Source organism: Strigops habroptila, chromosome 5 (genome assembly GCF_004027225.2).
Source record: "Strigops habroptila isolate Jane chromosome 5, bStrHab1.2.pri, whole genome shotgun sequence".
Lineage (NCBI taxonomy): Eukaryota > Metazoa > Chordata > Aves > Psittaciformes > Psittacidae > Strigops > Strigops habroptila.
In genome coordinates, this window is record NC_044281.2 from 66292282 (window position 1) to 66436460 (window position 144179).

Below are 144179 nucleotides of genomic sequence, written 5' to 3' on the forward strand. Positions count from 1 at the left end.
GCCACGCTAAGTACACCGAGTAAAGCAGCACACAATCATGATTATTCTGTTTTCAAAACACAGTCTACTATGGGTATGCTTTTAAGTATACTCTAAATGCAGCAACATAGTTCACTAAGCCTGGATCTCTATTGGCAGGCATAGTCTACAATCACAGATGCCCTGTGGAATATTACAACTTGTCTTTTGGTGGTGCATTACACTGATTCTATACAGAAGTAAATTATTCTTAAAACTTGCAGGGCAATATAGATTTGGTCTGAGATCATTAATTCATGGTGAATTTTCCTTTGATAAAATCACTCCTGTATATCTTTATTTGTAAAATTAGGGATACTGTGGCTTCAACTACTATCAGAGTTCAGGCACTGTCACGATTTTTTTGTTTCTTTGTTTCGAATAACATCTAGAAATCTAAAAGCTCATATTGCCTAGTGAATAAAAATGTGAATTTCTGTAATTAGAAACACAATCTTAGTAACCTTGAGTGAAGGTCATATCCTTACAAGGAGATTTATAATGAGAGTGACAAGTACACATGCTGAAACATAACCCTCTGAACTGTACTGCATTGAAGTTGGAGTAATGATTCATTCATTTTGTGATTTTTTTTAATTAACTCAGTGATGGGTGAAATCCCTTATGTCCTGCTTTTATTGTCTCTTTGTGACATTTGCCACATAATTATCATCTTTTAACGTTTCACAGGATCTCCCAACTATCTTCTCAGTAAAATCATTTTTGCTGTTGGTCTATAGCATTATGATCGATTCTTTTAAAAAATTAGATCATAGTATTGCAGCACAGACTCCTAATGCCCAAAACTCAGAGCTGTAATAGATAAGCATTTCCCAGGTTTTCAAGGGAAAGTTTTGTAAATTAAGGATTTATAATGAGTTCTATCGTAATCTCAATTTGCTCCCTTCATCAGATATTTAAAAAAAGTAGTATTCTGAACATCAGCAATTCTTTTATTATTCTCAGGCAATAAGCTTTATTTATGTAAGTTTGAAGAATATTGATCAAATTAGATGTCTGGTTAATTTTTAGTTTTAAAAATTCTTGAAAGTGGAACCTACTTGGAATCTTCCCAATGCTCTCTCAAATTCTTGGTGTGCTAGCCATTGATACCTCATTCTTGTGTTATTTCTAATTGTATCTTTTGAAATTAAATATATTGCAGCTACAAAAATTAAATTATTTTGCCTGTACTGCACTTAAATTAACACATTAGATATGTTTTCCTTTAAAACTGTTCCTACAGTTCAGTAAGATCAAGTCTTAGGTTTCTCATATGACTGTTCTAGCTATATAGGTTTCTATGCTATTACACGGGACAGTATGGATTTAAATAGTCTCTTTTGCCTTAATTTTATTCTGCATTTAAATGTTGTTTGCTTGACGACACTGATTGTACTACCACAAATGGAAAAATGTATGGCGCAAATTAATACAGTTTTCAAAGTGCCTCATGAAGCAGCAATTATTGAAATAATTCAGTGCACCAGATAAAAGAAAAATGTTCAGTACAATTGAAATATTGAAATATTGAAGGTTGAAATATTTGTTATGAAGCCATGCAAGAGTTAAGATAATAACCCTGACATTCATTGTTAAAATTCATCTAACATAGAAGAGTAAAAAATGATGTTCTCTCAGTGGAACAGGCAGCATGGCAAGAAAGGATGAAAACTGTATTACACCAGAACTTGCAAGTGCACAGACCTAGCAGCTTTGAAAGGACATTCTCCAAATTAAATAATTTCAACTGTTTCAGTTCACTGTGATATAGTAAACAATGTCTAAAATTGCCATTTTAGAAGTGGTCTGCAGTGATTATATTTCATTATAGATTTTATGAATTCAATTAATTATTTGAAAATGTTTACATTTATGTGTATCAGAATACTGCTTTGAGTTCCCTAACACTACTTGAGTTACATATTTTCAAATGAGCTAAACTGTAATAGTGGCATAGTTTTAGAGGGACAGAGACAGTCATGACACAATATGTATTGTCATAGCAGTATCTGTTAAGTGTACATCTTTGATATCAGTTTGGAATGAGATAGTTCTAAGATTGAAGGAATATCACCTGTCTGGTCCAAAACCCATGGCACGCTTATACCAGGGTGTAACTGGTGTCTGCGTGTTTTGGCTTTTTGGGTTGGATCTTAAAGGGGAGAATTTTTGTATTGCAATCCAGGACTGCAGAAGAAGCAGCAAATGAAGAGAGCTATCCAGAAGCACTGTAGGAGAACATTCTCTGACATTTCCAGCCTCAGTCAACTGACCAGGTTTTAGCTTGTATCGGTCAGTTGTAAACCTTCCTGGAAAAGGAAGGTCACAGCCATTGTAGGCATAGGTTATCTATGAGACTTCAGAGCCTACATGTTGTGGAAGATACATGCAACATTTGACTGTACCCAGCAGGGCACCATGTAATATGCATCTTCCAGTAAAAAGTGAGCTGATAAGGGCCACTTCAAATGTCTCTACATAATTTTTTACAGTGTGATATAGACATCTCAAAGGCCTTTTTTTAAACAGGAGTTCAGGGTATTGCTTGGTGAATGGAAATATTTCAAGTGTTGCCATTTTAAAACTTCTCATTCCCTTTGCTGGGAACTATTGGTGGCTCAGCTAAGTTTCAGCAATGAAGCTTGTGTTGTCTGTATCCTTTCAATGGAAATATGAACAGGTTTGCTTAAAGTTTACATGAACCCATTTCACTTTGCAGTGAAACCAATGAGGAGCAGTCACACTGTTGTTTCCCGCATCTCACCTGAGAAATGGTAATAGCTTCCATAGTTTCTGTAACTGACCTTGTGATTTTTTTATCATTGGGTTAACTGCCAATGTCACTTAAATATTTTTGAAAATGTTGGTGTAGGCTAATCACAGATATACCCTTACTACTCACATTTTTCTTTCCCAACAATGATTTTTGCCAACTTCACCTTGCGAATTTCATTTGACTCTCATTTGAATTGCTGCTCCAGAACAATTTATATTATTTTCAGCATATTCAATCATCATTTACTGTGATGATGTAACTGTTCTGGTATTGTCCTAAATCTGGAACAGTCTTTTCAGATCCATATTTGCTGTTTACAGCTTCAAGGATATTAAATATTTGGGAAAGGAATATTCCAATTTAGGTTTTTGAAAATGGTCCAAAGATGTTAGAAAGTCTGAAGAGAGTAGTGTGAGGAGTAGATTTCTAATATAAAGGCATATTAAATGGCAAAAAGATTAATAAAACTGGCAGACTTTATTTAGCAGAAAGATGTTGTGGATGTCTTCAATACTTGCCAGAACTAACGGCTAGGACTCAGGCCTGGCTCTAAGGTATTATGTGTGTGCAAGATTCTTGTAGAAAAACAATTGAGAATGGAAACTTCATTAAAATGACAGCTTTTTTAAATTGGTCCCCTTCACAGCTGTCTTATTCAAAGGTAAAAGAATGATAGCTGACCTTCTGAATAAAAAAAATGACATTTAAAAATATGAATGAAGTACTAATTAATCCAGTTATAAAAGAAAAACAGTATATAAATTCTTTGTCTTCAGTATTACTGTTTTGCAGTGATAACCTGTCTCAGTCAAAATCTGTGGGAATTTACAATTGATTTTAACTCAGCAAAATGTGCCATCTCCTGACATCAGAAAAAGACCGACTGAAGAGCTTAAGGTGTCTATTGTATGGTTTTATTTTGGGAAACTATGCAAATAAAGTTCCTGATGTATTCTAATCCAAAACTAGCATACACTGGTCCTGATTTTCACGACTACTCTAAGAAGCTTTCCAACACTCTGGTGCCTACAATGTACATTTGGGAAGTGGGAGGCATACATTTGGATTTGCACAGGCTAAGGAGAACAGAACTGCAGTTTTTATGGTTTTGAACAGATCAGCCTAATTGTGAGTTGTATTCAAAAAGGCAGACATCATGAGCCAGCTGAGTTCCAGAAAAAGTGAGTCCTGACTAATTAAGTGCCTGTCTTCAGAAAATTATTCCAGTCTGTGGAGCCAATGTGCATGGAGGTCCTCAATATGCCACACTGTCACCAGCATATCTTGTGGGCTTTTAGGCTCATTGCTACACTCATAGTGGCTTATTGGCTGGAACTCAACGCCCACACACACTCACAGAAGGGTTTTTGTTGGCCAGCCTACTGACTTTCTTGTCTGCCTGTATTTACTACTGACGGAAACCTGGGTACCTAAATGTGACTCCCTGGATCATCCTCTTAGAATCAGCCACCTAAGTTTTTGCTACTGCCTAGGTTGGAAATACTTTGTCACTTTCTTTTAAACTTAATACCCTTGCTTTAAGGAATCAGTTTTGTCACTATTTATTACTAAATTATTGTTCCCAAAAAAATGGTCTTTCAGGAACTAGTATTTTTGCAAGTGCTGGAAATAAGTCAGATCAACTGTGACAATCACAGCTGATGTGGTAGAAGCAGTTGTCCAAGGCTTAGTCTAAGAATGGGCAAATAAGCTGGAATCAGTCCTTTGATTGTTGTCTCTGCTGCAGTAACCATGTTAGTGCTGTCACAAGTTAATTGATAACAGAGGCTGGGCCTGGTTGGAAAATTTCTGATGGAGTATTTCCATCAGGCAGTATTGGTTTGTCAAGGAAAAAAAAATGGAAATGTCGTAATTGTGATCAATCTTTTGCATGAAACCAGGCAAGTTCCTGACAAAACCCTGTTTAGTTTCCCAACAGCTCACCTGACCTCAAGAAGTCTGTGGTAGCCCATGGGCAACTGCATGCAGGGGCTGTGTGCAAGCCAGGTATGTGGGTTATTCAGATTCCCAGATGGAAGACTAGTTGGTTTTCAAATCCTAAAAGCACAAACCCCCGTTTTTTTAAAGTCTCCAGTAGCTTTAATGGACAGTACTTTTTGGAGCCATGTTATCAGTGGTCTAGGACAAGAGCTTCCAAGGTGTAATCTTTAGATTACCTTTAGACCATGGTGAGTAGTAAGTGGCTATGGAATTCTGCAACAGAATTCTCACCTAAAATCTTTTGAAATGGGTATATTCCAGCCTCTGGAATATGACATCTGCTTACCAAGAAAAAAAATGTGGGGACTTCCTGATTTTTTTTTTTTTTTTTTTTAATTTTTTAAGGTAGAGAAAGGGTTGTTAGGTATTTTTTTCCCTCTTATGGGTAGAATTTCAGTTTTGACAGAGCAGTGTGCTAACTCAGTTATCTTAACAGAATTTTGTAATGACCTCCTTCATGCTGTCCTTTATAATTACAATCATCACCCTGTCTTGTGAGCTTGTAAATGTTCTGGGATTTGTGCTGTATCTCCACCTACCAATTGTGTCTAACAGTGTCTTTAGGAAGGCATTGGAGAAAGGACATGGCAGCAATCTTGCTATACAGAAATCTGAACTTTGTTAGACTATGCTTTCACTAAATTGCAAAGAGCAACTTTTTCTCTCTTGCTTGCTTCTATAGCATAGTCTTTTACTAAGCTAGTGCTTAGTAAAAATACTGACAGGCAAGAACTGCTTTTGCAATATCTGTATAAGGAAAGGGAATTCATGCTTTTTTTAAGCAATATGTGTTAATGACAAATGCATCACTTATTGATATCAAGGTTTCATTTCAGGAGTTAAATCAGCTGATAAACTATGGAAAATTTATTAAATCTAATTATGAGCAAGGTTTACAAGTGGCTACGTAGAGAAAAATTTCTCATTATTTTGTTCTTTCATGAAGCAACAGTAGAAAATGGCAAGGAGGGAGCAGCTCTAAAGTCATACTTCCATCAACTTTTACAACAAGTTTTGATGCATTGAAAGACAGTGTATGCAACAGAAATCACTCCAGTGTGAAAACAGTGAGTTTTGATTTTTTCATTTCCTCATTTTTCATCAAAACCATTGTACCAGTGCAGAATATAACGTTATTGTATTGATTTGAGTTTCTCTACTACCCAATCAGCCACAAGCCAGCAATGTGTTGTAATGACAGCAGGTCAGAGAATCATGTATCCATTGTTTCTAATACTTACTGTCTCTTCTAAAAAAAGACCTATTTATGCCTATAGCAGCAGATTCACTAATTTTTGCCAGCTAAATTGTATTGCTAAACTAGCATTTTTCAAACTCCTTACTGACAAAAACTCTGGAATGTCATTTAAGACTAGATTAAGTTTCAGAAAAATGTTTTCTCATATTTTTGCTGAATCAGGGATACAAACTACAATTGTTGTTCTTTTCTCAGTAAAGCACAAGAGATAATTAAGGGGAGCATACATGTGTGAAGTACTGAGTATAGCTTGCTAAATGTCTTAATAAATTTTATGTTACTGGGAGGCTAATCAAATGCAGATAATTTAAACACTTCTAGGTCTATCTATTAAAAAAAAATAAAAAATAAAACAAAGAGAAAGGAGCCATGAAGTCATTTACACCAAAAATGTGACTTGCCATAAAGTTAGCACAATAGTTTTGGATTCCCAACGTCTTCCCACTCCAAAATCTACCCATTTATTGCAATGAAACAATTGATTCTATTTACATAAAATTTTCAGTATCTTGGCTTGACACCTTTTTCAAACTAACAAAGCCTTGCTCCATACACATTATTTTTATATAAGGCCCCCATATTGCATAATTGCATAGTAACTAATGCCTTATAAACAAACTGAGGCAGCTGTATTCATTGCTGTGTTGCTGTGTTGCTGCATTTGGCTTTTTAGCCTAAAGCCATTTAAAAATAGTTAATGGAATTTCATTTTTCACCCTGGTATTTAAACCATTATGAAGTTTCCCGTTATAAATCCCTGACAGTCTTAGGTGACAGTAGATGAAGCTGAGTGATATAAGCCTCTGCCCTCTTGTGGCAGATCAGGTTGGTGAAGTAAACTAACGATTAGAGATTTTCTTTAACTTCAACAGTGTATTATAAAAGGATAAGAAGTTTTAAGGGTTCAGTTCTGCAGACACGGAAATCTTCAGCTACTCTCCTAGTTTCCTAATGAAGCAAGGATCATGGGGAGAAAACGACTGACCTTTCTGATTCATCTCTGCCACTCACACTGAACACAGGTATTTTCAAATAACAAAAAAATTGTTCCTGTGCCATGGTGATGGGTAAATTCTGCAACTTCTCTACTGAGACTAACCAAGCTGGTTTCTCACTGTAAATATCCTGGCATACCCTGTTTGCAACAGAAAAATCATCAAATACAGGAATAATCCATACAGTTCAGTCCCATCTTATAGAGATACCAGAGAGTGTTATCTGAAGGGATATCTAACCAAGATATATTTCAATACAAATGTTAAACACTAAAAACTAGTGCATGCATATATTCATATTACAAGGAGTTTGAGGAGTCTAATTTGGACGTTTGGGCAAAGAAACTTTTTCCTTCTTTGTTTCCCTAGCAGCAAAGAATTTTTCAATTACATTTTCAAAGGCGCTTGCTGATTCAGCAAACTTCGTTTCACATTTTGAGCTTCTGACATGATTTGTGGGTGGTTCACCATGAAAAGAAAATAAATAAAAATAGAAAGAGGGGAGGGGCACAGTTGTGAACAGAAGCAGAGGGTCATGAGAAATTTGTGGAGACAAGCTAAAAAGCTCTGGGTATATCAAAAGCCAAAGGAGGTTACAATAAATGAGTGATAATGGTAAAATGTAGAAGTACAGAAAAACGTAGCTAAGGGAGACTGGATGTCAGGTTTTGATTGTCTGTGCAGAGCTGCTCTTCTAATTCACTTTTGGAACCAAATCAGAATGGTTTTCTTAGCACTAATTCAGTATAGTAAAAGGCTGAGAGACTTTCTGAGGGAACAGAGACTGGTTAGAAATCATCTGTTAACAAGTAAAAAAACCTAACAACAACAAAACAAACCACAGCCAAAACAAACAAATTAAAAACCACAACAAAACAAACAAACAAAAAAAACCCCCACAAAAAACGCCTGAAAACACCCCAGGTTCAGCAAGTAGAAAAATAAGCTCAGGCTAAGTATAATGTTGTAGTAATATATTTACTATCTTGGAATTTGGTGATATAAATTAATGGTAGATTTTAACTACACCAATTAGTTCTGCTTCAATCTTGTGTTCAGTGTGCTAAGTTATCGATCCTATCTATTTAATGAGAAAAATGTGTCACTGATTTGACAGTTGAATGGTTTTGCTGTAATGGTAATATATACAGGTATAAAGGTGTGTCTGTTACCTAGGTTTTGAACTCAGTACTGCAGAGATCTCTCGCCCAGATGCGTTAATAACCACAACATCCTATGTGCTACATACTTAGATATGAGTAAATGTATCCACCACAAATAAAACCATATGGTATTCACATATCAGATTGTCAAAGAAAACTGGCTGTAAACAAGGTGGCACAAAAAAACCAACCAAAAAGCACAAGAATAAAAAGTAAAAATTGGAACATAAAAAATACCACTTCTTAATGTTTGTAAGGCAAGACCAACAATGTAATAACATCTGTCTGTTTGTAATGCTGTATCTGCTGAGTGTCCTAGCCAGTCAATACTAGGGAATATTCTAGGAATCAGTCAACAGAATGCTATTGATTTGGGGATGTTTCAAGAAAAACAACAACAAAAGGCAGAAGAGAGGATGATGAAGCTTTTGCCATTTTGGCAGAATCTCAGCTTTAGTATTTCTGCAGTTGTTGGCAATGGATGGCACCCTTAATGCTCTTCTATCCAACCTTGCTGCTCCACCTTAGAGTGTTTAAGATAACTTGACACCAAAATTACTATCTCCCAAACAAATAATAACAGAAAGGAGGTGGGGGAAAGAAACAAAAAAAAGGTGTGTGCACAAAGATTGAAAATATGCATAGCCCCCGCTGACAGAAGAAAACAAGTGGTGTGAGTGGGTGTTGGGCGACTGGGAGGGCCCTGGCCAGGCTTGAGAGTGGGTAGGAAAGCTGCAGAGAGAGATGAATGGAAGAACAGAGGAAAGCCAGGAATTACTGGTATCTGCAGCAAACTTGGACTTACAAAAAATATTAGGGTTATTGCTGCCTTCTGCATTTAATTGAAAATAAAAAAAGAAACATCGTGGATTAGCATTCATGTAGTTGTGAGCATATTTATTATTAAAGCCTACTTCTTCATGTCCTTTGTGTACTGCTACCATGAGCGGACAGCCTACCATTTCTCAAACATCTGTTTTGAAAGACTTGTGAATATTTGCTTATGGTAGCATGTATTTAACATTTAAGCACTTTCAGCAACTCTTTGAAACAATTATCTCATAATGAGCAGCTTCCATGCTAGCAAACTATACTAAAATGCTTATTAAAAACTTTAAAATGTTAAGACTCTGACTTTAACAAGAAAAAGGCCACACTATCATCAGCTCACTCTCAGGAGTCTTTTTGAGGTGTTGTTTCTACAAAGCAGAAAATAATTGCTGCAAGGAAATTCTACTTCACTGTAAGCTTTTGTGCCAGCATGATGTCTGAAGGTACATCAAAGCCTGCTGAGGTTGAATGCTTTGTGACAGGTTCCTGAAACATCATATGAACAGAGCTTTGACACGATACATTATAAAAGTTATTTGGGGTTTTCTTGGGCTTCTTCATGAACTTTTATCTCACTTCCTTCATCACCATGAGGTCCAAGGTGCTACCTTGCCAACCTAGCTGTAAAAACTGGAGTTTAATAAGATATACTCAAGCGAGGAAAAAGGGAAGACAAGGAAAGTGTTTCCTGACACAAGCTGTTCCAGGGAAAGGGGGCTGACAATGAGGTCTTGCTAAGTGGGTAGACCATCAAAAAGAACTTGGCTTATAAGCAGGGCTTTCACTTGTGTTTCTTGACCACAGAATAGTGTGTCAAATATTTGAGAATTCTGATTTCTTAAAGCTGTCCTTGAAGAATCAGCAGTTTCTTCGCAGAGATTCCTCCCAGAGACCCCAAGAGTCCTAAAAAAAGTAAAAACGAAAAACCCCAACCAAACCCAAACAGCAACAAACAGCATACAGATTAAAGTTCAACCTTGGAACTTGAATGCTTAAGTTTGATGAACCACAATAAATAAATTAAAAAAATCTCTCCTTCTTTCCCCTAAACTTCAGGACTCTTTATTTTTGTCTTGAGATGTTAAGTCTTCTCATCTAAATGAACCTAATCCACAGTTTGCAACTTCTGGTCATTTTGCAAAGGGGAAAAATACCTAAAACAGACTTACCACAGTTCATTTCAACTATTCTATTAGAAGTACTGTTTCACATCAAATATGCATAAAAGGGAGTTACTGTAAGGTTATTACAAATTTAGAAAGCAACAATGCTATGAAAAATACATGGAGTACATGTGCATAACTGTTTAATGCCTACATTTTAATTATTTTATTTTCAATCCATACTGCCGCACGCTTACAGCTGAAGGTAAATTTTCAGGACCTCAGTGCCTTGGAAGGCCATCTAACACTGTTTCTATTGTGCTGGAGACTGCAATTGCATAGTATGAGACTTTGCATGGAGAGCTAATACTTTGGGTAGACATGAGCAATGAAGAAAATCCTATTTAGGGATTATAGATGAAATGAGAGACAGATGTAGCCACAGTACTCCCACTAACAAGAAGCAATTTTTGTCATGACTTCAGTGGCCTTGTACATGTAGCTTAGACGCTTACTCCAGCATCCTGTACCTTGGTTCCTTGTGTCTTATATATGTGAATTGCAGTCCTGTAGATCACATTCTGTGCTACTGAAAGATACTGCACTTATGAGGAAGCAATGAAAACTTTGAGACACTCATTTATAAGAAAGACTTGGGGTGCAGACATTTGGAAGTACCTTCTTTTTTCCTTCATGCTCAAATGCATTTTGAACACTGTTATAAAATATGCATTGAAAATCACAGTGATAAAATGTTCTTTCACATCCTCTAAATAGACAAAAGATTTCTTGCAAGTTATGCAGATTTTAAAGGCATAAATCAAATAACCAATGCAGTATACCTTCTTTTCTGTGATTATCTACATAATTGTAATAATTGCCCATTTTATTCAATGCTTTTTGGTAATATTTTAATTGCTATTATATTTCTGAAAATGTCATATTAATAGACATTGTCAACAGTCAACAGATGGCATATATGCCTGGCATCATAAATAATATATCATGTCAAAGAAAAATATCACTTTATCCTTTGCTAACTTGGCTAATGGGGGGGGGGGTGAGTCTAGTTTTTAAAAAATTCTATTTTAAGTACATAAGTATTTAGATCATGGTTTTGCATAATCATGAGATTAATATCTGTGAATAAATTGAGCAAAATGACCCAGATTAGAGCTTGACCAAAATGCCATGTGAATATATTTACTTTCAACTTTGACGCCTGCTTCCACAGCAGACAGAAAAATAAGGTATGTAATAATAATTTAAAAAAACATAGTAAGAAAAATAAGTTTTGGACTTATTCAGGAAAAATTCTGAGGTTTGCTCTTTTTCCACTGTAACGTATATTTATACGAGCTTTTAAAGGCAAACACGATTTCTGCCTGCCTATTCTCTGAAGCAACATGATCCAGTTCTCACTAAATATGGGCCATTCAGCAGCTATATAGCTTCATTAGCACAACACTAAGCATAGCTACAACACCCTGTATCACAGCAACCCATGGCTTCTGTTTTGAAGATGATTTCCTCTAACCAGCTCAAAATGTGGGCAGGCCAAAGTTGCATTTGGTGGTAAAATAGAGTGTAGATGCACCCTCTTTTAACACCATCTGATTTAGTGTGCCATTCGGGAAGCTTGGACTCATGTCTTTTAGTTAGTTCCAATCAGAAGGCTTGATTTGGGGATTTTTCATATACAGTCCCTTGGATACATAGGACAACTCTGCATCCAGAACTCTCAAATCTCCAGAGGGGGGCAGGGAAACCACAAAACAAGAACAGTGAAGAAAGCTTCTTATATTTATGTTTTTAAAGCATGTTTAATATAGTTAAATATCTATTAGCAAATAATTAACGAATTATATACATGCAAAGCTAGCCTTCCCGTTAGTGGCAGATCTGCTGAATAAATGACAGCATAGAACACTTGTAGATTTTTGTTGGCTTGCTTTGAAATTATTTTTGAACATTTACTGTTTAAAAGAATGCTATGACATAAACCTTCACTAAATTTCCAGAGGACGCACCACCATTCTGCTCCCCAAACCAGCTTTGATCCTCAATGGCAATCTTTGATGCCCAATGACAACTAATTGCACATATGTTTTGGAATCTCCAGAATGCTTTCTATAGAGGATTGATCTGAGTGTGGGAACTGTTTCTTGGAAGCAAACTCAAAAAAGTTAAAAGAACATTTTATTTAAAACCAGCAAAATTGAGCTAGGGAATGACTGAAGACAATTTTTAGGAGAGTGGGGGTTTTTGTGCTTGTTATATCTTGCTTGTATAATGGCATCAGAAGACCCAGATTATGTAAAGAGTGTTCAAGAAAAGAGGTTTGCTATACCAAACAAAATTTTGAAAAGGTGCCTCTGGTTTTGATGTCTCAAATACTGGATACTTAGTATAAGAATATTACATTTAGTTATTATACTAAATGTGTATCTATATACATTATATATACACACACTATATATATTAGTATATACTTAGACTCAGCACAAGAATATTTCTAGGGGATGAGTGCCTACAGATACCACATTAACATCAGCTATGTGTTGAAAGGAGAAACCACTCCGAAAAATTGGGCCCCAGTTTTGCACAGGTTGGTCATGTCAAAATTGAAGGCATATTTTTAAATCTTTTTAATTTTCTCTACCTGTAGAGTTAATAAGCAATTAAGTCTATCTACAAACATTTCTAAGGCAAACAGATCCATTATTTTCTATGTTAATCTGTGTGGTAGCCTTTGCCTACAAAGTATTATGCCTTAATAGTGGAGGGTTTATGTTGCTCATATGCCTTTTGTTTAGGTTTGAAAACATTATGTGGTACCTAAACTCACAAGAATACTATTATTCTTTGTGTTTTTTAGGGAGGGAGGTCTAATTAAGCAGTTTTCCACTGTTACAGGCACAGCTGTGAAGTAATTGACTGTGGCATGAGTTACGTATCCCTAACTGAAGGCAAGGATTCTCAATAGAATATAAGGTGTATTATTTGATATTAGAATCCACAATAAAAGGAACAATAAACATCAGAAGAATATAGATACCATTATTTTCTTATTTTAGGTGATTTCTTTTTTTGACAAGTATGGTAAGTTGCTCTTTTAATATCAACCTGTTCTTTTAAATACTAGTATGCCTCTTTACTGAGTTAGAATCCAGTGGAGGTGGATTCTATTTAGTTAAAACATACATAGTGCTCTGATATGTTAAAGTGACCCATTTAATGTATATACTTACCAAGAAAAAATCTAACTGAAATACCAAAAACTACTGCAAAGAGACCAAATATCAAAAACTAAATGAAGTCAAGGGCTACCCTTTTTTGTTTTTATTACTGTCATTTCCTCAATTCCCCACCTATAAAAAGTACGTATTTTCTTGTTCTCCTCTTTTCTGATACTTTGTAGTTAGGCTGTTTCAAGCAAGGACAGTTTTCCTCAAACAAAGCAATATTGATCTTGATTCTGTAATGCAAATCTTATGCACTTCAGTCAAAAGTTTTCAACTTCCCCTGTCACGGGTCAATGACAAAGTCACAGTCCACTTCTACAAAAGTAGGCAAAGAGAGGTCCATTTCATGATACATGTGTAAACAACTAAAAATGTTTTCAGTGGGAAAACAAGGATTTCAAGGAGCTGAGAAATCTTAACTTTGAAATCTGCAATGTATTAAGGGAGCTGTAGCAGATTCAGTCTCCAGGCTACTATCAAATGGAATCAGCCTATAAAGTAGTTTGGGAGCTGAACAAAGTGTAACTAGTTCACTTAGAAGTATTACAAGTATTACTTTTCATAATTTTATATTTAGAACCTTTCACTTTTCCTCAGATTGATTTAACCCAGAATGATTATAGCTACATATCTCAAAATGAAGGCCACACTATTTTTATACATTGAATTAAATAATTTGCATTTTAGATATATTTATTTCATTATTTTTAACCCTGAGCATTTCCTTTTAAATGGTTTTTGGGGTTTCGTTTGTTTGGTGGGTTTTTTTGTCCTTGAGACTTTTCTGCTATGAAGCCTTTGTTTTTCAGCCAAGGACTTCAACATTTGAAGCCACGGTGCAAAACTGCTGATTTTATAAAATTTAATTAAATAACTGTCAACCCAACCATACAGATAAAGGAACTTTAAATGGCCTGAACTTTACAGAAATGGAGGCGTGAGCAGGAAGAAATATGTAAAAGATGGAGCAAATATGATAAAGGTATGGGATATGATCACTGTTAACATAATCATCTATCAGTTAGTCTCTGTTTCACTTGGCTGATCAGTAAGACTTCACATTTTCCTTTGAAAACAGTGGATCTATCCTGTTCTTTGCATTAGTCTTTTCTGTATCTTTTATTGACATCTCTTAAACCATGGTGAGTTTTTATCCTCATCTAACATTTTCTGAGCATCTGCATGAACAAGGCTGTTTAAATGCAACTTTACGGAAAACAAACAAACAAACAAAACTGGTAAGGTGTTTATTTCTTAACAGACTACTTGGTTCTCATTTTTCCTGCTTACAAAGAAGAAAGAAAATAATTTGCTAAAAAAAGCCTAAATTGGAATCGTACCCTCTTAAGTTGCAAAGTTCTGTCATTCTTTTACAGTCCTTATAAAGGGCCACGTACAGTCCTTCAACTATGATCCCACAAGTTCATGGGTCACCCTTTGCCATTTCCTTCATTTTGAGCTTCTCCACAAGGTAGGTACCTTTGCAGCTATGAGCTCATACCCACTTTCCATATGCCACTCAGAAAACTTTACCTTATTCATGAAGTTTGATTCCCCGTTGTAAAAGTGTATGCATCTGCCACAGTTGTTTTAAGAGCACTGAGGACAATACATCTCCTTTCTTTCAAAGCTTCATGTGAAATGATGTCATGCAATGCTTATAAAATGGACTGCTGATACCAAGCCAAAGGTCATCCTGTAAATTATTTTGACATGGGTATGTTTTTTTTTATATTTGCTGTAATGCAATTCACCTGAACAATCTTCTGGAACAACAGTGGCAAGGATAGTAACTTTTTAACCATGGTATCTAAACTCTGTTCAGAACAGATCTGGAAGTAAATGACAAAGTTGTAATAGCCTAATGACTTACCTACATGATATTACTACTATTGGCAAAGAACAGGAAAAGAAAAAATTCTATCATAGAGGGATTTAATGAGCCAGATAAGGTTATTCAGTGTTACCACAGCAATCAGACTGACTGTATGTAAAGTATTTTTCCATGAATATTTTTTCAGCCTGAAGAATAATCAGTTATGCGACAATGTAGACTGACTAAGCATTCCATATATCTCACATTACAGACTAAACATAATATTTGAAATCCCTCCCTTTGAAAACACTATTGCATCTGGAGTTCAGAAGTGTAGTAGATGATAAAACATCCCAAGAATCAGGAGGCTGAAACTCTATACTAGTTGCTTAAAAATACAGGCGCTTAATATATAATGAAGGCTATCTATCTTAGGCATAAAGATAGGCATAAAACTATCGTGTGCATGGCAATTTATGCCATGAAAAACAGCAGGTTTCTATCCTGATTTTCTAATCTAGTGCTGAAAACAGTAGTGAGGGTCAGTTTCCTTCTTGACTTCACAATATTTGTAGAATTACTGTAGAAAAAATGATTGGCAACTATGAACTACAAGGAAATAAGTACATTGAGGAATTGTGTTGACACAGTGTAGTACGTAAGAGTAAAACTATTGATGCAGAGTGGAAAATAGATTTCCCTGAAGTCAGTGGGAATTTTGCTGCTGGGTTCCACATTGCCAACATTTCGCTGCCAGTACACAGAGTTTGGCTATTTTTACCTTGAATTAGCGTACAGTTCATCTGCTTTCCTATCCCTCCCCACTCATTTTCTCCGCTTCCTACTCCCCCTCCCTCTTTACCTCTCTCTGGTTCCTGTTCTATATCTGCTGCATCTGCCAGGCAGTTAAATTTTAAAATATATTTTCCCTTTGAAGTGCTAATGCCAGCACTGCTATTTCTATAGCAAGTATCTTCACTGACTGTTGTGGTTTGCTTTTACTCTTCCTTTTATGTGTTTGTATGTGCATATGTAGAGTGTTATGTGACTTTAACAGTGAAGAGCTGAAAAAAATGTAAAGAAAGAAAAAAATCTCCTAATTAAGTTTTATAAATAAAAGTTAAATCCCAGCTGCTCTACCTTAGTCTGTGATTTTGTCAGATCTCAGGAGCTAAGCAGGTCAAACTTGTTGAGTAATTAGATAGGAGACCTCTGAGGAAAACCCAGAGTGCTGTTAAGTGGTGGCACTGAAGATTCAGTAGCTGCCACTTGTTCCTTTTCAATAACTGTTAAATCATTGCTTCTGTTGCCCTTTCTTCATTCAGCCCATCAGTGGCTATTAAACATGACAAGTCTGTAGAGAACCTGTTTTAGAAAACCTTTACACTTTTTAATACCAGAAGGTAGGAAGATGTTCTTCTGAAAGGACTACTTTATACACACACTCTTTTTACAGTCTTTAAACATCTGCTAGTCGCCAAAGATAGAAAAGTAGACGAACATTGGAGACAGAGTACTGGATCTTTGATCAGTTCCAGCATGGCATTCATGTGCTTTTTTAAGAGCCAGAAGTTTTTTGTGTATTGACCTATTGAGCAATCACTGATGTCTTCCTCAAGATAGTTCTTTTTGCTGTTGAATAAAATACATATGTGTGTGTTTATTTTAAACACCTATAATTACCTTATTTACAGTAATGACCAACTGCCCTAAAGGGACCATAATATGCTGTGCATTTATGTAGCAAAGTAAAAAAAGGAGAAACAACGATTTCCATCCTTGGATGTTACCCTTGAAGAGTTTGGGAGTCCTTACTGATATTGTCAGACTTAGACAGCTCAGACATGTCCATTTGAAATATTTAGGTTTTATTCTTTCAGACTGGGAATATTTCATTCATGAGTGTGTTGCACCTTCCACATAAGTTCTTTCATTTATTTACAGGTATAGAAAAAAACCCACTGATAAATAATGAAGTTCTTCGTTATGTGTGAACTGAGAAAATTAATAATTTGCACTATCTGAATTATCCTCAAGGTTTGCTTTGGGAAACATAATTTGAGACAACTGTTTCCTGGTCTGTATGTATCAGGAATGTACTCATACTTTAGTGAGTTGAACTAAAACTTGGTCAAAGCTTGATGGGTTGTTCTCTTGTACGGCTGTTTCTTTGAGCTGATCCTGTTTGTTTATAAGAAACTACAAAATCCTGTCTCCCTGTACAAGGCAATGGAGTATTCCTTCATCACTTGCTCCAAGCCACTGCCAGCTCACTACTGCAAAGGCTCTCTCCTTTTCTAAGCTTTTTTCAAGGCTCCAGGGAGCAATTCAAAAGATACCGCTTACATTCTCTCTTATTTTGTCCTAAGCTTACTGGAGAAGTGGTGTAGGTGTGTTGGGAAGGTTACAGACACCTAAATCTTCATATAAAAGATGAGAATTAAAAACTTTTTCTCTTGTATAGGAATGTCTTTTTGATTCAGCAGGTCTTTGGGGTATTTGAATGATAGCTATATATATCAGTTTCAGCTCCCAAAGCATAAATAATTCTTACGGACATCTTAAAGGAAGGTGTACCTCTGAAAATGTGAGGTGGGAATTCTGTAAATCAATTAAGAATGATATGTATATTCATATCTGAGATTTATCACTTTAATAACAGCATGTATATTTACATCTGAGATTTATCACTCTGTCACATAGCTTTGTGATTATGCCCAATGGCTGGTCAGAATTTGGGAGTTTGTAGACTATTCCCATTAGAAGAAGGAACTGTTAATAGAGATTGATTTTTTTTTTTTCAGTGCAGTCTCGTTTCTAAAAAGCAGCATTAAAAAAACCCTGTTTCCTTGAGCACAGCAGAAATTATACATGCTGAAAAGCTTGTCTTTGTCAAAGACTTATAGCATGGTCTGGGTTGGAAGGGCTTCCAACACCCCTGCCATGGCTAGGGACACCTCCCACTAGACCAGGTTGCTCAAAGCCCCATCCAACCTGGACTTGAACACTTCCATTATTATAATGTCATCTGTCCCTGCCCTCCCTTTAATCCTGACCCATAAGCTCTTGGCTGGCTCCTCATCCATCCCCAGGCGGAGCTCCATGTACCCCAGCTGATCACTGACATAGACGGCAACACCCCCTCCTGATCTCCCTTGCCTGTATCTTTCTATTCCACCACTCCAGTCATAGGAGCCACCCTACCATGTCTCCGTAATGCCAGTAAGATCATAGCCCTGCAGGTGTGTGGATGTCGCTAACTCTTTTTGTTTACTCCCCTTGTTATGTGTGTTTACATAGAAGCATTTATGTTGGGCCCCAATGAAGTTTATTTACTGGCTGGAGTAGCAGGAATTCCTTTGTGCTGCTTCTGTCACTCCATGTTCAACCCATGTCAGTCTCTGTCAGCAGCCCAAAACCTGTCTCAGTTTTTGCCGCTGTACCTGTTCTTTGTCAGTAATTTGACATTAGTTCCTTTTACATATTGGCTGTTTCTGCATGTTACATACATCCTACATACATAGCCCCTATTTGCTTCACTTGTATTTATTTCCTGCTTAAACCAGCATAACCACGTCACCCACTTCATTCACATTCTGAACTGGCTCTTTCAAGCTTTTGTTTTGTACAGACACATGTAATTGTGTTTGGGGTTTGGAGATTACAGTCATTCCAGCTACTTCTTTCTGCAAAGGAGCATAATGACTTCTTACATCTGTCTTAAATGAAGAGGGACAGCTATACCCAAGAGCTGCAATGAGGTTTACCTGACCTATAATTTTGCAGCATTATAAACCACATTTCAGCTGAAACTTCAGGGCTAGCAAAACAGTAAAGGTCTTTGTTCAGCATTGTGGTGTACTGAGTTTTCCTCCCGGTATCTCATGTCTGTTCCTCCAGGAGCAGGAAATGCACCAACATTCTGAAGGGCAAGTCTGCAACATGCTTTATTCTTTGGCTAACTGCACAGCTTCTGGAGATTGTTCAGAGATGGTGTACTGTAGACACCAGTGCTGCCTGCAACTTACTCTAGCTGTTTATAGATAATTTTTGACTGTTTTCAGGGTGAGAGAACTACAAAAACAATTTTACTTTTAGTTATAGTCTGGTCTGAGTCTGCAGAAGGTACAACTCTGCTGTACTAACCATTTGGAGTAATGTCTTCTTTTGGATCATCTTATTCCTTGCTGTGATTCACCCTTCCTATTTTCTCTCTTTTCTTCCTTCAGTTCACTGACTCTGGTAACACCATTTAGAGCAGTGTAATGGACATATGAGTGAGGGTATTTAAAATCAAGGACAGCTTTAAAAATCAGAAATAGAGTATATGGCGAAATGCTTCAGCTTCAAAAATTATCTACACTTGTTTGGAATGCCCTCAGTAGCCCTTCAGGAATGACAGAATTGCCCCATTTTTGGAAAATAAATTTGTCATCTTTCAACACCATTAATGTCTTCTGAGTAACTTGTGTCTTCACTGTTAATAAGAATTTCTAACGGTCTTTATGATTTCAATAAGAAAAAGTCATTTAATGATAATTTAGATGTCAGGAATTACAATACTCAATTACTAAATAAACATGAGAAAAGACGCACTTCTCTGGAGTATTTCAAAGGTTGGTACTGTGTTGAATACCAGATGCTGCGTATGTCAAGCCCTGAGGTTTCATATGATGAGGTTCCCATAAGTTTTATGCAGATTAAAATACACATTTGTCTGGATAGTCTCACTTTTTTTATAAAGCTGCAAAGAAAAGGTCTTTGGAGAATGAGAAGTTGAATCAAATTCACTCTTAATGAACTCTAGTGAGTTGAGTACAGAAAGGGAGATCTGCCCCATTATTTTTCAGATGTTTAATTCACCTGAAAATTAATTGAAAATCAAGGCAAAAGACACTCTTCATGCCTGGAGTTTTAGTCTGTGCTTCAGACTGAAACAAATAATCATAATTCAACTGGAACCACAGTTTCTGTGTAGTGGCCAGAATTAGTCATAAATCAGACCAACTTCATGAACCTTACTAGATTAGTATCTGTGACCAAACTTTCAGTATTAAGCTTTGAATCAAACAAATGTCATACGGCCTTCAGGCCTCGATATTTCACATAGCTGTAGTACTATCACTTGCTTTTAGTTTTACTAGATCAGAATTGATCTTATAATAAAATATTATTCCTTCAATATAATTAATTTTCTTGGGAAAAATATCTAGAAAATGTCTATGTTTTATATAAGCTACTGTAACTAGGAATGTCATGTCAAATACAGTGAAACTTCAGAGAAAATTCAGTGAATGAAATCCTAGCCCTGACAAAGGAATTAGCAGAATTTCTTTGACTTTTGTGACGAAAATTTCATCCAAAGTCTTTGACAGAGATGCAGCAAGACTGAATGTCTAGATGTGACAGAACTGAAACTTTAAATGATCCACAGTATGAACACACATATTACTTGAAGCATTTCCAATGAATCTGTGTCCGTATAAATTCAGATGTTGCAGTAGTGGAACTATTCATCTGTATGTAACAAATCTGTCCATCTTTTAATACCAATAAGGCATCAGCAAGGAAGTTAATCATTTAGTAGAAACATGAAGTTGTACTTCAATAAATAAAAATATAAGAAACCCAGGGTTTGAAATTTTGAATGCTTTTATGGACACATCGCTATACAAAAGTCAGAGATGACTCATGAATTAAACTGCCCATGCAATTGAGTTCTGTGATAAGGAATCTGAAGAATTTCCAAAAATAGAAGGAACAAGTTGAAAGCATTGAAAATAGGTCCTTTCTCCTCCCTCTCTAGGCATGTTGATTTTTCTCTGAGCTATAGTCCTAGGCCATTTGTAAGCAGGAAATCTAGTACAGAAGATGGACTGGACTTTCACCAGGCTAGCCATACATGTTTTTCTGCTCTATCCTTTTAATTATACTGTACCTTTATCCTTCTATCGTGAACATTTGACACCTCATCCACCATCTCATTTAACACCTTTGCTTTTTCCAGAGTTTAATGCCAGACGCCTAGAAGCAGGTGTCTGTATATGGGCAACTATTTCAATGGAAGAGATGAAAACTAGTATAAAAAATGTGAAGCGAATAAGGACTTGCTAAAGGAAGAGGGCTTATGTTGAAAAGAGATCAATGTATAACACAGAATTTGCTAGATTCTTTATGAATCAGTCTCATTATTTCAGTATCTCTTAATAATTTCAATATTAATCTCAGGAAAAAAAATAAAAAAATGTTAAATTTACTGTTGGTTCCCAACTTGCTAACAGCACACAGAAGGTATTGGAGCCAAGAAATGGTGTTGTATTATAGGATAATGAAATTCAAGATCGTGTATCAGAGCCTAATAAAAACTTTTGGTATAATTTGGTAGTTTGAGAGTCAAAAGTAGTACACCATCAGAAAAAATTGTTAGTAGTACTGAGTACAGGACAAGCTATAAGCTATCAACATAGGAAAGCCATGAAAGAAAGTAAGGCCAATCCCATCTTCATCAGTGTTTAAATGGGATGGAGAGATTTAACGCTATTATGCACATTACTAGTGAGAGTTTACGAGAATGCCATGTATAAAACTCTGTCCATCAGCGTTTAAGACAGCCTAAATCAAACTGCAAGAGATCACAGATGTCATGAGGGTAATACAGAACTTCTTTTATGAAAAGAGATTAAATGAGGATCTGGTTCAATTAAATAGAACCAGAGTATTGTACATAAATACATCAAATTGCGAACAAAAGAGATTAGCGCTTAAGAATATTATTGACGGAGAAACAAATGAGACCATTTCTAATCAGAAGAGTGATGTTCAGGCACAGCTTTCAGTAGGAACAGTGAAACGAACAGATTTTAAGATGAACCCTCAGATTGCAGAAGTTATTAGATAATGATGTATTCTGCTGAACAGCAGAATTTTAGGTTGGTGTTTCAGAGGTTTTACTCAGATCACACTTTTTTTTACTTTTTTCCTGCTAAAACTGATGTACCTGAAGCTTTTGGTTCTGACAAACTTTTTTTCAATAAATACTAGATAAAACAGTTCTGTCTGATATTATGTAATTAATGTTGGACCGCCAGTACTAAATGCAATGAAGTAACATGCTGGAGATAGATGGCCAGAAACATTGAGAAAACAATGAAGAAAATTAAATTCACCTGAAAAACAGACACCTGAGTTAAAAGAAAACTTTGTTTCATCAGGATATTAATCCAGGACAAACACTTCTAGAAACAAAATCAGAAACAGCTCTGCCTGACAAATCTCTTGTCAAATTTAATTGGGCTGTGACAAATAATGGGATGACCTCATATGCTTAATTTTAAAAGTTCAAAATCGGCTTTACTTGTGTTCTTATCCTACAGTAAGAATGGCTTGCAATATGCACAGGAACCTTAAGAATTCACAAATGTGAAGAAAATGTGAATATTTTGAAAAAGAGGACAATTAAGATTTTTCTCTGCAGAAGGCAAATAGATATTATTTTAAAAAAGAAAATTCAGCTGTAATTTTCAAGTGTTATTGTGCCAAATGTGTGGCCTAAATGCACACATTGAAGTATTAAACGGAGAGATTTCAGTCCTGCTGTAAGTGCAAACCACAATGAAACCTCAGCTGTGTAGTTACAAGTAATTACTCTTTTGTATACAAGTAACACAAAATCTACAGCATAATGTGAAAGGAAAAATAACAATGAAGTGTCATGGAAATGAAATTTTCCCACAAAAGCACTCTACCTTTTCATTTTATTTTCTTCTTCCTCCTTACACAGCTTTAATCCTCATTGCTTATGATTCTAAGGGCTTGTGACAATTTGGGGGATCTCTCTGTGTAAAGCTCATGGATTCTGTTTGATATTTGGGAATCTCTATAGATAGCTGGGTCAGGTTGAAAATTCTAAAAATCCACAAGAGGCGACAGGAGAAATTTTTGCTCTTAGCACACAATCAATAAAGAATTGTTAAACCTTGGTAATATCCTATTCAAGTACAGTCCTTTGAAGCATGATGATGCTACCAGGTAGGCAAACCTCCTGGTGAGGAGGTAATACATAGGTGATAAACCATCTGTTCTTCACAAAATCCAATACCTGATAAGGGAACTACCTAAGATAAGGTGGCTGTAAGAGAGCATCTCTTGCTTGGTGTCGTAGACTAAGTACTTACGTGGTAAGTACTGGAGAAGGATGGTGGATTTGCCGGGCTTCTTTCTATATTAGGAGTGGAAAATAAAGGCAGAGAAATGCGAAGGTTCTCCTGCCTTTAACAGCTGTTCTGAAACCCTTAAAATCTGCGTGGTTGCTTATTCCTGCTGTGAAGAAACTCCAAGTCCAGCGTACCACAAGTTTAAACAAATGGCATTTAAAGAAACGCGCACTGCCCCCCAGAAGAGAGGGCAGTAAAGGTCTGTGACAAGATATGTTTCGGAGGAGTGGGGAAGGAGCCGGTGTTGATGCCTCTGCAGACCAAAGCAAACTCACATGGGCACCACTGGGTGTTGCATGGAGAAGCCTGACTCTAGCGACTGGCAAGTGGCCGAACGGTTGTTTTTACCAAGGTGGGGGGGGGGAGGTTGGCTATCTTTGTGCAAGTGAGCCATGTACAGCTAATGTGATCAGGGCCATACGGATGCTCAGTGGCCCTTCCGCCGTCAGGGATTCTTGCACGGCCCGGCTCACCCTCTCCGTGCTCGGCAGCAGACAGCTCGGGGCTCTGGGGCCCTTCTCCACGGCCAAGACACCTGGCAGCGAGCAGACAAGCGAGCGGTGCACCTCCCGACAGCGGCCTGTTTCCCACTGCACGGGGGATTCCCTCCGGTGACCGAAACCCGCCTGGCGGCGCGGAGCCTTTGCAACTTCTCCGCGGTTACTTCACCCGTCCCCGGCCGCTGCCCGCCGGGCTCCCGGGCGAGGTCCCGCTGCTAGCGGGCTGAGGCAGCGCGTGCCGCGCATGTTGAGCCTTAACGGCTCCCCGCGCGGATCGCACGGTCACCGGCCCAGGGGACTCCCCTTGCCTCGCACCCGGCGGGGCACGGGCAGCCGCGGCGACCCAGGCGCTTGGCGTAGCCTCCCTTCCGATCCCCTCCCTCCGCGCTGGTGGAGTCCTGCTCCGCGGGGTGAACTCCGGGAGAAGGGACGTTCCCGAGCGTCCTGCCTTTCCCCAGCCCCCGCTCCCCTCCTGTGCCTCCTCTGGTCACTGAGACTGATGAATTAATCATGATGTGGCTGCTGTTAATGCATTTATGTTGAGCGGGCTGTGCCACCGGCTCGAGGAGTAGCGCGGCCGGCTGAGGGAGTGAGGGGAGCGCTGGCACCTCCGCTCCACTCCGGCGCGGAGCCACCGCTGAGCCGCCGTCGCCGCCGCCGCCGCCAGCCATACGGAGCCGAGGCCGCGGCCGCACCGCTCTGCTCTCCATGGCTCCGGAGGAGGTAATGGGAGTTGGGACTCGCTCCCTGTTTCCCCGGCAGTCAGGGAAGGGGGCAGGGCTGGCGGGGGTGTGGAGGGGCACGGCGGCGCTGGCAGGGCAGTTTTAACTTGCCGGTTGGGGGAAGAGAAACCCGCGTGTTGGGCGTGGGGAGAGGGGTCCCGAGGTTCCCCCACATCCTGCCCGTAGTTTCAAAATTGGTCTTTTGGCACCACTGTGCGGGAGCCAGGCTCACTTTTATCGCCGCTGACGCTGTCAAAAACGCTGTGGCTTTAGCAGTAACAACAGCGAGCCCCCTCCCTCCGCCGGGCTGCCGGGTCACCCGCTCCGTGTGAGAAATTAAACGCTGTTAATCCGTTAGCCTCATCTTCCCCGTTTACGAGAGAGCGAGGAAGACTTGCTAATTAATGTGCATACGAGGGAATGAGCTCTGAAGGAAGGAAAAAATACCCCGTTGCACCTGCTCCGCTGAGACTTGGCATCTGAATCTGGAGGAGAGCTATAAATCATGTAAAGTGTTCGCGGTGGAGTCGGCTTCTGAGAGCTGTAGGATTATGTATCCAAATGCTGAATTTATATTTCCCACTAGGAAAAGACTGAAACTCAGGTCAGATATAAACTACATCATTTCATTTAAAACTAAACTGTAGTTATTTGTTGTAATTCTAGAGAGGATTTTTCTTCTCTCATGATTTAATAGAAAGTACTGTTAGAGCATGTAGTAATGATTTTACACATTATAGCCTGAAATCTCTTGCAGAGTTGGAAGTGGTTGTCAGTGTAAGGATGATGCTTTAGAATCACATATGTCCTGTTATTCTTGCTACACATGGAAAAACTGAGAATAACCAGGCTGTTAAATTTCAGGTTTTAGTCTGTACAAACCTATACTTTCTGAGATGCAGGATGGAGAAAACTTGGACTAGGGGGACCACAACTTCCATTTAAATGATCGACTTTCTCAAATATAGCAACTAAAATGTGTGTGATATCTGCTTTGATTATTTCCATCCCTTGGAAGAAAAAAAATTAAAAACGTGATAAGCTGCTTCTAAGAATTTTGCTTACTGCCTCTAAGGCAATACTGTGATAGTTCTTGACATTTGCCTGTTAAATGAGTTGAACGGGGGAGAACTACTGTTCAGTAAGATGTTTGTGCTTAGGGATATTTATTCCTGTGGCAGGTATTTTTTCATAAAATAGGAAATGAGGCATATAGGCTGATAAGATCATGGTTTCATATTGTAGAAATTATTGATAGTTTTATGACGTCAGTGAATTTACATATATTTGACAAGTTTTGTTGCTGGCAAAACTACACTGAGGTTTTGTCATTTCAGATGAAACTAATCGAGACTGGGGTTAATTGCTTTAGGAGCCTAACATATCTTTGATAATATTGTAAATGGCAAATATTATTAAGTTCTTGTGTTCCAATTGTGTAAAAATATTGCTTTCTGGTTAAAAAGATGTTGTGTGTTATAGATGGAGCCCATACATTGTATTAAGTCATGTCATCAGAATGAGGGAAGTGAAGAGTTTTATTCTTCAACAGTACATGTAATTTGCAAGTTTCATAAGTTGTAAGCTTATTGTAAAAGTGTGTGTATGTGTGTGGCAAAAGAGGGCTATACTAGTAAAATGAACTAATAATAACCTAGAAATTGGTGAGGTAAGCAAGAACATGTGAGCCAGGCTAACCACTCAATATGCTTACTTTGAAGACAAGCAGTAGTCTTCATATCACTGTTCTTAAAGCAACAAAATAAGGGAGCCAAAAATGAGCACAAGCTGGAAATAAAAAGACAAAAATTTAAAAGAATACTAGTCAGAGGGGAAAAAACATTTTGAAATGGAGTCTTTCTGTCAAATCCAAGACTGCATGTCACCATTGAACTAAATCATACATATATGGCCATTTATGACATATAAGGTGGAAGCGTCAGTCTGGTCTGTAACAAACCAATTAAAAGAGTTTCTGTTGAGGATTTGGTTTATCACAGAAAAAGACATGATAGAGGTCAAATGAGAGTCAATAAAGGTGGACTTCATCCCTGAGCTTGGAACAAGAGAGCAATTTGTTTTCTTCCGATTCTTCTGCTCTAACTGGAAATGCTATTATGAACAGTCCCTGAAGTGGCCAAAGTATACTAAGTGTTGGACATTTATTGGTCTGAGATAGCACTGTAATAAAAATACTTTTTCTATGTAACCAGCATTGTTCTGGCCAGTGCTTTGGCTATGTAGGTCATATACTGATAATATAGAAGTTTTGAAAAATTAGGGGTTTGGACAATTTCTCACTGTTGAAGTTTTGGTCCAGTCTACATTTTTAAGTTAAATTTATGTTTGGCTGCCGATGTGTGGATCAAGTTACATTGGAAAAGCATTTGCTTCTTTTCTAACCTAAAATGAGAAAGTCATTTGTCAGCCAGAAGGATGTAGGTAAATACGTTTATAGTCACAAGACTTTATTGTGCGTACAGTGATGACTTGATTGTGTTTGATACAATGGATTGTGGGCTTGGTGACTTCAGTGAATGACACACCCACCTACCTTTTCAACATTTGCAACAGGTTGAGTATGCTTTTTGTATCATTAAACCATAGTACTGCATATTTCTTGGGGAACAGATAGCTTTGAAAGGAACTGAATGGGGAAGATTTAGCTGTCTGCAACATTGCTTCATGTTCTCTTAATGCTGTATAAATACCTGTGTGATGTACCTGTAGTCACGTGAATACACCCTGTTTTCTGTTCTGAATTACACACTGCCGTAAGAAAACTTTTGAACTGGTTGTTCAATTATTAACATAAAAGTAGTATGTTATGAGAGGTGCAGGTAGCTGTATGACCAACAGAAGCTTAGGTGAAATTTTTGGGTAGCAACATCAATATAGAAAGGATAGTGCCAGCATTTGAGGCAGATATGCATACAGTACAGTCAAATTCCTTTTTTGGCTCTTTATATAGTAAGCAGAAATCCATTAAACTGGCAAGGAGGACAAATATTTAATGAAGACCTAAAGAGGCAATATCATTTCAGTATGTTTGCAGTGCACTGCTCTATTTAGTTGCTGATTAAATCTTTTGATCTCAAGTAGAGCTTCCAGTTATCTGCTTTGATGCAATATTCCATAAAAATATGTAAGCTAGAGAGGTAGGGGGTTAAGTCTTAAGTCTGTTTTCTCTTAGAGATAAAAAAAATGTGTATAATCCTCTCATAGCCCCAGTTGAACTTTAGTGGGAATAGTGAGAACAAAAAGACTGGGAAGAGATGGAGAGCAGACCAGGGAGCAGTTCTTCACCATAGTAATTTGGGCTGAAGAAAAGGCTTTTCTGAGCTAGGCAACAATCTTATCTAATCCCAGTCATAAAGTCACCCCGTCTACCTTAAAGCCAGTTAAATGCTTTGCTCCATTGCTTTTTCTGAAAGGATGTTTCAAAACTTCTCTCCTAATGCTTAGAGCTTTCTTTGAACTTCCAACCTAAATATATTCTTTGATTCCTAATTTTTAATATCTCAATATTGTTGTTTAAAAACAACTCCTTCCTTGGTGTGTAGCCCTCAATAAATTATAAACATTGATCATGTGTCTTCCTTGGCTTTTATGTGCTGGGATCAAACAAGCAGAGCAAGCACCTTTTAGTCTGTCTAGTAAAACAGAATAAGTAGGAGGATACAGAGCTTAGTAGCTTGATTCTCCTGAATTCTGAATGTACCTCACCTGCATCAAATACCTTGTACCTGAAGTGTTTCCTCAAAGTCTTGAATAATAGTGCTAATGCTCCACTTGGTCTACTGAAAATACTTTACCAGATAGTGGTGAGGATCAAGCTTGTTTTATAGGTATGCCAGGCTGGCTTAATCTTCATGAAGTAAACTAGAAATGGGTATGTGATTTCTCTTTTCCTATTGCTCCCAAATGGTAAGACACCATGTAGTCAGAGCAATTCTATTTGTAATCATGTGGCTTGGAAGAGTTGCTAAATGTTTTCCCATTTCTAATATGCCTATCCAAATAGTCCTCCAGTTTCTTCTCTAAGTTAGCGAGAGCCTCCCAGGTATCAAGAGTGCTTCCTGTAACCATGTTTTATCAAAGCACCTCTACTTTTTGCCAGGTTTGCAGATATGAAATAAGATGAGTCTGAAGAAGGATTTAAAATAAGTCCATTCAGTATGTCACTGTTAGTCAGTTTTATATCCACTTCATTTTTGTGTTACACCCCATCTTTTCCAACTCTGTAAATAATGGCTAGGTGATACCATATCAAATTCTTTACTGGAGAAATTGAACTCTGGGTCTCCTTTGCCTTAATGTTTGCTTTTAAAAGTTATTTATTCCAGACTGATATGTGTCTTTAAAGTTATGTTGAAATTCTTCTGATTTTTTAAATTGTCCTACTTATTGTTAATTACCTTTTAATTGAAAGAGGAAGCCCCCGTTTCTCATACATGCAAGTCAGGATAACAATTGCCTAGGTCACTTACTCCTCTCTTCTTGTACATAAACACCATGTTTTCTACTCTCCAGTATACTCTCCACTTTGATCCAGCTCTTTTTTTTTTTTTTGCTGCTCACTATTTAAAAGGAGTAGTACACTTCAGATTTCTGCTGATGATAGGTCCTTTGTAAATTCTCTGCCCTGTGGCAAATCCATTAATAGTCCAGCGAGGAAGCATAATTTAATAGCTCAAAAGCCATTGTGTGTTAGTTGTTGAGAACAGAGGACTGATCCAAACATTTTTTTTATCAGCATTTATTTCTTTATTTGGTTATTAAATAATTGGTTTGATTTCTTAGGTCAGCTTTGTGTCCCTACTGTGTCTTTCTTTCCCCATTCTGCCCTTACAATTACTGTCCATTCTGTTCAGCTGGTTAGGTGATGTTCTCTTGGGAATTAACAAAAAAACAGATAGAGGTGGAATATAATGGGATTTTCATGATGACATGGCTAACAGTTGAAGATTGAGTCATTGAATTGCCACTGAAAAGATACTATAGTAGTTGGAAAGTGGTAATTTTGATTGCATAATTTAAAATTTACTTAGGTTATTCTGTAAATTACAGGACTGACCAATGTTTGTGATGAGTAAATTTGTTGAAATGATTTAAAGATACTGTAATTCTCTAGATACCACTTTAGGAAGACAGCTAGTTCATGCAGCTCCACAGAAGTAAATTACATCTTGCTGCTGAAAGGACTTTGAAGCCCTTTTTTCAGTTTTATGTCCAAGTTTCCTTGACCTCAAAAGTGAAGCGTCTCTCCAGGATTCTGTTTGGTTTTTGTTGTTTGTAGGTTTTTTTGTGTTTGTTTGTTTTTGTTGGGTTGTGGGGTTTTTTTGCATTCCCTTTTTTTTGTGTGTGCGTGGTGGTGGGGGGGGGTGTTGTTTTTTCTGGGGTGTCTTTCTTCTATAGACCTTTCTTGTCTGTTAAAGCAGGTTCCTATTTTCAAGCTAGTCCATATTTGTACTGGTATGTGTGAAACGAGTGACAATTACCAGAGCTTTATCAGTCTTCCTGCTGCCTGCAAAGTTTTGAATGGAAACCGGAACTGACCAGAATCTCTTGCTAATGTTGCTGCAGGATTGCACCTCCATCTCTAGCCTCAAAGCTATTACCCTTTCATGCATATTTAGAAGTTTAGCTTTTCTACTTGTTAATGTAAGAATCTATTCTGTTCAAATATTGAAGAAATTTCTATAGGGAAATAAAATGCAGTTAAGCCCCCTTGGCTAAAACTAACAAATAGACTAGGAAGTTTTTAAGCCTAGAGAAGAAAGGTAAACCCTTCATATTAATGAAATAGATGTTTCTAATGGAAATGTGAAGTGGAAAAGCTACTAAAGAGACATAGGTGCTGCAATGGCTTGTATAACTTGAGCTGGCATAAGAATGTGGGTACATTTTGCTAATTAAGTGTGGTTTTGAAACAACTGTATTTTTAAAATATTTAATTTTAAAAAATATAAATAGCATTTTGCATTAATCTTGCTGTTGTTGCATTTTGACATTGCAACTTTTAAAAAAACCTTTCACTATTGTTGATTTTGCTTAATCCCCAAAGCATAACAAGATTTCCATGGAAATAAGATGCTATAGTATTACTCTTACTTTGTACTTATAATTTTTAATTGTAGATAAGAAAGCAGAGTATGCCATGTATGATACGTTGGAAATTCAGGATAGGATGTTAACATTATCATGCTAAATTGCAGTAGTTTGCCTTTATATATATAAAATGGAGCTGCTTACACAGAAGATCAAATGGATATATAACCACAGAATCACAGAACTGGAGAAAATGGAGGCAATCTCTGGCTATGTCCCTGCTCAAAACAGGCAATGTGTTTCAGTATTGGACAACTCTTACATGGAAAGTATTTTTTTCTTGTGTTCAAATGGAATTTCTTGTATTTCTTTTGATGCCTTCTGCCTCTTGTCCTTTCACTGTGTGCTACAGAGAAGAGTCTGGCTGTGTCTTCTGTTCTCCCTCCCATCAGGTATTTATACATCATGATAAGATCCCTCCCAAGCCTTCTCCATGCTAAATAATCCCAGCTCTTCCAGCCTCTCTTCATATGACAGATATTCCAATCCCCTTATCATCTCTGTGGCCTTTTAATGGATGCACACCAGTATGTCCATATCCTTCTTGTACTGGGGAGCCTAGAACTGGACACAATACTTCAGATATAACCTTACTGGTGCTGAGGGGAAGGATCACCTCTCTCAGCTTGCTGGCAATGCTTTTGCTAGTGTAGCTCAAGAGAGTGTTGGCCTTCATTGCTGCAAGGGCACTTTGCTGGCTCGTGTTCAATTTCTTGTCTTCCAGGACCTCCCACATCCTTTTCTGCCCAGTTGCTTTCCATCTGGTTGGTCCCTAGCCTTTTACTAGTGCAGAGGGTTATACTTCTCTGGGTGAGGAATGTGCATGTCCTTTTGCTGAACTTTTTCTCCAGCCTGCTGAGATCCCTCTGAATGGCAGCACAACTACTCCCAATTTCATATGGTCTGCCAACTTGCTGAGGGAGAACTTAGTCCCATTATTCAGGTCATTAATGAAAATGTTAAACAGCACTGGCCCCAAGATCAACCCTTTGGGAAGCACCATTAGTAGCCGGCCTCCACCTGAATTTTGTGGCATTCATCACAATCCCCTGAGCCCAGCAATTCCACCAGTTTTCATTTCACCTCACTTCCATATTTCATCACTAGTAATGTAGGGGATTACTGCTGTATGACCAGGTTAATTAACCATCCTTCGTTGTTCTGATTTAGTAGCGCTGGCACATGCGTGTACACACACACTAATTGACAGTTGTCCTTTTGTCTATGTTTTAGTGTATGAATGTGAATTAGCCATACTATGTGTTTGACACAGGGAAGATAGTATTATTTTATACATCAGACAGACACTGCACTTTTTTGCGTTAAATTTATTTCCCCTCCTCATTTTTAAGGGAGAATGACCCTTTGGGCTTCATATCGTTACGGCAATTTTGAAATGTGTAGTCTTGCAACTGATTGTGAAATGGAAGTGAATTAATCGGGCAGTGGCTGAAGTTCATGAAGCCTGAATGGTCTTTCATTCTTTTGAAGCAATTGTATACTTTCTGTTAGAAAATGTAAGAGCTTTTAAATACATGCTTGCTTCAGATGGAAAAAAAAAAAAAAGCATCTGTATTCCACATTTCCTCTTGCTATGCCACACTCACCTGCAGCAGTGATCAGAAGAGACACTGGAGTACCCTCGTTGTAAGCAATGCTTAAGATTGCTAGGGTGATACTCAGTGCTCTGTTTAAGCTTGGTCTAGGATCAGGCGCTTTTCTCTCAGGAAAATTTATCCAATATTGCTTGAACAGAAGTTTTCTATTGGCTTATCAAGTCACTGATGCATATGCTTTTACCTAAAAGCTGTATTGTCTTTGTGTGTGTGTGCATGTAAGAGTGAGGAAAAAGAAACTCTTCATCAAATGAAGGCTTTCCATTTACAGAATACTGCAAAAGGTAGTACTTAAAATACTGAAACTACTGATTCTCTTTTTTTGTCCTCCTTGAAATGAAGATACAGTGTCCTAGGGACACAGTGATGAGCTAACTATACTTTCAACTTAATACCTTGCCTCTGATTTTGAGAAGCAATCTAGTCTTTGCAGTTTGGCTCTGAATTCATGTCCTGTAGGAACTCCATTAGAAAAATTGAAGAATTTTATTTCTCTGTGTGATTGACGCTGAGGCATCTCAGGATGCCTCCAGAATTTGGGAAGAAATGGCTCTCTGCATCTAAGCTGCAGTGAACAAGTGGGAATCAAAAAAAGTGCTGATGGACACTTGTGCAAGTACGGAGCTCTAGCCTTTACCTTTATTTCCAAAATCAATATAAATGCATATGCTTATCATCTGAATTTCAGAAAAATAATTGCTTGTGTTTTTTCTTCTTTTTGCTGTTGTCTAAAATTTTCTATTAACACTCTACATCTGTTCAACTTGGCAATGCAGAGCAAATCCTTTTCAACTGGTGCTTTGAAAGGTGCAGAGATAATTAATATGTAAAATGTTACACATTACCTGCAGAACAATGGAGATTATTTAGTATTTCTCCCTGCTATGATTCTGTGGAGCTTTAACCAACCACTTTGTGTATTACATTGCCGTGGTTTAGACCCAACTGGTAACTCAGCACCACACAGCAGTTCGCTCACCCCCCACCTTTCCCCTCTCTGGGCGGGATGGGGAGGAGAATCAAAAGAATGTTAACGCCACGGGTTGAGATAAGAACAGTTTAATAACTAAAATAAAATATAGTGATAATATAAAGAATACCAATAATAATAATGATTATGGGAAACAGCTAGAGAAAAAATGAAAGCTCAGAAAACACAAGTGGTGCACAATACAATTGCTCACCACCTGCTGACCAATACCCAGCCCGACTCGAGCAGCGATCTGGGCCTTCCAGGTGACTCCCCCCAGTTTATATACTGAGCATGACGTGCTGTGGTATGGAATACCCCTTTGGCTAGTTTGGGTCAGGTGTCCTGTCTCTGCTTCCTCCCACCTTCTTGTGCCCCTCCTCCCTGGCAGACCATGAGACTGAGAAGTCCTTGATTGGAGTAAGCATTACTTAGCAACAACTAAAACATTGGTGTGTTACCAGCAGTATTCTCAGACTAAAGCCAAAACACAGCACTGCATCAGCTACTAGGAAGGAGAAAAATAACTGTTACAGCTGAAACCAGGACATACATTCAAGTATCTGCAGGTCTTACCTTTTTGTCATCTAAAAATTGTTTAAAGGGAAAAAAAGATGCCTAATTAAACTTTGTATGAACTACAGACAGAAGAATCTTTTATTTTTTGCAGGGATCAACCACAGAAAAATGTGTTCTAAGATTATTTTTTATTTTATTTTATTTTATTTTTTATCGTAGTGGATATCTGAAGAATTGAAGCAGGATAATAGGGAGATAGATTGTGTTGATAAATGGCAAATATCAGTTAGTAGAGATACTGTTTTTAACGTGAGTGAATAAAATAATCCAAATTACAGAACATATCTTTTTAGTTTGTGGATGGAGCTACTTCTGTCCTTGTCATAATTTTAGCATTTATATAGTGCTTACTAGGTACAAAACTCTTTATAGATATTAATGATCTTCATTACACCCTCTGAAGCATGTAGGTGATCTTCTATAAAATGAACAGTATAGGACCAATATATTTTAGACCTAGAAAGCTGATAGGAGTTTGAATTTTGGTACAAATTTGACGTGTATAAAGGGCAAGACTATATCCCTCAGCAATCCAAAATCAGCTTTTATAAGTTATGCTTTCACTTTTAAGGAACAAAGTTGCAGGTTTCATTCTGAATACTTGAATAACATCACGGCTCTGACAATGGAGTATAGTCAGATGAAGTTTTTCCTGAATTAATGTGTTGGCTACCACACAGAACAATTATTTAAAGGTTCATACAGAACAGATCTTTAATTTACAAAGATTGTGTCAGATCTAGCTTCAATTTTTCTGGAAAGGTGGTTACTCATGGAAAGCGGGGAACTTGTCTTTCCTGTCTCCACCCTCCTTGGTTGACAGACTTTCCCTGCAGCAATCAGTTTGACAGCAATCAGTTTGAGGATTATTTCTGTAAGGAAAAGTTTCACAGCTTTACTTCAACAGTAAGATTAAAAAGAAAAGTAGCTGTCATCTATTTCCTTGGCTTAACTAGTTAAATCATAGCCACAAAAATGCTATATTACTCCAATTAAGCTGTATATTTTATACAGTAAACAGACCTTATTAAATCAAAGGGTGGTCAAGACTTGCAAACAGTAGTTTGTAACACAAAATACAAAAAAATAAATCTTGACTGGAAACTTCAGAATTTGCTGTTTTATTGTTTCTAGGATTGAACTAATTCTTTAAGTCAAGTCCTTACACAGATATTGTAAGGAAACATTTTATCTTGCGACCTTGTCATGTATGAAGGAAACATAGATAATTCTCCAGATAAAAAAAGTTCAGGTCTTACAACAGGCAGGTTCTCAAGCATCTTCCAGACTTGCCTCATGTTAATTCCCACACCGCTGTTTCCCCGTTGTACCATTTATAAAGGAAGTGCTGTCAAGTTTAAGATGGGAATAATTTGCCATTGTCAACTTTGACATTTTCCCAGTGATAGCTTCCTGTGATGCAGTATGAAAATAAGCATTTAAGATTTTTTTCTTTTATTTCCTAGGTTGCAACAGTTGGACATCTTTTAGACATAATTCCCAAACATTAGGTTCTGTCAGTCTCAGGAAGATCTGACTCTGCTTGCTTTACCACATGCTACCTTTAGTTTATTCTGTAAATAGCTCAATTTAGTTAGATGTGTTTTGTTGGGGTTTTTAAATTTATTTACTTGGTTTACAGAATTTCATTGTGCAGCTTTGATTTTGCTCTATACTATTAAATATTGAATCTTCCAGTAGTTTTAGTAACCTGTGCATCACTGATTTTCTGGCTGTGATGTTTTTCCTCCTCCTATAGTAGATTAATGGAATATCCTTTAGAGTGTGTAGACTTTTTGTGCTTCTAGGGTTTTCTAAATGCGAAAATCTGACATGTGCACTGGAGAATGAAGAAAAAGAAAAGGCTTGTTATTTTCATACTCTACTGCATTCTTATGTTAGCTCCAAGTTTCAGGATCCTAAAGTAAGATCCACGCCTGCACACTGCAAAAAAAAAATCCTGAGAGATTAGGCCCTCTTTAGCAGGTTAGAGAGCTGAAATGTTTTTGTTGTTTCAAACTTTTTTTTTCATATCCCCTCAGCAAAAATTGTGAAAATTTAAGACATTCATTTAAATGCTTGATGGCTGGCTTTTTATGCTTGTACTTACTGGTTCGGTTGATACGCTGGAGGGAAGGGGATGCCATCCCAGAGGGACCTTGACACGCTTGTGAGGTGGGCCGATGCCAAACCTTATGAAGTTTAACCAAGCCAAGTGTAAGGTCCTACACCTGGGTCGGGGCAATCCCAGGCACTGCTACATGGCTGGGCAGAGAAGAGATTCAGAGCAGCCCTGCAGAAAAGGACTTGGGGGTGTTGGTTGACGAGAAGCTTAACATGAGCCAGCAGTGTGCGCTGGCAGCCCAGAAAGCCAACCGTATCCTGGGCTGCATCAAAAGAAGCGTGATCCAGCAGGTCGAAGGAGGTGTTCCTGCCCTTCTACTCTGCTCTTGTTGAGACCTCACTTGGAGTACTGCTTACAGTTCTGGTGTTTCTCAACATAAAAAGGACATGGAGCTGTTGGAGCGAGTCCAGAGGAGGGGCCACGAGGATGATAAGAGGGCTGGAGCACGTCCTGTATGAAGACAGGCTGAGAGAGTTGGGGGCTGTTCAGCCTTGAGAAGAGAAAGGCTACGTGGTGACCTCATAGCAGCCTTGCAGTATCTGAGGGGGGCCTAAAAGGATGCTGTGGAGGGACTCTTCCTTAGGGACTGTAGTGGTAGGACAAGGGGTAATGGTTTCAAACTTAAACAGGGGAAGTTTAGATTAGATATAAAGAAAAAGTTCTTTACAGTGAGGGTGGTGAAGCACTGGAATGGGTTGCCCAGGGAGGTTGTGGATGCTCCATCCCTGGCGGTGTTCAAGGCCAGGTTGGACAGAGCCTTGGACCACGTGGTTTAGGGCAAGGTGTCCCTGCCCATGGCAGGGGGGTGGGAACTAGATGATCTTAAGGTCCTTTCCAACCCTTACGGTTCTATGATTCTATGATTCTACTTTACCTCCTGTGTTCTGATAATATAAATAGTGCCAGTGATAGAAAACAGACATTTCAAAACTAAATTTATCTTGAAAACAGGACTGTTATGGTAATTACATATGGAGTTTTAGAAAATGAAAATAATGTAAATCTTCACTAAAGAGTCATTCCTCAAAGTCATGTAACCAGTTATTCAGAAAAGAGCATTTTAGCTTTTCTCTTTCAAATCCTTATGTGGTCATATGCACAGAATGTTGTGCTTTAAGACTCCGAGGAATTATTCTACTTGGTTTCTATAATGAAGTAGTTTCCTTTAATCAAATAAAAGCCAATAGAAGTACACAAGCATCGAGCACAGCTCTGTGTTGCCCACTGGGAGATACTTAAATTTGTGCTAGCTTGCACTAGAAGGAAATGCTATTAAAGTGTTTTGGATTGTTTCTGTAAAAACTCTAATATTCAGTCTGTAAAATTTCCATTAAAAAACAAACAACAATATCATATATACTGATTAAGGCAATTGAAGAACAATACTACACATGTTTTAACATGTTACACTTGTATAAGATGATCATATTACTTTACACCATAGATAAAGAACTATGGGCTACTCTGCTGTTTCTAATTTACTTTTTATGAATCCTAGGTTATTCTCATTTTATTAAAATGGAAATAATAAGTTGCGTATGTATTTGTGGTGAAGGATATAACTGTGTTACATTGGAATTATTTGTTTTGATGGAGGTGATTTTGCATTTATTGATAAAAGATTCCTTTTTAAAAAAGATTCAGAGAAAAAGAAGAATGTTAGTATTCAGAGTAATTTTTAAAAAAATAATGAATCAAAACTACCAGTTGTCTCAGTATATGACTTCTTACATGTGCATCAAGGTATTTCGACACAGTCTCTGGCCTGTTCGTCATGTGCTGTTGATGCTGGTCCCCATGAAATGTGTTCATCGTGTGCAGTTAACAGTAGCAACAGATACTTTATAAATTTTAATTTGTTTATTTTAAATATAATTATTATAATTATTAAATATAATTATTTTTACAACTCTATGGAGAACTGATATTTCATGTTTTTGAAAGTTAGATTGATTTTAAAGGAGTCAAGTTTTCAAATTCTGGCTTCCATATTTAAACAATCTAGTCCTTGTATATTCATGTACTTTAATATATGTTCACAGTGCTTTTTCATAGATTTGCTTAGCAGTAAGCCTGAATAAATTGCTTTTAATGATCTTTTCTTCTTGGTTTTTCACTCAAGGCAGGTAATTACACCTTCTTTACATTAGTAATTGAAAACACAGTGGGTTTTAATTGTCAGATCTCACCAGATACTTTAAGCACAAGTATTTGCAAACATGAACTGTGACAGTGGCAAGGCACTGGAACAGGTGGCCCAGAGATGTTCTGGATGCCCCAACCCTGAAGGTGTTCAAGGCAGGGGTGGATGGGGCTTTGAGCAACCTGGTCTAGTGGAAAGTGTCCCATGCCATGGCAAAAGGGTTGGAACTAGATGGACCTTTAAGGTCCCTTCCAACCCAAACATTCTATGGTAACATTAGTTCTGCTGAAATCCATAGAGCTGTATGTGATTGTAGTTACAGTTGCTTGAATTGAGCTTGCATTGAGTACTTCTTGAGAAGAGTGTTTGTTTAATGTTGGAACATATTCCGTATATTCAACTAATAGTTAATTAGTCAAACATTTTTTTTCAAAAGCCCATGACATATCAGACGCTGGCATAAGGAAAAATTTTGATTCTTTGATATTTGGGTCGTGGTATGTAAAAGAAAGGCTTCCGACTTTTGCAAATTATGCTAAACTGGGAGAAACAACACAGTTACATTTTGTACAAAAGAACTTAGATTAGTTAAGTATTCAGGCTAATAACTGTCAGATGTAGTGAAATGAAAATATGTAGTATTACTCTGGGGCAAGAATCAAATGGAGGGTATCTACTGAAATGGGAAAGATCTGGAGTTTGCTGGCCAAGCAGAGGTATAGAAGGATCTGTTAGAAGAATACCTGGTGTATAAAGCTTTGTTTCAGTACAGCTGTGCTGTAGCTGGGGGAAGAAAGAAAAGGGAGAGTTATATACATAAATAAGTTGAAGTCATAGAAGTTTGTTAACTCATACATGCATGGGGACATTCAAAGTTAAACTGTATTTTTATTTAAATCATATTAAGTCAATATGTATATAACACTTGCTCCCTGTCTTCATTCAGTGTATTTCACTGAATGGCCATTTTATTTCTTAAGAAATATGTGTACACATATATTTTAGATTTAATTTGGTTTCATATTCCTGAGTTTTCTTATATTGATGTGACTTGAGATCCAATCTGGCAAATTAAGGTGTACTGTGTGTGTTTGTTTGACAATAGTTGCTTCATGTGCTTAAGTCATAGATTCACATTATCTCCAGTGAAAACACAGATAGGTTAAAAATACTGTTGTACCTTCTTGCCAAATAGTGGACTTAATCTGCTGCATATGAAGTTGTTATTTTGAAGAGGATAATAGAAAGTAAAGAATATAATGAAAAATGTGGTGTACTGTTCTTTCTGGAGGGAGCAAGAATATGAAACATTTTGAACAACAGGGTGGAAAGAGAGGGGTCCATGTTTTAATGGAGTCTAGGTAAGTGGAATGTCTGAGATTAATCTGGTGATAAATTAGGTTTTATCCTACTCTCATAGTCTGTGCTCATTGGATTTGTTAATATGTGGTAATCCAGCTTCTCCATAGGACAGCAGTATAAGGACTGTCTTTGCCTGCAGAGCCCAGTGCCATCCATTTTCCAGCCCATCCCTCTTACACACCAAAAAGTGATTGTACATTGCACTCCATATTTCTAAGTATGATCTTCTTTCCCCTTCATCAGGTTCTGCATTTGCCTCAGAAAACACAAGAATTTAGAGTCTGATTTCCATGTACTGGGCTTGACTTTATTGGTGATTCAAAAATGTGGCTCAGATTGGCTGTCAGTGAAAAAGCTCAGCTTTCTGCTGTGAATAATAAACAGTTGGCCAGCAGCTGTGTGTGGAAGGGCTCAACTGTAGAGCCTTGTTGTGGAAAGCTAGTGTTTTATCATCCATATAATTGGTGTCTGAAATCCATCTGCAGCCATGTGTCAACAGATAGCTGAGGTTAGAAATTAACAGTGTCTAGCAGTGATAGCCAATTCCTGGAGAAAACATAGGCATTATAAGAATATGATAATACTGTAGCTGATGTTAAACCAGCATTAGAAGTTGGGAGGAAGGACAGAGCCTTAAGCCAATGTTTTAGTCCCGGAATTGGCCAAATTCTAGTTTAAATATATGTTGTCTGCCTACGCTAGCTTATTGATGTCTTACTTTGAGGCTGGTGTAGCATAAAGGAAAGAAATTGTAAAATGTCCATGGTACAAAGGAGTAATTCAAATTCTGGCATTATAAAATCTGAGACACCTAATATTAACCTTATGAAGTTAATCTTGCATGCCCCCATACACAATTCTTTAACATTAGAAACTGGGGTGGTGGTGGTGGGTGGCTGTTGTAGGTGCTGATCTTTTTTCCTGCTCTTTATTTGTGGTCATCTTAACTGAATTCTGTGTTCAGTCATTTCTGAGGCTAGTGTAAAGAAATAAAATTTGTCCAGCTTAGAATTCTTGCTATTTGTTTTTAAGTAAAGTAGCCAGCTCCCTTTTATCCCTCTCTTTTGTTTTGTTTTGTTTTTTAATTATTTTCCCAAGCATGGTGAATGTTGTTTCATGGAAGACAGCCTGCATGCCCTGTCACCCTGCCATTCTAATTCTTAAACTGAAACCTTTGGTTTTATGTTTTTATATATCATCTGTATGTATATGCTGTCTTTCCCCTCTATTTGTCAGAAAGATTAATGTGAGAGTAGTATATTAGCATGGCATGGCACAGGATTGTATTAGGTAGTTCTTGTCTCGCTAGAAAGGATCCTTATTCCTTTATCATATGTTGTGTTTGAATTTCTTGACACTGAGAGTAGAATCCCACTGAAGGAAAAAATTATCTCTTTGGAAAGCTAACAAAGGAACAGTTCCGTATAACAGAAGTGTCACAGAAGAGTGGTCATTGTTTTCATTGTTTGTACCTTTAGACTGAAAAGCAGAAATGAATCCAGTCATTTAGTGCAATTTTTGGATACTACAATCACAGTAGTTGAGAGTACTTGCAGAAGTGGACAGATGGGAAAATAGTAAAACACTTTAGTATTTAAGGTTATCTACTGTTTGAATTCTGAAGAAGCATAGGTCACTATTTTTCACACTTAGGTAGAATGACAGAATAATTTAAACTCTATTTGTAAGAGTGCTAACTGAAGGTGGTGAGCCACTGCCTTTCATTTAAGAAGCACCTCAATAAAGGTATGTCGCTCAGTAAAAAAACAGTGCATGTAGCTGAGGGGTTTTGCTGAATAATTCTTAGGATAAATGAGGGAATGACACAGAGGTAAAAATGAGGCAACTCCTCATGACCTTGTGTAAATAACTACTTGAAGTGTGAATTCAGGCACTGCTTTGTGAGAACTCTAGATGGAATGGTAGATGAAGGTGAATAGTAAAGAACAGAAAACAATTGCTGCTTGTGGTTTATTGTGCTAAGTGGAACTTAAACACTCTCTGTAAATAAGCAAGATTGAATCAGACACCAAGTTCCATCATCTGATTCTTTCCTTAATCAGAAGAAAGCTTGAGAACACTGTAATTTCATGTAGCTGTTTAGGTCAGCTTTAGTTGAGCTGATCCCATCTTTAGGAAGAACCAGCTCTTTTCCTGCTAAAATAACCAAGATAAGAATTGAGAAAACAGGTTCATCATTCTTTGAAGCATTCCATCTCTGATCTGAGTAACTGCCAAGGGATCTCTAGAGAATTTCTTGTTTATGCTTTTTTTTTTAGAGCACCAGGAGCACTTTAGTCTGTTGGGGAAGCAGTTATTAAATCCACGCAGTGCATTCTAACTCACTTCTGAAAGATTTGCACCCACTTCCATTGAAATTACAGAGAAGCCAGTATAGGTATTGGATGAGGAAAGGACTGAACATGCCTCTTGCATCTAACTTAACACAACTATTCAGTAACAAGAGCTATAATTGTCAAAAAATCCCTTAGTCATGTTGAAAATAGGAAGAGATTCATTCTTACAGAATGGAATGTTGGTTTTTTATGTTGTTTGATAAACTTAGATAGTTTTGAAAGTGTATGTAATACAGTCTTACATCTAGGCTGGCTTAAAAGTATGAAATCTGTAACCTAACAGCATAAGGTAAAGTGCAGGATAATGATGTGTGTCTACTAAAAGTGTTGTTTCCTGTACTATTTTGACTCTTAGTGTATGTATGGGTACTTAAACCTGCTACAGAATTCGCATTTAACATCTATTTCTCTTACCTCTGCTTTAAAACAGTTTTTCCTACTTCCATTCAGTTTCTATGGGAGTGTGTTAATTGTGTCCGTATTGTGTGTATTTCTAGTACACAGATATTGGATGTTCTGGTTGGATTATTTTGATTGAACAGTGGTAGAGCTAGCTCAAACCTTACTCAATTCCTTAAAAATGAATTGTGAATATTTTTGTCATAGATTATAGGCTCATACAATAATTTAGGTTGGAAGAGACCTCAGGAGACTATCTTGGTCCAGCCCTCTGCTCAAAACAGGGTCAGTGTTGAAGTCAGGCCAAGTTACTCAGGGTTTTTCCAGTCTGGTCTTGAAAATGTCTGAGGACGGAGACTGTACCACCTCTTGAGGCAACCCGTTCCAGTGTCTAACTGTCCTCATAGTAAAAAGGCTTTTCCTTATATGTAATCAGAATCTCTCATCCAGTTTAGATCTGTTATCTTGTCTCCTCCAAGAGTGCAACACTATGAAGAGCCTGGCTGCGCTGTTGTGATTACCTCCTTGTAGGCAAGCTCCTGTTTTGTTAATAGTAGCATTATAGATATCTCACTTACAAGATTGACTTCATTTTTTTGTGATTCTGATACCGAAAAGGTATCAGAGGCAGTTCATCCCACGAGTCTAATCTTCTCTGTCATAGATGTGGGTGCTTGAAGAGAAGGTTTAGAAAGAACTTACAAATGTTTATAAATATCAATTGGATAGTGCAAAGAATATGAACCTGTACTGTACTCAGTGGTGCTTAGTGGGAGAATAAGAGACAGTGGGCATAAATTGAAACACATGAATTCCATCTGAACATGAGAAAACACTTTTTTACTCTGGGAAAGGTCTGGAATGAGAGATTTTGGGTTTGGGGTTTTTTTATTATTTGGAAAAAAATTCAAATAATCTCATATAGATAAGTAAGTTTTTCATTATGATAAAGAGATGAGATGTAAGTTAATGGAAGCCAACTGAACAATAGCTAAAATACTGTTGGAAGAAACCAATTTTTTTAACTATATGTTCTTAATTAATTGCCTTTTATTCAGAACCATATATCTGTTGAAATGAGAATAAAGGATCTTGATGTTATTGTTTCCTTCTGTGAATGCACTAGGTCTAATTACTTCAGTGACATTAAGCATTTCAGTAAAACTTGTGGGTTATGTCTCCAATCAGTTCCTATTGTTCCAGTAGGAAAAGACATTAAGTATTCTGAGTCATCATATAACCAAAAATTATTCTGGTTTTTTGATTATGTATCTCTCAGATTCATATATAGCAAGTAAGGCAAGTAGAAGTTTATTCTGTTATAAACCAAACCAAACTTTTTTCTAAGATAACTATTGAATTTCAGCCCAAACTAAATTTTCCACAGAATAAAGTAATTTGAAAATGCACTCAGATTTTTAGAAGCGTTTTAAGATTTATGGCTTGTGACTGAAGATATTCAAAATTAAAGATTAATTACTAAATTGCAAAAATAGTGTTTTTTGGAGGATTGCCAGATATTTCTAAGATGGTATTTAACTCCTTTATTTACAGACAGGAGAGTATCGTGAAGTATCAACATTCTGTGCTACTATTACTACTGTGATTCAGAACTAATGAACTAATTCATCTAGAAGGAAGGTTTCTGGAAGACTGGAGCCAGTGCTCTTGTTGTACATAGACCATCCTCCCATGTTACCTTGATCAGCTAGAGCTCAAGCACAGAATGTGTCACCTGTGATTGACTCCTGTGCAACACAAAGCAAGAGATGTAAAGGAAATAAACTACAGTATAGAAGTAAACATCAGAATTAAAACCTCTGGCCACAGGGAAGATGTTTGTACTTGTTTCACTCTGTACGCAAGCCATATATGCCAGCCGAGAGTAAGGTGTACAGACATCTTTTTTTCCCAAAAAGTTGTTTCTACTGCATTTGGTAGTTTTAGTTGTTTCTTAGTTCGCTTGAACATCAGAATTCATTGTGGACATCTTACATAGAAACTGAATCAACACGAACACTTCAAGGCATAGGGCATCCACAGTTTCTCTGGGCAACCTGTTCCAGTGTCTCACCACCCTCAGTTTTACTGGAACTTGTGAAAATGAGGTATTATACATATCAACAGCCTAGATTATGTTTCAAGTATGAAACTCGTGGTTGGAAGGGTCTAACTTCTGGGGTTTAGTCGCTAAAAGATGCATCAGTATCTGTATCTATAGTAGAGTGATTTGATAAAAAAAAGTATAAACAATCTTTGAATAAGAAGAAATCTGGCTCAGAAGCATCTGGTACTATCAGGTTTCATCTTTCAGCCATGAAAGAGATAATCATGCTCTGAGATAAAAGATTGCCTTTGGATTTTAGAAACATATTTTTAGGTAAAAGTGAATTTTTACTCTTCTCTTACTATTTCTCTGTGGTGACTCTGTAGGGTAAGGTGTTTTCCTGTATTGATAAACTTTGCTAGGAAATCACTTGATGATGATTTCACGTATTAAATTTTGAAGGTTTGATATTCCAGGCATTAAACGTGAATGAGGTTATAATCAGGCTTTTTGGTTTTGATGCATTTCCCAGAAAATTAACTGCAAATACAAATCAATGTACTCAGGATTAGAGATAGATGTAAAATGGAGGTAGATGTTCTTGAGGAAATGTCTTTAACCTAAACTTGAATTTTTGGTTTTCTAAAATGGTTTTAGTTTGCCCCTCTTCTTCTCTGATTATGCTTTTGGGACACTGGGTATGGCTTCAGGCAGCACTTTTTCAGCATTTGGTAATTGGTAACACAGCAATGAAACTGAAAATGCATTTCTTAAAATGAAAATCAGGAAGGACAGTGTAGGGCACAGATGTAGCATAGCATACAGTATTACAGAGCACCTGCTAGTTGCTGATATTTATATGTTTGAGCAGTTGGTGGTACTTAAAACTGACATGGCACGTTGAGATTCATCAGTTTGACAACGAGTCCCACAGTCCATGCTGTCAGATAACAGAGACACTGATAAAGTCTAGTTGGGAATGAAGTGCTGTAGCTGTAATTGTGACAGATAGCGATCCCTACCAGTTCTACAAAATATATAAACTTCCTGTTATACACCTTTTAATAGCCTAAATATAATGCAGTTAAGCTCTTTTTCGTTGTCTGATAAATATAAATGAAAAACAATGTGTTGGTTTTGAAATCTTGCTTTTTCTTCTTTGTTCTTCAGAAGAATGAGCTACATTAAAGGTCTTACAAGGACCTTTAATAAATGTGGGAGTATTTTGAGCTGTTTCACTTGGTGATCTGTTTTGAAACATGATACATACACAAAGTCAACAGTTTATAACTTTAGGCAAGTAACTAATTCTGAATAGAGACTTCACTGCTAGATTTAGTAGTATCAGCAGTGGTAAAGAACAGTGCTTATTTTTTCAATAAACAAAGCTACCCTGGAGATACTCCACAATAATTTTTATTTATGTTTATATATATATATACACCTTCACTTACCAACTTTCAAATTAAAATGTAGTTGATAAATAAATATCACTTTTACTACAGGCTGAAGTATTTTTAAATGGCTCAGTACAGGGCTGTTTAGAAGTTTACATATTTTAGATGTGAAATTATACCAGGTGTGCTTGAATTGCACATTCTTTAATCCCCATCTCCTTTTTTTTGTTGTTGTTTCCTCCCATCTATGGTGACCTGTACAGATACTGCTGTGGCACAACATTGCTCATAAGATAATTATTATAGATTCTATAAAGTAACACAACTCAATATTTTTAATAGAATCCTAACTCACATCTGTAACTCTTGTTTTGTTGTTTTGAAGCCCTGAAGATTTGTCACAGAACAGATTATATATTATAGTCGTTATTACTGGTTATCCATATTGCACACTGTTAGAGTTATAGATTACTATAGTTTTAATTAGTCAGCTGTAAAGGTTTTTCAGCTGTTCTAAGAGACTTCTGATGCTTTTACCACTTCTCATAACTTTGATCTCTGATTAAAAATGGATAATATTAACTTGTTTTCTGAAATTCTTGCTGCTTTATAATTGTTTCTAAGTGCATCAAAGACTAGAATGAAATTGATATTCTTATAACTTAATTAAAATTTTGGTTTACAGCAGAATACTAAGCATAACTTTCATGATCAGATGATGATATGAAACTCATTATTAAGCTTCAGAAAAGAATGCACATGTTTAAATATAAATAAAAGATTCAAGCCAGACTTAACTTCACACTTGAATTTACAGTTCTTTCCTTAAGCTTATCTGTTTGCTCAAATGTCTCAATATTCGATGACTTTTCCATACTGTTATCAGAAATGTATCAGTTTTAATGGGAAATATTCACAGTATCTATGGATTAGGTACACTTCCTCTCATTCTGGACTGAGGTCAAATCAAGTAAATCCCTGTGTCCAAGCATAGATCATGGAAGTCATTAAGCTTTTATATAAAGATGTTAATACAGTTTGTTCCCCAAGGGAGGAAACTTCCTGTGTGTGCACTCAGGAGTTTACACATGTGTAGTAGCTCTGATGTAAGATGTATTGAAGCTGTTGTTTATGCACTTTACAGCTTGATGTCAGCATACATGGCAACTTCATGTATATCTGCTAATGTTATTATGATTGTAGCTCTTACATTAGCTCTTAGGGGTTTGTTTTGTTTATAAACCGTATTTTATGCTAGTAGAAGATGTTCGTTTTCAACAAGCCCAGATGTAGACTGGAAGTGTAATCGCATGCTCTGTCCAGAGATAATGCTGTCTGAAAGCTATACAAAAACAACTCTTGAATGACTGAAAGTGAGGAATTTTGTAGTTTTTTTAAAAATACATGTGCTTTTATGTGCGTTATTAATGCTTACTGGTTTTTACCTAGTGGTATTTTATTTTTCATTTTACGGAAGTGGTCTGGAAATGTTCCATAGGTAAACAAATGCCAGCAATTCCATGTTCTTCAGGACAGGTGGAGAACAAGACTTAAATTCAAACCACAGTTTGGTTGTATGTTAAATAATAACTTCCAGTAAAGACTCCTTCCATTTAATTGTATTCAGTTCCTGAATATTTGAGAACACCTATTGTGACCATTAGTAGTGTCCCAGTTAGTCCATGTTGAGCATCTGGCACTCCTTTATAAATAGTGTTTGGTATATTAGTTTTTTGATTTAATCTTATGGGGGTTAGATGATCTAAACTTCTTAAAGCTTCCTGTTCTACTTCTTTCAGGGAAAATTTAGGGAAAGAAAAGGTGGTTTGTTTTTTGGTTTGCTTTTTGGTTTGGTTTTTTGGTTTGGTTTTTTTTGGGGGGAGGAGGGTTGTTGTTTTTTGGGGTTTTTTGTTGGTTTGGGTTTTTTTTTTTTATTATGTTCCTGCAACCATTTGTTCTTTTTAGTTTAGTTTTATGCAAGAAAGTTCTTAGAGCAAAACTAGCTTTACACAAAACACTGTGCTTCTTACATCCTCATGAAAAGGTGTTAGATTTTTGCACAGAGAGAACGTTCCTTTGTGCAACAGTCTCAAACAGAAGTATTAAATTTAACTGGTGGCTTTCTTGTGACCTTTTTTATTGACACATTTTTTAAAAAACATGGTTAGTAATATACCGATACTTAATAAGTGCCAGTTGATGTTGCAGGGAGCTCAAAGGCTTTTTGTTCTTTGTTCTCTGATACAAGATATCATGTGTGAGGCCACTGATTGACAGCACTGCTTGCTGTAACATTTTCTATCTTACTTTGGTCTGTGGTGTAGTTTAGGTGGATCTTCAGATATTTCATCAGGATGCAGCCACAATACCTTGGTTAAAGGAAATTAGCTTCTTCCATTTTTTTATTTTTGAATCATTTTATGTTTACCTGTTTCAACATACCTTTCACAGAGGACAACAGTTATGATCAACAAAGTATGCTAACTTTAGAAGCAAAAACTGGAAGCCAAAAATGGGACATAAAGTTAGCTAAATAATTCTCAGAGAGCAAATGGCATGTTTGCAATGTTGATTAATCATGCTTTATTTAGAAACTAATTAACTGACCATATGTGACATGATGTTCTACACGTCCTATATGTACCAGCTTTACAATCAAACAGATATCACATTATACTAGAAACTCTTGTAATGCAATTTAGTTGAACTTTACCGTTTTCCATTTATTACAAATGCTTATTAAAAATGCATATATAAAAACTACAAGTTGATAAGAGCTTAGTGGCAGTCTTGCTCCTATTCAGACAGAGCAGACAGCTCTTAAAGCACAAGGAGACGGAAACTGATACGACCTTGGTTTTGTTGTGCAGGTTGCTCCTTCCCTCTCACATGTCCCAGCAGAGAGATTCACTATCTTAAATGCATGAAAGCAGTAGGTTTTCTTCAGCTTCATCTCTTGATAATTGCTCACAGATCACAGAGGGGAAAATGGGCAATGGGAGAAGTGGAGATGAATGATACATATTTTTAAAAGGGACCATCGCCTTTTCTATTCTCGCCTGGCCAGGCAGAATTTTCCTGACTTGTGGAAGCTGGGCCACAGGGGAAGGAAAGTCCCAGAGATTTCATTAAGGTATTGCTTTTACTCTGTTATTTAGTGGGTTTAGTAAGAGTCTGATTTGAACAGAAGAGTCTGATTTGAACAGAGAGGAAGGAATTTCATGGAGACGATCATCAGGCTTCTAACACTGACTAATCTGTTTCAGACAGGTTCTGAAAAGTAGTCCTCCCTCAAGTAAGCCTCTTGCAGTACCATTCACCATCTGACAGTTTATTTGAATTTGATTTTTTTAATCTTAAAAGACAATTTCTGGATCTGCTCCTCACCCACCCCAGCATCTATTTCTCTGCTCATATTTTCCTTTAAGGTGGAAAATATTTGGAGAATAACAGTAGCAAGGCAACTTGTCTGTGGACCTTTGCAGTCATTTTACTTGCAGGCAGGTGAAAACTTAAAGATTGACTCTCAGCATGGGTGATTATGGGTGGCATGCTGCAAGTATTCCACAGCAGAAAATACTTCATTATAGCTGTAACCAAAATCTCAGTCAAGAGGTGCATTTTGAAGAATACCAACAAAGTGACAAGGCATTAAAAAAAAAAATTTACAGTGGAAAGGTGAAATAAAATTATCAGAACCAGGGGGAGCTCTCGTTCAGTACAACTTCATCAAATTGAAATTTAAAAGCTTTCTAACTCTGTGGAAGGTTTCAATTAAAAAGTTCTGGTAGATTTATTTTTTTTTTTCTCCCAAAATATATTTTTCACTGTGTCTGGATTTTGATTCTTTGTTTAACTCTTACTGTGTTTTCTCTCCAGACCACTTAGTAGTTCAACCTCATTTACTATTAGGAAACCAAAAAAAAGAAAAAGCCCAAAGAGCAAGGAAAGAATACAGTCTTTAAAATTAAATCTTACATATTTTTTCCTGAAGTCTTTTTATTTTATTATCTGTCCAGGGGATCTTTAGTTTGTCACAATGGAAAAGAAATTTTTTTAGGCTTAAAAATAAGGTCTGTGTAGGTTTTATAGTATTATTTTCTTCAAAAGCAGGTTTACAATAACACTATCAGATCTTTTTCCCAGCAGAGGTATATTATAGAATTTATGCTGAGCAGAGTAGACGTTAATAGGATAGACAGCATCTGGGTAAGAGAGCTACCACACCACATGCAATATCCAAACTAAAATCAAGACTATAGTGGAAAGAGGTGCACCACAGTTACTTCTTAGAAACGGTCTGCTGTGGTGGATTGAGGCCTTCTCTGTGTGCATTGACTTGTTACCCAGTAACACTCCTTTTGGAACAGGACTTATTGATGCAAATAGCAGCTATGGATCCTTTTACTACCTTAGTAAGGTAGACATGGCAATTCAAGCTTTCTGGGTCAGGTCTGATCTCTATTACCAGAAGTGTGGGAAAGTCCTCCACTTTCCAGATTTTTAAAATACTAGACTTTCTAATATTTTTAAAGCCAGTTGCCTTTACCAGCAGCATCTTCTATTGCATTCTTGTCCTAAGGATATTTCTAAAATTCTAACCACAAACTGTTTTTTTTACTGAATTTTATTTTTTAATTCATTTTATTTAATGAATTTGGACATGATTTGTAAATAATCAAAAATATGCTTGGATGTGATACTGTTCCTCATGGAGTGAGCTTTTCCTCTGAGTGGGAAGAGGGCTTTCAGTCACCTCTGGTAGTTCTACGAATGACTTCTTTGCCATCTGAAGATTTCTCTCAAAAAAGATTCACTTTTACTGATGTATTCCATTTCATTACATACTCAGATTAAACAGCCTGTTCTTAATTAGTAGTAAGATTTGATTACCAGCCACTCCAGGTTTGTCCTCCCTGCGCTTGAGGGAAATAGTGAAATAATGAAATCTCAACTGCTGAAGAAAAACTTTTTTTTTTTTAATTTATTTATTCAGTGCATTATACTGTGTCTTGGAATATTCCATCTTGGGACCCCTGGGTGGGGCTGTACAAATGCCAAAGACTTCTGCCTACAAAAGTTATAATCTAAGCATGAACCAGGAGATGACAGGGGGATACAAACCAAGGAGAAGTAATATGAGGAAACAATGAAATGTTAGAAGGTAGACATTCAGCAAAGGAGCAGCTGGCTTTTGAAGGGCAAGAAAGCAAAGAATTTAAAATAGGGCAATAAAATAGCTTTGCTAATACTTTCTAGAATGTTTTGTGTGCAGAAGAGCACCATAAGAGAAAACTCTGCAATCGTCCTTCAAGTAGAGGAGCAGACAACAGAAATAAGGTACAGTTGGATGATGGTAAATGAAAGATGGCAGCAGACAAAGGTAGATTATGAAGCACTGAATAAAATGAGGCGAAGCAGAAGAAAGTGCACATTTCTGGCCTATATTGTGATAGCTTCAAATCCTTTTAACTTTTCATCTTTTAAAGAATTATGTTGTGGAACATTGGGGTTAAAGCATCCATCCTACATACAGAATGTTACAGTTTGCCAGAAAAGTTGCATGTTAATCTGGCAAGGTATTTTCTGTTATCTTTCAGTTGCATTAACTACAGAATCCAAATGATTTAAAGATCGAAGCCTCCTGAGAATACATCTGATTCTTTCCTTTTCTATGTCAGGTTGTTGAAAATTTCACTCTGAATAGCTACTGCCATGCTTAATTAGCAAGCAGATCATAAGCAAAACTGCTTCTTCACCAACTGTGACCAGCAGGTATTGACAAGAAAGCCATGTAAACTCTACAAATGACTTCTGGTGTGCTTAAAACAGCAGAAAAATATGTTCACTTCAATGTCCCTGGGGCATTTAGCTTTGTATATTAGGCAGCAGCTTTTACTGGAAATGTGAGCACAAGGCATGTGAATCTGCAAAAATCTATAGATAATGTTCCAGCCGTTTGAAGAAGCCCACATTCACTTATTGGTAGAGTGTTGTCAATATTTAACTGGGCAAGTTCAAAATGTTTTTCTAGGGGATAGAAAAAACCAAGAGATCGTTCATTTTTTAACTTTTCAAAATAATTTTTGATCTATTTTTGGTACCTTCCAGGTATCAGGACTAAAGCCTTAAAGCAGTCTTTTTCTTGTAATAGGAAATAATAACCTTTGTCTCTCTACTACCATGAAAATATTCATTTGTCCAGTAAAAAAAAAAAAGAGAAAGTTAGAAGCCTTTGTTAGTCTGCATTAAATTCTGGAAAGAATTGATAACTTTGCAAATAAAATCCTGTTATTTGTTATGTTGTTTGTAGAGAATTAATTCTACATCCTAATCACAAGCAACTAGGATTCCCAAATTATGCTTGAGAATAAACTGTAATATTGACCCTTCAGTGCAAGTCAGGATGCAGACGAGTGTCAAGAGTTGGCTAACTCCAGAGAATCTTCATTTGTGAAGGTGCTAATTTGTTTATCATTAGATCCTTTGGCTTTGATGGACCTAGGCCTCCCTGGGAATGCTTTGCATTATAAATATGTATTTAAACCAAAGCCCACCAATGCCTTAGTGTGTATATACATATATATGTGTACATGAAAACATCTCGATCATTCTGTATAAAAGTAATATAAAAGTAAGACACATCTATTTAGCACACAAATTATACTCTTAGAGAATGCAGTGTATTTATACCTTGATTAATTATGAAGTCCTCTGTAGCTTATTAATTTAAGAACACTTGTGATCAGTTATGCAGAACTTCTTTTTATTGAAAACCAACATACATTTTGTATGCCTAGTCAGAGAGATATGCATGCATTATTATCTGCATGAGTTCATAAGTGCCATATTGTGCATTAAAACTAGCAAGGAATTAATCTTGCTGACCAGTTTCAGTGAGAACTTTTTGCCATAGTGAATAGTAGGTGCAATTTGTAACAGTATTTTTGTAGATTGCCTAAGGAAGCTATGGAATTTCCGTCACTGGAAATTTTTTATGATCAGGTTATACAAACATCTGTCAAGAATGGTTTCGATGAAGTTGATCCTGCCTTGGGGCAGAGAGGCAAGACTAAGTGACCTCTTGAGGTCCCTTCCACCTCAGTTTTCTGTGATTCTGTGATATTATGATGCCGCATATTGTAGATTTATATATAAATGTTAGTTATAAAAACTTAATTGTACTATTTTATACGACTCCTGTTTCTTAAGCTTGGGGGATTCACATGTATAAGTAGAAAGGAAAGGAGAATGGTTCCAAATTAATTATGAAAACTTGAAATACCATTTAACTGGATGCTGCATTTTAAGTTCGACTTTGAGACTGATAAAGGTCAGAGAGTGAGGAAGAGGTAAAAGCAAAGCAGTGTAGAAGAAGACTTGAAAGTTTGTTCAATCAACCTTATTCAAATGTTTTAAATGGAATGCATCTGTAAAGACAGGTCAAAGTATTCTTATGAGAAGTTTATGAGGAGGAAAGGGTAGCATTGCCTGGGCGGAGACTGGAATGTTAGAACTGACACCGGGGAGATGAGTTTAGTATGAAGTCCCAACTATGTAGAGTGCTGAGGATTCACAGTTCCTGTTAAGTTCAGCATGATCTTAGGGAACGTAAAAGAGTTGCAATAACAAGTACCACTTTACACAGCAGATCATCTTGTGCTACAGATATTCCATTTGGGCATTTACAACTGTGGATGAAAGAGCTAATGCTTAAAAGATAGACTGCTTCAAGGAAATAACATTTATTGAAGAACGTTGCTTTTATTTCTTCCAGACAATGATAGTTTGTGGCAGAGTTGTCAGCCTTTACTAATTGGTTATATAAATAACATGCTTGTTCAGACTATTCTTCTGTGAAGTTCATAAAAATGTATGTTTGCAGCCTCTTATTGTATGCCTTGTCCTGTTCATGGAATAAATGGTACAGGTGTTTAGGACTCTTCAAAACTATGGATGACAGCAACAATGTTTATGCCTATTCAGCTATGCCTGCAATTTATTATCAACTTTCCAAGCTCAAAAACTGGAAACCTAAGGGAGGTGGTAATTAAACTGGAGTTGAAAAGGTATACGGTTCTGCAAGATGTTCCTCTTTTGAGAAAAGGATTGAAAAGCTGGCAGATAAGGAGGAGAAAACACAAGTTTCCTGAAGTGGTGTGGTCTAATAGTGGAAAATTAGTACTCAGACAAATAGGTATTTGACTGTACTTCTCCCAGAGCCCAGATCAGTGTCTTAACAGAGGCCCACCAAACATTTTTTAATTAAATAGCATTTGTGTTAAACATTGAAATGTTTCAGTCATGGTTTTCTGCAGCAGGAACATCAGTTTGAAACCTTCTGAATTTATACGGCTTTGCAGTAGTGATTTCTAGTATGTGTTGTAGCTACAATTAATATAACTTTGTTTCTATGAGAAACACAATGCGGCTTCTCTCATCCACACTAGGCTGAGCTTACTAGAATTCACTGAAGTTAAACCTCTTAGAAAGAACAGCAGTACTTGCACTGGTAGAACAGAATTCTGGTGTCTTGACCTTTGAAGTGTGCCTTAACCACAAGTAATTTTTCAAGCCTAGTAACAATTTATATCTGTGTGTATGCATGTCAGGGTTTGTTATTTTTTGGTCACTTGAGGACATCTAGTATTCCGGGTGATGGGACTCCCCATGAATGTTATTGAGTTCTGTTTTTTTAAGTTAATATTATCTGATATTAATATTTAATATTTCTGTCATTAAAATACATTTCTACTATTAAACATTAGTTGTTGAGAATGCTCTCTAAATACTACTGTATAATAATGGACTAAAAGTATTTAGGTTTTTGCAACTGGCCCATTTTTAGAAATTTCTGCAACATTAGCACATTTAGAACACAAACAACTACTCCATTTATAGAATGCTCATTAAAAATGAAGTAGCAGCTTAGTATAGGAATAGATAAGAGGTCAATGAAAGTCCCTGCAGCATGGAACTAAAGCATTTCCTTTTATTTGTCATACTATATACCATTTTCCATCAGTAAGATTAAAAACTGGTAACACGTAGGTAACCTAAGCTATTTGTTACCTCAAATCCACATGCATGATTAACTTTCTTATTCCATGTGGATGTATTAAAGTAATAAGTACCGATAATGGTAAGCACACAAGCAAATATTCATTTTCAAAGAAAGTTTACCATAGATTTTTAAAATTAAGTATTAATTTTATATGCCTCTCTTCTTAGCTGTTAGGTGTAGTTGTTATCAGATGAAGTGTACCTAGGTGCTCCTGTTAATATGGCCTGTATTTGGATAAGTTTTGCAATTATGAAAACTTGGACTTTGATATTAGAGGCTGTCTATTTAGAATGGAAACATTAAAATATTCTGGAAGTTTCTGAAAAAGTTGCCCTATGTTTCCATCTCTATGGAGTCTTCAAATGTTGTTGAGTGTATATTTTTGAATCTAATTTTTATAGATCACTACTAGTTTGAGCCTTTTTGGTTCTGGGTGCTCATTTGTCACTGTTAATCAAGTGTTTAAGAATGTGTTTGCAATTCCAGTGGATTTTGAAAGTGAGCTATTAACATGAGCGTAAAGGTTTATACTTGCTGAAGTGGAATCTGAGTGACAGATACAACAATCTGGTTAAAATATTCCAGGACTTGATGTGGAAGATATGTCAACTGAAGTTGTGGCTGAAATCACAGCAAGGTATGGAAATAATTATATACATATTTAGGTTGGTTGTCTTTGTTAGAGGATGAAACCTTTGATAACAAAATCATGAAAACAAACACTTTCAGACTTAAATATGGCTTTTTACTTCAAGGAATTCTACTGTGTGCTTATATTCAAGAATATGGCTAAGAGCTTTAGTGGATATCTCTACAGTCATGTCTTGAATAGGAAAAAAATGAAAATGTAGTTCTAAGATCTAGTTGAGATATTGACAACTGCTTTTCAAGAAATAAGTTGTGAGTTACCAAATAGCCTTTTGTAGATTGTGCTTCAAATGTGTATTACATGAGCGAGTTTTTATGTTTATCTTCTCATACTGGCAAGGGTTACAGCTGTACATACTTCAAATGTTATGTGTCAAAAGGTAAGCATTCTCTTTTTTCTTAAATTCAGTATTATGTTAATGCTTTTTGAAACACTGTGGAACCCTAAGTACATTGCAGTATTCTTGACAAAGGCATAAACTGCTAACATTTTAATAGCACGAAAAACTACTTTCTTTTGGTTTAGGAAGGGAGAAACAAAGATTGTTGTTACTTCCTTACTTTCTGAAGAACCTTCAATTTGTGTGCATTAATCTAGTTAAATTTTAGGCAAAGTTTACCTGTGACCTGTATAATGAACAGCTTATTTCACTGATTTAAAATGTGGTAGTTCACATCTTTTATTTGGAACACTCATTGAATTTTGCTTGTGGAGCAAATTACCAATGTACCACCAATTAGATTTAAAAATAATAATAATAATAAAATAGAAGTTACATTGCATAGAAAAAAAATAGAGCATTGTTAAAGAAATAGTGAAGTCCTTAGTTATGGCAAACAAGCTTCAGGGATTTGGGGGAGGAAAGGTTCGGTGCAGGTGTAATTTTATTTGCAATATAAAGAAGAAACGGTTTACACAAATTTGGTTTGGGCAGGTTTTGTTAGAATGGGAATAGAAACAAAACCTTGAAAGCTTCCATTTCAAGGTAGAAGTGGCAGTAAAGTTGAGCAGGTTTAAGAATATTCAAAGTTAGATTAAATGTCTTCTTCAGAACTGCAAAAGGCGTATGAGAACATGAGAATGATCACTGGTATCAGATCCGAAAGAGGTAGCTAAAGACTTATGTTTAAAATTGAATTTTCATGATGTCATATATTTGAAGTAGCTTCTGGATAAGACAGGTCTTGGAACTACTCTTGCTATACAAGACTAACACCAAGAAATAATTGTTCAATTTTTCTTATTTTAGGATATACTTATGTTCTAAATTCATACAGTATGAATTTTGTTGTATGGGCAGTATGCTGCATGGGCAGTATGCTGTATGGGCAGATTCAACAAGCATTTTGTTAGTTATTACACACCCCCTGCATTTTTGGGATATATATCTCTGTCATTCAGGTGTGCTCCACCCTTTGTTTGTGTTCTTGTCCCATATATTAACTAATTCTCTGAAACATGCTTTCTTCCTTTCTCAATTCTTCTGTAAAACAGAACTCTTTTGGGCAGTAATGCACTTTTTTTCTACAGACTCCTAATAACCTGTAAGTACATGTATGTTACTTTTACACAGGTAGTTAAGGGCACGTGGGTAAGCCACTGTCTATGCAATCATTTAAAGAAATGCTAAAACCATACATGCAGCAGTTACCTATAATTTGTATGCAATCTTGAAGCTAAAATCTCAAAACGGTTGCTTAGCAGAAATGAAAGACTAAATTGTATTATTTTGTATTGTTTAACGATACAGGAATACCTCAGACTATTAGTCCTTTTGCTCTCTTTCAGTTCTTCTGTTGTGCTTAGTAGTACTTGTTTCATGCGTATTGTTGGGGGCTTTTGTGAAGCTTGATATATGATACAGCCACAAAGTTGGCAGTCTAAAATACAAACACAATGCCATATATGATGGAGGCAACCAGCAGAAGTAGAGATAGAAGAAGGAAAGCTCAGGATGTAAAAAATAATTTCAGGATACAATTTAGACATCTTATCTGTATCTTAATGATGCCTCTGAATAGCAACACATTGTTAAGTATTTGGAATGCAAAATTCAGAAGTTCGCATATTATTGTTAAGGATTTTCCAACAACACAGTGTGTAGGCATCCTGTGTGCAGTGAATTTAGATGTATACATGAATTATTGCTTATGCTCTGATAATAGTTTTCTTTATGCTCAGCAGAGGAAGCTGTTCATTCAGGATTTGCAGACATCAGTGGACAGGTCAAGGTAGTAGATTCACTCAAAAGCCTATAGAAAACTCAGAGAAGTTGTCAAACAAGGTGTTAGCATGGACAGGTCTGTAACCTGTCTGTCCTATACTTGGTTACTGTCTATAACCAAGTGCCTGTCCTATAGAGGAAGCTAGAAGTGGTGCCAATATTTCATACTGCACATGAATAGCATCATATTTTCAGGTTTTCATAATGCCCCAATTATCAGTTATTAGAGGAAGCTCTTCTAGGTGAATCATCTAGCTCAAGCATAATGTTCCTCAAAATTAACCTACTCCAACTATATCGAAGAACTGTTTAAAAATAAAATAGGGAAAAATACGGGTGTAATCTCTTAAAACTAATAAGCTTGAAACCGCTTCTATTATTCTGTGTTTCTCTGTAGTTGTAGAAAGGGTTTCTCTCTCTTGGGTTCACTTTTTAGAGTCTGTATGGAATGGGCTGTTAGTGGTTACAAACATTTAAGCCTCCAGCTCCTCTTGGGTCCTGGTAGTAATGAAACGTGTCTGGTCTTCCCTCTTAAGTGTCTTGTCCCTTTCTGTCTGTTCCTTTGGCTTCTTCAGCACCCTTGTGGCACTTATGTTCCCTTGTGCCACACAATTTTTCACTGCAGTGCACTTGAGTGTGACTGCTGGTGTGCAGCCTGGGTGCCAAGCAGGGGCCTTTGACGCCAGGAGTGGGTCTTTCTGCTTGGTCTGGCAGCTGCTATGTAGAGTAGTAGGGCAGGTTTGAGGCAAAAAAAAGCTGTGGGAAGAGAGAGCATACTGTGTGCAATGGGTGATTCAGAGAGTATGGGAAGCCAGGTTTCAAAATAGATTGTGTGTATATGTAAACAGAAATTAATAGAAACTATAACTTGGCCAAATTTGAGGGAAATTTTCACGGATTCAGTAAAATGCTGACAATTCTTTGCCAGATTACAAAGCCCTGTTTAACAAAACAACACTGAAGCTTCTCAAAGAGCAATTTGCCATATATTTTCTTAATAACCTGAACAAACAATGTGATTTTCACCAGCTTCATTCTTGGAAGCAGCTCACCGCAATAAGTTGCTGTTTTCAAGAAAAAAACATCACCTTGGGCGTGTACCCAAGTGTGGCAAAGTTGCAACTGAAGACTAATAAAACTGTTGAGCAGCATTGATGTAAGTCATTCTAACAGTAATTAAAATGGCAAAGATAGGTGGGACTAAGGAGGGGAGAACTGAGAAAGGAGGAGGGAGGAATAAAGAGCAGAAACAAAAGGAGAAAGGTGAAGCCATGAAGGTAAATGCTGTATCAAAATCCTCTAGAATGCAACAAGGTTCCATTGAACTATTCTAATCCATTTGACTATACCTTAAAAAGCTTAATTCGGCTACTTTTGATACATGTCTAACAGGTTTATGTTTAGTCTGTTCTACAATTCAGATTTTGGCTAAACCTTCTCACAAGGAGGCACCAACAAATCAGTATGCAAGAAATGAAGACATGCCATTTATTCTGTTATTCAAGGATAATAGAAACATTAAAACCACAAGTAGAACATAAAACCACAGTAAGGTAGACCAAAAAAGAGCTTACAAAACAATTTGTTAAAGATACAGGCTACCATTATTTCAAATAATGGAACAGGAAGCCTGTCTTTATAAAGCAAAATTTGCAGGTGATATTAAGTTTTTCTGAATAGGAGAAAGGAATGCCAACTGCAAAGAAGCACCTCAGTGATACTGAGTGATAAATTGACAAGTGAAATTCATTGTTAATAAATGAATGTAGTTCTCAAAAGGGTAAAAAAAATTAATACTTTTGTACCCAAGAATGGATGTGTATTGACTGTGAGAAGTGAAAATAGTAGCAGTCAAAAAAAAGCACATTTAATATTAGAAATTTTTAGAAAGAAATAGAACAAAGTAGAGAACATCATGGCTACAAGCAATGTCACAGTGGTGCACCTGCACCTTGAAAAGGTAAAGAAAAGAATGAGTACGATGAGTAAAGGTTGATTAAGTCTTTCAAACAAGGACGAAGTAGAACTACAAGTTTTCAGACTGGGAGGAAGAAAATTGAAGGAGGCTATGACAAGTTCATGAAGTCATGAGTGGCAAGTAAATAGGCGATGAGTGATCACAGACTCACTGTAAGGATTTTGGGCATTAGAGGAGACTACTAGATGCTATGTTTAAGTTAAAACAAAGGAAGTATTTTTTCATGTTTCATATGCCATGGAACTCCTTGCCACAAGCTGAGTTTACATTGATTGAAAAAGTGGTAATACTAGTTACTGATATTATCTGTTAGGGACTATAAAGCTAATATTCTGTCTCAGAGAGCCACTGAAACTCAGACTCACTTGAGGCTGGGAAACTGCGCTTGAAAAATCACTGTGTGTTTGCCTTGGTGTAGTATGCTCCCTTACATGTAGAGAGGGGATACAGGACAAGTAAAATGCTTGGTGTCTACCAAGTAGTAGACTTTCCTAGATTAAGCTTAACAAATGTTTCAGTTAAAACTGCTGCCAAGATGCAAGCATGCTTCAATTTGCATGTAGCTTCAGAGTTGGAGAGCTGGCTTTGTTTCTTTTGTATGTTTTAATTTGACTTAATCTGAAATCGACATCTCCATTGAGATGAATGGGGTAACATTTCTAGATCTTTGTTGTTATTGTCACATAAAAGTATGTTCCTTTCATGGCTAGTTATATTTTAATTTACTCACTGCATATATTCATATCTTTTTTGTGCGTTTAATCACATATCAACTGTTGCCTTGTATTTAATGCCTACGCTTTCCTTTTAATGCATCTTGAATGAGAATTGCACTGTAAAGTTCAGTGTTCATTGGCAAAAAGCTACATTGGACTACACAATTTGTAAGCATAAGAGAAACAATACATAGCATCTTTTATTGGGGCCCAGGATGATGGAGGAGGCATAAGTGACACTAAGCGAGGAAGGATGCAAACACACTGGAGGACAGGACTGGGTGTGAAAATGTTGCTTTATTCAAGTAATAGTTTGGATTAAATAGACTGCAGTTTAAAAAGGTCAAATACAAGTAGAAATAAACAGAAATGTTTAAGTGTATAAATCTCAGGTGTGGAGTTATTGACTAGCTCAGAGTGCTGCACAGAAGAATTTCATGTGATTTGATGGATTAGAAGCTGCCCAAGAATTAATGCCATCACCACAAAAAAAAGCAGGAAGAATGTAAGATTACTTATGCAGGCCACAGTCTGAAAGCCAGCTGTTGTGGTTGATTGTTCTCTGTTGGTGAAGTCGTATCTGAAGAAAGAGACCTAGGATTTGGGGTTATGATTGATGTGGATATGAAGCAACAGAAAGAGTCTAGAGATCAGTGAGAATGATCAGAAGTCTAGAAAACATGCTCACAAGCTGAAATTAAATAAATTGTGACTGTTATGTACCATCTCAAGTTTTTCTTTGAACGGTATAACGTCTTCAAATTCATTAAGATAACCGTTTAGGATTCATCATTTAATCATGTTACCTTATGCCCTGGCATTTATAATCTGTAGAAGGATCCAAGTTCCTAACTTTGTCTTGCTTAATTTTTTATATTTACCACCTTTTTTTCTCTGGCATGTGACTATCCTGTCATGCTGCTGTCCTTTTTCTTGTCTTCGTAAGTCATCCAACTTTGCTTATACTTTCAATATCCATGTCAGCCTGTATGCTCTAGTTGTATATTTCCTGGTCTTCACTAAACTCAAACACAGGAAGTTGTACTTTGAGCTATGACAGTGGAAACTATGGTCATTTAATCAAAAATGGAGATTTTTCTCTGCCCCTCTTTCCACGGAACTCAATAATGTAAACAAATGCATCCAAACCTATTAAAAATTAGTATTTATTTATATGAACTTTCTTTGGAAAATGTATTAAAATAAGTTGTTACATATTTTAGATGACCTACATCCTAGTTATTATCATCCCAGCAGTGCAGATTTCTCAAATTCAATTCTGCTTCCCCTTGAGCTCTTGTAAAATCTATTTTATATTAGATTGCTTATTTAAAACACTAAATACTGTATTTTGACATACAACTTAAAATGTCCTTTTTCTTTGTTGGCTGTTCTTTCTTTTTTATTTGCTTTACATAGGTCTTCAGTAATACTTAGTGGGAATGACACTCCTAGATTAATTGTGCATTGTTCAGAGTATATAACTTTGTCAGTTTTAATTTTGTTGCCTTTTTGTTTCACTGAAACATGTCTTTCCAGAACTCGCAAGGGGACGAGCAAGGGTTATCCTAGTTCATTTATCTAATGTAGCAGTCAAAGTACAAAATCCTGGGAAAGAAAAATACACACATCTTTTGACTATCTCCTTGTATTAACAAATTATTCATGTTTGCAATCTTCTTTTGACAGCCATCTCTGAACTCCCTCCCTCTTCTGAAAGCAACTGACCAGAACGAAACACACTGTTCCTAGTCAATCTGAACCATTAGTTTACCAAAATACATTAAAATTGTACTGGCATTTTCTGTCACTGCTTTTGCATACTAATAGTGTGCTTGCCTTTGCCTACTACCGTGCATCAAGCTGAAGTTTTCATGGAGATTTTTGAGTGTTTCACAAAGACTCCAAAGTGTAGGGCTTTCCAGGAAGTCTGAGGGATCTAGGTGTCCATCTCTAATTTAAAATTCAAATTTCAAATGAATTAGTAACTGAAGCTCTCTAGGCTCCTTTGAAACTCTCAGCCTGTATCTTTTTCTGAAGAGCTGCATGGTGCAATCTTCTGAATTAACCAGATGATGAAGATTTCCTGGCATTCCTACACTTTCTGTGCTATTTTTTTAATCCACATTGAATGTTTGCTTTTTGCATGGAAACTAATAGCAAAGTAGCTTGTCAAAAAGTCAAGTAAACTATGGCAACGAGTTCTTTTCTCTGTGCTATTTAGCTTGCAAGGTCATTGGAATCTAAAAGCCATGTAAAAATTTTGCTCAGCAAAAAGGGATATGTGTTGGATTATATGGGAGGGGGAGTGTAATCTAAATAAATAGACTTAATTTTAGCATATTCCCTTCCATTTTCTTATTTTTTTCAATGTAATTTCTCCCAGTTTATGTCAATGACTGAAAGGGGGGTTTTTTTAGTATTGTTTATAGCTTTAAAATTATCTTTCAACATAGGAGCTGATATTGCTTGATTGTTTGTCAACTCTGTAATTTAAAATCCTTCTAGAACGCCTGGATATATTTCTAAACATGCATGGTGATTTAACGTTTCCTTTATTGTTCAGTGGTAGCAATGCAACTCTCCGCTACAATCGCAAGGAGTCCATCTTAAGGTCCTTTCCAACCCTAACTAGTCTATGATTCTATGATTCTATGATTATATGGTTGCCTCCACCTTTCTGTCATCTGGACATTCAAGGTATTTGGATTTGGGGCCTACAAGGATGCTGGGGAGGGACTCTTCATTAGAGACTGTAGTGATAGGACAAGGGGGAATGGGTTCAAACTTAAACAGAGGAAGTTTAGATTAGATATAAGGAAGAAGTTCTTTACTGTGAGGTTGGTGAGGCACTGGAATGGGTTGCCCAAGGAAGTTGTGAGTGCTCCATCCCTGGCAGTGTTCAAGGCCAGGTTGGATGGAGTCTTGGGTGACATGGTTTAGTGTGAGGTGTTCCTGCCCATAGCAGGGCGGTTGGAACTAGATGATCTTAAGGTCCTTTCCAGCCGTAACTGTTCTATGATTCTATGATTTGACATTGTAATATCACTCCAAAATGAGAAACATAATTCGGAGGAGCACAAAGTGGGGAAGAGAGGGGAATATTTCAAAACTTTCGTAACTTTACTACTAAGTAAATTATTCTGTGACTGAATTCTGTGGGACTAAAATTAGACCAATGTAAATGATTCTGAAAAATTTCAGAAAAATTTCACTCTCAAGGCTTGTCTTCAAGGCGAAGTTACTGTGAGAAGCTGAGATGTAAATTTGAAAACATATTAGCTGCTCCCCCTGTGAATAAACTCATAGTTTGAGGAGGTTGCTCTACTTGGAGAGCATGTGATCAACTGTAAATTTAAACTCCATCTCGCTTTGTTATGGCATAACTATCCAAGGTCTGTTTGCTCCAGCTCCCATAGGAAAATGGGGAAGTTGAACTCAGATTCATTCAGTCTCTACTACCATCACAACCATGATACCAACCTTACCACTTTTGCCTTCCTACATATCTGCACTATAGTAGAATCTAAATTATCCTGAGGTTTTTTATGTTGTAATGAATCTAAGTTCTTCTGTGCTTAAACAGCTGTTCATGTTTCCTGGGTGTACACATTTATCTGTTCTCAATAAACTTTGATAATCTATGTTTATCAGCATCAGCTGTATTGCTCATGAACCCAAATAATGTAAATTCTTTAATCTGACTACATTTTCTATTACTGCCTGTTCTTTATTTCTGTGTACTATATATTGTATGTGTATTGGCACAAATACAGAACTTAAGTCTGGTTATTAAAACAATTAGTAATATGGTTTTGCCTACGGGTACTTAATTTTTTGCTTTTCATAACTTTCACTGCTTTCTCTCTTTTCCTCTTTCACTACCAGCTTTGTGGTGCTTTTAGAAGAAGTTGATTACATCTTATATTTTAAAATACTTCACATTCAATTTCTCTTGCATATTTAAGAATGCAGCAGATCCATAATGTTTTATGAAATAGGTTGAACTTCATGATTTATTTCGCCTGCTACTTTTAAATTTGACTGAAATTTTGTTTCTGAAACACTCCCAGACTGTTAATGACAATTATATCAGTCATGTTTTTTTAACTGTCAGGGGGAACAGCTTCATTTTATGAATGTTTTTAACGTGCTATTCTCTAAATTCTTACATAATTTTGTTAAGCTCCATAGTACAGGAATTGAGACTCTTTCACATTCAGTAATTTAACCTCTTATTTCTCACACACTGACACTTCAGTGTTATTCGATGGTAACATCTTGATTCTGATCTCAAAGATTTGCTCTGAACTGTTTATTATCTATAAACTCAGAGTAAGTGACTTTTTCTTTTGACTATAATTCTCTTTAGGGCATCAGTAGGTGTCACAGCTTTCCAAGTACATCCATGTCAGACTTTCCTCCCTGTACAGAAAGGTTCTGGAAGAAATTTAACCTGCTCTTAATGTTAATGTTCTTTTGCTTGAAATGTGTTTAAATTGATAGATGCCATAAAGAATAAGTGGGACATGAGTGTGAAAATATTTTTAGCTAAGAAATGTCAAACTACAAATCTAAGATGAAAATGCAGCATTAAAAATGTAAAATAATACATGCAATTTATAGTTTCTAGAAGAAATGCTGTCCTCCCTTGAGAGGAAAAGCTATTACCATTGCTTTAAAACAGAGCTGGCATCAATAACCGGTAGCTTACACTGCTTACTTGCATTACCTTTTTTAGCATGCTATAAACAGAAATAACTATTCCATATTTTATAGTTACAAATTAATTTCAAAATCCAGATTTATTTTCCCTTGTGGGCACATATTTAAGGTAAGAGGACTGAACATTCATAACCAGAATGCAAAAAAAAATCTTCTATTGCCACAAAATTAAACATGATGTTGCTTTAAATAGAAGTATACATTTTTCTCGAACTGGACCAGGGGAAAATGTTATTATGACTCTGCTTGGCAAACCACTTTCTGTATTGATGACCAAACAGTGACATACTAAAAGCTGAGAGTAGGAAGATATAGAGGTTGTGATAAGTAATGCTGAGATTTCAGCAGAGATCCTCTTTCCCTGACAAAATTTCATGCTAATCTTCCCTAATTACTACATGTTTGTGAGGTTCTCTTTTAAATTTAAAGTTCTTCTGAAATGGTATAAGGTTTGTACAACTGTCATGAGCTGCAGATAGGTAGGCTGCAAATGTTTGCCAGAGAATCATTACATAAACTTGAATATGTTTTTTCCATCTTGCTGAATTCAAAGATGGTTCTATCAGTGTCTGAGACCAGGCACTCTTCACTGGAGTTCTTAGCCATACTAGAGATACAAAAGCTTCAGATGCTCAACATCTTTTAAGATTACAGCACCATTTACACAGGGAATTAAGATTCTCTACTCTGACATTTAGCACTATCCAACTCCATTTTATTAATGAAGTACTGCTCACTGTGAGGAATGGCAGCAGAATGCCTCTCTGCTTTCATGTGCTTTTAGGCAGTCTGATTTGGTGCTTCACTTCCTCTTTTTTCTATGAATCCCACTGGACTTGACATTTGTTCTTCGAAAGTTTAGGGTAACTGCTAAGCTACTGATGAAGGATGCCACAGAAAACCTGCTGAAAATATTTCTGTCAACACTGTGGAAAAAAATCAGAATTCACTGAAAGGGGAAAAATTATGTACTCAGAAGTAAAACATACAATGAGAAAATTAATGTAATTGCACCATGCATAGGGGCTGCTGAGTGTGCTTACAGGAAAAGGGAAACAAGGATCAGGAGGCACAATATGTGTATTTTATGTTTAAATCCATCAAATGCAAATACCTACATCCTTGCTTTATGTAACTGCTTTACAGAATCACAGAATCATTAGGGTTGGAAGGGAGCTCTGGAGGTCATCTCGTCCAACCCCACTGCCAAGGCAGGGCTACCTAGAGCATGTAATAGTGGTGATAGAGAATGGGTAAAAGAGAAATGAGGACTGATCCTCAACTTTTCTTTTTTAAACTTCCCGAGGAAAAATTAAATGGACCAGAACAGTATGGAATGTGTGGGTTGTAAACTATATTGTAAGGAAAAAAAAAAATTAATTGTGGCTAGACAATGGCAATGATAGATCACAAAATTCATCATCTCCTCCCACAGAAAGTAAATGTCTTTTGCCAGTCTGGAAATGAAATAACAAAATTTTTTGCTTTGTTTTTTTCTGTCTCTTTTATTTGCTGTACAGCCTACCCACTGGTAAGAGATTGACTTTGGACATTCTGACAGTTTATTGTTCTAATTAATATGCAGTTAATAATGAAAATATTTCAGAGTTGCTCCCTACCTCTTCCTCTTTCTCCTCTGTTACAGGAGTTTATAGCACCTTGCCAACTACCAGAATACTGATTCAGACTTAAGGAGAAAAATGTTAAAAGGTCACTATAAGATATCTATGTGCAACGAGTGTTTTCCAAATTGATGCTACAATTTCAAATAAAGAAGTACTAATTATAAATTCTATCATCATAGCCAGCTAACACAATATTTGAATCTGGGAGGGAATCTTACAATGCTCTAATTCATTCTCTGGCCACATCTATTGTGGCTTCTCCTAGTCAGAGTTTCTAATGTGAGAAACCCATTACCATGTGTCACAAGTCTCACAGATTTGAAGTCTTAAAGGCCAGATCATGAATGTATGTGATGGCTCCTAAATATTATTTTACCTTAAAGACCTAGGTGAAAATTGACAGAACTTAAAGGCTACAAAGAATTGCTGTAGGCACATTCAGACATCAAAGAGCTTTTCTGAGAAGTTGTAACTGATTTGAAGTGAAGCAGCATTAAATGAATAGTGTGGAAGGCTTATTTGGGTGCAAAGTAGCACTGAGCTGTGGGGGAGAAATGATGCTGTATGGTGGTGAACATGTTCTGCTTGAATTAACCATGCTATTCGATATAGTGATACAACCACAGAAAGTGTGGGGAGACCTTAAACTGGTAGATGCAGAGATTGTTTTTGCACAGGGAAGTTGTCATATTAACTGGCTGGACTGGAGGAAAGAGAAGAGGGAGTAGCTTTCTTTTCCACTGAAGTTTAAGAGGTTTTGACATATGTATGTATATCTTTGGTTGGAGTACTGATGTGCCTACAGGTTCAGGCTGTACATCAAAGTTTAAAAGGTTGGGACTGCAGGGAATTTTTCTAAATTCTGTCTTCCCTAACCAAGAAGTGCAAAAGACAGTCAGATAGGAAACCTACTGAAGATCAGAAATCCTGGAGGTAAGCATAAGCAGTATTTGGTATTGGCTATCTGCTCTCAGACTTTTTAGAGTGAGGAGTATTCTTTTACTGTATTTTAACATAGTACTTCAGCAGTGGGAATAGGTCCAGTAAGGAGGAAAGGATCTGATTTCTGCTTTTCTATGACATCTAGAAAATAAACTCTCTTTTACTTACTCTGTGTTTTCAGGCTGTCATCTTTGACTCTCTTTTTAGCCTGAGGAGCAGTGCAAAAGAGACATGAGTTTGGCACACCAGGCTATTGTCTGTGCTGTACTCTGATTATTAGGCATTTTCAAATGTTTCCATAATAGCTTTCATTGCTGTGTCTCTGCAGCTGCCTGTTGGGTTGAACATGCATGCAACTCAATAATGGACATGTGTTGAAGGCATTAATTGAGTTTTTATTCAAGAAGAGTGTTATCTATTTGTTTTTTTCCTAATGTGCTTGCCTGGTCTGTATTATGGTATTATATTTAGCTTCCTTGTTAACAAGAATTTGGTTACCAGTGTAAGATTTTGCCTTTTCACTACTTTCTGTATTAATCAGTTTTAAGAATTGCTAAGCAGTTGCTTTCTGTGGTCTCTGACTTCAAGTTGTGCTTGTTACTCTGAGAAAGGAGGCTTTTTTAGCATAATTTTGGATTCTTTCATGCCCAAAACCTCTCAGCATACCTAAACTCAGTGTGGACTAGGTATGTTTCTTAGTTTTGCAAATCCTAGTATTTTGTCAAACATTCATACTCACGTAGGCCTTTTGTCTCTGATCCTTATCTTGTCTCTTATTAGGGCCTATGCCAGTACCCAATATTTCAAAATTAGATTTTCAGCCTTAAATCAATTGTCTAGATGACTGATATTTTCAGTTTCTTTATATTCTCTCACAGACCCAGTTTTATAGTCTCCTGAGCTGGCTTGTTTTTTGGCTTGGGGTGGGTGTGTGTGTGTGGGGGGGGGTGTGTGTGTGTGTGTATTTATTTATTTATTTATTTTTCTCTGCAGTACTTCTCACAATCCTGAGTATTAAAAATACCGAGTACTTAGGAAGTAGCTGTAGTCAGAAAAATAAATATGTCCTTTGCTTGCACACAGTAATCATAGAATCATAGAATCGTAAGGGTTGGAAAGGACCTTAAGATCATCTAGTTCCAACCCCCCTGCCATGGGCAGGGACACCTTGCCCTAAACCACGTGGCTCAAGGCTCTGTCCACCCTGGCCTTGAACACCGCCAGGGACGGAGCATCCACAACCTCCCTGGGCAACCCATTCCAGTGCTTCACCACCCTCACTGTAAAGAACTTCTTCCTTATATCTAATCTAAACTTCCTCTGTTTAAGTTTGAACCCATTACCCCTTGTCCTACCACTACAGTCCCTAAGGAAGTGTCCCTCCCCAGTATCCTTGTAGACCCCCTTCAGATACTGGAAGGCTGCTATGAGGTCACCACGCAGCCTTCTCTTCTCCAGGCTGAACAGCCCCAACTTTCTCAGCCTGTCTTCATATGGGAGGTGCTCCAGCCCTCTTATCATCCTCGTGGCCCTCCTCTGGACTCTCTCCAACAGCTCCATGTCCTTTTTATGTTGAGGACACCAGAACTGTACGCAGTACTCCAAGTGGGGTCTCACAAGAGCAGAGTAGAGGGGCAGGATCACCTCCTTCGACCTGCTGGTCACGCTTCTTTTGATGCAGCCCAGGATACGGTTGGCTTTCTGGGCTGCAAGTGCACACTGCCGGCTCATGTTAAGCTTCTCGTCAACCAACACCCCCAAGTCCTTTTCTGCAGGGCTGCTCTGAATCTCTTCTCTGCCCAGCCTGTAGCAGTGCCTGGGGTTGCCCCGACCCAGGTGTAGGACCTTGCACTTGGCTTGGTATTTCTTAAACTTGTTCAGTTATCCTTGACAAGGCCAGATCATTTCAACTCTGATGGGCCTTTCAGCTGCTTTGTTTTATTGTGGGTGAATTCTCAGCTCACTTTACTCCTGTGCTGAGCCAAGAAGCCTTCTCTTAGTGTCTGAATTTGACATTAGAAGGTCTTCAATTTGCTGATTGTTGGATAGGAGGACTTATTACCAAGAGAAGGATCAGTTTATTTCATGCCTTCTATAATGGGGATATACAGCAATTGTACAGGACCCAATATAGCAATTCTTATCAGTCAGCATCATATAACTATTTCCTAGAGACTAATGCCAGTCTTGGAATGTTCTCTGGAAAGGTATTATAAACAGAGGGTAAGATATTGACCTTGGCTCAGCAAACTTGGCTGAAGTGCTTAGTTGTGGGAGAGCTTTCTAGATGAGGACAAAGGAGCCTCCTTGCCTGCAAGACTTCCACCTCATGGCTTCTCTCCCTGGCCAGCTCCTCACGTGTCACTCCTGGTTGTCTTAGGTAGCTCCCTGTGCTGCTGCCAATGTCTGATGAGCTGCTCTCCCCATGCACTGGGGCAGTACTGAAAATGAAGGATATAATATTGACAAGTTCTGCCCAGAAAAACTCTGCTGTGAGGCCAAGTTTTCCCTTTTTGGAGTCCTTAAATACTTTAGAATCCCACCGGTTCAGATTAGCAGGGGGTTATGGTTGTGGTTGGTTTTTTGTTCTTTTTTTTTTAATGCCAGGAAGCTGTGCTTTTTACAAGAGAGCATAACAAGTTCTAGGGTCACCTGTTTCACATGTATGTCCTGTAGGAATTTGCTGTTTTATACGACAGAGAGCTAACCTGTCCTTGTCCCTCTTGAATGCTGCTGCCATCTCTGACCCCCTGAGGAATCTTTTCCTTTGAAAGACGGGTCTCTCATAAATCCTCTGCAACAAATCCTAATATTAATTGCTAAACATTAGTGAGTATTAAGGTGTTCTTTGTGACAATGAGTGTGGGCAAATGAATAATATTCAGCTAATTATATCCGAGATAGAAAGATTGAAGTTTTAACTTAGTAAGATCTGTAGAAACAAAACACAAAAGCTAGTTATCAGTCACACATAATTACATCTTGCACCTTTATAATTCCACAGTTACTGCTTATTTGGATGAAGACTTGGTATAGCAGATTACATTAATGTTTATGTTGGTCCTGATGCATAATTAACAATTAGAGGTGTAAGTTTAATTCAACAAAACGATAACGTGATTCCATTTGAAATATGCCAATATGATGTGTAGGGTGGTTAGACATATAAAATTGGCCTTGTTATCTGTATTAATCTGACCACTATCTATCCTTACATTTTAATAGGAACAGAATTTTTATGTCTATTTAGAGGTATGATTAGAATGTACCTGGCTTTATGGACTAAATGTATTAAGGGCCTTTATGAAATTGCAATTCCGTAACTTTTATGTAGATGGTTTGAGTATGATATTTTTCAAAGATACCATAAAGCATGAACATGTAGGCTACAGCTGTAGAAGGTTTATTTAGCTCAGAAATATATTAGCATATTTATACTGTATATATTACTGTATATAAGGACTGCTATATATATTTGCAGTCGTATTATCATCAGGCAATTTTCTATCTTATCAGAAAAGGGAATTAGAAAATATAATGCTAGCCTTAGGGAAGAAAACTTTTTTCAAAACTCTTATCTGCTAGTATCACCTGCCAATGATTTAATGTGTTTATAGTTTATGCTAACCTTGCTTAGCTTTCCTTTTCATCCACTGTAGTCTGTGTACCTGGTAGAAGGAAAGCCTACAGCCAGTTGCCATTACTTTGCAGCTCTTATCTTCTACTTACCAAATAGCAATTTTCTTTTTTATTTCTTTCTATATTCCTGTAAGGTAGTAACTGTTGGCTGTTATAAAACTGCAATCTCATTAGAAAAGGTTCATGCAAATAAATTCACTGTTGATGCTTGGCACAGGGGTTGGAACTAGATGATCTTAAGGTACTTTCCAGCCCTAACTGTTCTGTGATTCTGTGATTCTATGATATTAGTACTTTAAAATGTTCAAGTCTTTGTCTTTTTTTGGGATAACATATATTTTTATCTCGATGCTTAAAGAGACACCTTTAGACTCTTTCTTTTCCAGAAGAGTTGTTATGACAGCAAGACCGCATTCTGGGACAGTCTGTGGGATCATGTTTTTTCAGGTAGTGCCTCATTTAAGAATTCTTAGTACATGTCCCTATTAAAAATATGTCCATAGTTTGAGTACAATTAAAGTGAACAAAATTCTTAGGTGCATACAAGAATATTAATGTTCTTTACCAGCAGCATGAACTGCTGTGATGTTTGTGTGACTCTGGAATCTATGGCCCTTTTTTTTTAATTTCCTAGTCCTCTACTCCTTGTATAACCAAGACCAGTGGAGCTCAACTTGAAGTTCTGTTACAAAACTCCTTCATATTTTACTCACACTCCACAATCACAGGTGGGAGGTGTTCTTCATGTCCATTCTGTGTATATTCATGGGAACTGGCTAACCTCTCCTAGCAGATTTTGATAAAGCCTTTGATAAAGCCCAGTAATGACATCATGGTTATTACATTTAGTTATTACATTTAATCTGGCAACAGAGGGTAGAGTAAATGTGTAGCAGAATACTTTCATGCTCTATCTAAAGATAAAAGGTTATCATGTTCTGGGATAACTGTCCTTTCCCACAGAGTCTTTAGTTTCATGGAATAGTTAATTTGGGATTCTTCTGAATCAGATCTCATTGAAACTTCTAGGACACATCTCTAAACATATTCAATTGCATCTATTTCTTATTGATCTAATTCTGACATAAACCTAAAGTAATTGCACTGCTTGTAATAAAATTTAGGCCTACTCACAATTATTTCTATGAAGGAAACTTTTTCAAACTTTTAAATATTTTTCACACTTGGAAATGTGCTCTCATTGTCTCCTGAACTCAATCTAGGCAAATCCAACCTGGATGGATAGAAGTAGCTAAATTTTGTTTCCTTTCGCTTCATATTAAAGATGATACTTTTTTTGTTCAACCATGGGACATGTATTTTTAAATGTCAGTTATTTCACACGTTTCTATAAAGCAGAATTAAGGTATTGTGAAGAGGACTTTTGATAATTGTATAACTTCTAGCATTTAATGCTTAGAAGTAATAGAATTAGTCATTGCTTTATTGGAATTGAATAAATTAATATTGAATTTTATTAAGCAATGTGTTGCATATGCACTGGATTATTTGTTTACCTGTTTTGCAAAAATGCATAACCCATACCAAGAGCAGATTTGCATTTATTATGCTATGTAACGAGCTCTACTTTTACCAAAGGAAAAAAAACCCAGCCTAATTGCAGATATTTGAAAACTTTTCAAATTGTAATGTTGTTATTTAGAATTATTTACTATGTAATGCCAGTCTGTATATACTTTACACTGGCATAACTGTCATTATGGTATAATTTTCTTTTTTAAAATTCCTGAAACAGTTCACCTTATATGACCTTCTGTTGTGAATACAGTTAGGCTGCTATAGCTTTTTTATATTGTCAGCATTAGAGATGTTCTTAATTCTAGAGATATAATGGAGCTGTTGTTACAAATTTGTGTACCAGTAAGCCTTAAAAATATTTGAATTGGACTCTCCTCCTAGTGGCTGATCTCTGTGTTGGGATAAGTTCATATCTAATAGGAATAAACAGGAACAGTAGTACACTTTTTAAAATCCAAATATATTTTTAAAAATCAAGACAAAAATTGATGCTTTGTTATATTTGTTCTGACCACCTCCCTTTGCTGTATTTTTCAGTAGCAAAGAGGAGTATTTCTGCAAAAATATCCTGAAACAACAAAATACTGTGTTTATACTTTTTTTCAATTGGAGGGGAGGCACAGGGAAGAAATTGCCCTATTCCACAAAATACTCCAGTCTTATGCTGAAGCATTGAGGCGTTTCTTTGCTTTTCAGTTCGGTGTGTAGCCCAAATACAAGTTACCACAAGAGAAGCGAGTGGCTGCCATAAAATGGCACAAAGTTAGAGTTGGAAGGGGAATTGGAAGTCCTAGTGGGTTTTATTTTTGGTTGGATTATAAAGCTGCTATATGACCTTGAGCAGAACACATTAACCCTGCCTTTCTGAAGCATTTGCACTCCTGAACTGGATCTATAGGTTGGTCAGTTGCAATTTCCTGTAAGGTGAGAATGGTGTCTTAATGGGGTGCAAACGGTTCATTAACACAAAGTGCTGTGGAATTCTCCAATGAAAAGCATTACAGGCAAAGTATTATTGGAAATTAATAATATTATAAATTAGTAACAATAATATAGTTAGGTTTACTCTATGATGTACTTTACCTTGAAGCAAGATAAATCATAAGCTGCTTAGAAGTTGGGATTTTTTTGCAATAGAGTGCAGTGGTCTTTAGAACACTTCTGCAATATTAAAGTGATTTTTCAGCAAGCATATTAGCTTCTTCAGTCTAGTCTAAGGTTTAAAAGAGTAAACCAAACAAAAGCCCAAGGTATTATTTCTTTAATTAGTCCTCCCTGCAGCATGAATTTCTTTCTGAATTTCATTTCTGCTTAATAAGTATCATATCTGTTGATGTTCCGTATGTTACTAAGCAACACCAACACTACCAAATAATAGAAAAAAAAAAAAAGAAAACCATGTAAGAAGGCACTGTAATTCTGATCGTGTATCATGGGGTTAATTTCTTAGGAATGCTCTGAGATTCAGAGAGTGTGCAGTGCAGCAATGTAAAATATATTGGTTTCATTATAAAAAGCAGTTCGTATCTTCTAAAAATGTGCATTTCGTTGCATAAAGGCAGAAAAGCAACACAAAAATTATTCAAATAACATTCCAATTATACTGGATAAATCATCTTTAAAACCTTTACATTTATGTAGCAATTATAACCTAACCACAGGATCTAACATCTTAGAGCATCATCAAAATCAATCAAATATCTTAGGCTGAAGCTGGAATGTTGTTCTGATGAAATTGCTCCCAAAGGCAATTTTGATCTATTTAGGCACCAGTTTTACAGCACATTCTGAATTTGGCTATTTCTAGTAGTATTTCCTGGGTAAGGTTTTGTTCTAGCAATGACTGTATGACATTTCCACTACATAAAAAACTAATTAATGGCAAACTGGTTAAACTAACATAATTGTTTTCAAAAATGCTACTAATACTTCAGTCCCTAGAAAACACAGAATCTCTTTTGTTACTTGGTTTCTAAGTATGTTTTATAGAGAACTGCTGATTTCAGATCATAAGTAAAAGACACATCACATGTGAGCCTGAGAATATTTTAGAAGACCAATATTTCCTTAGTTTTAAGTATGAATTTCTCATTCAGCATCCAGGCTTCTTTGGAAGACAATGTTTGGATGACCTGATTTTTAGGTGCATGAAACCAGGTAATTATCAGTTAATTAGAGATAAAACAATATAAGTGTGTTGGGGTTTTTAAATAAAATTAAAAAGTGAATTTGAGCATTTTTTCATCTATCACCAGATCCAGGAAGAATACACCTTGGTTTATACTACTGCGGAGCACCCAATCTCACATACTTTTGTATCTTTTTTACAATTGTTTTAGCTTATTTCAGAGAAATCCCTTCTTTCTGCTCTCCCCTTCTTTTTTTAAGCTATTAACCCAGTTAGTCTCAAGAATACTTCTCAAAAACTCTAAAAATACTTCTAGTTAAATAAAGTTGCCTAAAATATCTGTCAACAATCAATTAACAAAACTGTTTCACGATGGGTTAGTTCTGGAATTTGAACTGGATAATGAACTATATGTCTCCGCCTTGGTATTTGCAAGACATTCCTTGCTTGGCAGACATTCAGGCTGGTCTTGCCTTACTTTCAAAGTGCTTGTAATTGAATGTATGCAGGTGTATATGCATTCTAATGTACAATGTACCTTGTGCATCAGCACAATAAAGGTAAATTGAAAAAAAATTGTAAGGTGTTTACAAAAAAATTCCACAATCTTCCTGAAAGAATTTTAATTTTAAAATGAAGATGAATAGGATGTAAATTAACACTGGGGTTTTGGAACAGGTTAAAAGAAAGATTAACTGCTCCCTCTCCGTTCCTTCCCCCCTCCTTCCAAATCCCAGCCTACTGGCATCACAGGTCTGGAAAGCAGTTGTACTGCCATATATTCCTACTTCAGAGGAGAGAGGAAGTGTTTTCAAAATCATCTTATGTGTAGCTCTACCCTTACTCAGAATAGACTGTTTAGGAACCTTGTGAATGTCCAGTAATTTAACTAGAAATTACTAAAGCAGTCATTACCTATGAACATGCTTAACATTCGAAGGTGGGTATTTCAGGAATTATCTGGACTGTGATGCCTCAAATTGCATTTTCAGTCTTGTACATTCTGTGGAGCTTTTCAAAACCAACATTAGCTGCCGTCATAGCAGAATGCATTTTGATTCCTCAGCAGCACTAACTAGCATGTTTACCATTTCCCAAACTTGCCATTCTAAAAAATATAACTACAGATGGTTTTGGTATAAACAGATCTGGTTTTCCATCCTGTAATTGCCATAGAAATGTTTGCATTCCCTGCTTTTGAGAACTTTAAACAGAATTTCCATGTAAAGTTCTTAGTAAAAAAACTTGTGACCTTTAAAATGTAACTTCCTTTCAGGTTTGTAAAGAACAGTATTTTCTGCAGTCTCTGATTACAAATCCAATTTTGTACTTGGACTTTTCCAATATTTAAGAAGTATATGCTCACACACTACCTAGTTGAAGCTGTGCTCTTTTTGAAGAAGCAATTGCCCTTTAGGTCTTGCTTGAACATAACAGTGAATGTTATGTCCAGTCTCCACAGATTTACTCACTAAAGATTATAGTTTATTTTTTGAATGGCAATTTTAGGGTTAATATTTGCTATTTGTCTGTGATTTTAGAGCTCATTCAGGCTCACAAGAGTTTTTCCCTAGACATCCAAGAAGCTGGAGTAGGTGTTAATAAGATTTAGAAAATAGATTTAATGAATCTGTTACCTTGCCTAGACTGTTGTTATCAAAAATATTCTTAACTGTTTAAGTCCTTAAAGTAAGCCTCAAAGTAAACAATTTTTAAATAGAACTACTGAGTGCTCCGCAGAGCCATGACAAATGGGAATTGTCTGTGTTTTCTAAGGTCGTTTCTAAGAGGCGAAGTACTGTCACCAGTATGTTCAGAAAAAGAGACTGACAGTGGAACTGAAGAAGGAGCTAAAATTATAGTATTTCTGAGACTACTTTAAAATATGAGCCATAATTCAAATTTCAAAAACAGATACTGTTTTTTAAATGACTGGTGCTTCACTGTATGAAATAGCTTGTTTCCACACTGTGCTGAAAACAAAACAAGTTAAGGCTATAGATCTATTCTATAAATCTTAAAATGTTATAATTGCTCAGAAATTGGATGAAGTCCAAGAATCCTCTCAATAAAGGTTTCTCCTGTAACATTTTCAGACTTAGAAACAGGCAATCCAAGCATAGTGGCTTCAGTGCAGGTGTTGCATTGATCTTAATTTGAGATGGTAGATCTGTCTGTGATCTGTTTCAAATAATATAGACAATAATTCCCCAAGAGATTTCAAAGGTGAGCAACACAGTTAAAGTGACATTTTCTTTCACTTGCATGTGCACATGCACATACCTGGAAGCCTAAAGCTTTTTTCAAAATTTTAAGAGATTTAATATTCACCACTTCCTTAAAATGATCATATGCTATGTGGATTAAGAAGAGCGTATCCAGCTCCAAGTAGACTTGCTTCCCTGCAAAAGTTTTCAGGTGCTCAGAAGGCATCTGAAACATTCTTGTATCGACCTTTGGAGGAATTGCAGAATATTATCTGAAGATTTGATTTTGCCAAGGTTTTCCTGACATTTAAGTGACTGTGCATCACAACAACTGGAGAGTTGCAAATAATCTTGTTTATTTTTTTTCTGTACCAATCCAAGTCAGACACTCTTGCTGTGTCACACTTCTAGTTTACTGCTCTAAAGGGCTCTGATTCCAAAATCTTCCTTTCTTTTCCATGCTTTCTTTTCCGTGTCTAAGTAAACAAACCTTACTTCATATGATCCATAGTTCACTGGAAACCACATGGATGCACCACCATCCAGTGCTGTTATTTAGATTAGGATATACTATTCTACCAGGGAATTTGGGGGAAGGTGTTGAGATTCAGAAATGTTTTGGAAGTATTATTAATATCGTACTGGTTATGGTATATATAGCAAGAGAAGTATATAGTATATATGGAGGAGAACTAGGGAAACCAAAGCAAGAAAATAAAGGTCAAGAATTTAAAATCAGGTAAACAATTCTAATGTTCTGCTTAGAGGAAGTACAAGCTGTTGAAGGGTTAGCATCCATCATTGGTCACCTAGGGTTAAGGAAGAAAACACACGTGGATTTTTTTGTTCTGCTGAAATAAAGTCAGGGAAAACAAACAACTTCTGTGTAAATTTTCTGTTGTGATCACAGATTAGATTTGTGAATTGAATTGTAAATTAAATTTCCAACTGGTGATGCATTTAGAAATACTGACATGTCTTACTTTATATTTTGTAGATGCTTCAGAAACTTGCTGTGTGTTTACCACGGGTTCTGCCAGCCAGCTCAAGAGGGGACTTACCTATTCTTTCGTTAGCCAAGCATTACATTATCTTGAACTAATTATTCCTCTACACATGGCCTTCCTACTGGTGTCAGCTTATCTTCTGCTGACTCATGCTCAGGGTGCTCCTGTTGAGAATGGGGCACTGTTGGAAACACTGAAGTCACAAGTAGGATTATTCAGCAATAAAAGTGAACACTATTCAGCACAGGTGAGACCTCCTGGCACAAGCCGACAAATACCTCAGACAATCATCATAGGAGTTCGTAAAGGAGGGACAAGGGCTTTGCTGGAAATGTTGGATATTCATCCTAATATTGTGGTGGCAGCTACAGAAGTCCACTTCTTTGACTGGGATGAAAATTATGTGAAAGGAATAGACTGGTATAGAAGTCTAATGCCATTTTCTTATGGAAATCAAATTACAATTGAGAAAACACCGGGCTATTTTACATCACCACAGGCTCCAGGAAGAATTCATGACATGAATAGCTCCATTAAACTGCTGCTCATTCTGAGAGATCCCACTGAGAGAGTTATATCTGACTATACCCAAGTATATTACAACAGAGTAGAAAGTCACAAGCCTGTTCAGCTTTTTGAAGATATTGTTATTAAGAATGGAGCACTTAATACCAAATACAAAGCTATTCAGAGAAGTCTATATGATGTTCATATGGAAAAGTGGCTTAAGCATTTCAGTTTGGATCAAATTCACATAGTGGATGGCAATACTTTAATCAAGGACCCTCTTCCTGAGTTACAGAAAGTTGAAAGATTTCTAAATCTTCCTTCCCAAATTATGTCTTCTAATTTTTATTTTAACCAAACCAAGGGATTCTACTGCATTAGAAGTGACGGAAGGGAGAGATGTTTACATGAATCCAAAGGGCGTCCCCATCCTCTTGTTAACAGCACTGTTTTAGAGCAACTGTATTCTTACTTCAGAGAGCACAATGCAAAATTTTACAGGATGGTTAATCATTCCTTTGACTGGCATTAATGCATTTGGAATCAGTGTTTCTTTCAAAGGGCCTGCAACAAACTGTTTCAAACATATCTTTCTAAATTGCAGAGATTCATACTATGAGAACTTAGCATACTGGTAGTGTGGTTCATGGGAATAACATACCTGTTCATTCATTGAAATGGTACCCTTTAGGTTGGGGAAAAAGAAGTTTCACATTTGTATGATTACTGTGAATCATATTCTGATCTTCATCTTCTCATCATGCAAATACATTGACTTCAGCAGACGTCTTTCAGATATGCATCTGTTACAAAATTTGTGCTGTTTTGGAAAAGTGACTGCTTCTAACCATGTAAAAATGTAAATATTTGAAGTGGTATTATTCTACCTGTTCTGTATTTTTTGTTCTTAGTATTTTTTATATCACGCACAATGATAGAGGTGTTGATTTCTAGAATTTTTCATACAGTAAGTTAAATTGTATGTTAAAACAGGTGCATACATAGTGGCTCCAATAAGTAATTCATCTACTGCTAATGCTGAATTAATTAATAATAAAAGGAATCTATTTCATCTGTGGTTTTGAATAGGTGAAATAGAAGCTCCCTGTCTGTAGATCATTAGTATTAAACTACACTCTTACTATCTTGGGTTTGCAAAAAATAAAAATAAAAATAAAAATATCTCCAAACAAAGTAAGAATATGAACTGTCTGAAGTTTAAGGTGAGAGTTTTGAATGTAAAGAAATTAAAATATCAACCTCAATTTGCACTGTTATTCTGTACACTAAAGAAAAAAAAACAAACCAACACACACACAAAAAAAAAGGCCAACAACAAAAATGCAAAAACATTATTCATATTAGGAACCGTACAAATATTTGATTATAAAAATTATGTTGCTTTGCTCTTGAATAGAAAAGCTTCTCATTAGTACTACCACATGGATCATGTTTGTATTCTGTTGTTATTCTGTTGTTTTGGCTTTAGTTTACACATCTCCATTGGCACACCAATTCTTGATAAGGAAAAAAAAAATTTGCTTGCCCTCTAAAGCATGGGGTATTTTTATTTTGTCATTTCTAATGCAGACCATGGGATGTTCTCACAGTTAAAATAACGTCTTGTTATGCTGTATATCTCAAGACATGGTGTTCCATATGCTAGGTATGATATACTTGGATTATATATAAAAAACATCTATCTATACTCCTGCATTAGGAATTTTTTACTTGGTTTTTTTGATGGTATTGTACTCATCTGTTCTCCATTTTCATGTAAACATGTTATTATATCTCAATACCAAAGATCAACTTCAAAATGTTAAATATGGTGCCAGATAGAAATACAGATGCAGATGTGCTTGTTTGACATTGTACCTTGCAATTCAGAAACTCTGGTGCACCCCTTTAGTAGAAGCATTCATTAGGTGCATTCCTCTTCAAGCTTCTCAGAACACTGGTGAGTTATGGTTGTGTGGGCCCACTCTGATCCTCGCAGCATCAAACTCCACTCAACACTGCTGTGGATCCTGGATCTGTGTCCTTCTGTCTAAGCCACTGTTCAGCCTATAGGAGCACATGTTCCTAATATGAGATTCAGTCTTCCACTTCACAGGCTAAAAGGTATGTATTGCGGAGCTAATTTTAAGGCTTCTAATACTTTATGAGGGGGCTACATATACGTTAGGCAGGTACAGCAGTATTCCACTGAAGCTGGACAGAATCAAACCCAGCCAGATTATGTGGAAATAGCCTTCATCAAATATTCCCTCAATAAATACAAAACATTAAAAATAATACTATAAATCTTATTCTTTATCTCTTCCATTACTTGTATGGGTGTACATGAAAGAAAATTATACTTGTCATTAGCATATAATTAACCTCTGAAATTATCTTTCTTAAGTATGATATTACTACCTCTCTGATTTCTACAGATAGCCTGAATTGTTATTTACTTCTTCCACCTTTTCTGAGAATCCTGAATCATTGATCAGATCTGGGCACTAATCAGAAGTATAAAGTTGATCCGAATCAGGTGTGGAAATACAAATTTATTTCTTTCAAATTAGCCAAAGAACAGGACATTTATACTGGTTTTATATGATCTCTACAAGGACATTAGATAGGGAAACTGCAGTAATTACAGTGGTGCAGTCTACCAATGCCTTGTCATTTGTCAAGTAAAAACTTATTCCAGAAAAATTCTGAACTCTGAATCAGTAGGGTGATTTTACATTGAACCAACACTTCATGTTTTGTGAGCAGAACACTTTTACCTGATAACAGAAGCCCAAATCCAGATTCCCTATGTTGTTTAACACAGCCTGTTCTTTCTGACCAGTGCAACCTCAGTGATGAATGAAACTCATTCCAGTTCACTAGTTTCAGAAATATAGTATTGAAGGTAGCAACATACCAGCAGTATATCTCATAGATTGTAGTTTTTCTTTCAGCATTGCTTTCTGTTTCTTGTACATTTCAAAACTTTTCATATTGTTCTTGTTTTGCTTCCTTTCAATGATGAGTCAAATAGTATTGAGTAAGAATAAGGTTCTTTTCTTTTTTGGGGTTTTTGGTGGGTTTTTTTTTTTTTTTTTTTTTTGGGGGGGGGGGGGGTTCCCCCCAAGACCTAATTTGGAAAGAATGTATGCTTTAACAAAGGTTTCAGGTAGTTCACCGGTAATTGAAGAGTTCACATGTCTATATGTCACATTCAATTTCACAGGCTTCCAAGAAAAAAAAAAAATTCTAATGTCTTTCTATATTTGTGCTTGCAGGCATCAAGTTTTTCTCTTTCTTCTCTGAAGTTTACAGCAGATCTTTAGACGAGTTGAATGCAGGAACACCAGTTGGCAGAAGCTATATGCATCTTTGAAAATGCAGGTCCCTTTCTGGAATTTACATTTCAAGGACAGCTGATCTGTATAGATTAGTGATGCATATATCTACTTGATTTGTTATCACTCTTCATTCCTGCTCAGCATTTCTGGGAAGGACAGAGTTGATGGAATTAATTCAATGATCACTTTAGAGTTTACTAATACCAGAAGAAATATATTATGCATATTATAATTTGAGTGAGGGGTTGTTTGGTTTGGTTTTACATAAATCAAGATACTCATCTAAAGTTTTGTTTTGGTGAATGGTCTAAAACCTCAACCTCTGCATTACAGAATTCAATACATATATCAGACTATAACATTACAAACTGTTTCAATCAGTTTCTCATTTTGTGGTCTGAGAAATTTATCTATCTCATGCAGTCCTGCCTGACCACCTCCATTCTTACTGTCTTCAAGAAAACCCTCCTTTCCTCCTCCTCAGGAGGGAGATCAGATCAACTTAAAGCAGATCCACTGAGCCATAGTTCAGTAATGCTGAAATAAAAAGCACTCAATTTTTGGCACTTGGAATTGAAAAGTAGTCAAATTTTGGAAAGAACTGGAGGCTCACAATCAGTTCAAAGATGTTATTAATTAACAAGTCAGATCTCAATTTAAGAAATTACAAATATCTCATATAAATTTCCACAATTGATTGCAAACTATAACCTATTCTTTTCTTAAATTGGTCATTGACAGGCTTTCATCTCATTACCTGATTCTCAAGAGGTGTTTGCAGGAATAAATTTCATGTGGAAAGGTTGCTTAAAAAGATTATGCAGTTGTTTCAAAGGGTTTTGGGAGCATCTGAAACAGATGATACAGTCACATGTGTAAGACTACTGCAGAATTTACGATGATCTGAGCAGCTCTTTGATGCTGTTTTGCATTCCACAAGTATTAAGCTTTCACTTTAAAAACAATTCCTTTCCTTTTTCAGTTAAAATGCTTTAGTTATCACTAATATCACTAAGAATTAACAATATCAAACAACTGCAGCTATAACTGTATCAGTTTAGCCTTTGCCACAGTAAGAAGCTCACTCACACTTAATACTTAGATAAGTCTAATATTAGTATTTTTTTATACAGACTACCTATATTACCTATAATACATAAAGGAAAAGTGTTGAGAAGCTCAAGTGGTAGGGGTTTGCACAAAAGAGCTCTTAGCACTTAACTAATGGGAAGAAAACAAAAAGGTTCCTCTACTGCACTCACCCCCATTATTTTACCACCAAGAGGGCTGGATTTTTTCGTTGTGTCCTCTGTATCTAACTGCTCAGAGGCCTTGGGCTGGCTTCTGGTCTTTTTTTTCATAGTTTAGCCTTGATAGAGCATTTACAGTTCCTGTTAAAGAATATATATGAAAGCAGAGACATTTTTGGAATATCCATAGTTCTCCATGGTGGAGAACTTTACAGAGGGTGTACGCTTAGTGCGCTTCATTGTATGCTGCTACACAACATCAACTCCTTCGCTATCTTTTTGATACAAAGCCGATAGATAATCTTATAAAATGCATTGAAGAAAGAGTAGATTGACTATTGTAGGGAACTGCATCTGCATACAGAGTTTTCAGTCTTCATGCACATTTCAAGAGCGTAGCAGAAAAAAATTTTAAAATTGGGTTGTTTCCAGCAAGTTTGACTGCTTATTCCCTTTGCCAATTTAGATGCTGCTTTCGTGAGTTGGACAAAAATTTTGATATTGTAATAATCCCTATAATTTCTTGTGTGGTACAAAAAAAAAAAAAGTTATTACTTTGTGGGATCACAGTTAAAAAAAAAAAAGAAACACCAATATCTTGATTCATAGATTCATAGTAAGAGTAGCACAATAACAATATCACAATAATATTTCCTTGCATAGAAAGAAACAAATTATTTAAGTAAAGATTATACTCTTGTAAACTATTTTTTTCTATACTTGTGGATTTGATCCTTCATTTCCTTCAAAAGTTTGAAATTTATTGTAGAAATGAACAAACACATTGAAATCAAAATTGGTAATAATTTGCCTAGCAACAGTAATCATTGCCAGTAGTTAATGGCCAATATTTAGTTACCAGCCAAATAACTTCGCTTCAATTATTTCAAGTTTCAATGTGACTTGTTAAACTGTTTTGCAACTTTATAAAACAAATTTAAAAGTTAGAGCTAACAGTGGATAAAAAGACTCTGTAGTATCATTCTGTGATTGTAGACGAATTGTCATGTCTTTAAGGTTAATTAACAGTGAAATAAGCTTGCCTCAATTCCTGAAAAATTTTGGAATGCAAGATGCTAACAGAACTGCAAGGTATAAATTACTAGTTGAAGTTGAATCCACTACTTAGGGAAAATACAACAGATTAAAACACACTGACATAAATCATACTTTGCTGATAAAATAGATATGATGTAAAATGTACAGTATCTCGTGTATTAGCCTGTGTAACAAGTACTATGAAGTCTATTTTCTGATGCAGAATGGTCTTAAACTTTTACGTTGTGTGTTCTTTTAGTTCCATTACAAAAACCTCTCAGTAAGTGTTTAAAGAAAAACATCTTTATGTAAAGTCTTTACCAGTGCATTTTTTTCTCTCAAAGGGCATTTCTCTGGTTTTGTATTGTTTTCTCTGAGATAAAAAGGTGGTTTGAGTCACACTGCAATAAATGTAGAGTTATCATACCAGAATTAAAAATATTACTTCTGTTTATTACAGTTCTCAGTGAAGAACATTTTTATGTAGGGACATAATAGTTTAACAATCTCCGTATTTTCTCTCTTTTCATTAGGTAATGTGACTAAGTTTTAGTTTTTCTTATTTGGAAGGATGTTATTCTAAACTCTTTCACTGTTACCCAAAAGCACAGACTTGCAGATTTAAGTTAAATGGCAGTAATAAAAGGGAAGGATAGATACTTAAGAATCCATTCCCTTTGCCACTCAGACTGGCCAAGATTTTCTTATTTTTTAACTCTTTTGATGTGAACATTTTGATCCATTATAAACTTTCCATTATGATACATCTAGGATGTATCAGCCGAACTTGCAATAGGAGAAAATAAGGTGAGTGCAACTAAATGCAATCAAACCTGAGCTGAAAGGCCTTTTCTGCTAAATATTTGTTGACATAGTATGGCACAGTTACAAATTAAAATTATGGTTGGCCTGATAAAACAATGCATAGGACTAAGTCACATGCTACTCCCTGGATTTATCTAGGTATTCTACATACCTGAATTAACTTTACAATCATTAGGCTATTAGGGACATATGTGAATATACATTTTTAAAACCCTGTATTTCACTTTACTAGGGAATATTACAATTCTGTAGGAAAGGTTGAATATATTATGTCTGTCCCTGTGTGAAATGCTTCTGTACTACCAAGGCAAATTGGATGGGAAGTAACAATTCTCTAAACTAAGTTTTGGGCATTTTAAAATTCTGTAGGAAAAACTTGCAGCACTAGATGTAGCAGGTTTGGTTTTGATTTGACAAGGACTGCCAGCCTAGAAAAATGCTGTGCAACTGTCATGAGAAGATTGAAGATACCTTTTCTGTACTCTGCCAAGACACAAATCTACAACTCAAGACAAGTGACACAGATGGAAAACTGTAAACTACATGGGGTGCATTGCTGCCTTGAGTGAAGAAGGATTAAAGGCTCATAAACAACATATGCTATAGTTACACAAGCACGCACCATACACAGCTTGCACAATAGACGCAGCCTAAACCGAAACCAAGTAGCATCTACAGCTGTGCACTGAAGTGATCCTGTTGAAGGCGTACTGAACCAGGGGCAACAGTTCCTATATGAGCTATCTGTAACCTATTATTTGTTGTATTAATAAACTGAAGTCTGTTTAGGCCATGCACTAGGCATCTTCTGTGAGTTGGCATCATATACTGCTCTTAATATTTTCACCTTGTGAAAAATGAGTGTTTTATTCTCAGATTCCAAGTAAGCTTCGTCCATTATGTGCCAGGCAACCCACACTGATGTGATTTAAGTTCTTGTGTACATACGACAAAATGAATAAAACAGATGAACAGATTCTCTGGGAAAAAAAATGGCTAATGGGTCAGATACTTAAGGCCTGTTTATGCACAGTAAGCATAGCAGAACAGGGTTTAAGTAAACTGTTTTTCATACTTTTCAAAATAAACTTCTTGGATGTTTTCATTTCCTTGGGGAAATGAAATGTAGAGGGGAAAGCCTCCTCTATGTTGTTTAATAAAAACCTTGCAATTTTAAAATTCAAATTCATATGAGAAGTTAAAATATTTTGGTTTCAATGCCTTAAATCAGAAATTACCATTCAGAAGTTACTATATTTTTAGCAGCATTAGAAAACTGTTCATTTTCTTTTTGCTTCTTTTAGGACTTGTGTCACACTCTCTCACCTCTCCCTTGAAAAAATATTTTCATACGAAATACCCTTTTTGCCAGCTGCTTTCAATGTGATATGGGCAGAGTTCACAATATTAATCATTTGCTTTAAAGTACAATTATTGAGTAGGGTGATAGCTAAGTCTTATGTTTCTACATAAGTGAAAAAAATGGCATATGAAATAGAACTGTGGTCACTTAAAATGGGTACCTGCTGAATCATAGTGAGAATTGTGTGCTCCAAATTATATATAAAGAGATAGGGCTGTTTCAGCCATCCAAATGACTGCTTGCAACATCTTACGTGTGTTTGGGAAGGGTGGTTTCACTCTTCCATCAAACACGCATTGAGGATTCAATCTGAGAAAAAGGTTTTTTCCAGTTCTTAGGCTGGGTGGAAATGAGCAGTTAGGTGCCTTTTTTCCCCTCACTTTACCCACAGGACAGACTTTTACTGAACTCCAGTATGTATTCCTTTGGTAACAGCAAACTACCTTTGGAAGCCATGTTTAATTTCTTTCACTAAGTGCTGGGCCCTCCATTATTTTTGTCCAAAACCACAGTTGTTTCAGATGGTAATTCTTCTGGATAAATACAGACACCCAGAAAAATATGAATAAAATATACTAATCCAGCTTTCTGTAGCTACTAGATACAATGAGCCAGAAAATACAGGAGCTTGTTATCTTGTTAGGGTCCTTTGTCCGTGAATCCTCTTTATCAAATAAATATTGGGTACAGTTATATATGCTTGTATGACTCCCTATCCTGATCATCTGTATATTATTATCAAAGGGAACAGGATTATGTTACCTCACTTTAACACTAAAGCCCAGGATGTTTATTTCATATAAATGCAACTTCACTGCCAGCCACCCACTATCTTTGGGATTTTTTTTTCTCTATAAATTCTTGTCTGTGTTTTTTTCATTTACTGTTGAATTCTGGCTTTTCTCTATTGTAGAATAAACAGGTTTGACCTTAAATTGAGCTTTCCTCAAAAAAAAAAAAAAAAAAAAAAAAAGGCAAAACCAGCAAAAAAAACCAACCCTGAAACATACACTGTGGCTTTCAAAAATAAATCTTGTCTCTGTGCTGTGTTAGTGTGTCAGCGAATCGGATTAAAAACTTGCAAGCAATTAGGAAAAAATAGCTAATCCTAACACACATAGCAAGTATAATAACTGTGGATGTTTGGGGGGGGATAGGAAAAAAAAATCACTTTCCATTAAAAAGAAAAAAAGGAATGTTTTATATTTAGAAGAAGCATTTGGATTCATGTGCTCCAATAATGTGGCTCTGACTTCAGTCAGTTACACTGACTGCAGTTAAACTAATTTGTAGTTAGATAATACTACTTTAGTCTTAGATGGCTGATAAGCCAAATGAAATAACTGTACGTTCTGAAACGTAAGTACTCTTATCAATACACAAATTAAGCATTTGATAGTAATACTAATATAGAAGCTATTTCTCTCTTAATTTGATTTTTTCTGCAGAAATTCTAGCCAGCGAGTTAGGCAATGACAAGCAATAAACTGCAAGGAGATGGGCGGAGGAGACATTCCTTTATTTGCATCACTGGCCTCATTCTGTCAACATATCACCCAGATAGCTGGATTCACACAGAGATGCATTCTGGCAATGCTAGGAAGGGACCTGCATTTCCTGCTGTCTATTTCAACTTATTAGTAATAGGATGATGCTTCTGGCATATCTAAAATAAATTAATATTCTATTAATTCAATTCAAATAAGGGTCAGGAAGATACATTGCAGCTTCATTAAGTGCAAACTTGAGAGCAATATGTTTTAAAAAAAGAGTACCGTAGTAATTATGCTTACATGTGTAATTGCCTAAAGCTGAACCAAATGACAGAATATATTCCAACACTTTCCAACATGCCTTCGGTGCAGATTAAGCCACCAGTTCATAAAATAAATATAAATACAGTATTTTCAATACTAACAGTAACACAAAGTAATTATTCTAAATAGTTTTGGTTTACTTTAGAAAGAATTTTACCTGAACTAACAAAGATTTTTTTTTATTATTGCTGATTTAAAGTTGTGTTCACTGATGATCATTGAGGTCTTTTTGAATATCAAAGAATGACAGTGCAGCAGTATTTTTTTAAGTGGTAATAAGCTTGGCGAGAACAACTGACAAACTTTACATAATTGACTTAAGTGTAGTACTGGTTCGAAAAATTTGTAAGACTATAGCTAACTAATTTATACATAGTATAATACAATGCCAAAAATAAGAGTAATAGAAAAGTCTGAATAAACATTTTAGCATTTACAGTACCTTATTGATAGGAAGATCAAAATAAACAAATAGGAGACTGAATCTGTAGCCTTTCACCAGAAACACAATCCTACTTGTAAGACATAACACTTGAGCTAAGGCTGCGAATCTGGACCATTGATTTGAATGTGCTGTATTCTGGTATTTTATTCGCAATACCTGTGTCTTCAGTAGGACCTCAGATACAGTTATATCCTACTCAAGATGAGTAAACCTGTCAGGATTTCACCGGATGCGAGGATGAATTTGGATTTGCTCATCTTGTAGTCATGACAGGCAGATGAAATATAAGTCGAGTAATAAAGATACCTTTAGCAAAAAAGTCTGAGCACATTTAGTAGCTTGCCCTTTGTGCATTTTACAAGTGAAAATCATAAAAGTCTTATTTGTCTGAAGTATTTAATATGTTATGATTTAAAATAAGCAAGCATAATGGCCTCTCGAAGATTCTCAAAAACACTGGGCAGTAAGCTGAAAACCTTTAGTAATTTTTCATCAGCAATGTTCAAGGCAAAGAGTGATGACTTTTTAATATGATTACAAAATTTCCAGTCTTTCTTCCTTAATCTGCTACTTTAAATCATAACTACTAACTGAAGTAATTACAACTAAAAGTATTGTTACACAAAGCTTTCCAGTTATAGGTGGAAAGCATATTTTTAAATACACTATAAATTTGTGACACATTTTAGCTCTGGAGGAAAAGTACTCCAGAGGAAAAGTCTGTACACGCTCGGCTCATTCCATTTCAGAAAGCCCTCAGGCCCAAAATCCCTCTCTCCTAACCGTCAAGATTGAAATGGAGTACAGGGCATCAGAAGCTCAAAAATGCACTTGGGATGCAATCCCCTTGGGACTTTAAATATTAACATGGAAAATCTTAAACCCTGGGCTACAAGGCAGCTGAGACTGATAGCAAAACATTGTGAAGAGTCATGCTCCTTTCTGCTAATCTCTCCTTGCATTAAGAACACACAACTGCCTAGTGAATCAGCTGCAGGCAACAGATCATTTATGCAAGTTGGCCAATGTACCTCATATATTTCTCTAATCTGTCTGCCATTTCACAAAGATATGCATCATGATTATCATCAGGGAATTCGAACAGAACTTGATCTCATTTTCATCGCAATAAAGTTAACAGTGCCCTCAGATCCTTGAATTGCAGCCTCTGGTCAATAACAGCATTCAGACTGCACAACCTGCTGGCCTGCAGGAATGGTACCTCATCACAATTCAAAAGGCCTAGGGAAACACCACTTTCTTCAGACCTCCTGCCTGAACCAATCATGATAAATTAAATCTGAAGGGAATCTGTCTTGGCTAATCTCATCTTTATCACATACTTCAGTCATATAAATGGAAAAAAATTGCATGTCTTCCTTAGTTGCAACTGGATATAGATTATGCTAATGATAACTCAGGCCATCTTGTCCTCAAACTCCTGGTAAAAGATTGTCCTGTATACCTAAGTATAGGAACCAAACCAGATCGTTGTGAGACACAATGCTAGGCAAAAACATGCAAAAAATTAACTAGGTTCAAAAGTATGCTGGCACCATCTGCCATCCCAGGTGGCTTAGAAAAACAAGCCAGTCCCAAAGAAATGCAAGAATGAAAAGAAAAATCACCAATTTCTTTATACTCTTTGGTTTGATTTTACTTCCATATTTAAGCCTTCAGGGTGTTCTAGTGCCATATATCCATGCTTTTCTTTCTCTACAACCAGAAAACATGGGCATTTTCTTTAATTTAAAAAAAAAAAAAAGAAAAAAAAAAGCCAAGATACTTACTCTAATATATTTAATATATTCACAAATTTCCAATAGCTGAAACTGTTGGGAAAAAATCCCAAAAAGAGCAATTAGCTGGAATTACCTTGAGACTTGAACCTCAAATGTGGGAGTTGGCAAAGTTGGAGAGAGATTCATCACACACTTCTTATCTAAATAATTAGCTGGACAGCTATCTGCATCTGCAGTATCAGAGAGGAGATGATGCAAAAAGGTGGTAAGGTAAACTGTTATGAATCATAGGGGCAAACCTCTATTCATCAGATCCTCATTTAATTTTATGCTAAATGGCATGATTCAAAGCCAAATTCTTCTGCTAATTTAACCTGAAATTGGCTCGTGGTCAGAACTTGTAACATTTAGATCAAACTTGATGAACACACACTTTTTTTAATCTAGGGTATTTATTGTTTTGTTAATAATAATCGGTGATATATATTCTTAATGAAACATGCTGTTTTTGAAAAAGATTTGTGCAACATGCTTTAAACAGAAACTCCAAACTTTCAATCTCTGCCCTATAGTGTTCTTTAGATTACTTGGATTATCCACATTTCATGTGGATTTTGCTATTAGTCATGAATCTTTCCTATATGTTTACGCAGGAAAGAAGTTAAATCATATTAGAGCTTTATTCGTGGTCCAATACTATCAGGCATTCTGCCTATGGGAATGAAGTATAAATTGCATAATTTAATAAATGTCTGATTTGAGAGCCAGCACAGTTTTCTTGATGAATGATACCTAGAAGTTATCAAGCCTATTATGGAGGGGAATGGCACTGAGTTTGCATTTATAAACACATTAACAAATGAAAGATCAATTTTTTTAAAGTGGTGGGAAACAACATTTTTCTGATAATCTTTTCATTTATCCTCTACCAAATACCTGTGCTCTGGTACTTCATAAAAAATTACAGTGTGAAATTTTCTTCTGGTCTTTGGAAGCCAGCAGTGTGTGCTGGTAGGTCCTAATCTCTCCTCCATGCAAGTGATGTCTATTTCAGTTTATCCATACTTCAATCACTGTGACCAAATAACTGAAGAGAAACTGATTTGTTTCAAAGCTTTTTGTAAAGAGGAAGGAGCAGTTTTCTCTTCAAAGCTCCAGGCTTACCAGCCAGCTGTTAATTTACTGTGCCTTCCTTCAGTAGTAGTTAAATTGATGCATGTTTAACCAGGGAAAATATTGCAAAAAGGAAAGGCAAGTGCTGTTGGGACAATTTCTTTACATGACGCTATAGAATTTTCAATAAAAATAAAAAAGCCACACTCTCTTTGTAGACAATACCTCTATTGATGTGAACCACTGTTAGCATCATTTACACGTGTAATTCTGCACTAATCCATACATAGTCACAAAGACTGTAAGCAGCTCTCTGAACTGTGCAGACAGAACACAACCATACTGTGCCTATACCTCTGCTGTGAGCAAAACATCCCCAGGGACAGGTGCCCTGTTCTCTGTAATGGTGTATCAGTGGTGCTTTATCAGTCTGGTCTACTGATAAACCTTGACAAAGAAAAATGGAACAGAAAATAAATTCTCTTCCAAATTTCTTAAAAGCAATGATTCCATATCTTTCAATAAATGGGAGGGAATGAGAGAAATCAAACTACTGGAAACATCTGAGAAGGGAGAGAGAAAAAGACATGCATTTATTTACTCCAAAAGCAGACATTCAATAGAGCTGCTATACTGAGAGAAATTTCAAACTCCACAGTAGAAGTCAACATTAAAAGCATTGCAGTGATACATGAGACATATAAAACAGTGGCCATATTTCATGTGGAAAAACTTAGAATTTATTGTTTTAAGATGCAGATTTACTTAGATGCTGGGAAGGGATCAACAAATGCTAAATAGATCTTTATTTTAAAAGAGAAAAAGAAAGAAAGAGTTGAGCAGTAAAAAAAATATATAGAAGGAGAACATTAGATAGATAAAATTAAGTGGAGTACATTTCTCATGTGTTTTGTGTAAATATATTATTTCAGTGTGTTGAATCTCATCCATTACCTTGTTATTTTTAGATATATCAGATTATTTTTCCTCTTAAGATGAATCCATGTTGTTTGAATATTCACTGTAGTATAAATAGAATACTGGTGGCTTTAGAAATTTTGTATTATAAGAATTATCTCTCAAACCTATTTTATATAATATGCTTCTAATGCTAGAAAATTAGAATATGAACATTAAAAATCAGATATGTTGAATCAGATGCTGAACCAATAAGAACATTTTTCAGACAAACTAAAGCCATGTTGGCTGTTCTTGGATATTGAAGATACATCTTAGCTGTATAAATTTCACCTAGTTAATTAGAATGGCCAGCATTCTGAGCCGACAGCTACAATTGCTTTTTTTTCCTGCCACAGCTATAGTTTCTGATTTTTTCTACAGGTAGTTGCTTGTGTCTCTAGTGGGAAAGCAAACCAGAAAAAAATAGCACTTCAGAATTCGCTTTCCTTGAAGAAGTCCTACCTAACTGTTTCCTTTTGACTAAAGCTAAATTTTAATCACAAATATCTGATTTGTTCAAGTATTTTTGCATCTGTCTGCATATTTACTCCTCAGTATCAAACAGGTATGCAGGATTTTCTGGGTGGCTGAAAAGCACCCGGCTCTAAATGCAGTTGGGGTTTTTTAGTGCATACAGGAGTACAGTAAGTATTTCTAAATAAGTATTTTAAAATTTTTTTATTTCTATGCAAGTATAAGGAGTACCGGTACTGTCTGTAGGCTCAGTAGATTTTTTCAGATGTACCTATTTAAAATGCAAATGTGTGTATATGTGAATATCAGGGTCTGTGTCTATAAAAAGCCTCTTTAAATGTTCAAACTCCTAATTATTTTTTCAAAGGATTCCTGGGGATTCTTTGACTCAGATCACCTTTCAATTTTCAATTTACTTTATTAAAATCTCAATAAATCATCATATTGTCAACTTTTCTATCTGGAATTCATTAACATATCAGAAGATAATTTATCAGTCTCATCTCATATATTGCTTCTCATACATCAAATTGTCATTTCTCTACTTTCATTCTGCTTTATATGAACTAAGAAAATCTTATCTCTTTTCAAATTTCTATTAATCCAGGACATCTATATTTTAACTATTTAAAGTCATCTAAATGCTTAAATTAGCCAAGTTTACATATGCCAGATTTTTAAAATTTTTTGCTTGATAGATGAAAAATATTCTAAACTACTGAATTATACAAAATATTAAGTTTAAGATTCATCAATGCTGACAAAATCTTGCAGTAAGAGCTAAGAACCATTTAGGTCTAACAGTATTAACAGTTTCAATGTAGCAAGACTTGTGTTTTCTGTGCAGTCTTAGACAAATCACTTAAGCTTTCCTGAATCCCAAAGCTTTTCTGTAAGACATTAGTCAGAAGAATGCAATAGTGCACTAAGTAGACGCTCTCCTTCCAACATACTTAAGGAACTATGGAATAACTACAGGTTGCCCCCACTTAGAAAATGCAGGGTTCCTATTTCACGGAAGTGTAGCAAAGATGAATCATTCAAGATTATAAGGCAATCGGGCACACACAAAACCTAAAGTAGACAGATAAGTAACCATGCATGTCTGAACCAGTATGATCAAAGCAACACTAAAAATGCTTTTGGTAGCTGGCCATCTACCTCCATTAGAAACCAGATTCTCATCTGCCCATACATTCAGGAGAAATACATAGTATCAAATTCCATCTACACCTTTTCCAAGTTTCCCCTGATGGCTACAGTGACAGAAAACTTCTACTGCATAAATGAGATCAATCTTAGGACACGGGATATTGTCTGCAGGAACAGAGGTATATTTTACAAAATTCAGTTGCAGTATGCAGACTGCTGTTAGGTAGTTAAGAACTCCAAGTGGATTAGCAGCAACTGGAAAGTCACTAGGACTTTGTCAGTTAAACATATTATTGTACGAATTTTGAAAAACACAAAAAAGCCAGCTCTTGTGCACAGTGGTTTTAGCAGAGCTCAAATAGTCCCATTTTAAAACTTTGTAATACAAACAGAGGACTGCTTCCATAAATATCTGATGAAACCCATCATCGAGGATAATTAAGCTATATGATTTTGTAATAGCACTTTTTCAGGAGTGAATGTAGAAGAATCTATGTAATGGAGACACCAAGCAGATGCAGAAGAGGCTGTAGATAATCTTTCTTGACATTCTGCAAGACTGCAACTATAAATGACAGTTGTGAACAACTGTGAGCAATGAACAACAGGAGATTCATCTTACCTGACTTTAGATGTTTACGTTGTAGCTACCTGCATATAACTTTATTGTGTAGATTTGTTCAGTAAGAAGTAATATGCAGCAGGGGAAGAAATATTCACTTCTGGAACACAATTCATCTGGCCTGTTTTAGACATCTATGCAAGATAATACAAATCATGCCCTAAAAGTATCCATTTCCATTCACTGAAATCTGCAAAAGAATTAACATTTGCAAGTATTTACACTAGCAGTGTTCAAGTAAGATGAATATTACCCAAATTGCTGTCAATGAGAACAGCAAATAAAAAAAGTTTATCTATAAACCTGGATGAAAACAACCATATTCATTCCCATCCTGGCAACCAAAAAAGCTGTGTGACCATAAATATCTGTGGGAGTTCAAGTAGAGGTATTCTCTTTAATTCTTATACCTACTATTTTTTACATACCATTGTGCTCTAGTCCTTGTTTTTTAACCTGTATCTGATTCATTCAGTAGTGTTCTGCAAATTCAAAGGAAAAATTTTCTGCTAATTGCTATTAATGAACCTTTAAAAGGCAGCTACAATCAGCTCCTGACTTGTCTCAATGACCTCCTGAAACAGCAAATGCCAATGAATGATTATACTCCAGGTGAAGGAAAAAAAAAAAAAAAATAAGTCCCTTTGTCCTTTAATTTCACTTTATCTCCTTAATTCATACTTTGAGATAGAGCTAAAAAGAAGACAGTAGTCATTTCTTACAAATCTTCTCACCTCAATCAAATCCCTATTATTCACCTTATCAGACCGAGTTATCGTGGTTCTTTTGACTCTCTTTGTTCCTATAGAAGTACTACTATACCTTTAATCACTTTCTCAACACCTATCTGCACTCTTTCAGTCTCGGCTTTATCTTTCTTAGACAGCTGTCAGAGAAGGTGCTGGGATCACAAACATGTACAGAAATATAAGTAATAGTTCCTTACATATGGTTTGCCAGATTACCAGTGAGCCTGTGTGCTTACTTGTTCACTCCTTGAACTTAAAAAATGTGTTCTTGTATCAGTTTTTAGACTGTAAATGATCTAGATTACACAATAATGAGGTAGAATTTGAGAAACTTTCCAATGACAAAATAAACTTGTAATCTCTTGTAAATATAATGTAGTCATGAAAAAGTGCGGTCTGCCAAAGCAAATATTTAAAACTCCAGGGGAGTACTGTGGGAATATATTGCGAATTCTGTGATAGAAAATACAGGCCTAAGAGTCACAAAACTGAGAACATGTACAAAAAGCAGAATGAGTTAAGAGAAAAGAACAAGTACTCGAAAATTTAAAAAAAGAAAAAGTAGATAATTAATTGGTCTAGGGACTCTGCCTTGGTAGAAGGAGGAAGAGTGGTAGGGAAAAGATAGTTTAGGAGATCAGGCGTATTTTACTCTGATGGAAGTGTGAAAGTGTCAGAGAAAATTAGTTGCCACCAAGCCCATAAAAAAATTTTGTTCTGGATCCTAGAGACAGACATCCTTTCCTCCCTCAAACCTCCCTACCAAAGAAACACACAATGATTAAATGAGACCTTTTACTACTTTATATCAGGTTGGATGCCACAGAGAAAACAGCTTTTCCTGGACAAAAATGTTACTGTCTGTTTTATTGTTGGTCAGAGAAAAAAGACAGAGGTGGCTTAACACAGCTGAATAATCTTGGAAGCAAAACCATTGCTCAAACTGTTGAAATGTTTCCTGCGCATCTTTCATATAGCATTCTTAGAGTATTTGGAACAAATTAATGCAACTGTTGGTATCAACCTAATCACATGAGGGATAAGTGAGAGTCAGATTTTCTTGAAAAATTTGCAGCTGTTTCAAGTCAGAGAAAAAAGAAGAGACTAAATATTCTGTCAGGAGGATTCTTAAACAGATTCTGCGTGACTGCAGGGGGCAAGGCGGGGAAGCAAAGGTTTACAGAGAAGTGAAAAAAAACTTTAGAAATATAGATGAGCCAAGTTCACTAAAACAATAATTCTCTGAATCAAGGGGTTTTAAATGTTTTTTAGACAAATTTTGTAGCACCAGGATGACATCAAGTGGCTACTCAAGCCAATTACTCCACACTTGCTGGAAACAGTCATTATGACATCTCCTTAATAAGCTATTCCTACTGTGTAAACATAATTGTGTTACCAACGACTGCCTCTAATTTAAATTCAGTTTTTGCATGTCTTAATTTGAAGTCCTCTGTGCTTTCCTTAAGCCTCCTTCCAGAAATAATAAACCTAGAAACCTTCTAACTCAAGAAATAAATCTCTCTTTTTCTAATACCTTTCAATTCAGAAAATCAGAAATACAGATTTCTTTGGATTTAACAGGTTTCTTAAACTTTGTAATAACTGGAATAGTTAGGCTTAGCTAGTCAGACTTTAACTAGAGGGAAAGAAATTGATTTAATACCTTGAAATATCTTTGTGATGTGTAAGGCAGATTATTAATAGTTGAAAGAAATTTCACAGCTTATGACAGTGAGAACAACCACTGGAAGAACACCCCTAGCGACATGGTAGAGTCCCCATTGCTGGAGGTTTTCATGATGGTGTTTGACAGGGTGATAAATAATCTCATCTAGGTTCCCTTTGCCATGAAAGGTTGGGCCAGATGATCTTTCAAGGTGCCTTCCAACCCAGGCTATTCTATGGTTCTGTATTCTAAGCAAATAACAACTGTAGCTCCTGACATGCTTGTATCAAGGCTATAAAAAAAGATAATCCATTTAGAACTATTTAGTGGATAAACATTTCAAGCACCTTTTGACTTTATTAATAATATGATTCACTACAGTTTGCATTTCCCAAAATTTTATTCCAAGAAATGTCCATCTTCAAACGTGGCAGTAAGGATTACAGTCCAAAACTGAGTTTGCAGACAACCAAGCATCTAAGAGTGTTTATAAGACAATCTCTTTCCAACATGAAGAATGTGATCTTAAAAGTTTACACATTTCCTTCCTCAGTATTGCACAGAAATTAAGTCCTCTCAAACAAACAAAAAAAAGTCATAAATAGCAGAAGTAATGGAACCTTCCTATGAATTTGTATCCTTTGATCCCACTATCGAGCTTTACACACAACAAGAACCTCACCTTTATTCCAAAGGCCCAGGTGTATTTTGCCTGCTTTTCCTTTAGTGGGACATTATTTTGAATAAATTTCCTGCATCTAAGTGCCAGTTTCCACAGATCTTACAGGAATTTAAGTAAATTTCAAATTTGCTTGAAAGTAGTTATCGTTTCAAATGTTATTATGGGTTATTGTGACTAGATGAAGAAAAAGCCAGAGAGACAGCATTGCCAAGTAAGCCTTGTTTCCTCAAGGAGTTAGTAAAAAAAAAAACCCAAAAAAAACCAAAAAAAACCCGCCAGACAAAACTACCACAAACCACCAAACAAAAAAACCCACCAAATTCCAACCTCCCACACAAACTATTGCCCTAAACAGCTATCAATTCTCAAGACATCTGTTTCCATTCTTTCTCTTGCTTTCCCAGCGTCCTCTGTGAATTTAATGAAGGCTAAAACTCTTTCACATTCCTTTTGTTTTTTCCTTTTCCCCCAGTCTAAATGCACTTCAAAAGATTACCCACTCTAAAGATGCCTTGCAAAATATACCTACAGGAGTTTTGTCCAAACCTAGTCTTGGCAGCAGTTTCTACCCTGCTTGCATGTCAACCAATATCTTCATTCAAGTACTCAAATGACACCAAGCTGTCGAGTTCTGCCAAGAGTTCCTCTATGTTATGTTGTCATGTTTTTACTAAAAAGCTCCAACTCTCAGAAAGATGTTTTTATCTGCTATGAAGCCCACAGTAAGCAGATCTGTGCTAATTCCTGGAAAAGTAGGCCTTAAGGAAGCTACTCATCTAGAAGAACTAGGCTGCCCTTCCGAGTCTGATAATCACCCAGATGCCCTCAGGGACTTTTCTAACAAGACAGTCACCTTGTCTTGTCTGAGCTTTAGGGTTTCAGAGCTGAACTTGATGAGGAATGACAGCTCTTAGTCATGGCAGACTCTAGAACTAACAAACTTCTTTAGATGACAGACAGAAAACCAGCTGCATTTAATCTGATTTTATGGTGCTGGAAATAATACACATTTTTTAAAGTATTTGTCCTCTAAAACTTTTTTTTTTCCCCAGTCCCCTCATTTATTCATTGTGAAAATAGATTTGGAACAATATAAAAAAGGATGTTTGTTCATTACTTCACTGCTTTTCTCTTGGCCTTTCACTTTTAGGACAAATGAGGGAGTGAACTGTTCACTTTGAAAGTATATTTGATTGTCATGATGCACAGATAAGAATCATGCCCCTATTTCAGTCATAGGCTGAAAATAAAGAATACAGAATAGAATGTAGTACACTGACAGAGTATAGAAACATGGGGCACTCATCTAAAGCACTTTAATCAGATTACTTCAGTAGTATTTGATAAATAGCTATAAAAATTAGTCACATCACAAAACCTAAAAAATAAACAGGACATCTTCATTCTTAATAAAGGATAGATATAATCAGTCAGAAAACCTGTTCTTATTGTTGTCATGTGCATGTCCCATAATTTATTTTTCAAGGTTTTCAGGTTTTTTTTCTCTAAATTAAGACTCATAGTGCGTGAGTGTTGGAGAGAGAGAACATGAGTGAGGATGAAAAGAGAGCAAGTGCATGCGTGCACCAAAACTGTTGAAAATAATTTCCCACAGGCTTGAACTATAATGATGGAAGCAAACTCACAACAAAAAACTGTGGCTACTTCAGAATCTCTATTGGGGCTCCTTTTTAACAATAATTCAGCATGTTTGCCAATACTGACATCATTGGGAAATTCAAACTTTTCCGTGTGCAGAAGCAAAGGAACAAAGGAATTGTAATGCAGCATATAGCATAAAGCTAGAGACAGATGCTGTCTTTCCAAATTCTAAGAGAATTTGCTTCGTCATTTTCTTTTGGCACAGAAAACACTGAGAAGAGAATGTGGTCTGAGTACAAAACAGTTTGTTTGGAAACCTTCCTTTTTAAGGATGGGGAAGGACTTTTACTGGCAGACAAAAGGAAGAAATGAATTAGACAAGTTGAGACAATAGGGAAAAAATAAGTTTCTGAATGTTAAGTACTTTGTAAATATCAGAATTACTTTGTTTTTATTTAATTATTTTAATTAGAAAATATTTAAAAGCCTAAGCCACTCCCCCCCAACCTGTTAATGCATTATCACCTAGCAACTTGAGGCTTGTTTTATGTTTATTTTTTGGAGGGTCAAGTCCTTATCTGATGGAAATTCATATAGTTCCACTAACTTAGATGTAACCAGCTGAAGTTTCATGAACTATAGCCTAGTATCAACAGGAAACATACAACTTTTATAACTACTGTGCTTGCCACTGTGATAACAGATGACTCTCCTCTCTAATGTAGAGTGCTATTATAACTTGACGTATAATTAGTTACAGAGGAGAAATAGGGAAACCTCTAAAATCCGCTTCTGATCCTACTGATATACACAGAACTTAACATTACAAACTGAAAGCAAATTGTAAAACTAGATAAAATAATGTATCTGATTCATTAATGTAATCCTGTGTTGTGAATCTAGCCATCAAGAATGCTTATGCTGTTGCTTAGTCAACAAATGAAAAGCTTCAGAAACAGCATAATACAGGATTAGACACTTTCAACAACAGACCTGCATTTTCCTTCTGTTACTGTCATACTGGTAGCATCACTTATGGCTACTCATTATGTCCTTACCTAGTTTTAGCTACAGCTAGGCTTGGCCTTAGAGATCTCATCCCTAAGATATTCTTCTATAGCATCTTCCTATGGCAGCTATTTTTGTTTTCTTTTCCTATATGCTCTCTTTTTGCATTAAGAAGCCATAGCTGACTATCCAGCGTTGGCAGTAGTCTGGTTTTGAGCAGGAGGTTGGACTAGATGAACCTCAAAGGTCTCTTCCAACCAATATTTCTATGATTCTGTGAATACTTATTTTCATTAAGTATTGATTCCTAAACTGATGCTAAATGTTACATTAAAAGCAGTGCATATAAAAATTGTTTTTTAGTGTACTCATCAGAATACAGTCAGTATTAGTTTTGGAGGGTACATGATACCACTCCCACTTAGTAATTAATGGTCATTAGCTCAGAAAAAAGGCTATTTTGACAAAAATTTTGGTGCTTACACTGAGCTGTCATTACTTAAATAAAAATAATTTGTTTGAAGAACTGTTACTGTGCTGGTTGTTAATATCTTAAGATGCCAGTATCAGGCCCTAAATGTTTATTATTGGCTGGTATTATGTGATGATACACATAGATGTTTTAAAAGTTATACAGACGTACAAAAAGATGTTTTCATATTTTCCACATCATGGGAAAGCAGTCAGACGAACATCACTTCATAGGGTTCAGTTCCCTGCTCCTTCGCATTTCATCACAATAATTTACACTTATTCCAAGGGTATGCAATTTGTTACCAAACTGGACTGGTTTCATTTATCACCTAATTTCACTCTGTTTATGTGCAAATTAATACATGAGGTGCAAATCAGTGGAGAATTAGGATCCAAGGCAGAAAATTATTGTCTGGTGATTAAAAATTCGTAATATGTTTATGGAATGAAAGTTCATCTGAGGCAATTCCTAAGAATACAAGTGCACATAAGATATCTGAGACTCTTAGTTCTGTCACCTGGCAAGAGGACAGAGGTTTGAGTTAGCCCAAGGGTGTAAACTAGATAGGCGTTATTCCCAGACGGGTATCCAGAAATAGGTGTTCCCAGCTGTCCCCAACTCTGTACCGCTGGAATGTCCCAAGCAAACTAGGCAGCAAAACCAAAGTATAGCAGAATTTATGAGCTCAAGTTTCCTTGCAGACTTTGCCTCCAGATCTGAAGAAATTAAATACTGTCACAGGCAAACCAGTCTTAACACTCAGGAATGTATTTTTACTTAATGTAATTTGTTGCAAATTAACACAAACTTCTAATCAGTGACTCAGGTATTGGGGGGGGGGGGGGGAATGTAAGCAATTAAACAATTATAGAAACAGCCTTCTTCCCCCTTCCCCAGGCTAAGCTCAAGCCAAACTCTTACCTTCTCCCATTTGCAAGTCTCGGCTTCCTTTGTTTACACCACAGGTTATGTTCTGTCCATCCCAATTCCTTCAGGGAGATGTTACACAGTGCAGGAGGTTAGCATCAAGTGTGTACTGGTTTCTTTCTGCAACTCATTTCTTGGGCTAGGAAAATGAGGTACACAATGAATGAATATAACAGCAAGAAGAAATTTGTGTTATAGGACCATCCAAGTCACCAGTATTTGTAGGGAATAAGGAAGCTTTCTCCTGGGAAGGCTAAATTGGCACAAGGCTTCTCAGTTTTTTGTCATCTTTAAAGTACCAAAAGAAAAGGTAAAGTTCCTAGAAAAAAGGGTCATGCAAACTCACTACAAGCACTGTATGAGCCAGATCAGGCAGATTCCAAGGTGATAGGGTGATAAAGGGCTTGACTTCAAACTTAAAAGCTATAGGAAGAGCCTGTAGGATGCTGAACCTGAGCTAAAAGGCTATCCTTCAGCTAGATTGATTTAAAGAAATTTCAACTTCAGAAAAAAATTAATGTCGTTCCATAAAGGGAAAGAACATTTTACATAATCTAGAAGACAGTGTAAAAAAACAGGATAGATAACAAATAGCTGGTATGTGTGATCATCAGGCCTAGAAAAAGCTAAACATGAAATTAATTTGCAGTTTCCACACTAACGGAAGTTACTATATGATCTAATATGAAACATCTAATTTGGGTGCCTAAGCTAAGAAACCAAGTGTCTGTGCAGTAACACAGAACCTTCCTGGACTATAACACCAAAGCATTAATTTTTCTTCATCCTTCCCTGCAACAAAAACATAAGGCTGTGCTTTTGACCTGGCCTATGCTTCAAAAGACATGTACCCTGTCACTAACATAATGAAACTGGCATCTAGTGGTAACACCCAGATGGCAACAACCTCCACGAATTTTTGCTACTGATTTCTTTGTTGCCAGGATTTCACTCATTCATGGCAGAATAATGCGGAAAATTTCAGGAGTTGTTTCCACATCAGGAGGGTCAGCCTACATGGCAGAATGCAAGATTCTGCTGATATATCCATGCTAACTCAGGTTCCAAATGCAATAAGGATGAATTACTACATTGTTCTGCCCTGGGCAACTTACTCTGCTTAATCAGCAAAGCAACTAGCCCAAGAAAACATTGATCTTCTAAAGCTATAGTGCTTTTGAGATCTAAGCAAGTACATAGTACTGCACTGTGCCATGTCAACACTTGCCAACAGCTGAATTTATATGAAAATGTGGAGGTCAGTCTTCTAGGCTGACTTCTCTGATTTGGACCAAAATTAAGCGGGAACTGATTGGTTGAACACATACCAGAATTTTCTAAGGAGAAAAAGGAAATGAAATGGGAAGATTATGACAACTAATATCTCAGTTATATGTGTATGTATGCCTATGAATAGTTACAGCTGAGTGGCAGTGGATGGGGAGATTTTACAGTCTCTCTGCTACTTCCCCATCATTTATCACAAATTGCATGCTGTACAGGACTGAGCTAGGAAAAAGATTATACAGTCTAATTTTATTGGAAATTAAACTTACATTTTGAATGGCCATTTTTGCTTATTTGTATTTTCAGTTTGCCTTTTATATGACTGTAAAAGATGTGACTGTATCAAGGAAACTCCTCTGAAGGAAGGGGTGAGTTTTCTACTCTAAAATTCACCACGCAGCCAATCTCAAATAGCCCATATCTTTTGAACACTGAAATTCATTCCTTCAGGGTTTTGAGTGTTTGAACAAGTTTGGGTCTTTGAGCAATGCAAGAAAACCTGCAATCAATGGATGTAAAAAGTCACAACATGACAATTTTCTTCTGATTATATGCTAGATACTGGTTTTGTCTATAACTTTAGGTATAAGAGTCAGTGCTTATAGTAAAACTATACCATTTCCACATACAAGGTAATGCATACTGACTTAATTTTACTAATTACAGTTTGCAGTATTAGACTGATGCTAGTGGGGAATTCCACAGTTGAATAAGTAATGCAAAACTCTTCATATCTCTGTCATGGGAAAGAAAAAGGAAGCGCAACATATAACTCTAATTAGAGAGACATGAAAAATACAGTTTATCTTTAAGTGTGAACCTTAAAATTGAAGAGTCTAAGGTGAGAGATGCATAGCAAAATTATAATATTTAAACATAGAATCAGTTAATAATATATAAGCAAAATTGTCTCCTTCTCAAAGTGTCAATGCAAATCAGAATTACAGTACAGGTTCTGCAGCTGAGATATCCAGCTTCTTGTGTAAGAGTTTTGTTTATACGTGTTAAATATCAAAATCAAATGAACCTCTCTAGTATGGTTTTTTTTTTTCTCACTAATCTCTTGCTGTTCTAATTTATAGGGACCTCAAGGTATCCCAAATTTGTTAATTTCAATTTTTGTCATTGTTCAAGTTCACCTTAATGATAGCAAAAGTAACAACAAAACCTTTTTTTTAAGCAAACCAACCCAGGAATCTGCTGGGCTGGCAGATCTTCATGAGCTCTCACAGCTTTAATTTTAACATTGAAAAGCTAATCAAGTTGCATTTTGAAACTCTGAAATGTTACTTCCTGCGGCTAGATTTAGTGCTGGTAATTACAAACTGCTTTTTATAGGGGGAGAGGAGGAATAGCTGCTTAGAGCCTTCTTACCTAAACTTGGCAGAATGCCTTTCTGCTAGTAAAAGTCCACTCAAAGGCTTTACTTTGCAACACTTTCGGTTTTGTTAAGGTCATTATAGTCATATGAAAGCAAGTTCATTGCCCGAGTTCAGCTCTTTAAGAAATTCAGTTTGGATCAATGACTAGCAATAGAAGTATAAAAAAAGAAAAACTTAATTGTCTGAAGCCCCTACAGTAAATAGAAGAACTTTTTACACTATAACATTAATGTAAAGCATGTTTAAGGAGCAAACTCCAATTAAACTGTGTTTTAAGTCACAAATATTGCAATATCTGAGTGAGACAGCTACTCAGGTGGTCAAAATAAATCAATTCCTCTGTATGCCAGGAAGCATATGTTCTTTGACTTTCATGTCCATAATGATCTTTAAATATGAACATAAAATACAAAAGATCTATCTGGTTTGCTTACAAAATTCTTAGAATGATAAACGTAATTCTAAACAGTATTTGCATCCTCCCACTAAATTTATTCAAGCAAAGAACAACAGTAGAACAATCTCAAGTTTAGTTTCATGTCAGTAGGACATTTTCCAGCAGAACTACTTAATCTACATGACTCCTTTTAAGAAGGGGAAAAAAAGGCGGAGGAGGGGGGGGGAATAAATCAGTAGATCTGTCAGCTATCTGTATGTTGTTAATAGAAAACACAGAGGAGGTGAGGAGGTGGCAGTGTGCCTTCTCTCACCTTATTTCATTCCATGGTCATAAAACTGTGTGTGGCTGTTTAGTATCTGATTATAGAGCAATTTAGATTGAAAAGCTTCTCAAGAGGTCTGTAGATCAACCTCTGGTTCAGAGCACAGTAAGCTTTGAACAGCTGAGGCTGTCAGACCAGGTTATTCAGGGCTTTTTCCAGTTGAGCTGTTAAAACCTAGAAGGACAAAGCTGCACAATCTCACAACACTTGACAATCCTTGTGGTCAAAAGTCTTTCCTTACACCAAGTCAGGATCTTTCTTCTTTCAGCTCATGCCCACTGTCTCTCCTCCACCTACCATGGATCACTGTGAAGGGCCTGGGTCCAGCTTGATAACCTTGTATTGAAAGGCTGTTATTAGGTCCCCAATACACCTTCTCTTCTCGAAAGTGAAGAAGCCAAGTTCCTCAGCCTGTCCTTGTAAGGAATGAGCTCTAACCCATTTCTGAGCATCTTAGTGGTCATTGGGCACCTAACCTCCTGGCTGTTTACTTAATAAATGAAAAATAAAAACACCGCAAACCAGATAGAATTGAACAATTGGAAGATTCTAATAAGACCCTCAAAGCCCTAGAAAGCATTGCAAATGACCTTTTTGTAGTGTCTTACAACCTGCCCACAGATCTATGAATGATCATAATTTATATGTGACTTGGGTTGTGACAGAGCAGAATCTCATGCCTAACATTTATATCTAGATCTGATATTAAGAGATTAAATGAAAAATAAAACTCTGAGATGCCTTAGATGGCTTTTTCATTTCACTTGGCTATTACTGCCATCTAGTGATATAATTTACAATCTTCAAAACTTTCCATGTAGAAATTATATTGCATCAGATGTATTTGGAAAGGTTGAGGACATATTCTACAATCTATGCTTCTATGCTTCATTTACTTGCTAATGTAATGCCCCATGCTGGTGTGCAATTATGTATATGTTCAGTTTTGGAAGCTGATATTTTTTCTATCTTCTGTATAAGCATGTATGTGAAAACCCAGATATTTGCCTAAGAAGAAAACTGTTCAGAACCATAGCAGTAGTTTGGAATACATTCAGCTCCTTCTATTCTGGTAAATTTCCCTTCAACAGTCTATATTATCTATGACTGCAGTGGTTGTTAGTATATGATTCATAATTATTTATATAAGTCTAAATTATAAATATACATGATGAAAATATTTATGGTCAAGGGAGCTAATCTCTTCCTCTTTTCAGTGAACAGAAAGTGTCTCATCTTTGTTTGAAAAGTAATCACTTCCCAGATCTCCTACTACCTAACATGAGACCATGAAGTGAGAAAACAATTAATAGTGAAATCACTTAATAGTGAAAACTGACTCCTAGGGTATTACTGGAGGTTGAAGTTCAAATAAGAATAAGGTACACAATCCAAATGAGAATAAGGTACACAATCTTTATAATGAAGGTAAATCGCCTATTAGAAACAGTCATTATTTTTCTGCAATTTGATGCCTTTAAATTAAGATTAATCTTTCTAAAGAATTCACTATAGCTCAAATTTACAATTTAGTTCATACAAAAAAATAGAGTTTTATAATCATCTGGTTATGCTTCCTAGCTAGCAAACTACTTAGCAATTTTCTGTAGTTATGTGCATTTAATAATTTTTTTTAGTAAGATTATCTCACTTCCCTGCATGGTCATCCAATCCATAGTACTCCTGTAGTTAAATCAATTTATTCATTGAACAAACCCAAAAGCAAAACCGATATCTAAGAATCTCAGGCTTGACATTATCACATCAACCATATTCAAATTGGGTTTCAATTGTTAATCAAACTGCATGTGAAAAGCCTTCCCACACAATTCTACCATGGGAGAGGTCAGACTTTCACCGTAGCTTACCACAGATGCCTGGATCACAGACCAAGCACTGAGGGTTCAGTTACAGTGAGCTCTATTAACTTTTTCTTCACAGGTTGATCTTTGTGTTTCTCAAAGTACTGCTACAGGCCTCTAGGGCACGTTTTAATATTTTATATTATTTGGATGCCACTCCTTGATATCTCCCCTAGCTGTCACAGAAAAACCTGTCTACAAGTCTTTCTTTAGCTCCGCTGAACAAACTATGTGATCTGCTTCAAAATCTGTGATATGGGGAACTGGATAATAAGGCCACAGAATAGATCATATATGCGCTTTCTTGAAGGACCTGTTCTCATCAGCATCAATTTAACAGAGTATTTAGCCCACATATGTTAAGAACACAGTCTGTGGAATGTTTACATTCTTTAAATTAAGTAATACTTGGGTCCTTTATTCTAGTAAGAACTTGTATAATGAGCACTTTGACCGTTATTATCATTGTAAGCTGGTGAATATTTTGTTTGTATATATCCAGATACCAAATGCCTTCCTGTATTTTCTAGTTCTGAATGTTAAAACATATACGTTTAATTCTGAGTTTGTACTCAACTCTCTGTACAAAATGAAACCTAATAATTTAGCACAAATGTAATCCTATTGTCACATGTAGAAGCAATCTCAGTTCTAGACACTTGATCCTAATCAGCTCCAAAATAGCAGACAGCTTCATTCTTAGATTTCAGCTTTTTGGTCCTAGATATGTCTTACTGTAACAATACAATCAGTCAAATGCACCTCTGATAATATTAACTATGCAAATTAGAAAGAAGAAAATGCAAGTCAGACATCATATTCTGCACAGTGGATTTCCATTCTTCCTGAAATCTCTTCAGATTTAGATACTATTAATAAGTATACATTCTACCATATTACAGTAAGACATTCAAAATACATACTTCCAACCACTCAAGTAAACTACAAGAAAATGCTGCTTCTGAAATCAGAGGGGCTTGGGCATTCTTAATTAAACACAGAGATTATACTGTTGAGCACATCTATGATTTCTTGCATTCACTGCATCATTGTTAAACTAACTAAATTGATGGACCACTAGCAGTTCTAAGTTACTCCACTTTGTGAGCCACTACGTTAAACATCATATCTAAAGCAAGAGATGACTTCAAGTGATAGAAAAGTGTGCATTTTGAATTATCTTTTTAAGAAGCCATTTTCTAGTGTCAGAAATCAAAGAAAGGATAGGAAGCAGACATCATGCTCATATAGAGAATTTTTATTGTCAAATCTGTAACTTGCCAGAGCTAGCAAAAGGGATCAGACAGATGCTTCCAAATCTGTGTGTTAAACAGAACCTGTCCAGGAAAAGATAGCCAGGCATGGGTTAAAGTTAGACATCAGGTCTTGAATTAATCTACTAGTTCATCACTACCAAAAGGGGGGGATCTTGTTCCTCCTGTTTCTGGCTATATACACTGTCCTCCTTTCACATTCTACACTATACCCTGCATTGAGTCAGTTCAACTTGTTGAACCAGAAGAAAACTAACCTAAGACAGGAGAGTGAATAGTTTATCTGTGATTTGAAGACTTGAATCAATTTATCACACAGTCTGTTAAGTGCTAGAGCTGGTGCGAGGGAAAAAGTGGGATCATGCAAGTAGGAACACCTGAGAAGGAGTTCTTTTACCTATTCTCACAAGAGCAAGTTGTTATACCAGTCATAAAACGTAACTTTATCCTCAAACTGTGCCTCCAAATCCTGCTTATTGATGAGATTTAGCTGCACTTAAAAGCCATCTATACCGTCTTGATCTCCTCTATGCCTCAGTTGCCCAGGCTAGTCCACAGAAATCATACTGGCTTAGTTTGCCACCAAATTGCAGTCTCCCTCAAACTTAGAAAATGCTCCCTCCCCTCGCCCCTCCCCCAAAAAAAAGTAACAAAAAATATTTCCATAGAGTATTCCCACTTTCCATTCCATTTCCCTTTTATCAATGTTTTGGACTACATCAGTCTTCCTTGAATTAAGGGCATGTCAATTAGAACAGGGCCACTAGAAGATAGAACTGTGGCATCATAAAAGGTTAAATGAGGAGTATTAGGCCAGTACGTAGCCCACCCTGCTCCTAATCTTTACCACAACTGGGAAATAGCCTGAGGCTTACAGTTTGAATTTCTCAATAGCAGATTTCAGCAGCATGTAAAATTATTTCATTCTAATGATAATTGAAGAAACTTAAGTGAAAAATATTACCATATTGTGATTAATTGAAAAAATAAGACTGAGATAAATGTCAAGTTTCAAAATAGTATAATGTTATTAAACTGATTCATTAGTTGCTGTAATGAAGGCAAATCTATTATAACTAAGCTTCTATAAAGACAATATGCCCAAAATAATTTAATAACCACCTATGAGATTATAGAATTCAGCAAAAATGCACCCACTATAATCACAGTCTTTATAACCCCTGATAAAAATGAACTGAAAACACAATCACAATAACAATTTTACCTTATCACAGCTACCTCTTTATCTTCATATAGTCAAACAGTAATAACACAAGGTAAATGGATATATTTTTTATAAACCTGATATATTTTTTTAAGGAAACATGTACATGACAATTGCAAAAAGAAAAAGGATTAAATGCTGTGACTTTTGTTCCAGTTCAGAAGTAATGCGCTCAAAAATAAATGGCAGGGCAAGTCACACTTGGGTTTTTTTCATTTTGATAAATGTAATACCTGGGGGAAAGTTTTGAGCTGGCAACATTAGAGATGTAGTTTGACTGTTCAGCTACAAAGTTCAGGGCACGCAGCAATCAGCTATTGAACTAGCCCATCAAAAATATCAGCTCTGCAGTGACCACTCTAGGTCAATTCACAATTTGCTCTCCTTCAAACCCTTACAAGTTCTCTCTGGTCTGTTGAAAATGGTTAGGCTAACTCAGGTGTGGTCACTGTGGTAGAACAATCTCAAGGTGCACCCTTTTTCTCCTACAGATAGATCTCAGTGTTACAGCTCTGTCACATAAAATGGATCAACAGGCATCACTTACACAAAGATCAGCTTTCAGGGGGAACAGATACAAGGAGGTCTCTAGATGCAGCTTCCTGCTCAAAGTAGGGTCAACTTTGAGATCATATGAAATTCCTTGGGGCTTTATTCATTTAGGTGCTGAAAACCCCCAAGGACACAGACTGCCTAAGTTGTCTCCGTGCAGCCTGCTCCGATGTTAATGCTTGTCTGTCCTGAGAAAGGGTGACTAAAGTATTTCCTTTGTATGGTCAGCCACTATTTGGGCAGTAACAACACTGAAGGACTATGCTGAATTTTGGTATAGAAAAGATTCTAAAGTTTGACTCCTGGCAAAAGCAAAAAGGAAACATATTGAACAGCTGATATACATTCAGCAGAGTAGCCTCTTCCTGCCTTACAGTGGCTATAAGAGACATGAGAAAGCACTCTCTTGTAAATACTCTTTGAAATACTGATCACTTCTTTGCCTTTATTCCTCAGAACCAGATTATCCCAAAAGCTTTGTTTGGGGGTTTTTTCTGCTTGCTTTTTTGTTCTTCTGACCTACTCCTTCTTGATTAGAGGTGAAGTGGGAAATTCTGGACAGCTGCTAGTTCAGGTAACATCCATAAGGCAGTTTTCTCTTAAAATTCAAATAGCTGTACTCTGAATAAAACAAGACTGGAAACAGCCAGTCTTAACTATTTCATTCAGCAATGTCATCTGGCAGACTACATCTGAAAAGAAAACAAAACAAAACACAGCAAAAAAAAACCCCACACCACCAAAAAAACCACCCAACCTGGTAGGATCAAAATTGGTTTGATTTTAGAACACTAAACTGAATGATGAAATAGCTACCTTTGTCTTTAATTACACACAAACACTCCTCAGTATTGGAAACCAGGTTAAGGTCCAAATGAAAATCAAAACCAAAGCACTCAGAGAATACTCAATCTACTTCAATTATTTTCCACCTGAATAATCTTTTAAAAAGAGCAAGTCATGACTACACATTATCACCTTCCATAACTGTCCATTTCATTCTCTTGGGCAGTAGTTAAAAGAAACAAATATTCAGAATTAGTTCCTTAATATTTTCTGAATCCCTAATTTCATTTTTATTAGAAAGTACATTACACAAGATAATTGCCAGAAATAGACAGTGGGACTTTTAATCATTTGAACAGGATTAGATACTGAAATCCTTGTATTTTCAATGAAAAGCAATATTCTCTGTAAAAAATTTTATACTGAGACGTTTGAAACTAAATATTGATAGTGGTTTGCATTTCTAATTTTGCAGCTATCTGTGATCGACTGGAATGCATGTTTTTTTGCTCTAACTCAGGAGAAGCTGTTTGGGCTTCAGCTGAAGAGCAAACCAAAATATCTTCATGGGAGGAAAATACTAGATAATAGAGAATTGTCCAAGTCCTAAAGAATAGCCTAACAAGAAGCAATAATGAGAAGCTAAAATCTTCAACAAGTTGATTAATTGAAGCAGGGTGAGGGGATTATTAAGAAAAATAAGGGTCCCGTCTTTTGATATTTCAGTGAAAAATAGGTAATCTTTTGAAAGACAAACTACGGTAAAACAAAATTACTAGGTTCGACAGCAGAAGCGACTGGGTAAAACAATGGCCTGTTAAAATGATCATCTCATATTAAACCTTCTAAGGCTTCTTGTTGCCTTGAGTTCCATGAATTCCAGCTCATTTGCAATGCTTTGCATCAAAACATAGTCATGCTTTATAAGTTTCAGAGCACCGTCTAGTGTAATTATAACAGGGGAGAGGAACTGAAACAGAATTAAGCTAGATCTTAACTCAGGGAGAAAAGCAGAATAATCCCAAGAGGTTTTTCTTTTCTAAGGCTTAATGTGGTCAGAGAGAGTTTATTCTGACAAGAAGATATAGATCTTTTCACTTTGTTGTCTGATAAGACGCATTTTCTGGCTATAAATTGGAAAATGAAAATGTTGATATTCCCATTCAAAAGAGTAATTTTTAGACACTGATTCTGGTCATTTTTGTGTAGTCCTGAATGTCACCTGTGTAATTCTGAGTCTGATTTGAGACGTGTTTTTCAACAGTTTGGGAGCAAGGGCATAACATAAATGGGGTTTGAGATTATTGATTCCTTATAGAATGTTTCCATCTAAAAAAGTCCTTTCTGCAAAAAAGAACTTTTTACCACAAAAAACAAATGAACAAACAAAAAAAAGTCAGTGTTGTTATCAAAGCTCTGGTACATTTTGACAAAATTCAATTCTTTATTTTACTGAAGTATTTTTAAAGATATGTATATAGTGAAAAGGGAATTTCATTTTCTGTGAATGAATCTTTTAAAAATAAATTCAGTGAAAACCAAGATTAAAAAAAAGGAAGATATAAAATATTGAAAGGTCTTTAAGCCTGCACAGTGAAACTGAAAAAAAAACCAAAACAACCAATCTTCTATTCAGGAAAACAGTTTTAATCATTACTCTGCCTTAATTTTTTTAGTCAAAACAGTGTTAGACATTTTTGTGATGTGTTTATGACACACAGATCACCAAACATACTTCAGAACTTGGCATAAAGAATAAAGATGTGAAACAACTTTCCGAGTGAATGCTTACTGCACAAAAAGAAAATATTTTTCTCTTTGCTGCTTATCAGCCTTTCTCAAAAAAAACAACCAACTTTTTGCAGATGGTACAGAGGCTGCTTAGAGATATTCTCAGCCACAGATACTGCTGTTACATTTGTTCACAAAAATAATTTGCTTGTTTTCTTTCTCTGTTTTGAGAGCACATAACTCTGCTGTGAAGGGGAAGAAGTCTGTCACAATTCAGCCAATGATAGAAGAATAAACCATTGTTTTTCCTGCACTCAATGAATCTTTTGGGACTGATGAGCTATTATCCAGCACTGCTTACAGGAATCCCTCAAAGCAAAAGGAAAAATTATCTGTCTGTATAACTACAGAAGTGTCAGGAGACCCTTAGGTTCAGGAGCATGAAAGACAGGAAAACCAGATCTAAACAAATCCATGTGGACATCTGTAGCAAAATCCTGGACTAATTACAGAAAAATCATATTTTTTACTTCAATAGAGCCATAACTTTTTCCTGATGTCCATCCATTTCCATTTGTCCTTACTATATAACAACTTACTTTCACATACCCTCCATAAAGTGATCAAGTTTACACATGTACAAAGCCAGCTTTCAGTCTTGTCAAAAGGGCAAATCATTATATTACTCTTTAACTGAAAGTGAGGAAAACATTTAAAACAGATTATCATTTTCTCCAATTCTTCAGTAAGCCAAGACTAGATTTTGAAAACTTAACTAAATTTTGGCCCTTATGCCACTGCAGTTGTCATCCTGATGCAAAGGGACAGAATATATTTGTAAGAGCTTCGGGAAAGTTAAAATCCTTTCAAAATATATTTATTCTCATGCAGTTACTCATGATAATTCTCCCTCTTTAACTTCCTATCTCAGTCCACTTCATGGCAATATAAAGTAACTTCTAGCTAATCTAATGTTCCCCTGGCTAAATATAAGATCCAGTCATTTTCACTTGTTTTTCATGTTGTCCTTTTCTCTCTTTCTACTTGCACACTCTTTACTATGATGTCTTTGTTTCAGTAAGAACTGTAATGCACCAGGAGAAATTTATTTTTCATCAGAATGGCAAAATTGTCCACTGTCATCCAATTGTCAGACAGGAGTTTTCAGGCTTTAAGCTTCAAAGCAGCTTCCATCTCCCATGCAGCAGAGACAAATATCATGCTGCGATTCATTATTATTCTCTTTAAAGGCTCCCCAGAGAAAACTACGAAAAACTCGTTAAATCACAGATCTACAGAAAGAATATGTTTTTATGCAATAAAATACAGCAGTTTCTCTACGTGGCTTCTGCAAACCTATAAACACTTAATATTTTAATAACTTTAAACAAAAATGGTGACTTTTAAGAATAGTATTGTTCCAGAATGGAATAAAATATATTCAAACTTTTCCTACATGTAATATATGTTAATAAGCTGAACACAGTTTTTAAATGGCTCTGAAACAGTCACAGACTGTTAAGATTCTCAGAAGTTATTAGGAACATAAGTGCCTCATGTACATGTGCCAAATTTCATATTCCTAAAAATCAGAAAGAAAATTCTACATTAAGGCTGTTTCAGAAAAGGGAACATCTTAGGGGCAGCTGCAAAGGAGACATTCAAAATCACTAGCAACTTCTTAGTAATTTGGCCTTGGTTGCTAATTAAAAGGTTTGTTGTAGGTCCAAAAACTGTTTATCTCTAATTAGGTTACAGATTGCAATCTTGTAGGATCCTGCTGCCAGCTACATTTATGCTAGTGATTAATAACATGCTGAAAGATCCCGAATTCAGTCTAAATATATTCAATTTGTAATGGAAAAACTCTATTGTGAGAAAGGCTGAAAATTTAATTATATTTTGCTTTAACTTTTTAATGAAGTGTGCATTTCACTTGTTATTGAGTTTGTGTTTTTTCTTAAGATGTTAGCTAGAATTTTGTGTTCTACAAAAAAATTGGGGAGGAGGAGAGGTACCCCAAAAAAAGACTGAAATACAAAAGAAAGCAGATAGCAGCTATATTTCTAAATATAGAAGCACAGACTTCACCTTTCAATAGCAAAGAACGGGTAAGTTGGTTCAGCATTTTCAAAGAAGCACATCTGAAGGATGCTGTTCCACAAGTTTGAAATGTTCTAAATTGTCAGTCCAAAACAGGTCATGTTGCTCAGGAGATGAAACTGGCCAAACCAAACACCTGTAATTGAAAGGTTCTTTGTTCTTAAAAATTTTTTAAGAGAAAAAAATAGCTGTTGTTCAGGTGGGCAAGCACTCCATTTCTTTTTCTGATACAGAAAGTAACTTTCAAAATAAGTACTTTCAAAGCATTTATTGTCTCTAGAGACAGAAACCTTGGGGGAAAAATTATTACTTTTTTCACAGCCCAGAGTATTCTGTTATCTTGTCTCCAGTTACATTTATGCCTGTACTTACCATAAAGGTGGAAACTGATGAACTTTTGTCATAAACTGGCTGACACATTAATCTCTAACATAGAGACTTATTTCCATTCTTCACATAAATCAGCAGACTGATTTCACCCTAATGATTACCTCAATAATTTACCTCAAATGACTAAAGTTTAGGGAAACTACAGATGACCAGATAATCTATTTAAGAATATGATGAGTTAGTTACTGTGAGATTACCAACATATGATAAGAATTTTTTTTGCTAGTAAATGCTGTTTAAATGGTCAAGTTTGGTTCACATTTGGCTACTATATGGTTAAAATCCTCTATTTTGAAAGCAGGAATGCAATGCTTCTTTTAGTTTTCATTTTAGTATAATAATTATCCTGTAACACTATATATCATTTATCCCATAACTGTATTTAATCTAGATCTGAAAATATATAATGAAGGCATCAAAATTATACCCGAGGACACACTATTTCTGAAGGAACAGAAATTAATAAAACCAAAGATGTTCCTAAAAAAAAACCAAAAAAACAAACAAACAAAAAAAAAAAACCCACTAGGAAATTATTTATCTACCACCACCAAATATTAGCAAGCAGTCTACAGTAAACATGTTCAGGTTAGTATACCCTACTGACCTAAACATTATATTAACAAAATCTCATGTCGTAGAATCATAGAATAGTTAGGGCTGGAAAGGACCTTAAGATCATCTAGTTCCAACCCCCCTGCCATGGGCAGGGACACCTCAAACTAAACCATGTGGCCCAAGACTCCATCCAACCTGGCCTTGAACACTGCCAGGGATGGAGCATTCACAACTTCCTGGGCAACGCACTCCAGTGCCTCACCACCCTCCCAGTAAAGAACTTCTTCCTTACATCTAACCTAAACTTCCCCTGTTGAAGTTTGAACCCATTACCCCTTGTCCTACCACTACAGTCCCTAAGGAAGAGTCCCTCCACAGCATCCTTTTAGGCCCCCCTCAGATACTGCAAGGCTGCTCTGAGGTCTCCACGCAGCCTTCTCTTCAGGCTGAACAGCCCCAACTTTCTCAGCCTGTTTTCATATGGGAGGTGCTCTAGCCCTCTTATCCTCATGGCCCTCCTCTGGACTTGCTCCAACAGCTCCATGTCCTTTTTATGTTGAGGACACCAGAACTGTACACAGTACTCCAAGTGAGGTCTCACGAGAGCAGAGTAGAGGGGCAGGAACACCTCCTTTGACCTGCTGGTCACACTTCTTTTGATGCAGCCCAGGATACGGTTGGCTTTCTGGGCCGTGAGCGCACGGTGCCGGCTGATGTTAAGCTTCTCATCAACCAACACCCCCAAGTCCTTTTCCACAGGGCTGCTCTGAATCTCTTCTCTGCCCAACCTCTAGCTGTGCCTGGGATTGCCCTGACCCAGGTGTAGGACCTTGCACTTGGCTTGGTTAAACTTCATAAGGTTGGCATCGGCCCACCTCACAAGCGTGTCCAGCTCCCTCTGGATGGCATCCCTTCCCTCCAGCGTATCAACCAAACCACACAGCTTGGTGTCGTCGGCAAACTTGCTGAGGGCGCACTCAATCCCACTGTCCATGTCGCTGACAAAGATGTTGAACAAGACATGTCCCAATACCGATCCCTGAGGGACACGACTCATTACTGTTTTAAAACTGGACATTGAGCCATTTACCACAACTCTTTGCGTGTGGCCATCGAGCCAGTTCTTTATCCACCGAGTGGTCCATCTATCAAATTGATGTCTCTCCAAGTTAGAGACAAGGATGTCCTCATATATAGTTCTAATAGCATATGGGATGTGTGGTTGACAGTTTTTCAGCAGGTTGCTACATGTAGAAAAAAGATCCACAAATTTCTCAAACAAGTCTGAATTTTATTCTCATTCCATTTATTTAATCTTGTAGATTATTTGAAACTGAGCCTGAGGCAGGAGCAAGAATTTTAAGTCTCATTAAGATTGGGGTACTGTGTTTTTTACATGTTCAAATTAGATACCTGAATGAAACTTCACTTTTAAGGGGTAAAACCAATTTAACAAATCCATCAATTGGGCTACAGAAAATTAAAAAGATATTGTATTTACTCTCAGAAATATTAGCACAAATAGGTCTGTTGTAACATTACTTTAAAAACACAGTAAATAAAATGTAACCGCCCATAATTAGTTAAGAATTGTTGACCTCTTCATATCCATAACTTTAACATTGTGTCACACTGTTTTCACAAGAATGCTCTCCAAACAGTTTTCAAGGTTAATTTTGCTGTGACTCCCTCTGGTAGAGAAAGAAGATAATTCTGTCTCCTCACTAATTTCTTTCCCAGCTTGATATCAGTAGCTTGTACCAACGCTAAATGAAGTTTTCATTTTTTTGTCAAGGCCACTGTTTGAATTTGTCTGTCTGTTGTATTTCTAAAGGTAATATTTATACTTCAAAGGATGTAGAAAAAACATAGGATGCTTCTTGTTAGTGAGATTGCTGAGAATGTTGTATACCTAGACTGTAGTGCAAGCTGCTGTATTTTTCCATTTCTATTTCCAAGTAATTGAAATTGAAGAGGGTTTGCTTGAATCTGATCAAAAGTATTTATCCCTGTGGCTGTATTAGAGACTGGGGGGGGGGGGGGGGAAGGAGGGGGAATCTGTTAGTCACAGTGTCAAACATTATGGTATAAATTAACTGTATAAGCTTTAAAAGTTTTACTTTTCAGATTATGGCCACAAAAAAGTGTTCCATTCCTCATATTACTCATATTAGTAATTCTACTGAAATAAGACTATTCTAAGTATATAACATGTAATTTTTAATTTGGGGTGATGCAGTTTAGCCTGGGGACATGGGCAGCTTAGTTGCTGACAAAATTATTAGATTCAGACTTAAACTAAGGACTAGATGTAATAACAGTACTATGTGCACACATCCCTTTTATTAATGCATATCTTTCAAGTTTGAACAAGTTCCTAAATAATAAAGTATGAACTTCTGTTCAATGCACAGCACAAAAACTTTAGGGCCTGCTGCTGTGAATCAACATAATTTCAGCCCATAAATCTTTATTCATTTACAACAGCTGAGGATCTGGTCTACAGGAGGTGCGTTACTTGGCATTTAAGACGAAGACTGTTCAGATATGCTACCACCTTTTCCTAGTCACTCAGGAAAATGCTTGAAGTACTCAAAATCTGGTGAGCCATTACCCATATATACGGGTGAATGTGATCCTTACATTTTATTAACACGTATTTTTCCACATGCATTTGAAATGCATTCTTTAAAAAAAAAAATTATCCAATTAAAATAATAATGTGCAATCTGTAAGTAACTACTGCATTACCTCTAATAAGAGCTGAGGCAAACAAACAATGAAGCTGAGCCACACTTGATAATATTTTATATTAACAAATGGCCTTTGACTGATAGATTGACATAGTGCTACAACTATGATAGAAATGAAATAATAACAAAGGTTTTGATTTCACTATGCTGTTTAGCATACATTACTTACTCCATTTCCAACTGGAATAGAGAAAAAACCCAGTCTTTGGGGATTGCACACAGTTACCAGTTACACCATCCTGGGACAAGGTACCTTAAAATTACTATTATTCTGGGTATCTATACTTTGAAGCTGTGGTTCTGCAGTCAGGCCAGCTGATCTTGCTTTTATTAAAATGGGGAGTCCTTATTTTCCCTTCTTTTCCCCTACACCTTGCTCATCTGGCTGAAAGCTACTTTTTGTTGAATCAATCTTTTGCTGAAAACTAACTAGTGAGTTGAGCCGGGTTATGGACAGGTACACCAAAAGCCAGAGCCAGCACAGTACAAGCAGCAAGAACGTGTGTCAGAGATTCAGAGAGAAAGCAGAGAGTTAACAGTGACCTGATAAAATTGTCTCAGCTGATGTCAAGAAACTGGATCTTTAGAAAGATTTATAACTGACCCAGTTAAGGATTTCCTTCACGCAGTATCTTCCTCTAGATTTTCACAAACATGAATATTGAGGTTTAACTTTGAACATGCTGGATTTCTAAGTATTATACTGAATTCATTAGTACTTCAATTGGTGTATTAATGAAGCACAATGAATGAAGGCAGCAAAGTCACCTGCAAAAACAGAGAAGAGTTTTAAAAACTTCTCACACATGCTCCTCTCTAGTGAAATACAAGCTGCCAATGTTTCAAACACTTGTATCAGTGTTCAGCTTTAAACATGATTTTTATTTTTTTTTTCTTGAAGTCAATGACTCTGCAGGGACTTAAAATTAAAATTATGCAAGGGTATAGCTACATAACTGAACTGAGTTATCCACTCAGGTCATACAGGAAAATGTGGTTCAGATATGAGAAGCTAGTAATGCAAAGCCATTTTGTAGAGCTCAAATTCCACTGTACATACTTGGTAGAGATACAGAGGCTTGAGGAAGCTTGTTTCCGCAGTCATAATATTACGCTCAACATAATATTAGGCTCAACAATCTTTTCCAGGGAACTGTGGAACAAGTTGTTTGTCCTACTGAGAGCACAGGGAATTGTCAGCTACTGAGCTGTTTAGCCTAGTTCAGTATCAGTGTTTCCCCACTGATACTCTGGGGAAGATACCTGCGTGCAAAAGCATCTTGCAAACTTTATCATATGCTTGAGAGGGATCACTTAACACACGAATAATGGAGTATCACATTTTAGTTCAGAGATACCATTTGCAAGGCAGAGAGTGGCCAGCATCAACACTTCAATAACAGTTCAAAATTATTCTGCCCTAATGTGCAAAATCAAAACCAATTATTTTAATTTTCCCTTTAAGAAAGCTGGACTTGTTACCCTGGTAGGCCAGAGCAACCTGCAGTTTAAGACAGCTTTGCACCATGTAAGTGAAAAGTACAACTGTGTGTGTTCAAGTTCTGCCAATAAATCACCCATACAAACACACAGGTAAGCATGCTTTCAAAGCAGGGGGAAATTGCGGGGTAGAAAAACTTCTCTGTGGGTAGCTTCAAAAAAATGCTTGTATTGGTCAATATATGTCAAAAGGAACTTGACAATAATCAGATTTTCACAGCTACAGGTTGGGCAGAGAAGAGATTCAGAGCAGCCCTGTGGAGAAGGACTTGGGGGTGTTGGTTGATGAGAAGCTTAACATGAGCCAGCAGTGTGCACTCGCGGCCCAGAAAGCCAACCGTATCCTGGGCTGCATCAAAAGAAGCGTGACCAGCAGGTCAAAGGAGGTGTTCCTGCCCCTCTACTCTGCTCTCGTGAGACCTCACTTGGAGTATTGCGCACAGTTCTGGCGTCCTCAACATAAAAAGGACATGGAGCTGTTGGAGCAAGTCCAGAGGAGGACCACGAGGATTACAAGGGGGCTGGAGCACCTCCTGTATGAAAACAGGCTGAGAAAGTTGGGGCTGTTCAGCCTGGAGAAGAGAAGGCTGCGTGGAGACCTCAGAGCAGCCTTGCAGTATCTGAGGGGGGCCTAAAAGGATGCTGTGGAGGGACTCTTCCTTAGGGACTGTAGTGGTAGGACAAGGGGTAATGGGTTCAAACTTCAACAGGGGAAGTTTAGGTTAGATGTAAGGAAGAAGTTCTTTACTGGGAGGGTGGTGAGGCACTGGAGTGCGTTGCCCAGGAAGTTGTGAATGCTCCATCCCTGGCAGTGTTCAAGGCCAGGCTAGATGGAGTCTTGGGCCACATGGTTTAGTGTGAGGTGTCCCTGCCCATGGCAGGGGGTTGGAAATAGATGATCTTAAGATCCTTTCCAGCCCTGACTGTTGTATGATTCTAGATGGAAACCTTACTTTAAAAACAATAGATCCATTAGTTGTGCTGAATTTCTAAGGCATCTCTATGGTTAAGATGGGTTTCAGCTTTGATTTGTAAAATATTGGCACTTCATATATTATTCAGATAAACTGGGAAAAAATAATGAAGATTTTGAGGGTCCTCTAAAGTCCAGTATTGTCACTGGGAGTCTTTCACCGACTTCAGTGAACACTGAATCAGATCTCTGAATATGCGTTTATTCCATTTAGTTTGATAGCTTTAGTCTGCAGTTTGCATACAACTAACTTTATTTACCCTACTTGGCACAGAAAAACAGTTTTGAAGGCCAAGTACCGTATCTTTAATTCTTTTACTCGTTAAGATACTTGCCAAATTCATTCTTTCAGACACAAAATATGCAAGCTTTCTTTTCAACATCTTTGACCATTACCATTCATGTCACTAGCATATTCTTAATATTTATATTTCAACTATCTGTGCACAGTTCATGGATCTTCATTTTAAGGCAATTTAAAAGAACCCAGAATAATAGAATAGAATCTTGTTACACAATTGAAACTTGGCATTTGTAAGCAAAGAAAGCTTATTCTCTTTTGCTTATATAAGAGGATTTTATGCAAATGAACTTTTTTTTTTTTTTCCCCAAGGATCACTCACCACCTGCTTTTATGCATTCAGTGTATTTTCCTGAAATGAATTGGCACAGGTCCTACTTTTGTCAAAACACTAATACTTTAGGTACTGAACAGTGAAATAATTTACATTCATTAAAAAAATTCAACCTGGGCAGAATGTTACTATATGAAACTTCCAAAGCAGCCTAACGTTACATATAAATATTATGTTTTCCATTACAAAGTTTACCTTGAACACTACAAATAAAAGTATTTTAATTACATGTTTGCCCAGGTATGTGCTGTTACAGAATAAGTTAAAAACTTATAGCCTGACTGGGTCATAATTTAAATTCAGCAGTTTTGTCTGTAAAGCCTTTGGCAGCTCCTGTGACCATCTGTTAAGAGACTGTTGATTTTTGTTTGGTGAATCACACAGAGCAATGTAAGGCTGTAGTTTCATTGAAAGGATTTCATCATTAGAAAGACCCTGATGGATTCTACTAAGCACATTACTAAATGAAAAAATGTAATTCTTACTGCATACAGCTAAGTACAAAACAGAAGACAGGGAGTAGGTGAAAACAATGAGACAATTAATCTCATAAATTAGTGCTGACAAATTAGTCACTATGATGAGCAATACGATCAACCTACAGCAACCTAGCCATTAAGATAGTTCTTGAAGGTACCATGGCAAAAAGTGAATTTTAACTGCAGATTTCTAGAAAACTAATTAAAAAAGCTTTGTAGATGTAGAAGCAAAACCATGTCATATAGTAGAAAGGCAAAGATTCTAGTTTGGAAACATAACAATGAATACTGTCATTCTTGGTCAGTCAGAGGCACAAATCAACTTCTCAGTAGTAAATGAGACTGATACAGGTACTGACTGTGTACAAAAGGCCTTGAAAGCAAAAAAAAAAAAAGCAGCTCCTGTTTTATACAGTAGAAAAGAGAAAGGCAAAAAAGCCTTAACCTGCTTCTAAATAATGTTGCTGTACCTGATGCCAGATATTTTACTTTCCATAGGGCAACATAGTAAGAAATATTAAAACTACATCTGACATTTAAGAAGGAACATTTCTCTCAGGCACTCACAGAAAAAAGTGAAAATAGAAATCAAAATATTTCTTAGAACAAGAAAAGTCATCGCACGCCAACATCACAAAGTGCTTATACGTTAGTCCTAACCCCTCTCCAGCTTAGGCCACTGCAACCCAAAGCACTTTCAGTGAATAGCAACAATTCTTCATAATGTTTTTAAAACTATCTTCAGAATGTGCTTTTTAATTATACTAATTCATAGCTGCTTAGCATAGTTAAAAGACAGAAAACAACTGAAATGACACCTATATACCTCTATAAACATACATGCACTAACTGTATGTTTATCAAGAATGTCAGCTTCATTATGGATACTGAACACCCTTACATGTCAACTGTCTGAAATTGTACCCATGATCATCATGTTGCTAATCAGAAAAGGCCCACTGGTCCAAGAAAATAAGCTTTAAAAAAAAAAGTATGGAACTTACAATAAAGGAAAGGAAAAATCATATATATGAGTGTCTGTGCTCAATTGTGAAAGTCACCAGCATAGGCTACCAGATCCTATTTTGCATTTAGAATATAAAGAGTAAATCACATTAAAAAAAAAAAACCAACTCATTTCTGATCTCCCTCCTTTTGGACATTACACAAAATGTGCAATTATGAATGAACATTCCAGTTTTAGCTCAGGTGCTATGGTAGGTCTGACAAATACCATTTCTACATTTAAAACGTGTAAGAACTTCATTAGAAAGGGCCTGGCCATGTCACATCCAGAGTTTATTTGAGAAATACTATTCTAAAAATTTGTGCTTAATTTGATCATTAACAGTAGTTTGAGATAGCCACCCAAACTGCTACTACATCTTCAACCCGAAGCCTAATCATACTTTTCCAAACTGCCACACAGTTCCAGTAAATTGCATTCCAAACTATTTTGCTTCAAAGATACAATTCAAGCATTATAAAGCATGTGGCTGATGGAAGATAAATCTAGGACTTTCTCTCATGTCTTTCTGTATTACAGCTCATTCAGCTTTCCCTTCTGCCTGCATCTCCTTTGTAACAATCATTCATGGAAGGACAGGTTACAAGTGTTTGGTTTAGATGAGCAATTCAGAATAGCTTTTAACATTAGAAAGGGGCTGTTCGAACAGAGCACTTAAAGAGTGACAGCTACATACAATTAAGAATATTCTTCGCTTAGGGGATTAGGTTTAAAATACCAGTTTAAAAATGCTAAACTTTCCCTCTTCCCCAAGGTAATGATCAATAAATTAATAACACCAAGAACACTGGGATAGTTTTTTTGTCCAGATTCATTAGCCTTGACAAATACATATATATATCTTTATATTCCATAACCATAAGAACACCAAGCATTCTTTTAAAACATCACTTCCAGTAATTAAAATTGTTAGCTCTGCTTAAACAAGAGTGTACAACACACCATATAGAATTACTGAGGTTTGAATGGAAGAAGTGCGTGGTTTTATGCAGGCTATTGTTCAGACAGTGTAAAAATCTGTTTGGACATTTGCCCAACAAGTACACGCTGAAGCTAAAGGGAAGTTGATCACTGGCTTTAGTGAGAGCACGCTCAATCCTACAATCACCCACCTTTGGAGTTGTGTAAGAATACAGAAATGAGTTTGCCAAATATTTGCAATAACCAGCATTGCCCCACATGTAATGTCATCCAGGTTCATTGCAAAACATAACAAAAAAAAAAACCAACCCACAAGGTTCACATACGAACCAAGGGACCACTGCTTTTCCACCTCTGCAGCTATTTACAACATTAGGCTATGCAAAAGATATTATGATTTTGTCTCTTTGAGGGCAGTAAGTTAGTGAACCATCTCTTAATAATAGACAGCTGACTTTTTTTTTTTTTTGGGTGGGATTCAGGGGGGCTTGAGAACGACGCTGGTGGGGGTTTTCTGGGTTTATTAGTTTGGTTTTCTGTTTGGGGTTTCTTGGGAGGGGGCTGGGGTTTGGGGTTTTTTTGGGTTGTTGGTTGGTGGGGTTGTTTGGGGTTTTTTTGGTTGGTGGGGTTGTTTTATTTTGTTTTCTTAACAAACTTTGATTTATTCTTCCTGGTCAAGCCTGGATAAACCCAAGGTTCAAATATTTGTAGAGGAGTTGCATATTGACAGGGCGGAATTCACATACATAGAATGTATAAGCCAAATGTTCTAGTAGTCCATTGGAACAGACTGAAATGTAGAACTCTTCCTATCCTATTAGTTGCTCAGTGTAAAAATAAATCTTCTGTCTACTTGGTGCCATGTATCCTACTGTTTGACTTAAAAATCATTATGAAGGAAATTTTCATCAGACACTTTCTTCACCCCTCACTTGCACATTCCACCAGAACTTTATATGGCAAATAGAAACTCAGACAGCCCCCAGATTTACAAGACATTGTACCACCAAATATTCACATTAGAAATTATGAATGGCCATAATAATATAGTACTTCCTTATTTTAGGGGGCTACAAACAGCAACCGTTAGCTCTATACCCCTGCAGGCAGTCTTAATCAACATAAAATTTTTGATTTAAAAAGTAAATTCAGCAATACTCAATAAAAATTTGTATTCAAAACCTCCCTCCTCAACTCAAAACTTTCTTTATTCTTAGGGGAAGCACTCGTGGTGTTTTAAGTGAGGCTTTTTCCAATACACTTCAATCTCTCTCACAAGTTATATGCATTAATTTGGTCAATTATTTGGTCAAAAAATTTGGTCAAAAACTGCCCCCTGATCTGGCAGTTGGACTGGATGACCACTGTAAGTGCCTTCCAACTAAAATTTCTCACATAGAAACATTGAAAAATGAAAATTCTATACAAAACTGTATGTGTCATAATAAAAAAAAAAAGAAAAAAAAAAGAAAAATCCCAAAGCAGAAAATCAATTTGAGACCCATTATATCCCTGCAAAAACACACATGCACACACAACTGCCCAAATATGAAATAAAAAGTCCCTTTCACACTGATTATGACACCACCTAAGAAACCTGTGTGTAAACTGATGAAAAATGTGCTCCAGAGCTTCACAAACACTGTAATCTGCCCTTTTGAAAATGCATTACAAGATACTTGGGATTTCTAGTCCCACTAATTCTAACTGCTCAGAGGGGGTTGAAAAAAAAATATTCTGTAAGATACATCAGTGCTACATAATTCATCTGACCATTTCTCTTTTTTCCCCCCCTTTTCTCTTAAAAAAAAAAAACCAAAAAAAAAAAAAAAAAAAAAACCAACCCACACCACACAACGACAAAAAAATACCACACCAAACAAAACCCAGCAGCTAGCAGCCATGATCCACAAGTCTACACATATGCATAAAGTGAGGTTCACATGGATCTTTTCACAGGAGAAGGTTGTTAAATGTAAACATTTATGATACCAAATTACACATACTAGGCATAAAATGTTGGAGGCATCAATCCTTGTACGCATTAAAATTTCAGGCTATTCATTTTACACTAGCTACCAAATTTATGTGGTTTTCAGAGGAATGCCTGAATGGACTGCATTTCAGAAATCATGCCTTGAGGTTAGAAGGGATCAGATCACCTCTTTGTATGCAACATCAAAGGCAAAGATTTACTACTGTTTTCATTTCATTATTTTTTTCTAGAATTTCAAAGTTGCCTGCTTTATTTATCTTTCTGAATAAAATACAATTTAATAAAAGCTTAATTTTGCAGTCGAAATCACAATCAGCTTTGACTGTGTTCTTAAGAGAGACGGATAAATTACAAATCAGCTGTACTACTTATTTTCCCAATCCACAAATAAGTAATACCAATTATAAACCACAAAAATCAAGAGGCTGTTCCTTCACACACAAGCAAGCAACCTTATTCCTCTCAGTGAGAACAGTTATCTGAACAGCCACTTGTGTTCATAAAGATGGAGGCCTCACAAACAACTTCAGATGTCATTAAGGTCTTCTGTGGATATAGCCCTTAGCCAAAGCTTCACACAACATCTAATGTCAAAACATACCATTCCTAGGTTTGGTGATGGTTTCACCCTGCATTAGATGACCTGTCTAGGACTCAAGACTAAAGCATAAATATTGCCTATATTCCAGCTGCTAATCCAGTAGTTTAATGTTCAGTTTCCTTGGGGAAAAACAAACAAACAAACACCACCACACTTCCCCCCCCCCCCTTCATATATATTTGTCAGAAGAACACATACCAAAACCAAACCTGACAATTCCATTAGCATGTCTGTCATATGAAGAGCTGTTCAGCACTGCTCTGAACAGCCTTTGGTTTTGTGCAGGATAGATTTTCTCTTTCCAGGTGACATAACTGTCTGATTGAAGGCAGAAAGCACAGTACAGCTGAAGTAAGCATCACATATTATAAATAATAAAACATACAATACTTGCTTCAAGACACAACTAGGATGGCTTCAGGCCAAAAGCACAGAAGCTCTCTGATGAAAAACTGGAAGAATGAATTTTATCTTTTGTAAAAATCTAAGGAAAGATTCATCCTAAACCAAAACCAGTAACCTTTTTATTTCAAGTCACTGACTTGATCAGAATGCAATGACTGTTATGACAGGAACAAACTGAACCTGAGGTTACAAAATGAAAATTAGGAAATTAAGGAAACCTTGACAAATCTTGACACTGAAAGAGCACACTTTATGAATTTCAGGAGTGCCCAATCTTATGAATAAACAAGACCACATAACAATAAGTACTGTGGCTATTTGTGACGCAGTAGTTTTCTGAATTAATTTGAACTAATTCCAAACACTTTTGGCTGATAACTCCAGACTCCTAATACATTAAATAGATAATCTTTACATAGGAGATCAAGTTTTATAGCATAATAAAGATCCTAAAAGACAGACAGCAACTTGAAAGCAAACGGTTAAAGAATTTGTTAGCAAATAAGATTAAATATGGTGAAACATGTTTCCCAGCCTTGGCATCCAGCAGAGAGCCTCACTAGTGCTTGGATAAGCAGAGGAAAGCCTTGTACACAGACCTTGATATCTCCCCAGTAAAGTCGTAGTTGCAGTGAAGGACATGATAGAGATTCTCAAAAACAGTGTGCTGAGGAAAGGAGGGGGGTAGACAGAAAGCATAGCGCAGGGTTTGAGAACAAGAAGTCCCAGATTTACATTTTCCAAACGCCATTGACGTATGTGAAAGAAAACACAGATGATAAATTCTCATTCTCAGCGCACATTTCAAGACATAACTTCAATTAGTCCTATCAAGCCTGTCGTCCATTGCGCTCCCATTTCTACCTCCCCCAATATATGAATGATGCTTTTCACGTTTTCAGCAGTTTTACGAAGCAGCGCTTTTTGTGCACCCAATCTGCAGGTGCAGCAAAGACCTTGGCAAGGGGCAAACTGATTATCACTTATGAAAACAGTTACACTGTATTGTTCATACTACTTCAAGGTCTTGAGCAAAGCATAAATTCTCATGAAAAAGAAGTTATTGCGGTTCAAGCATCAGACAGCTAACCAGGTAAGTCCTCTTATTTGTAGAAATTATTTTACAGTATTTTGTAATTCATACACCTTTTTTTCTCTCTCTGTCTCTCTCTCTTTCGGTCATGCACTCGTTCGGTAATTCAAACAGGTATTTTCATAGATTTTAAATAAAAAAGCCTCAAGTACTGTGCAATCTACTGGAAACGGGATTTTGATGCTGACTGTAATTTATCTTCGGTCAGTTCTACGGAGCTGACTCTTCACTTTTCCTAAGAACTCTACATTTTCTTCCATTTATTTAAAAAAATGAGATTGCACTGATGAATTTTTTACATATTAAATACTGTTAAGTCTCTACTGAATCCTAGTCATTAATGTTGGTTGTCTTATATTTGAACTTCTGTTCTAGCCTGCACTAGTTTTTAACAGCCTTACAGTTCAAAAGAAAAGGCATTGTGTAAAGAATATAATTTATTTTTATTCTCCTTAATCTATACATTTATATTACAGGTTTATTCTTGCCACAAGTGGAGATGATCGCAATCTGGCTCGTTGTTCCTTTTTCCTATGCATATACTTCTTTGAGAATTTGATCTAAAGAGGCATAGGGCATGGGAAAATGGGGCGACTGAGGTACTTCACCATTCATTTGAAACAGCATTGCCGAGCCAACTATAGAAATATATAAAGAACACAGATTTATGAAGAAATGAACGGTTAATTTATGAAAATCTCAACTGTCAAAAACTGAAAAATGAGAGACTGGTGTTACTTACTCTGATATACTGCTTGAATGTTGGTTTCACCCTAAAAATCTGATAAGATTAATAAGTATAATATTTTAAGCATTTATCCAACTACACTATTTAATACACCACTTGGTTTAATGTTCCGTCTAAAATGTATGCATTGCTAAGAAGCTACTTCTGTATTCCTTATTCCCATAAGTCTCTAATTGAAAATAAAGGGAATGTAGTCACACAAACTGCAAAAATGCAACTCTTTGGACCTATCTCAGTTACTGGGAGTCAGTCTTTACTGAATTTAGTACTGACTCAGGTGTGTAAAGCCCAGTCATGCAAATGTTACTGAAGTGGGCTGTCTGCAATGTATTATTTATTTTTAGGACTTGACCCTTTAAGATCCCAAGTAACTTTTACATGATGCCTGCACTTGTGGAATTACAAATTCCTCTCTTGTAAAAATCAGACAGTAAATCAAATAATAAACATGTTAATTTTTTTTTCTTCTTTCACCCACAGGTATCTTGGCAGTGGAAGTGTAGAAGTTCTCTTGGCTTTTTGTTATTCAGAAAAAAAAGCAGTCATTAAACACACTTTTCATGTTTCTGTCAGAATACTTATATTTACTCTAAACAGCAATGTATCACATCAGTGCTGGGGAAAAATATTACTACTATGAAACAATGTATGTACTGTAAATCAAATAAAAAATTAATGTTTTAATCACAGACCAAAAGTTTGCGTTGCCCTGCAACACAAATTCTAACAAGTCTTGCAAAACTATGTGCTTACAAAAAGCAAAACTAGGTGCATTACAAGTCATTTTGCTCAGTGGTTATTGTTCTGCTATACTATTCAAGCCTAAATGAATATTTTAGAAGTCACTGTTTTATTTATCTGTAACATAATAGTATCAGAAAACTATTCTATTTACATGTCACTTTTTTCTTAAATTAAAAACCAATAAAAAGTTGCATCCACAACTGTATCTTTATTCACTGATTTCATATCAAAGCCTATGGTAAACAGGATGGAAGTATAGAAACAATGCATTACTTAATTCTCTTGTGAAAGAAGGGAAAGATTTTGGGGTATAAAAAAACCCCAAAACAACTCAACACAAATCTCATAACTGTCATTAAATTTAAGAGAAACTTCTAGAATTATTGCATGTAAAAGTAGAAAAAGCATATAAAACAAAAAAATAACAAGACAAACTCCCATATAACTTTCAGTTGCTCAAATTCCAGTTTTCACACAAACATACATTTAAAAAAATTTAATTATTTTACCTTTAATACATCTGTTGTATAATTTAGCCTATAACAATTCCCAGAGCCCTGCGCATCAAGCCTACAAATGATGTTTTTTGGTGGTGGTGGGTTTGGGGGTTTTTTTAAAAACACAAAGTATACAGTTTAAATTAAAAGCTAATAGGAAAAATAATGTCATCTCAGCTATTACCAAAAAGAGAAGAAAACAAAGTGTTTGGGTTTGTAGTGAAATCGATAAAAATACCAGGCTGAAGATCAACCATATCAAACATGGTAATAGCAAGACAAGTAGCAAGATTGAATTGAGAGTACAACAGGAATGTCAACAAGAGAATTTTAAGATTTGGTATCTTTTTTCTGTTAATTTAAAATTTAGTGGCTTTTATAAAAATAAACTTAGAACGAGCGAGCAACTGCGTGGTTCCAAGTTACCAGCTGGGCTTAAACCACAACAGGTACCTAAAATCAAACATGAAATACAACATTACATCCATTCACTATGTTATGGGAATCATTTCACTTTATTTACAAAAACTTGGGGGACCAGGTGTATATGAACTAATAAACAAGCACCTCATTGATCTAGGTTTTTTATGTTTTGGGGTTTGGGAGGTTTTTATGTTTTTAAAATCCATTGAAGAGAGCAAATCTACTTCTCACTCACTGATTACTGATCCCAGTTTTCATGGCTGAGGTCAAAACTTTACAAACCTTAATATACCTCTAAGTATTCTCAAACTCCACATTTTTTTAATAACTCCAGCACACCAGTCTTTATAAGAACAGACCAGTCTTCATAAGCATATATATATAGCAATGAAACAATAAGACATATAAATGATAAAACTAGGGACAGAAATTGCAAGCAGAGCTAGTAAAACTGGAGAAGGGATGGAACGATAGGATCGTGAAGCACAGATTATCTACAGGCTTTTCCACCTCTTGTCTGGTTTATGCTTAATCTCTCAAACACAGACCACAACCCTATGCTTAAACGCCTTCCTGAACAAGACTGAAGGGAGAGTAAAAGACACAATGCAGGTGGAGATCTTTCCCCTTTTTATTTTGGTGGCACAGAGTAAGATCCAAACTAATTATCACAAAAAATAATTATTTTAAGTGTGAGCAGTAAACCTAGGAGGCAAGGAAAGGAGGATGCCATTCTATATGCCTGAAATAGAAAGACAGAACCCTAGCTATAAACATCCTTTTCACCTCCTGAAAACATTGGGTTAAGACGAACTGACAAAACAGTATCATGAAAATAACATACAAAGGTGCATGCAACATTATTGAATAGTAAATACTCAGTGGAGTAAAATGAAGGGCTGGAAAAATGCAAAGAACATTACAATACAAGGAAAATCAGTATTAAGGATTTTACTGTTCAACAACTGTATTGCAATTTGTACCACTGCCTGAGTTAAATGGGCAGTAAAAGCTTTAATAAAATTCCTTTGTACAAATATACTCCTACTGTTCATTCTGTTTGTCATTTCTCACATATCTGTTAAGAAATGGGAAAAAATGGGACATGAGACAGGGGAAAGTATGAACTTACCTCTATCTGCAGATAAAAGTAAAAAATGCCCATTAAAGTAAAATAAAATAAAATAGAACTTGGCAGGTATGAATCAAGACAGTGATGAACACTGACACACCAGTTGCACAAAGAGAGAAGCACCAAGCTGGAAAAGACTTTTGATTATTGTTCTAAAGCATTGCAAATCTACTTCTAATATAAGGAGAAATCTAGCAAAATTCACTAGCTGAGGATTTTAAAGTAATTTCATGACCAATTTCTCTCCTCAGAGATAGGGTCTTTTCTATCAGCAGAAAAATGAGTAGAACATTATAGTTCTGTAAAAAAATAAAGATTACAAAAAAAAGAAAAAAGGGAAAAAATAATCTTTGGTTGCATTAGAACAAACACCAGCATTTTGCATTACAATGACTGGAGTGTAATCATGTCACACTCCGCATGCCGGACAATTGCTCCGCTGTATTCTCTAACAGGTAAGGGAAGCAGATTTTTCCCTTTTGGAGTTTTTTTGCCCGTGTACCTCATCTGAACTAAGATGTGTTTCAAGATTCTATGTTGTACTGATTTTGAACTGGATAATCAGTATATATTTTATGCACAAATTGATAACATCAGCTTTTATTTATATGTGATACTTCAAGGTAATTTAAAACACTGGAGGGTCTCAGTCGTGAAGTTAGGCGTACAAGCAAATGACAGGTGGGAACAGTTTAAAATTGAAAACCATTTATAAATAGGAATAAAAATACAATTAATCTAAGTTACAATGGCTACACTTTTAAAAAATTCTGGCCAACTAAAACCTCCTATTTGTTATGGTGTTGCATTCTGTAATCCCTTACAGTTTAAAAGCAGTGAAAAGGGTAGAAGAGGTGATACCTCAATCCCCTTTTACCTGCCCTGACAATCTCTTCCCGAATTTGCACTGCCTATGGCAGTTTTCAAACCCTTCCATATGTGACTTTAACTTTGTAATGCAAAGGTTAAAAAAAAAAAAAAAAAAACCCACAACAAAAAAACCCACCATAAAAAACTAAAACACATGCACGAACCCCACAACCAAATCCACAGTTATGATAGTGGGTTATGCATGAATAAGACCTCCTCAAATACAGGAATCTAAAATGTGTCAGTCCTAGCAAAAGTTAAGGAGCAAGAGTGTGCAACCAGAAGCTCAAAAGGTAAGTGCAACAGCATTGTAAGCTATTAGGTAAGGTCACTTGCGGTTGTGGAACAGTTCTCTAGAGAGCACAAATAGTTCAGACAAATCTACTGGAAGCAGAAACTAGATTTTCTGAAGAATTGCTGCAAGAGAAATTCAATTGTGCTGATAATGCCACTTCAAAACCAGTCTTCTGGGGTCTGATAGAACTCTCAAGTAATTCTGTCAAGTTTTGGGTTGGTAGAGAAAAGCTAGCCTTCAGCTGTTTAGTATATTTTGCTACTTCAATGTAATTCTTAATCATCTCTTCTTTAGTTTACATGTTGGGAGATACTGATAAACATAAGCATTTTAAGATATAAGAAACAAACCAACAAAAGCCCTCTCATGAGCCAGGCTACATTAACTTCGTTGCAGTTTTTCATTATCACTGCAAGCAATAGACTTACAAGACAAAGGGAACAATGTTTGAGGGGTTTTTTCCCCTCCATATTTGGTAACAATGTTGTTGTGGCCAGCATCCTGCAGTTCCCATGACTCCCTATTCCTACTTCTGCCTCACTGTATCTGAGCTTTAAACCAGATCACAGGACCAACCTGCCTAGGAGGAAAAAAGGCAGACATAAAATTCTGCTTCCCACCTCCCAGTGGAATTAGTTCTCTGAGCTGATTCATTTTGCACCTGCAAAACCAGCTGCATCAGCATAATGAAGATAAGCAAAGTTGCTTAAGTCAGAAGGACACTTAAGAACATCTGTGGAATCGCAGTTTGATGAAAGAAAGAGTGTTTATATTTTCCCTGTACTTACCTTCTCTAACACACAAACACCCATGACAGATTTACCCTAGAGAGAAGAGCCAAGACTTAGCTAGAGGAAAATATGTTCATGTCCCGCTTTTTCAAATACACACTGACACATGTAAGTTTAACTAGTCTGTAACACTACCTGTCAGCACTGCCATAACTGACAGTGGGAAAGCAATAAGCAGTCATGGTCTGTACATCCAAACACAGTATTTTGCTAAAAAAACTAACACAGCAGCAACATACTATGCCACGAGCATTTAGATTTGTTTTTAATTAAAACTAAAGCTAAGTCTTCAAATTCATGTTCCAGCACCTACACAAAACTTTTTTCTTTTTGAAGATGCCAACAGGTCAGTTTTACTATTAAACACGAAAAAGAATGGCATTGTTTTATATGAAGAATTGAGCACATTAACCACCTCACTAATGCTGGAAAAGAACAGTCCCTTATACCTTCCACCAAAGACATCCAAAAAGAGGAAAATTCTAGGGCTCAGGGTAAAACAAACAAAAAACCAAAACCAAAAAACCCACACAAAACCACCAACACAAAAAAAATCTTCAGATATTTTTCTGTTAACCTTGGGGTGTGGAGTTTTTTGGGGTGTGGAGTTTTTTTCCACTGAAGAATGGCAGTTTAATAACTTACACACCACACACAGATGCAGGGAGGGGGGATGGGCGGGGTAGTAGAGAAGGGGAGCCTGACTCAATACCTGCCCTAATATAGCTGTTTGGGATTAATCTGGAAGGGGTTTTGGTTAATTAGTTGGGGTTTTACTATATCAAACAAATGCTACAGCAATTTAATTAATGAGTTCTAATTCTTCCAACACTTGGACTAGACACACAGCATAGAAGTATTGGGTGTGTATCTGCTCTTTTCCTCATGAAAATTCTTCAAATTTTTAACAAAGTGTCCTAGGTGTACTCCCCCTGAAAATGCCAAGCCAAACAGATTTCACAGACACTCCAGAGAGGACCTGTTGAATTTCAGCATTCTCTAAAAACTTTCCTCCCTCTGTGGGCACGCTTCCGCTCGGGGCTGCAAAGAGCGGAAAGGTGCGGGGGCAGCCAGAGCACGGCTCCTACGGCGGCGCCCCAGGCAGAACCAGCCTCTCCCGCGGTCTCGGCGCTCCCCCTGCTGACACTTCCCCTGTAAACATGGGGAGACGGAAGCGGTTGTAATCGGAGGTGGAGAGGACAATAGAAATGGTGTGTCAAACCAAAGGAGACTGAGTTTACAAAAGCACGGATGAAGGGAAGAAAGGACTAGATGTTTATGAAACACATGGGAAGAAAAGAGCTATTGCTGTGAGGAAAGAATTTTGGGCCTTTAGTGTTTTTTCTGTCATCTTCTGTTTCTGCAAGCCACCTGTTTCTATAATACAACCCCTTTCAGAATTTTAGATTACAATGCTTATTACTGTCAGCAAAATCTATTTTTTGCCATTTCCGATAGTGAGCTTTGATATGCTTTCACATTGCGGATTCTTTTCTTCTTTTTTAAGAAAAATAAATCTTTGTAAATATTAGGCAATCTGCTAGGAGCTGAAAAGTTAAAACATATTGGGATTACTCATGCAATCTTAATTCTGCTTCATAAAACACATGTTACAATGCAGTCTGAATTCAATCCTTTCAGTCTTATAAACTGTTACTTTTCTTTTCACCGTAGGACTCCTCCTCCATTCTTCGGGACCGAAGCCTTATCAGTTGTAGATAAGGGAAACTATAGATCAAGTGAAGAAAGGAAAGCAGAAAGTGGAAAGAATTATCTTACAATGAAGAAAAGTTGTTTGATACGTCATTAACCTATTTCTTCCATCTGGGACAGTTTTCCTATACAATGGGTAAAGGTTTTTTAAACAAATATCCTTTCATCTTTTTCTAATTTTTTTGTGTCTGTCCTGGGTTCAGCTACAGCAGTCATTTTTTCTCCTTCTTAGTAGCTGATGCAGTGCTGTGTTTTTGGCTTTCAGCCTGGGAACAACGCTGATAACACCAATGTTTTTCGTTGTTGCTAAGTAATGCTTACTCCGATCAAGGACTTTCTCAGTCTCATGCTCTGCAAGGGAGGAGGGGAAGCCAGGAGGAAGCGGAGATGGGACACCTGATCCAAACTGGCCAAAGGGGTATTCCATACCACAGCACGTCATGCCCAGTGTAGAAACTGGGGGGAGTTAGCCAGAAGGCCCAGATTGCTGCTCGGATTGGGCTGGGTATCGGTCAGTGAGTGGTGAGCAATTGTATTCTCTCCCCTTGTTATTTCCCTTATCATTACTGTTATTGGTGGTAGCAGTAGTGGTTTTGTATTATACCTTAGTTACTGGACTGTTCTTATCCCAGCCCATGGGAGTTACATTCTTTCGATTCTCCTCCCCATCCCTCCAGGAGTGGGGGGAGGAAGAATGGGGGAGTGAGCGAGCAGCTGCGTGCTTCTGAGTTACCGGCTGGGCTTCAACCACGACAGCGTCTTACAGTGTGTCAAGGGGGTTAAATTAAAACTAAGCACTACTTGAATTTTAAATCTAAAATATTATTGTTTTGCATTGAAGGTATTTTTTCCATTACCATATGATATCCTTCAAGGAAGAATAGCATTGCTCACTGTCAGAGGGAACCTGAGCAGTAACAAACTATGCCTTTACTGGAGCACAACGCACTATTAAAATTAAGCTGTCAGCCAACCGTTGCTGAATCACAGGTGTAAGGAAGCGCATGCTTTTAGCCCATTAGACATTCTGCTTCGAGTACTGCAAAGTGCCACTAGGTGACGTAATCCAGCACCACCGTAAGAGGCCTTGCACCAGTACGAGCGCGCAACATTCAATTTAGTAAAAGTACTGGAGCAAAGAGCAGAGGACATACTACAGAGTCAAACTAATCTAATCAAAACACCTAGAAAGGCTGGCAAAGAGGAAGTCATGAAAGTAAAGTTATATTCAAAAATCATTTATTTATCAGTGAGTTTATGTAACTGTTTATGCGTGTCTACACAACACTCCAGTTCTTACTTTAGTCTATCTGGAGAATGTGAGTAATTATACTGACCCATTGACTGTAAAGTCACTGGCATTTATTTATATAAAGCAACAAAACTACTCATTATGAAAAGGACCTGTCCTGCGTCTTCCTCTTCCCTTCCATGCCTCAAGCATTCCTCTGTGCGAGCTATAGAGCTCATCCAGCTTTTCAGTCAGTGGGTTTAGCTCTTCTAGCTGCTAAAAGCCATGTGCTTTTCTTTTCTTTTTTTTTTCTGTTTCCTGCTGGCTTAGAAACCTAAAATGGACTCCCTGATAGATCAGAGGGCTACATAAAGTCAGAGCATGTGGGGGAAAGCATGCCCAAAAACAGGGATGAGCAGTGAAACAACTCCATTCAACAACAGAAAGCTGTTAGTTCTGGTCAACCCACTTGGTTTAACTAGGTGTGTCCTTTGTATGAGGTGGAAATGAACATGCACATAACACATGATGAATGCCCTTAATATTTGTTCAAATGATTGAATTAATCCGTCTCCAGTGTTTTTCATTGCTGGCAAACTGACAAATTCTAGTACAGCTTCTATGCATTAATATTGTCCATAATTTCCTGGAAAGCAACAATTAATCTCATGGTGTTGATTTGATTATCTTCACAACTGATACAGTGACTGAAATCATATTAATTACTATGTCACACTCCATAAAATTATTTCAACAAGAGACTTGGACAAAATAAAACATAGCTGTATGTGATACGAAGCATTTTCGCCGAGATCTTGGCCAAGAAATGTTATTAAATCACAACGGTAAAATGCGAGTCAGCTACACCTCCACTACACTTCTCTAGCTTACTATTTACATCCAAAATTTGGTCACTTTTTTTTTTTTTTTTGTAATTTATGTACTCATAGGAAGTGCCAATAATCAGTGGAAGATGGGATGTTTCATCACAGGACCTGCGTTAATTGCTAACTAGAAACATGCGGCAATTACCCTTTAAATTGCAGTTGCTCTCATGTGGTCACTTATGGCATTACAATCACTCCATCGAAGTCCTTTGAATGGGGCTTTGCCTCAAGCCATGTTCTGTATCTTAGGTAAATCACCATAGCAACACTCGACGCATGCACATTAGCATTTAGAAATAAAATTCACTTTAAGCATATGTTTTCTTGTGTTTATCACCTTCATACCCGTTGACTCTCCCTCTTTAGTTTTACTGAGTTCCCCTCTTTAGCTTTGTTCTAACATTACAGGGTCAAGTCGCCTGTCTGGCAAAAATAATTTGTTGTTGTGAATTAGGACACCCCACTCCCACAAAGAAGAAAAAAAAATAAAATAAACAAAAACCAACCCACAACCCCAAACACACGCACATACAACATCCAAACCACCAAAGTTTAAATATCAACTTAAGGAAACATAAAAGAAAGATCCTGCAGAAAAAATAATGATACATAGTATTAAAAGCCTTTTAAAAACAAAACACATATTGAGTTTCTAACGTACGAGAACACTACACATCTGTTATAGTGCAGTCACATGCCAGCACAACAAAGTTTAATCATTATTTCATCTACTTCTCCTTACAATAAATGGAGAAGTACTTAAAACATGGGCAGCCACCAGAGCTACTTTCATTTCCTGTCTACACATGGCTTTCCACTAACAGTTGTATCAACACAAAAATGTTGTTGTTAATACATTTTATGTTACCCAAGAAGCGGCAAGAGTCCTTAATGGTATGTCTGTGTTGTTTACAATTATAGATTAAAACTGCTAGCACTGGTTTTAAAGTATTGTGTTACTGAAAAAAATTTCCTCAGCAGAAAAAATTCTCAGAGCAATTCTGGCACAAATCTATGAAAGTTTTTATCACCAGCATAGAAAACACTGGAGATTCCCCACCATCACCCTTTAGAAAGATACTTGATTTTCAAGAAGAGCTGGGTAATGTGGAAATCCCTACTCCAAGCCTCCAAGGTACAATTTCAAAAGCAAACTATTTCAGAGGATGTAAAGAAAAATTCTAGAAAGACTTCCTCAGGTGATTCAGTTCCATGGAAAAAAAAAAAAATAATAGAAAAAAATGGAAGCCTCACCAGCCTAACCATAGCATGAGTCTGAAAGACTGCTCTACTACAAACGTATTAGCTGCCTGTGTCTTTTGAAATTAAAGCTTTTCTCCTAAAAGCTATAAAATCGATTACTCCAATCTAGTTAGATAATAGCATGATAAATGATTGAAGGATTTAAAGCCAAACACACAAACCCACAAGCTGTATTAAAACCAAAATAGAAATTTAAAAACTGACAACACTGGCAACCCTTTGGTTGCTTAAAAATATGGTGCTCACTTTAATAGGTGAACAAATAACAAATAAAACCCTAGAAACAATAACATAAAAAAGGAAAGATATCTTACTCATCCTTCTGATTAGATGTTACCTGTAACACTGAATATATTACAACAATTCACATCAGAAATTGTCTATAACTTTATAATCTTTCCAGAACAAATTTTATTCTTTCTGGGACTAATTTGCTGGTATGTAGGACTAGAAACCAAGCTAACTGAAAGTACATGTAATGGTCCATTTCAGACAAATCTTTCTGAATAACGAATTATTTCTCAGTAATTTTTTCCTAATGTTACACTAAGGGTTCAAGACTATACCCCTTGCCATCAAATCAGTCTACTTAGCAACAGTGTCCTTCTCGCTTTGGTTTTTTGGGGTTTTTTTGGTTGGTTTTTGGTTGGTTGGCTGGTTGGGTTTTTTTGGTTTTGTGGGAGTGGGGGGGTTGTTTGGCTCTTTTTTCTGGGTTTTTTTTGGGGGGGGATCCTTTAAAATCTATTTCATCTGATAAATGCAGACAAAAAAGTCTATAGGTTTCTCTATGGAGTTTGGTTTGGGTTTTTGAGGGGTAGGGTTTTTTGTGGTTTGTGGGTTTATTTCCATTAAAAAAAAAAAAAAAAGCTGCAACTTCTAACTTGCATCTTAATTGTTTTTAAAAGCTGTAGATTACTGTTGGTGGAATTAGAAGCACCTAAAGACAATGCCACTGTCACTCCTTTTAGTCTATTCACATAAGCTTTCCATAGAACATAAGTGCCAGCTATGCAAAGTCATTTCTTCGAAGCCCATGTAGAAGTTTCATGCTGTTAAAAAAAAAAAAAAAAAAAAAAAAAGCAGTCTGCCCAGAAGGGTATTAGAGAGATTTTTTTTTTTTTTCTCATTATTACAAGGAGAACAAAAAATTTTATAACTGCAGATGTATGTATGAAGAATATTCAAAGTCAGCATCCGAAAACGTCTTTCTTACGTCATGCTTTGGCACACTTAACAAAAAAGCATGCAAATCCCATTATATCTATAGGAGAAAATAATATACCTGCCTGAGAAAATATAGAAAACCTTACAAGAAAAAGAGCTAGAAGGGTAGCATTATCTGACTTCTGCTATCTCGCTACAAATACATCACCATTCATAAAAGGTGACATGAAGTTCTTTGAAGTCTAAGAATTAACATGTTGTCTCAAACACGTTCACCTCTGCGTGAAAGCTAGTTCATTATCTGCGACCGTATAAACTGAAGCAGTAGTGACTGTTTACCGAAACAACCTGTAAATGTGTTAGCCTGTGTTTGCGGAGGATAAGGACTGTGCCATCCCAGGCCCACTTCAGACCGTAAAAGTGGTTCTTTTCTCACCCTTATCTGAATCATCCTTGAACAGACTGCCTCTGAACAGAGTTTACACTCTTCTTTGATCTACTTTATAAGGACATCAGAACTGTTTACTTTGAAATGCACACATTTTTTTTCTTGGGGTGTAGGGAAAAGAGAGTTTTAAGACATGAGCAGATAAATTCAAGCTAATTAATCATTTTTCTCAGGGTTTCTGATTCTGACCAATAGCCTGAAACATAAGTGCTTATTACTTAACCTCATTCTTAAATGAATTAATAAGAATTAACTCATTCGACTACCTTTTAGATAATTCAAAACTTCCCACCCTACTTTCAACGAATGACCCAATAAATCGTAGGCGAACGCCACTGTGATCTAGTTTCAAACCTTCTTTCCTGGAATACTTCTTTAAGTCTCTGATACTGCATAACCTGAAGTCAACAGTGGTACCTCCCACTTCAAAAGAAGGTGAGAGTCCTAATTGCAGCACTCTGCCTCATGGACAGCAGTGAAAAATATTTAACTTTGCATTTCCAACTAATTCCTAATTCAAACAACATCTACATACCTTGACTTTATAAAGAGCAGTGTGTTACTCATAGGAATATTGGGAAGATACTCGTATCAGTGTTTCTCCAAAATTTTACCTGTTTGCAAGCTCGAGAACTACTTGTTCTTACCTTGAGTCACTCCTTTGCTGGTAGAAAGACAACAGGATTCTTCCAAACTTTGCATCAAACAGGCAAAAGGGGCTCCAGCTTGGGTTTGGGTTTAAATCTCATAAAAGAGACCTCCCTATATCCTCCTTTGTTACCAGTACCTGCTGAATCCTTGTCCTTCATACTGGGAGATAAAGATAGAAAATCACGGCGTGGTTCGAGACCCGAGGCCAGCTTGGCCAGCATAAAAAGCACTGGCCATGATGTAATTACCAGCAGCTACGTGGTCAAGAGACTACTCAGCTAAACTTGGCGCCAGGTCAGGTAGCCTTGAGTTCTGCTAACTGCCGCGTTCAGAGATTAGGCGGATGTAACAATCACCTGAAAGGGGAGATTAAGGCACCTCTCAATGAAGTCCTTTGTCCTCAGCCTCATTTGATGCTTTGCGGCCTTTTCAAAAAACACGTCGCGGAAGGTGCTTTAAATGTTTGCCCCCGGAGCCGGGGCGGCCTCAGTGAGCGGGGGCCGGCAGCAGCGGGGGAGATGGAGAAAGGGCCCTTCTCGGTGGAGTGGCTGGCCCAGAGCAGCCGCGGCGGAGCCCGGCCCATAGCCGCAGCTCCTCGCTCCCCGCCCGGGGACACCGGCCGCCGAGAGAGCGCGGGCAACCGCGGTGAGTCGCGCGGCGGGACCGTTGGTGGCGGCCGTTAGGCTAACGGTCGCAGCGCGTGATGCCGTCGGGGGATAGCAGCCGCACATGCGGCCTCTGCCTACGTCATCCCCTCCCCACCACCCCCCCCCCGCCCTGACGCCAGACCGTTTCCCCGCAGCCGCGCCCCGGGACCGGGAGGCCGCAGACCGCAGCAGCCCCGAGCGCGAAGCCGAGGCCGGCGCCGGGACCGGGAGGCCCCGCACCAAGTTCTCGGCCGCGCAGCTGCAGGAGCTGGAGCGGAGCTTCCGTGAGCAGCGCTACATCGGAGCCAGCGAGAAGCGGCGGCTGGCCGCCGTGCTGAACCTCTCCCAGGGCCAGGTGAGCTCCCCTCTGCCTCCGCCCGAAGGGACTCGGGCCCCGCACCCCTCCTGAAAGCTGCGGGAGAGGAAAGGCGCTTCGGCCCCTGCTTGCCTTGGCCGTGCCCCGCACGGACCTCGAGGGGACGGTGACAGTGACAGCTCCCACAGGTGCGGCGGGCCAGGCCGCTGATCAGCCCTACCCCTCTGGCAGAGAACCAGCTCGATCGAGCTCACATCCCTGCTTCAGATCTGTGGGCGTCGCAGGTTTTGTGTTAAACCGGAGACAATACACAAAGTGAATACAAACTTCAAAGATAAAACCTCATCAGAAGTAAAAATCCCACTGCGCCAGCCTTGAGTTACAGTCCTGGTCCAACTGAGTAATTGGCTTGCCATGTGCCACAGAGTTGCCACAGCTTGATTCCTCCTCATGCCGAGACAATTACTCTACACTGAACATAGATCAATGTTATTAGCCCTGAATCTTATAACTGTTAATATATTCTGTCACTCTGATAGTCTGATTTCAGGATGTATTACTATACGGAAAAGGGACAAATGGTTTGGTTTTCAATTCTAATTTTTTCCCCCTCAGATAAAAACCTGGTTCCAGAATCGTCGTATGAAGTTTAAACGTCAAACTCAAGATGCCAGAGTGGAAGCTCTTTTCTCAGGCTTGTTTTTGCCATATCGTTGTTACCCAGATATTGCTACATCCAGCTGTTCTCATGGGACGGATGTCAACATCTCTTCTACCTCTCCTGTTTCCCTTCACCCCACTACGCCAAGGCCTGTCTTGTTGTTACCTTCTGTTCCAGCTCAGTCTCTTCACCCGATTTTGCCAAGTCCAGTGTTACTATTGCCTTCCAGCCCAGGACTATCTTGTTACTCCTCTGCAATTCCAGCAATGACTCAAACTGATGAGCATAAAAGACTGAGGTTCCAGCCATACCTTCCTTCCTGTTAAGAATGCCAAAGATTACCTGTAGTCTAAATAAGAACTGCCAAATATCTCTAAGAATAATTATTTAACTTGTTTTGTTATGTTAGATTGTTGATTCAATTCAATGTTTTAATCAAATGTTGGGGTTTATGTTAAAGGAGAAAAGAATTTGCCTGTACTAGAGAAATGGAGGACTTGAAACTTCCTTTTATTCCTACAGTCTTCACTATGCTGCACTGAAACTTCTGTATAAATTTTCCTATCTAAAAGCTTGTTTTCATAAAACAATCTATAATCATGTGGGGAGCCCCACAGAAAAAGTGGAGTACTGTTTACACCTCAGTTTACATACTAACCATGTAATAGACAACAGTGTTAAAAACTTTGACCGTTGAACTTGTGTGGGGCTTTAGGGAAAGATTTGTAAACTATAGCAAATAAATCGAAATTAAAATGCTACCGAAGGTGGCAACCCTATGAACAAAACAGAACAAGTTGTGCAGTGTTCTCTTTTATCTGTACATGCTGCAAAAGTCCTAAAGTGGTCTCCAGTGTTTGTCCGTTTATGCTTTTAAGGAGAAGTGAGGTTAAGGAAGTAATTGGCAAGAATGTTTTGATGCCAATGTCAAACATACGTATAATTTAAATCTGCTGATGAAAACGTTGGAGTTGTTCACAAGTTCAGGTCTCTTGAAACATTCAAAATGAAATTGTTTTGTTTTTAACTTTTAAAGCTTCAGCTGTAATTTGACAGCCTCACTAGTCTTAAACTGCAGCATACTGTTAGGCCTGTTCCTAAAATTCCCAAAGCAAGCTTTATGGAAAATAGCAAAGTCAAGCCTTTAGGGAATAACAAGAAACAAGAGATCTTGCATCAGTATAAAACAACTGCAGCAGGTGTGATTACATCTTCTCTGCACCCGACCATCCTAACCTGTTTATCAGGTGATGGTTAGACTACTTTGCAATTGTCAGGAAAAAAAAAAACACCAACCCACACACTACAACTAACCTCTCTTCCATGCAGAGGTTGCTCATAAGAAAAAAAAAGGCCCTGTTGATAAACAGGGCCTTCAACAGCCTTGTGCATTCCCTTCCTTCCCTCTCTCCCATCCTATTAACTGTTGTGTTGTGGAGCTAAGGAGAGCAAAGATTAAATCAGTCTTCGGTAGACAACAGGGATA

At 36.7% G+C, this 144179-nt stretch overlaps 2 protein-coding genes across 5 annotated transcripts; both read left to right on the forward strand.

The window, feature by feature from the left end:
* The first annotated feature begins 24301 nt into the window (after positions 1–24301).
* LOC115608949 (heparan sulfate glucosamine 3-O-sulfotransferase 1-like) lies at positions 24302–85873 on the forward strand. Of its 4 annotated transcripts, XR_003991694.1 has the most exons (3): positions 24933–25248; positions 78184–80824; positions 81982–85873. XR_003991694.1 is itself a non-coding variant. In XM_030488520.1 (2 exons), the coding sequence occupies exon 2, from the start codon at positions 78303–78305 to the stop codon at positions 79230–79232; it is 930 nt and encodes a 309-aa protein (XP_030344380.1). In that variant the 5' UTR covers positions 24302–24645; positions 78184–78302; the 3' UTR covers positions 79233–81588. The 4 variants fall into 4 exon arrangements, 3 of the variants coding, with proteins under 3 accessions (XP_030344380.1, XP_030344379.1, XP_030344381.1); XM_030488520.1 differs by lacking the exons at positions 24933–25248; positions 81982–85873 and adding an exon at positions 24302–24645 and having other exon boundaries at positions 78184–81588; XM_030488519.1 differs by lacking the exon at positions 81982–85873 and having other exon boundaries at positions 78184–81588.
* A 55925-nt stretch (positions 85874–141798) lies between these two features.
* On the forward strand, positions 141799–143019 carry LOC115608776 (homeobox protein vex1-like). The gene is made up of 2 exons (XM_030488099.1): positions 141799–142071; positions 142648–143019. The coding sequence occupies exons 1-2, from the start codon at positions 141799–141801 to the stop codon at positions 143017–143019; spliced, it is 645 nt and encodes a 214-aa protein (XP_030343959.1).
* Positions 143020–144179: the final 1160 nt, after the last annotated feature.

What these genes read in the sequence shown, in the direction of transcription:
- LOC115608949 (XM_030488520.1), top strand. Translation starts at nt 78,303, where the DNA reads ATGGCCTTCCTACTGGTGTCAGCTTATCTTCTGCTGACTCATGCTCAG.
- LOC115608776 (XM_030488099.1), top strand. Translation starts at nt 141,799, where the DNA reads ATGCGGCCTCTGCCTACGTCATCCCCTCCCCACCACCCCCCCCCCGCC. An exon ending in TGAACCTCTCCCAGGGCCAG is followed by an intron (nt 142,072 to 142,647) that starts GTGAGCTCCCCT and finishes TTTCCCCCTCAG; the next exon opens with ATAAAAACCTGGTTCCAGAA.